Source organism: Erinaceus europaeus, chromosome 3, assembly GCF_950295315.1.
Source record: "Erinaceus europaeus chromosome 3, mEriEur2.1, whole genome shotgun sequence".
NCBI classification, from domain to species: domain Eukaryota; kingdom Metazoa; phylum Chordata; class Mammalia; order Eulipotyphla; family Erinaceidae; genus Erinaceus; species Erinaceus europaeus.
In genome coordinates, this window is record NC_080164.1 from 113,354,809 (window position 1) to 113,498,987 (window position 144,179).

Below are 144,179 nucleotides of genomic sequence, written 5' to 3' on the forward strand. Positions count from 1 at the left end.
GTTGTTGTCATTGTTGGATAGGACAGAGAGAAATGGAGAGAGGAGGGGAAGACAGAGAGGAGGAGTGAAAGATAGACACCTGCAGACCTGCTTCACCGCCTGTGAAGCGACTCCCCTGCAGGTGGGGATCTTCCTATGATTTTTATGCTTCAATTATTTCCACTACTCTTGCTGTCATTTTAAGAAACAAAAACTTTTCTGTTATACTTAAATCCATCAAGTTCTATTCCCCCTAGAATAGGACTAACAATTTTTTAGGCAAGGATTAAGACTTCTATCTAAAACTATATACATGTAGGAGGGGATAGATAGCATAATGGTTATGCAAAGAGACTCTCATGCCTGAAGTTCCAAAGTTCATTACCACCATAAGGCAGAGCTGAGCAGTGCCCTGGTAAAAAACAAAAACAAAAACTATATATGTGTATAAACTTTGTGTATATCATATATATTTAAATAAAACAAATAAAATTTTAAATTATTCCCTAAGATTGTTGTTTGGAGTGGTCTGGGAGGTGGCGTAAGGCTTTGAACTCTTAAGCATGAGGTTCTGAGGTCAATCCCCAGCAGCACATGTACCAGAGCGATGTCTGGTTCTTTCTCTCTCTCCTATCATTTCTCATGAATAAGTAAATAAAATCTTAAAAAAAAAAAAAAAAAGATTGTTGTTTGGAAACCACTAAACTGGAAACCTCTTATTAGTAGGTCAGACATGGTATTTCAAAGTATTTTTTATGGTTGTCAATTATACATTACACTTAGTGAATTCATATTTATAAAAGCATGCATTTGCATTGGTTTGCTTTTTTCCTCTTTCTTTCTTATCAGAGCACTGCTTCGCTCTGGTTTATGGTGGTGCAGGGGATAGAACCTGAGACTTTAGAGTCTCAGGCAAAAGAGTCTCTTTGCATAACCATTATGCTATTTACCCCACCCCAAATTGACTTTCTTTCCATGTCATTTACTTATTAGTAAATTTGGCATATTTGTACTTTCCCAGGAATGGAAATCCAGTTTGTGACTTTGAATTTCTAGGAAATAAAGATTTGCTAACAGGGTCAGGCAGTGGTGCACCTGGTTAAGCACACACATTATTATTATTATTTTAATTTCTTTATTGGGGAATTAATGTTTTACATTTGACAGTAAATACAATAGTTTGTATATGCATAACATTTCCCAGTTTTCCATATAACAGTACAACCCCCACTAGGTCCTCTGTCATGCTTTTTGGACCTGTGGATTCTCCCCCCTACCCATCCCAGAGTCTTTTACTTTGGTGCAATATGCCAACTTCAGTTCAGGTTCTACTTGTATTTTCTCTTCTGATCTTGTTTTTCAACTTCTGCCTGAGAGTGAGATCATCCCATATTCATCCTTCTGTTTCTGACTTACTTCAATTAACATCAATTTTTCAAGCTGAACATCCACTCTCACCCTCCACCCAGGGTTTTTACTTTGGTACCCTACTACAAATTTAGTCAAATCCTGCTTTGAGTTTCCCTTTGTGTTATTCTTCTCAACTTCTGTTTATGAGTGGGATCACCCCATACTTGTCTTTATCTTTCTGACTTAGCTCCAAGATGGGTCAGAGAAGGTGGGTTCATTGTTCTTAATAGCTGCATAGTATCCCATTGTGTATATATACCACAGCTTTCTCAGCCACTCATCTGTTGTTGGGCACCTGGGTTGCTTCCAGGTTTTAGCTATTACAAATTGTGCTGCCAAGAACATATGTGTACACATATCTTTTTAGTTGGGTGTTATGGAGTCCTTGGGGTATATCCCCAGGAGAGAAATTACTGGGTTATATGGAAGGTCCATGTCTAGCCTTGTGAGAGTTCTCCAGATTGCTCTCCACAAAGGCTGGGCCAATTTACATTCCCACCAGCAGTGCAAAAGGGTTCCTCTGTCCCCACAGCCTCTCCAGCATTTGTTGCTGCTGTCCTATTTATTTATTTATTTATTTATTTATTTATTTATTTATTATCGGTGAATTAATGTTTTACACTCAACAGTAAGTGCAATAGTTTGTTCATGCATAACATTCCCCAGTTTCCCATATAACAATACAACCCCCACTAGGTCCTCTGAATCCTTCTTGGACCTGTATTCTCCCCACCCACCCACCCCAGAGTCTTTTACTTTGGTGCAATACGCCAATTCCATTTCAGATTCTGCTTCTGTTTTCTTTTCTGATCTTGTTTTTCAACTTCTGCCTGAGAGTGAGATCATCCCATATTCATCCTTCTGTTTCTGACTTATTTCACTTAACACGAATTTTTCAAGGTCCATCCAAGATAGGCTGCTGTCCTTTTTGATGTATGCTAGTCTCACAGGAATGAGGTGGTATCTCAGTGTTGTCTTAATTTGCATTTCTCTGACAATCAGTGACCTGGAGCAATTTTTCATATGTTTATTAGCCTTTTGGATCTCCTCTGTAGTGAATATTTTGTTCATATGCTCTGCTTATTTTTGAATGGGGTCATTTGCTTTTTTGTTGCTAAATTTGCTGAGCTCTTTGTATATTTTGGTTATTTGTCTCTTGTCTGATGTATGGCATATGAAGATCTTCTCCCATTCTGTGAGAGGTCTCTGATTTTATTTATTTATTTCAGAGACAAATTGAGAGAGGAGGGGACAACAGAGAAGGGAAGAGAAAGACACCTGCAGACCAGCTTCACTGCCTGTGAAGTGACACCCCCCACAAGCACACACACACCCCGCCCCGCACACAGGTGGGGAGCCAGGGGCTCGAACCCCCTACGCCTGTGCACTTTGCACCATGTGTGCTTAAACCACTGCGCTACTGTCCGGCCCCCTTGTATTTATTTTTTTACTTTATTTATTTATTATTTATTTTGACTGCTCCACTCTAGCTAATGGTGGTGCGGGGGACTGAACCTGGGACTTTGGAGCCTCAGGCATGAGCCTCTTTGCATATCCATTATGCTATCTACCCCCACCCTACTTATTTATTTTCTTTTATACCAGAGCATGGCTTCACTCTGGTTTACCTGGTGCTAGGGATTGAATTTGGGACTTTTGATACCTCAGGAATGAAAGTCTTTTTGCATAATGATTATGCTATCTCTCCAGCTCACAAGTGACCTTAAAAATATATTTTATTTATTACATATGAGAGTTTCATGTGTGACAGAGATAGAGAGAGAGCAGCGAGAGCATCACTCCTGTTGATGCAGTGCTGAGGAACAAAACAGGAACTTCAGGTCTACAGGCCTGACACTTCACCAGTTGAACCATTTTCCCAGTTGCACATGTGGCTTTTGACTCCCCCTAAACTTAACTAGTAGCCTCTAGCTGATCAACCAATATTTCAAATGCTGTATGTTTTATATGCCATATCCTTACAAGTAAGATAGAGAGAAAAATGTTACTAGGAAAATCACAAGTAGATGATTATAAAGGTAGTCATCCTCAGGGTCTTCACACTAAGTAGTCTGAGAAGGTCATGAGGGACCTGAAGGCTTTTATATGTTCTTGAGTGACATCTTCATCTCCTATGCTTATAGGTTAAAAATTCTGAAATCCAGATATAGGACAGGGAAAATAGTATAGTGGGTCTGCAAAAGGATTTCATGCCTACCTAGAAGCAACCCAGGTGTCCAACAATAGATGAGTGGTTGAGTAAGTAGCATATATACAGAATGGAATATTACTCAGCTATTAAAAACGGTGAATTCACCTTCTTCACCCATCTTGGTTGGAGCTTGAAGAAATCATGTTAAGCAAGATAAGTCATAAGCAAAAGGATGAATATGGGATCATCTCACCCATAGACAGAAGTTGAAAATATGCACAGAAGGGAAAACACTAATTGGAACTTGGACTGGAGTTGGTGTATTGCATGAAAGTAAAAGATTCTAACAACAACAGTAATAACCACAACAAGGTTACAAAGGCAACAAAAGGGGGGAAATGGCCTTCAGAAGCAGTGGATTCATGGTGCAGGCACTGAGCCCCAGCACTGGAGGCAAAAAATAAATAAATAAATAAATAAATAAATAAATAAATAAATAAATAAATAAGATTCTAGGGTAGAGGTGAGGGTTCAGGTCCTGAAACAGGATGGCAGAGGAAGACCTAGTGGGTGTTGAACTTTTTTTTTTTTTTTAAAAGATTTTATTTATTTATGAGAAGGGTAGGAGGAGAGAGAAAGAACCAGACATCACTCTGGCACATGTGCTGCCAGGGTATTGAACTCAGGACCTCATGCTTGAGAGTCCAAAGCTTTACCACTGCACCATCTCCTGGACCACACGGGGGCTGAACTCTTATGTGGAAAACTGGGAAATGTTATGCATGTATAAACTATTGTATTTTACTGTGGACTGTAAACCATTTATCCCCCAATAAAGAAATTAAAAGAAAAAAAAAGGATTTCATGCCTGAAGCTCTGAAGGACCCAGGTTCTATCCCCAGCACCACTATAAGCCAGAACTAAGCAGTGCTCTGGTTTTTCTGCATCTTTCTCTCTAGTAGCTCTTTCTTTTTTTTTCATTCACACATTCTTTAGAAAGAAAATCTTTGGGTTGTTAAGATAATCAATGGCAGCTGGGATAACACTCCATAATTGATTTTCCTGACCCTTTGCCTTTTGTTCTGGGTCACAATGTTCTGAGTTACAGCATTTCCTGGAGGCAGTCATTGTCTGCACACATCCATATTTTGGATGATTGGTTAGCCCTCTGGTCATTTCTTTTGTTTGAAGTGAATGTTCATGGCAATCTGGGGTCTTAGTGTTTTCTCTTCTGATCTTGTTTTTCAACTTCTGTTTATGAATGAGATCATCCCATATTCATCCTTCTGTTTCATCCTTCTGAGTTATCTTACTTAACATGATTTTTTCAAGCTCCATCCAAGATCGGCTGAAAATGGTGAAGTCACCATTTTTTTACTATTTTTTTATTGGGAAATTAATGATTAATGTTTTACATTCAACAGTAAGTACAATAGTTTGTACATGTATAACATTCCCCAGATTCCCATATGAAGTCATCATTTCTTTTTTTTTTTAAATTTACTTCTTTATTGGGGAATTAATGTTTTACATTCAACAGTAAATACAATAGTTTGTACATGCATAACATTCCCCAGTTTGAAGTCATCATTTCTAATAGCTGAGTTAGTATTCCATTGTGTATATATACAACTTATTAGCCACTCATCTGTTGTTGAACACCTGGGTTGCTTCCAGGTTTTGGCTATTACAAATTGTGCTGCTATGAACATAGGTGTACACAAAACCTTTTAGATGTGTATGTTTGGTTCCTAAGATCATCTAATATTCATTCTTCTCCTTTTTGATTCATTTAATATTATTCCTTCAAGACACAGCAAAAGAAATGTTTTCATCAATTTTAACAGCTGAGTAGTATTCCATTGTATATATATACAAGTTTCTTAGTTGTGCATCTATCTGTCTTTGGGCATCTGCCTTGTTTACAGGTTTGCAGGTGTATGTTGATCTTTTTGGGAGGGGTGTGTTGGCGATCTTTGGTGAATCTTTGTGATTCATAGAAGAGGAGTTGCTGGATTATAGGGTAGGCCCACTTCAAGTTTTCTAAGAAATCTCCAGCTTTTCACAGGGGTTGGACCAATTTACAACTCTATCAACAGTGTAGAATTCTTTTCCTCCCACGTCTTCCTTCCTTCCTTCCTTCCTTCCTTTCTTTCTTTCTTTCTTTCTTTCTTTCTTTCTTTCTTTCTTCCTTTCTTCTCACTTTGTCTATAATGCACATGACAGACTTAAGCTTTGACTTTCAAGACAACCATTTCTAGGGGCATACACTTCAGAGGTGAGGATCTCAAGCAAAAGAGATCTCAGGCAATTTCAGTCCAGTGACTATTTGGATTGTTTGCTTTTCCTCTTCCCAAGCTTTAAAATTGCAAAGTAAGCAATACAAAATCAGTCTATTCTCCACCTGAACAAGGAAAGAGATCAGTAAAGCAGTGTTACATGTGTCTTTCTTTCTTTCTTTCTTTCTTTCTTTCTTTCTTTCTTTCTTTCTTTCTAAGATTTTATTTATTTATGAGAAAGATAGGAGAAAGAACCAGACATCACTCTGGCACATGTGCTGCCAGGGATCAAACTCAGGACCTCATGCTTGAAAGTCCAAAGCTTTACCACTGTGCCACCTCCTGGACCACACACGTGTCTTCTATCTCTTCCACCCATTTTGATATCTCTGTCTCTATCCAATACATAAATAAACAACATTTTACTTATAAAGAAGGAGAAGAGGGCAGAGGGTAGACAGCATAATGGTTTTGCAAACAGGCTTTCATGCCTGAGGCTCCAACATCCCAGGTTCAATCCCCCACTCCACCATAAGCCAGAGCTAAACAATGCTCTGGTAAAATAATAATAAAATAAATTTTTAAAAAAGCCCCTACTTCCCCCCCTGGAACCTTTGGATAGGGCCCACTTTCCCGTATGCATCTCCCAATCCAAACCAAATAATATTGCATCTGCCGATCACAACCTAACCAAAGCAACGATTGCCACCTCAACATGCTTCACCTCAGACTGTATCCAGAGACTTCACGTGTGGAATGACAACCCTTCAACTTCATTACTCGGGTGAGACCTTTCCTTTTTTAGTACACTCTAATTTCATCTCAGGTAGTTCACTTTCTAACAAAGTCCCATAATCTATATATACACCAGTTTCTGTGAGAGAGAGCTTATGTGTACACGTATCCATAAACTACTGCAAAATATATACCTGAAAGCAGAAGTACACTAGAGTTTGCAGTGAGTACCTCCCTAACACTTCCTCTCCACTATTCCAAGCTTGGGATCCATGATTGCTCAACAAATTGTTTGACTTCATATGTTAACTCTCTTTTCAATCACCAGGTTCCAGATGCCACCAGGATGCTGGCTAGGCTTCCCTGGATTGAAGACCCCACCAATGTGTCCTGGAGCTCAGCTTCCCCAGAGACACACCTTACTAGGGAAAGAGAGAGGCAGACTGGGAGTATGGACTGACCAGTCAACGCCCATGTTCAGCGGGGAAGCAATTATAGAAGCCAGACCTTCTACCTTCTGCAACCCTCAAGGACCCTGGGTCCATGCTCCCAGAGGGCTAGAGAATGGGAAAGCTACCATGGGAGGGGGTGGGTTATGGGGATTGGGTGGTGGGAATTGTGTGGAGTTGTACCCCTCCTACCTTATGTTTTTGTTCACTAATCCTTTCTTTAAAAAAAAATTAAAAAAATAATAATAAAAATTTAAAAAAAGAAGTAAATAAATAAATAAATAAAAAGGAGGAGGAAAAGATATACGAAGGCGAGGAGGGGGAGGAGGGAGAAAAAGGTTCACAAAGTCTTAGGTCCCAATTCTCCACCCCAATCAAAGCAGAGCCACAGGTCTGTGCCCAGGTGCTGTGTGATTTCCAGACCCTGCAGTTTTCTGATGGTTACCACTGAGGGTGTCAGCAATCAGAGTAAGAACTGCAGGGCCAGTCCAGCCAGGACACTGTACAGGCAGGCTGGTGCCAGGTGCAAGGTTCAGTGTAAGTGGAAGAAGAATTCAACAGAAATTAATCAACAGAAGTTTAACTCAGATCACAAAACAGGTATTCATATTCTCTGGTTAATTCCCAGACTTGGTCAGTTCCTTGAATCACTCAAAAGAAGGGGAGGGAGGCTGGGTCCCCTTGACAAAGATCATAGTTTTACTAGAGTTAATCTGTCTCAATCTGAAGTGGTGCAGCAGATAGAGCTTTGAGCTCAAACTTGAGGTCCTGAGTCTAATTCCTGGCATCAAGTGTATCAGGATGAGAGTGATGATCGAGTCCTCTTTCCCTCTTTGCACTAGTTTGTCTTCTCTCTCTCTCCTTTACTCCCGTCTCTCTCCACCCTTCAGTGAAGGGGTTTGTACTTGGGACTTTGGAGCCTTAGGCTTGAAAGTCTCTTTGCATAATTATTTGCTATTCTCTCTGTGTGTGTGTCCTTTACTTACCCCCTTTATCCCCCCTTTAGGCTTATGGTGTTGGTGGTGGTGGTGAGGAATGGTACCTGGGATTTTGAAGCCTCAGCCTTGCAAGTCTCTTTGCATAATTATTTTGCTATTCTTTCTCTCTCTCTCTCTCATATCTCATAAACCTTAACAAATAAAATTTCCCCCAGAAGGAGCCATGCCTTTTGGCCTTTTATTAGAGTGACATGCATGAAGAAATGGAAATAACTAGCTACTGCTTCTAATTTGCTACTAACTCCTAGAACCCCCAATATCAGTGAGACTAGGATGTTTTTTTTAAAAAAAAAGATGATTTATTTATTAGAAATATAGGAGGAGGGGGGAGTCGGGTGGTAGCACAGCAGGTTAAGCACATGTGAAGCAAAGTGCAAGGATGGGGTAAGAATCCTGGTTGGAGCCCCCAGCTCTCTGCCTGCAGGGGAGTCGCTTTACAGGCAGTGAAGCAGGTCTGCAGATGTCTTTCTCTCTCCCTTCCAAGCCCCCCCGTCTTCCCCTTCTCTCTGTCCTATCCAACAACGATGACCGATGACATCAATAACAACAATAAGACAAAAAGGGCAACAAAAGGGAAAATAAATATTAAAAAAAAAAGATGGCCACCAGGAGCAGTGAATTTGTAGTGCTGGCAACAAGCCCCAGCAATAACTCTGGAGGCAATTAAAAAAAAAAAAAAGAAATATAGGAGGAGAGAAAGAACCAGACATCCAGACATCAGTCTGGTATGTGTGCTGCCAGGGATCAAATTCAGGATCTCATGCTTGAGAGTCTAGTGCCTTAGCCACTGCACCACCTCCCGGACCACAAGCCTAGGAGTTTACGGATGTCAGGACCAACACATTTTTAGCTCAGCTTTAGCTGTAGCAGGCACAATCACACTCCAATTTCACTCCCTGTTCTGGAATCTGTGATGGGAAGAAGCATACATAGCAATTTATGTAATTCCTGTATTGGATCCTTAATTCGTGGAGTGAGTGATCTAGGTGAGAGAGTAGGAATGGATGTGTGAAATGGGGGTGTGTGGTGTGGTGTGGCCTAGGTTGGGAAAAGATGTGAGCAACGACCTGGAGAAGATGTTAGGGGCCAGTGAGAGAGGATTTTTTGGAATGTGATAAATGCTATACTTCGAGTGATTTAACTTCTAGCTTAGGGTGTGTCATATTTGGATTTCAATTTGGGACCACTAGTGAGGGGCTCAACTGCTGGGTTTTAACAGTAGCATGGCATGACGGAATATCCTGTGTAGGTTGAGAAGGGATGGAATAGTGGTCAGAATGATAAAAGAGAACATGCAGGATATTAAAGCAGGTGGCAGTGAGTGTAGGCAGATAAAGACAAGGCTTGGCCAGGTGATAAGTGTGAAGACAGCAAAGAGAGAAAAATCACTGACTACAGGCAAGAACAGCAAAACAGGCCAGGGAGATAATATAGTGGTTATACAACAGACTTCCATGTCTGAGGGTAGGGATACCCAGGTTTAAATCCCCAGCACCACCAGTGGTCTGTCCTGATAAAATAAGATAAAATAAAAAAAAAATCAATAAAAGCAAAACTTGTGTGATGTCAGTAATATGCTTCAATAACCTGTTCAACACCTATATCTGTCTGGGCAGAAAAAGGCAGATGTCATCCAAAGCTGCCTATACTGGAACTTTATGGGGTAAATAGTCACTCAGCATTCCTTAGTCATCCTCCCTGGAGCAGGGGTAAAAGATTCATTGTAATCTTTAAAAAATTTAATTTGTTAAGGAGAGGGAAAGAACCAGATTATCACTCTGGCTCAAACTATGCATACTTGAGAATCGAAGGGCTCATCCCTGTGCTACCTCCCTCAAAGCAATCTTTGACATTTATTTATTTTTCTTTGTCTTAAACATTTAATTTAAAAAAAAATTTTATTTGATAGAGGCAGCCAGATATCCAGAGGGTAGGGGAAGGTAGAGTGGAAGAGAGGCAGAGAGACAAGTGCAGCCAGAGACCTGGGGTCTTGAACCCTGGCTCTTTCGCTCATGTAACATGTGTGCTCAACCAGGTGTGCCAGGGTTAGGGTTAGGGTTAGGGGTTAGGGGTTAGGGTTAGGGGTTAGGGTTTAGGGGTTAGGGTTTAGGGTTAGGTTTAGGGTTTAGCGTTTAGGGTTCGGGTTGAGGTTGGGGTTGTGGTTGCAGTTGGGGTTGGGATAACATGTGTGCTCAACCAGGTGTGCCACCACCTGGCCCCTGTATTTATTTATTTAGCCAGAGCACTGCTCTTCTCTTGCTGATGATAGTACTCGGGACTGAACCTAAAAGCTCAGAGCCTCAAGCATGAAAGTCATTTTGCATAACTATTATTTTGCATAACTATTATGCAGTCTTTCCACCCAGCAATCTTTGAAGTTTTATGCAAAAGATTTTCAGCCAGAACCCCCTTGGGTATAATGATTATGCAAAAAGTCTTTGATGTCTGAGGCACTTAAGTCCTGGGTTCAATCCCCTTCACCATCCACCTTTTGCACCTTTTAAAGAATTTGGGATTGGCGGACTTTCTGAGGCGGGGCAAGAGCAGCAGCAGATCTGTTTCTCTCCTCTTCTCTCCTCTCCTGGATCAACTAGGAATACCAAAGGAGACCACCTGGGACTTAAACAAGACAGGAATAGAACCTTTACAGGAACCCACCAAATCACCAAATCAAGAGCATTGAAATCATCCCAAGCATCTTCTCAGACCACAGTGGAATTAAACTAACACTTAACAATCAACAAAAGATTAGTAATAGTCCCAAAATGTGGAAGCTCATCAGTATACTTCTCAACAACTTCTGGGTCAAAGAGGAAATCAAGGAAGAAATCTAAACGTTTCAAGACTTCAATGTAAATGAAGACACAAACTATCAAACTATTTGGGACACAGCTATGGCAGTACTGAGAGGGAAGTTCATAGCTATACAAGCACACATTAGGAAACAAGAAAAAGCGCAAATAAATAGCCTGATTGCACATTTTAAAGACCTAGAAGAAGAAGAAGAACAAAGGAACACTAAAGCAACCAGCAGGACGGAAATCACTAAAGTTAGAGCAGAAATAAATAACATTGAGAATAAGAAAACCATACAAAAGATCAACGAAAGTAAACGTTGGTTCTTCAAAAGAGTGAACAAAATCAACAAACCTTTAGCCAGACTCACAAAACAAAAAAGGGAGAAGACCCAAATAAATTGGATAGTAAATGAAAGAGGAGATATCACAACAGACACTGCAGAAATTCAACATATCATGCGAGGCTTCTATGAACAAACTATATGCCACCAAACTAGAGAACATGGAAGAAATGGACGATTTCCTAGATACCTACCAACTTCCAAAACTAAGTAAAGAGGAAGTGGATAACATGAACAGGCCCATCACAGCCAATGAAATTGAAACAGTTATCAAAAATCTCCCCAAAAATAAAAGTACTGGACTAGATGGTTTTACATATCAATTCTACAAAACCTTCAAAGAAGAACTCATACCTCTACTTTTAAAAGTCTTCCAGAAGATCTAAGACACAGGAATACTGCCAGCTTCTATGAAGCTAACATCACTCTGATACCAAAAGTAGATAGGGACACAACCAAAAAAGAAAACTACAGACCAATATCTCTGATGAACATAGATGCGAAAATATTGAACAAAATTCTAGCCAACTGGATACAGCAGTATATTAAAAGACTGTTCATCATGACCAAGTGGGGTTTATCCTAGGCATGCAAGGTTGGTTTAATATATGTAAACCAATCAATGTGATCCACCACATCAACAAAAGCAAGACCAAACACCACATGGTCATATTGATAGATACAGAGAAAGCCTTTGACAAAATACAACATCCCTTTATGATCAAAACACTACAAAAAATGGGAATAGATGGAAAATTCCTGAAGATAGTGGAGTCTATATATAGCAAACCTACAGCCAAAATCATACTCAATGGTGAAAAACTGGAAGCATTTCCCCTCAGATCTGGTACTAGACAGGGCTGCCCACTATCACCATTACTATTCAACATAGTGTTGGAAGTTATTGCCATAGCAATCAGGCAGGACCAAAGAATTAAAGAGATTCAGAATGGAAGAGAAGAAGTCAAACTCTCCTTATTTGCAGATGACATGATAGTATATATATAGAAAAACCTAAGGAATCCAGCAAGAAGCTTTTGGAAATCATCAGGGGATATAGTAAGGTGTCAGGCTATAAAATTAACATTCAAAAGTCAGTGGCATTCCTCTATGCAAACACTAAGCTAGAAGAAATTGAAATCCAGAAATCAATTCCTTTTACTATAGCAACAAAAACAATAAAATATCTAGGAGTAAATCTAACCAAAGAAGTGAAAGACTTGTATACTGAAAATTATGATTCACTACTCAAGGAAATTGAAAAAGACACAAAGAAGTGGAAAGATATTCCATGTTCATGGGTTGGAAGAATTCACATCATCAAAATGAATATACTACCCAGAGCTATACACAAATTTAATGCTATCCCCATCAAGATCCCATGCACATTTTTTTATGAGAATAGAACAAATGCTACAAATATTTATCTGGAACCAGGAAAGACCTAGAATTGCCAAAACAATCCTGAGAAAAAAGAGCAGAACTGGAGGTATCACACTTCCAGATTACAAACTGTATTATAGGGCCATTATCATCAAAACTTGTTGGTACTGGAACATGAATAGATACACTGACCAGTGGAATAGAACTGAGAGCCCAGAAGTGAGCCCCCACACCGATGGACATCTAATCTTTGACAAAGGGGCTCAGACTATTCAATGGGGAAAGCAGAGTCTCTTCAACAAATGGTGTTGGAAACAATGGGTTGAAACATGCAGAAGAATGAAACTGAATCACTGTATTACACCAAATACAAAAATAAATTCCAAGTGGATCAAGGACTTGGATGTTAGACCAGAAACTATCAGGTACTCTGAGGAAAATATTGGCAGAACTCTTTTCCACATAAATTTTTAAAGACATCTTCAATGAAAGGAATCCAATTACAAAGAAGACTAAGGCAAGTATAAACCTATGGGACTACATCAAATTAAAAAGCTTCTTCACAGCAAAAGAAACCACTACCCAAACCAAGAGACCCCTCACAGAATGGGAGAAGATCTTTACATGCCATACATCAGACAAGAGGTTAATAACCAACATATATAAAGAGCTTGCCAAACTCAACAACAAGACAACAAATAACCCATCCAAAAATGGGGTGAGGACTTGGACAGAATATTCACCACAGAAGAGATCCAGAAGGCCGAGAAACACATGAAAAAATGCTCCAAGTCTGGGGCTGGGTGGTGGCACACCTGGTTGAGCGCACATGTTACAATGCACAAGGACCCAGGTTAGAGGCCCCAGTTCCCACCTGCAGGGGGAAAGCTTTACAAGTGGTGAAGCAGTGCTGCAGGTGTGTCTCTGTCTCTCACCCTCTCTATTCTTCCCTTCCCTCTCATTTCTGACTTTCTCTATCCAATAAATGAATAAAGATAATAAAAAAAAATGCTCCAAGTCTCTGACTGTCAGAGAAATGCAAATAAAGACAACAGTGAGATACCCCTTCAATCCTGTGAGAATGTCATACATCAGAAAAGGTAACAGTAGCAAATTCTGGAGAGGTTGTGGGGTCAAAGGAACCCTCCTACACTGCTGGTGGGAATGTCAATTGGTCCAACCTCTGTGGAGAACAGTCTGGAGAACTCTCAGAAGGCTAGAAATGGACCTACCCTATGACCCTGCAATTCCTCTCCTGGGGATATATCCTAAGGAACCCAACACACCCATCCAAAAAGATCTGTGTACACATATTTTCTTGGCAGCACAATTTGTAATAGCCAAAACCTTAAGCAACCTAGGTGTCCAACCACAGATGAATGGCTGAGGAAGTTGTGGTATATATACACAATGGAATGCTACTCAGCTGTAAAAAATGGTGACTTCACTGTTTTCAGCCCATCTTGGATGGACCTTGAAAAAATCATGTTGAGTGTAATAAGTCAGAAACAGAAGGATGAATATGGGATGATCTCACTCTCAGGCAGAAGTTGAAAAACAAGATCAGAAAAGAAAACACAAGTCGAACCTGAAATGGAATTGGAGTATTGCACCAAAGTAAAAGACTCTGGGGTGGGTGGCAGGGAAAATACAGGTCCAAGAAGGATTCAGAGGACCTAGTGGGGCTTGTATTTTTATATGGGAAAATGAGGAATATTATGCATGTATAAACCATTGTATTTACTGTTAAATGTAAAACATTAATTCCCCAATAATAAAAAAAAGAATTTTGGTTCAGCTGGATGGTGGTGCACCTGGCTGAGTGCCCATGTTACAATGCACAAGTACCTGGCTTCAAGCCCTGGTCCCCACCTGCAAGGGGAAGCCTCAGGAACAGTGAAGCAGTGCTGCCAGTGTCTTTCTCTCTTCCTCTCTATCTCTTTATCCCCATGTCTCTATGAAAATAAACAAACACATAAATAGATAAAAATCAGAGTGGTATGTTAGGCTGGGGGAGATAGCATAATGGCTATACAAAAGACTTTCATGCCTGAGGCTCCAAAGTCCCCAGCACCACCATAAGCCAGAGCTGAGCAGTGCTCTAGTAGCTTTCTCTGTATCTTTTTCTCTGCCATTAAAAAATACACACACACACACACACACACACACACACACACACTTTCGGTCCATACTCCCAGAGTGGGAGAAATGTTAGTGGAAGATGACCAGAGGGCTCTGAACCCTAATCCCATCAAGATCCGAAGAGAGAAAATAAAATTAAAAAAAAAAAAGGACACATGGAAGTAGTAGTAGGTGTGACTTAAAAAGAGAAGGCAGAACCATAGGAAAAAAAACGCGCTAATATATCTAAATGTAGGTAGTTATAGAAATAATAACCAAACCATATCTGTGACCTTGGGAGAACCATTGCAGTTTCTAAAGGAGGGAAGGGGGGCACAGAACTCTGGTGGTGGCGGAGGGTAGCTAACATAATGGCTATGCAAAGAGAGACTCACGCCTGAGGTTCCAAAGTCCCAGGTTCAATCCCCACACCACAGCACCACCACAAATCAGAGCTGAGGAGTGCTCTGGTTGAAAAAGAAAAAAAAAAAACAACTAATGATGTGGAAGGTGTGGAACTATACCCCTGTTATCTCATAATTTTGTAAATCAATATTAAATCACTAATAAGAAAAATTAAATAGAAAAACAAAGAAAAAACGACAGACCCAGACTCCGCTGAACGGGACTTCTGGGCGTGTTTTCAGGTTGGGGCTGTGCTTGGGCGGGGCTGAGGGCCTGACTGTGGGGCAGCCTAGCGGGGTCTGTGCGCAGGCGGCGGGGAGGGGCCAGTCCCGGCTGGGGAGAGGCGGATCCAGAGGGAGGCCAGGCCGGGCCTAGTGTTCTGAGACTCCTGCAGGGAGGCGGGGTTGGCCGGGCGCAGATTTAGGGCGCAGAGATCCCGGCTCCTCGCCGCCAGGTCCCGCACTAGTCGCCCCGAGCTGTCGCCGTCCGAGTCACCTGGCCGGGCTGGGTGCGCCCCAGGCCCTGCGAATCTCTCGCTTTTTCTCTCTCTCCGCTCGGGTCTTCTCTGGCGGTGTGCCTGCCGGGGAAGAGTGAGCGGCTGCGGGGAGGAGCAGCAAGTTCCGGGAGGCCCGCGGGGCTGAGCACCCGACCCCCTGCCAAGGGCCCCCCTCTACCTCTCCTTTCACAGCCCTGCCAGGGCCTCCCCTCTATTCCCTCCCTCCCCTACACAGCTAGCCCCCACCTCACCCTCTTTCCCCTGCGCTGCCAGCCCCCACCCCCTCCATCCCTCCTCCCTGCTCTGTTCCGGGGCCTCCTTCCCCCTGTAGCCTGCGCGGCCAGGGCTGAGCCTCCCCTGCGCGCCCAGCCGAGAGCCGGGGCCGGCCGCCCGGGGCCATGGAGGGCGCTGGGTTGGCGGCGCAGCTGCTGGCGGCCTGGCTGGCGCTGGTGCTGGGCCTCATCCTGCTGCCTTCCGCCTGCGGGCTGTCCCTCGGCATCTCCGAGCTCTACATGCGGGTGCTGGTGCGGACACTGGAGGTGAGCGCGGGGGGCAGGGTGTGGAGGACTGGGGGTCTCTGCAAAGGGATCTGGAGGGGTCCTGCGAGGATGCTGGGGGAATGCCTGCTGAGGGTCGTGGGGGCAACCGAGGGTCATGGGGGGCAGCCGAGGGTCGTGGGGGTCCCAGCGGAGCATCGGGGGGCGCGAGGGCCGGCGCGGTGGCGGTTTGTGGCGGCGGGAGGCGGGCGCGGAGTGCAGCGCTGTCTCCCGTTGAAGGCGACTCTCTCCCCCGCCCCTCCTCGTTGTCACTGAAGGGGTGACGATGGCCGCCTCTGCCCGCGAGCCTCCTCAGTCACAGCCTTTAGATGTCACAGCCCCGCTACCAAGCCTGTCTCGTCGCGGTTCTACCGCACATGAACGGCTGCCATTTCCCCGGGTGCTGTACTAGGTCCTTGCTGAATGCTCTGTTTCTCTGCATCCAGCTTCTGCAGAGCATGGCGCTGTGGCATTGGGCCTGCTAGGGGACAGCGAGGACTTAAGGCAGGGCTGCTTTAAATTACAGAGGTCTTCCAGGTTCCTCTCCTATCAGATGGTCCCAAAGTTTTGAGGAAATAGGGAGAGCAGTGTCTGACCTTAAGGAGGTCGCCTCATTCTCAGCCTTGTTATAATATAAAGAGAATTATAGCACTTAGATCCACGGGTGAGTTAAGGTGTGTCCAGCATCTTAGAAGGTTGCATATGTATATTAGGTGCTAAAGACATGCTTGCTACTTTTAAAACAATACTGTTATTCATGTAGTTAGCTAGTCTCTCTTTCCCTTCCCAGTTCACTCCTTTATCTTCTATTTACTTTTCTCTCTTCCTCTTTTTTTTCTTTTTGTTTATCAAACTTCTGCAGTTCCTTCTAATATGGATTATGATTTTTCTGCCTCTAGTTTGGTCTTTTTCTTCTCTTCCTCACCTATTGGGGTGATTAGTAGACTAGTTAGCCTCCTACCTGCCTATCCGCTAATCCCAGACATTTGTCACACTACTTCTCCTTCTCTTCCTTTTTTTGCTTTGTGGTTATTTTTGTTTGTCTACTTTCTGAATGTGTATTTGATTCTACATCCTCAGCCCACTTGTTTTAAAAGGGCTGTTTCTTCTTGGGAGATAGTACATGGTCTTCAATTTTTATGAACTTCATACTCTGAACTTGATCACTTTTTTAGTGGCCTGTTACTGTTTGACTTTCTCAAAATGTTCTCTCCATAAAAGATAATCTGTTTCAACTACTGCCCATTCACTCTTTCTTAGAACTCTTGATAGGATTGAATTGTTCTGCCATACAGAAACACCTTTGGGGGGTGGGGGTGGATAGTATAATGGTTATGCAAAGAGACTCTCATGCCTGAAGCTCTAAAGTCCCTGATTCAATCCCCTGCACCACCATAAGCCAGAGCTGAGCAGTGCTCTGGTTAAAAAAAAAAAAAAAATACAAACAAACCAACTTTGGGCATTTATATCCTAAGGGAGAATCAGGTGAAGGTGAATTTTACAGTTCCCAGGTTCTAATTCTTATATTTTGCTTTAATAATTCAAGATACAAGCTCATTAAGACAGCTCACTTATAAGTGCCTGGTTGTCCTGTGTATGAGCCAGATTTGGCCCCTGCCTCCACAGCGCTGCGAAAAGCCTCAGTGCTGGGGGTCTTTACCTCTGTTACACTTTCTGTTTGATAAAATTGACTCAATGGTGACACTGGTGATGACAAAATAAATTCAGGGTTTAGCAGAAGAGACGTGGGGAGAGTAGATACCCCAGTTAGTTGCTGCCAGCCTGAGAAATAACTCTGCTCTGATCTGAAGGGTGAGTTCCTGTCAAGGATCTGCCCTGCAGTTTGGCAGGGCCTCAGGTTTTCATTTTTGTCTGACTTAAGTGGAAGAGACTTTCAATGATGCATTCCTTGTTAGTTAAACTCCCAAGAATACCTATTTTTTCACTACAGTGAGAGATGCTCCCCTCAGCTTGGGAACCAGTGAGATGGCAACTTAAGGAACCACCCTCTTTGTTAAGATGAAGTCATTAGGCCAGAGAGATGCTTTACATATATGGAATTTGATGTTGAATGATTTTGTGAGCCAACACTTACCTCATGGGTCCCCAGTTGTCTAGAATGCCTGTGTTTGAAGGAAGGAAATGGGCGCATCCTCTGGGCTTATCAGGAAAGAGCTGGAATGCCATAGGGAAATCAGGACAGCATTAGATGTTTCAAAGCCATTTCTGCTAGACAGGGAGTTAGTACACAGGAGTGTTTCTTCCTGATGATAAGGGCGATTTGCTTAAGAATTGCACTGGTTCTTTAGCATGTGACCATCTTTTTCGTTCTGGACAAATGTCTTGCCTTTTTGTAGGTTCCATCTAAGGCCCAGCCCTTCTATTACTCCTTATTCCTTACTCTGTTCTCAGTCAAGTTAATTTTCTTTCTTTTTTGCATCCAGTCCCAAGAATATTCTTTGATTAAATTTACAAATTTCCCAAGGTTTCTTGCTAACAGTTTATATACTATTTGGTTTTATTGGCAGTGAATGGCTTTTTCATGGGCATAGCCTCAGATTTTGGTAGTTGAAATGTATTGGCTAATTGCTGAATAACAGGCTATAGGAACTGCTAGTTGTCTAGTAACTCACCCAGTTTTGCTCTTGTCTCTCTTGTTTGACTCCTCCTTAGCTCTCACTAGTTCAAGTCTGTTGCCTTTTGCAATGCTAATGCTTAGATGCAAACTGAAGTCTCTATATGGCAAGCCATTTGAAGACAAGACTTGACTTTTAATTTTTATTTATTTCTTAATATATACTTGTTTTGAATAGAGGCCGAGGGAAATTGAGGGGGAGAGACAACCTACAACACTGCTTTGCCCCTTATGAAGCTCCCCCCAGCAGGTGGGAACTGGACAACCTGGGTCCTTGTTTACTGTAATGTGTGCACTCAACCAGGTGCGCCACCATCCAGCCAAGACAACTTTTTAGTTTACAGTTAGTCTTATAAATTTTCTAAGTAGTAGTTTTCAAGAAGTGTATAGTGACTTTTTTTGTTTTAAAAAATTTATTTTAATTTAATTTTTAAACTTATCTTTATTTATTGGATAGAGATAGCCAGAAATTGAGAAGGAAGGGGGTGACAGAGGGAGAGACAGAGAGACACCTGCTTCACCACTCGCAAAGCTTTCCCCCTAAAGGTGGGGACCAGGGGTTTGAACCGAGAACCCAAATAGGTGCACTCAACCAGGTGTGCCACCACCCGGCCCTTTAAAAATTTATTTTAAGGAGCCACAGAAAACCAGAGAACTGCTTAACACTGGCTTCCGGCGGTACTGGGGATTGAACCTAGGACTTTTGTGCCTCAGGCATGAAAGTCTTTTTGCATAGTTATTATGCTATTTGCCTAGCCCATGTAATGACTTTTTAAAAAAAAAAAAAAATAACGTTATTCTTTTTTACCAGAGCACTGTTCAGCTCTGGCTTATGGTGGTGTGGGGGATGGAACTTGGGACTTTGGAGCCTCAGGCATGAGAGTCTTTTTGCATAACCATTATGATATCACTCCCACTCTATAATGACATTTTTTAAAATTTGGAAACATTTAAAATTTTTATTCTATGCAGTATAAGGTAATATGCATAGATGCCACATTAATTAAACTGTTTAAGAAAAAAAAGATAATGAGAAAAAGTTTTATAAAAAGCTGCAGCTGAAACAAGCAATTCCTTACATGTATAATCATCAGCTCTGAATATAGTTATGAATTATATCTAGGAAACTTGAACTTACCTAGATAAGTGTTAGAGGACTCTTTAAAATGCCTATTTGGGGGTCAGGCAGTAGTGCAACAGGTTAAGTGCATTTGGCTTGAAGCGTGAGGGCCTGCATAAGGATTCTGGTTCGAGCCCCTGGCTCCCCACTTGCAGGGGGTCGCCTCACAAGTGGTGAAGCAGGTCTTCAGGTGTCTATCTTTCTCTCCCCCTCTTTGTTATCGTTCTCTCCCCCTCTTTGTCTTCCCCTGCTCTCTCCATTTCTCTCTGTCCTATCCAGCAACAACAACAATAATAACCACAACAACGATAAAACAACCAGGGCAATAAAAGGGAAAAAATAGCCTCCAGGAGCAGTGGATTCATGGAGCAGGGAGCCCCAGCAACAAAACAAAAAACAAAAACAAACAAAAAGTTAAAAATGCCTATTTATATTACAGAATACTGACTTCTCCAATTCGTTATGTTTTTGAGTGGGAAACTCCTGTCTCCGGAAATATGAATATTCTTACAATAACAAAGAAACTTTACCTTTACCAAAGGTACAGTGATACACTGATAAATGCCGCAGGTCATTATCTAGACCCTCAGTAGTTCCTAAATACAAAGTAAGTTCCACATAAAACTTTCATCTGCTTTAGTTTTCTGCAGCATGACACTACTACAAAATTCAACTCTCAAGCCCATGGGCTAAAGAAAAAGGAATTAAATATCAATTTTTACCAAGTTTATCCTTTCTCATTTTACAACAGCTTCAGGTGTTGATTGAGACCTAATTGGTTTCTTGTATCTTAACCATTATGAACATAACTCAGTCTTCTGTTTTAATAATCCTCAAAGTCATCTTTTGTTGGAGGCTTAGTTTTGCAACACGGAAGCTCATTTTGCTCAGCTTCAATTATTTGTTCTTTCCAAACTTTCATTATAAATACTAACTTTATCATCCTCAGCAAGTTGAATATATACTTGCTTTTGAGAACTAGAAAGATTGTTTTTTCTTTTTACAGATTGCAACCTTCCCTGTGTTGAAAATCCTTATTATTTTTTTAATTGAATTTATTTATTTATTTCTTCATGAGAAAGATAGGAGGAGAAAAAGAACCAGGCAGCACTCTGGTACATGTGCTGTTGGGAACCTCATGGTTGAGAATCCAATTTGTTATTCACTGTGTCACTTCCCAGACCAAAGTTTCTTGGAATTTTTCAGACAAAGATGTTATAAGCTGGGCGGGGGTAGATAGTACAATGGTTATGCAAAGAGACTTTCATGTCTGAGGCTCCAAGGTCCCAGGTTCAATCCCCTGCACCATATAAGCCAGAGCTAATCAGTGCTCTGGTAAAATAAATAAATAAATGAATAAATAAAATATTATAAACTGTATGAGGTCTTTTTAGTGTTCCAAGCATTGTTACTTTTTTCTTTTTGAGTAATACCTTCTTTTTAAAATAATTTTTGCAAAACTTCTTTCCCAAAGATTTGATTTGACTTGGAGTTTAACTCTTCTTTGTATACCTCCCAGTCTGCCTTGTAAGCATCTTCATTTACTTTGTTCTCTTCATCAGGAAGTTTCCTCCATAGTCAAGCAATTTGTTTAATTAGTACTGCAGTTTTCAGATTTGGATTCTGAGCTTTCAGTATCAGTAGCTTTTCTTTAGAAAAGCAAACATAGGAAGTCATCGGGCATCTTTGGGTAAGTCAAGCCAGATGAAAGCCATCTTGATAGAATCACAGAACTGAAGGGAAGACGCAGTTGGTTTCCACACCCCACACAGAGGTCCACTCCAGACTTACCCAGGGAGCTCAGCACACCTGACACACTCTGGAGCAGGGCTGTTGTGCCTGTGGGCCAGGTGGTGAGCAGGCCCTGGTGCCCCAGACCTCAAGGGCACCTATCCCTCCAGCAACTTACATTGTCCTATAATGACGACTTTTAAAGAGTCAACATTTGGGGCTCGAGGAGGTAGTGCAGTTCGGAAGGCATTGGATTTAAAAGCATAAGATCTTGCGTTTAATCCTCAGTATCCCATGTGTCAGAGGGATACCTTTTTCTTCTTTTTTTTTTTTTTTCAAGTTGCAAATTTTTTTTTTTTTATTAAAATTCCATTTAACAATACAACCCCCACTATGTCATTCATCATCTTTCATGGACCTGTATTCTCCCCACCCACCCACCCACCCCAGAGTCTTTTACTTTGGTGTAATATTCCAATTCCATTTCAGGTTCGACTTGTGTTTTCTTTTCTAATCTTGTTTTTCAACTTCGGCCTGAGAGTGAGATCATCCCATATTCATCCTTCAGTTTCTGACTTATTTCACTCAACATGATTTTTTCAAGGTCCATCCAAGATTGGCTGAAAACGGTGAAGTCACCATTTTTTACAGCTGAGTAGTATTCCATTGTGTATATAGACCACAACTTGCTCAGCCACTCATCTGTTGTTGGACACCTGGGTTGCTTCCAGGTTTTGGCTATTACAAATTGTGCTGCCAAGAACATATGTGTACACAGATTTTTTTGGATGGATGTGTTGGGTTCCTTAGGATATATCCCCAGGAGTGGAATTGCAGGATCATAGGGTACCTTTTTCTTCTTTTCTCCCTTTCTCTCCTTTTCTGTCTTGTGTTAATAAATAAAATCTTTAAAAACAGAGTTGATATATGAATGTCATCCCTTTCTGTTGAGATTATTTCAGGGAATCCATACTCTAAAAAGAAAGGGAAGGTAGATACATGTAGAATGTAGTTCATCTGGATGGTAGGGTCCATGTTAGAATCTCCGGGAGGTATTTTTATCAGTCAGGAGCATGGATTAAAGATGAAAAGTGCTGTCCTCAGTTCTGAAGGTTATGGGGATCAATGTGGTAAAGGGCTACTATTCATTGGTCTAAATACTGATTAGGGAGAGATTAAAATGAGCAAGTATAGGATTGATGAAGAAAAAGGTAGGGGAATGGTTAGTAAGTTATCTAATGAGATAAAGATAGGCAATGTGCAGGTGATAAATGTTATGGGATGATTTTTCCTCCACAGTTTTTTAAAAATTTCTTTATTGGGGAATTAATGTTTTAAATTCAACAGTAAATACAATAGTTTGTACATGCATAACATTCCCCAGTTCCCCAATAGGTCCTCTGTCATCCTTCTTGGACCTGTATTCTCCCCACCCTCTCCACAAGTTTTTGAAGAATAAGCTGGAAGCTTGAATAAATGCCTCCAACTCTTAACCTGTAACTGTAGAGGACAGGTCTGTAACATGACCTCAGCTTCTCCCTCTGTCTGGAGAACTATGCCTCATGGAGTTACTGTGCAGGTTAAAGGAAGAAATGTAAAGGAATACCTTGATACATAGTAGGTACTCAACTCTTAGTGGAGCTTGAATTGGAGAACCCTTTGGTCTTTTCACTTTTTGGCTTTTTTTTTTTTTTTTTTTGCTACATTCACATCTTTGATATGTCAACACAAAATTTCTATTACTGTCTCTTATCGTAACTGTTCTTAGACCTCTCTGTAAGTTTTTCTATTTTCTTAAAAAAGCATGTCATGGGTAGGGGTGACAGAAGAATAATGTTTATGCGAAGAGACTCATGCCTGAGGCTCCAAGGTCTCAGGCTCAATTCCCTACACCACCATAAGCTCTGGTAAAAATAAAATAAAATAAAATAAAATAAAAATAGAATAGTGTGTCAGGATGATTGGGTGTGCACAGGACCCAGGTTCAAGCCTCTGCCCCCCACCTGCAGGGAGAAAGTTTCACAAGCTCTGAAGCAGGGATGCAGGTATCTCTTTTTCTCTCCCTCTCTATTATCCCCTTCCCTCTTGATTTCTCTCTGTCTCTGTGCAATAAAAAATATAAAGAAAACCATGTCAGTAATTCTCAGATAGTTAGGACAACCTCTGTTGTTCTAACATTCAGGTGTTGTCCCTGGTGCTAGAGACACAATTCTTGTGCCAAGACTTTATGACAGAAAGCAATAATAAAGAAAAGCTACCATGGCCCCAGCTCAGAAAGTTGCTGTGGGATTAAATGAAAAGCTGGGGCCTATTATTACTTGCACTGATTGATGGATTGGGGAGTAAAGGAGCAGAGGTAATTTGTCTGGCTGGAAGCACATAGATGCCATAGTGGTAGATCCAGGGTTTTGATTTAAATCTTAAACCTCCATTCTTAATCTATCAAGATGAAGCCCCTGCCTAGATATTGTTTTTGCTATAAGTGGTGACCAGTTGCTATTTGAATAAGCCTAGTGTTGTTTGTAACTTTGTATATTTTTCTACTTTCCTTGGTCATGTTTTTATTTTTTTATTTGGGTGGGGTAGGAGGGGTTCTGGGGATTGAATCTAGGGCTCATATACATGAGGCATAGTGTGTTAACAGTGAGCTACCTCCCTGACCCTCCCCTTTGGAGTTTAGCACTTCCAGAGAAGTTTTTGCTCTGAAACGTGTCTGCTGTCAGAACACAGAACTGTTGGTCACACTTCAGGCTATTGGAAGGGTGCCTTGTATTGGTCTTTTAGGACGGCCATCACAAAGTACCACACACTAGGTGGATTAAACAACAGAACTCTTATTTCTCACAGTTATGGAAGCTAGAAGTCCAAGATCAAGGTGTTGGTGGATTTGGTTTCTCCTGAGGCCACTGTCCCTGACTTAGAGAAAAAGGCCTTCTTGCTGTGTCTTCACAAGATTGTCCTCTGCATGTTCATCTCTGCTGTGTACCAGTACCCTCATTTCCCCCTTCTTATGAGTATAGCATTTTTTTTTTTCCCTCTCTTTTCTTAGAAAGTTATCTCCACAGCACCAAAGCTTCCTTCAATGTGGTGGGGGCCATACTCAAACCTGGATCAAGTACATGGCAAAATGGCAAATTGTTCAAGTGTGCTATTTTACCAACCCAAGTCATTCACTTTTTTTTTTTTTAAATATAATGTATTTTGACTTTTTTTTTAATTTGTCTATTTATTAGAAATATAGGAGGAGAGAGAAAGAACCAGACATCATTCTGGTACATGTGTTGCCAGGAATTGAACTCAGGACCTAATGCTTGAGAGTCCAATGCTTTACCTACTATGCCATCTCCCAGACCACACATTCACTTTTTAAAGTGCATAAATCCAAACATAGTTCACTCAGAGGATTGGGTTAGGAGCTTCAACACATGGATTTTGGAAGAAACACAGTTTAACTCACACTAGTAATAAAATACCAGTATTTTTCCATCATGAGAACATGGAATCATAGTCTATTAATACTTAAATAAAATGTTAAAACCTCACACCCATAAGAAATACATTTCTAGTATTAACAATGGTTGGCTGAAAATTGTATCTAAGTCTTTTTTTTTTTTCCTTCTTTTTTCCCTAAGACTGAGTCTTACTAGTGTACTATACTAGCTTTGGGACTTGCCACTTGAAGCTTGGCCAGTTAGTGTGGGGAATTGAACCTGGAACTTTGGAGCTGCCTGGTAGGACAGTCTTTTTGCATAGCCACTATGCTATCATCCCCTGCGCATTTTGTTCACTAAGTGAGCTGTTTTGCCAGCCCTCCATGATCTCTTATTGATTTCACAGCTTGCCTTCCAGCTTTCTGCCTTGTAATTGCTCCTTTCTGCCACCTTCTTTCTGATGCAGGCACTTAGACCTCTCTCAGGGTGTTTCATCCAGGAAGCTTAGTTTGCGATGAAAGTAATAGCTACACTGGGTCTCAGTGTTTTGGACTTTCCATGCAATAATTTCATTTAACCTGCACAATAGTGCTATGAGGTAGGGGATATTATCCTCATTTTATAGGTGAGGAAATTGAGCCCTACAGGGATTAATTAAGTAACTTTAAACCCAGACAGCACTGATGCCTTCAGCTGTACTCTTGCCAGACCTTTGCAAGGAGGAATTTATTGGAATGTGAATGATTTACATAGGATAAGCATGATTTTTTTCCATCTTATAAAATCATCATAAGCATTACTTTGTAAGAGCACAATTAATAACTCATATGAATATATCTGGGTCTTAGAGTATTGGTACATCACAGATTCCCTGGACATCTCTTTAACTCAAATAGGGCCAAGACTTAACATCTAATTTTACTTCTATATAAGCATCATTGAGCTTAAGTGTGTTCTACGTTGTATTATTGAAAACTTTCAGTTAATACTTTTTGTTTTTGAACAGTGGGCTACAATACGAATTGAAAAAGGAGCCCCAAAGGAGTCAGTTCTTAAAAACTCTGCTTCTGTTGGTAAGTCTTCCTTTTGATTATGATTGTCAACATTTCCAGACTGAAATGATTTACTTCTATATGATTTGAACTTGAAATGCACTGAGTAGTCCATTCTACAGAGCAACATTACTCATAATTCTGCCCTTTATGCAAAAAATGGCAACTGCCTGCATTTTGAATGAGTTTTTACTGTATATGTGACAAGATGCACTCACTGATCTATGTCTCTTCATTGGATGTTTCTAAAGTCAGTCTTGTTGGTTACCGGTGGTTTTAAAGATGCAGGCAGTGGTTTTTAAAAAGAGGCAAATGGGAATCAAAGCTGTTACTGAAGTTTCATTAGCACATTGTTATGACTTGTGGTTTTCAAAGTATGGTCCTCAGAATACTTTTTTCTTACTAAAGTGAATTAGTGATTTGTGAATTAAAAACAAGCAAATATATATGGAAAACTGGGAAATGTTATGCATGTACAAACTATTGTATTTACTGTCGAATGTAAAACATTAATTATCCAATAAAGAAATTAAAACAAACAAACTCACAACTCCCGCATGTAATAAGACTTGGAGTTACCACTACTACTCCTTCCTTTTAGATATTACTACATAGTAACACAGGCTCAGTAAAACCCTGCAGTGAACAAGATTTTGTTAAAGACAGTTGAGAAATCTACCCAACTAGCTAGCTGCCTGCTTCTGTTTGCCTCTGTCTTTATCTCAGCAAGACCTTTCATGGTAAGCATCTTTAAAATTGTTTAAAAGACCAAATCCACAGAGAAGTGAATTCTCTGGGAGCAATGGCTGTGGAATTAGGGAGAAATAAGCCACTCTATTTAATTAAAAATTAGACAGACTTAATGTGCTTGTTTTATTTTTCTGAGAATTATAGAAATTCTGTGTTATAGTTCATTTTGGAAATAACAGTATTAGAATGAAAATATCTACATATTTTTGTATCATACACACACATTGTAATTGTAAGATGGCAGTAGCAATTATAATTGTTTCCTTTTCCTTTATTTATTTTTTTCTTTCTCCAGAGCACTGCTCAGCTCTGACTTTGGTAGTGTTGAGGATGGGACTTGGGATCTCAGGAGTCTCAGACATGAGAGTTATTTGCATAACTTGTGCTATCTCCTGGAGCCAATTATATTTGTATTTAAAAAAATTTCTTCTTCTTTTGGGGGTTGTATTGTTAAATGGGAAACTGGGGAATGTTATGCATGTACAAACTATTGTAATAAATTTTTAAAAATTTCTTCAATAATATTTTATTTATGTATTTTGGATAGAGATAGAAATTGAGATAGATAGAGAATGGGAAAGCTATCGGGGGAGGGGGTGGGATATGGAGATTGGGCGGTGGGAATTGTGTGGAGTTGTACCCCTCCTACCCTATGGTTTTGTTAATTAATCCTTTCTTTAATAAAAAAAAAAAAAAAAAAAAGAAATTGAGATAGATAGATAGATAGATAGATAGAGAGAGAGAGATAGACATCTGCAGCTTTGCTTCACTGCTTATGAAGCTTCTCCTTTGCAAGTGGGGACTGGGGACTTGAACCCAGGCACTTGTGCACAGTAATGTGTGTGCTGGACCAGGTGTCCCACTGTCTGGCGTCCTATACTTATAGTTTATGTTCAGATGATTAAGGTAGCTAGTAGAGCTTCATGATGCATATTCTTAGATACCACAGTGTTGTTAAAATTCGGAGGCTCTAGCTGGCCGGGCTAGCTTCACGGGTGGGTAACAGAGACGACCAGAGATATATGGCTGGGCAGGGAAGCTGTATTTCTTTATTCAGGAACAACGATTCATAAACTAAACCAAACTAATCACCAAACAGAACTCTGCTGCCTCTTTCCCCCGCAACGGCGCCAAGCACTCTCTAACTCTGCAACTCTGGAACTCCCGAACTCGAACTCTGGCACTCTGGAACCCTCTCGGGGTTCTTTTGGGCGGGGCCAAGCGGGCTGCGAAATTAGCAGGACTGATCCAATTTTCTTGGCGGGGGAGCGCTAGAACAACCCAATGTAAAGCATACAACACCACAGTACTTAAGTATCTGTAACATTTTTCTAAGATGGGATATTTTTTAAAATTTACTTATTAAATAATAAAGATAGGAGAGAGAGAGAGAGAGAGAGAAACTGGACATCAGAGGACTGGACATCACATTGGTACATGTGCTGCCAGGGATTAAACTCAGGACCTCATGCTTGAGAATTCAATGCCTTATCCACTGCACCACCTCCTAGACCACAAGATGGGATATTTTTGACTGAACTTGATAATTTATTTAGGAGGTGCCAGTTATGGAACCTGGGTCCTCATACATGAGGAGCAGCCTGTGTTCTGACACTGGGCTAAGTCATGGTCTCTTAATTCTCTTTTCATTGTCAGGTACCTTCTCACTCATACAGCCGATTGACTTTTTAATTTTCCTTAAAATTTTTGTATTACCTTTATTTATTTATTGGTTAGAGACAGCTAGAAATCGAGAGGGAAGGGGGGTGATAGAGAGGGAGAGAGACAGGAAGACACCTGTAACACTGCTTCAACACTTGGAAAGCTTTCCTCCTGCAGCTGGGACCAGGGGCTCAAACCCAGGTCCTTGCCCATTGTAACATACACTCAACCATGTGCTCTACCACCCAGCCCTGACTTTTTTTTTCTTCAATTTTCCTGCATTTAGTTGTTTTTGGTTGTCACTGGGACTTCCCTGCTTTACTATTTTAGATGGAAGAACAGAGACAGATGGATAGAGGGACAGAGGGAAAAACACCACAGCACTGAAGCACCTCCAATGTAGTGGGGGCTGGACACAGACCTGGGTCGTGTGCAGGACACAGCAGTCACTGTGCCAGCTTCTGGGGTTGTTCCTCTTCTTTCTTTAATTTTTTTAAGTCTGACTTCTTTTTTATTTTATTGATTTATTTGTTATTGGATAGAGACAGAGAAATTGAGAAGGGAGGGGAAAATAGAGAGGGAGAGAGACAGCGTGACACTTGCAGCTCTACTTCACCACTCATGAAGCTTTCCCCCAGCAGGTGGAGTTCAGGGTCTTGAACCTGGGTCCTTGCATGCTGTAATGTGAACACTTAACCAGGTGCACACCGCCTGGTGCCTTCCTCTTTTTTTTGTAACGTGTGCCACTATGACTTATGGAGAGAACAAATTTTGTTGGCTGTGTTTGGTGAGACTTCGGTTAAAAGAACACAAGGTGGGAGTCGGGTGGTAGTGCAGCGGGTTAAGCACATGTGGTATGAAGCGCAAAGGCCAGCATAATGATCCCGGTTCGAGCCCCCAGCTCCCCACCTGCAGGGGAGTCGCTTCACAAGTTGTGAAGCAGGTCTGCAGGTGTCTTTCTCTTCCCCTCTCTGTCTTCCCCTCCTCTCTCCATTTCTCTCTGTCCTAGCTAACAATGAAGACATCAATAACAACAATAATAACTACAACAACAATAAGAAACAAGGGCAGCAAAAGGGAAAGTAAATAAAATATTTTTTAAAAAGAACACAAGGTGCTCTAATTTGTAAGTTCTTCTTCTAGCGTTTGCCCTTCTTCCGTAGCCAGTCAACAGCGTCAGGTTGAGCCTGATGTAAAGTTTCGAGACCTCCTTTGAATCTGGAGAGGTGGCAGTCGTTGACTATGTGGGTCATAGTCTGTCTGTAGCCACAGGAGCAGTTTGGGTCGTCTCTGGCTCCCCAGCGATGGAACATAGCGGCGCACTGGCCGTGGCCTGTTCGATAGCGATTGAGGAGGGCCCAATCATAACGTGCTAGGTCAAAGCCGGGCTGATGCTTGCAGGGGTCTGTGATGAGGTGTTTGCTCTTTACCTCAGCTGACTGCCAACTCTGTTTCCAAGAGACTGGAACAGAGAAGTTCAGTGTAGGCATAGGGGACCAGATTGGGTGAGGAGACGTCAAGCGTTGGACAGGGTGGGCGAAGATATCTGTGTATATTGGCAGGTCCGGTCGAGTGTAGACGTGGGAAATGAACTTAGATGATGATGCATCCCGACGAATATCTGGCGGGGCGATGTTGCTAAGAACTGGCAGCCATGGAACCGGGGTGGAACGGATGGTTCCAGAAATTATCCTCATGGAGGAATATAATTTGGAATCGACCAAGTGGACATGGGGGCTACGGAACCATACTGGGGCACAATATTCTGCAGTGGAATAGCATAATGCCAGAGATGATGATCGTAGTGTGGAAGCGTTCGCGCCCCATGAGGAGCTGGCCAGTCTTGCAATGATGTGATTCCTCGCGCCCACCTTTGCTGCAGTTTTTATGAGATGTTCGTGAAATGACAGAGTGCGATCGAGAGTAACACCAAGATAGACTGGCTGGGCTTCATGCCGGATTCTCGTATCATCAAGCTGCACATTAAGGTCACGCGAGGCTGAGGCATGGTGTAGATGGAAAACAGATGATACTGTTTTAGCAGTGCTAGGGATTAGTCGCCATTTTTTACAGTAATCAGATATCAGAGACATGTCTTTCGTGAGTGTTTCCTCGAGGAGGTCGAACTTGGATGCCTGAATTGCACAGCCGATGTCATCGGCGTAGATGAACTTCCTTGAAGAAGTTTCTGGGAGGTCATTGATGTAAATATTAAATAGCGTAGGAGCCAGAACAGAGCCCTGGGGGAGGCCACTTGAGACAAGTCTCCATCTGCTAGACTTGTCACCCAGATGCACCCGGAATCTTTTGTTTTGGAGAAGAAACGATATTGTAAGTTAAAAGGATTGAAAAATCACTAGATGAGGGTGTTTAGTAGCATTCATCCATTCATTCATTCATTTATTTCATTTTATCCCTATGTAAGATGTAAAAATCCTTGATACATTCTTTTGTCATCTATCTATCACTTATATTTTGCCTTTGTCTTTTTCACGACACCTCCAGAAAGTAGAAGTGAACAAGAGGAGAACATAGAAATCTTAGTGGCATCAAATTTGACTGACACCTGTAAGCATTTGTCATATTTTATCCAGAGGATCTACCTTTGCTTTTAGCCTGTCACACTGGGAATTGAAGCTTGCGGCTATCGAGCATCTGCTGTCTGAAAGGTTGATGGAGGAACTGGGATTATAACTCAGTCCCCAGGGAGAGGCAGTCACTGGCAACGCCTGTGAGAAATGCTCACACAGGCATGTAACTAGAGAACTGTGTGGGTCTGATTTAGCTGCTGATGGGGTGCTGCTTTTATCTGTTAGTCCCATAGCCCTGCATGCCCTGTACCTCCACACCCATTCTGACTGACACCTGCTTGGGAGCTCTGACACAGGCCAGGCGGGGTGAGTGCTCTGTTGCTCCATCGGGATGTTTGAAGTCAGCAGGAGGTCACAGTCAAGTCCCTGGCAGGCTGGCCTAGGATGATGAAACACCCTGACACTTCTTGCTGGCTGGTGCAACCTTCTGCCTATGAAGCATCATGTCTGGGTGCTGAGCTGGCTATAGTATCCCCAAGGGTCTGAGGCAGGACATGGACCCCAGGGAAGGCAGCTGGGACAGCTCAAGGGGAAATATAGTTGTATTTATTTTATTTAACACCGAAAAAAATTTCTTCTGCTCTTTTACTTAAACACTTTCTTTTCTTTTTTTTTTTTAATTCGTTATTGGGGGATTAATGTTTTACATCTGACAGTAAATACAGTAGTTTGCACATGCATAAAATTTCTCAGTTTTACACATATAGATTCTTACTTGATTCAATCACTTTTTTAAAATTTATTCCCTTTTGTTGCCCTTGTTGTTTTATTGTTGTAGTTATTATTGTTGTTGTCATCGTTGTTGGATAGGACAGAGTGAAATTGAGAGAGGAGGGGAAGACAGAGGGGGAGAGAAAGATAGACACCTGCAGACCTGCTTCACCGCCTGTGAAGCGACTCCCCTGCAGGTGGGGAGCCGGGGTTCGAACCGGGATCCTTATGCCGGTCCTTGTGCTTTGCGCCACCTGTGCTTAACCCGCTGCGCTAGAGCCTGACTCCCAATCACTTTTTTTTTTAATGAGCTGAGGAGCACTCTAGTAAAAGGCTTTCTTTTTTTGACTTATTTTTTCTTTTTCTTTTTTGCCTCCAGGGTTGTCACTGGGGTTCAGTGTCTGCACTATATATCTGCTGCTCCTGGAGGCTATTTTTCCATTTTGTTGCCATTGTTATGGCTACTGCTGCTGTTGTTGGATAGGACAGAGAGAAGTCAAGAAAGGAGGGGAAGACAGAGAGGCGGGGAAGGCAGGAGAGAAAGCTAGACACCTGCAGACTTGCTCCACCACTTGTGAAGCGACCTCACCCCTGCAGGCAGGGAGCTGGGGACTCTAACGGGGATCCTTTACCATGTGCACTTCAGCTGCTGCGCTACTGCCCTGTCCCCGAAAATTTGTTTTTTGAGAGATTTTCTAAGTCTTCCTCTCTAGTTAAATCCCTCCTGCAATTTCTCCTGTGCTTTTACTGAATCAGCCCACTGAAAACTGAACCTAGGCAAAAATTGTCATTCCTGACTAGAGAAGTCTCTTCTGTGTTACTGCCATTTTCTATTAAAAGCAGTGTGTTGGCTAGAAGGTGGTGTAGTGATTACAGCCTTGTGCTCAAAAGTCTGAAGTTCTAATTCTATTCCCAACACCACATATGCTATGATGGCACTCTGGTTCTTCTCTCTCTCTGATAATAATCTCTCTCATAGTCTTAAGCAAACCAACATATCTGAGTGCCTGCATTCAGCTATGACTATAGATAAGATCTCTTAAAGAAGCTTTGTTATTGACCTGTCAAAATAGCTTACTTGGATAGTATGTCACTTGGGTTTGGACCCATTGAAGAAAACTTTGGTACTTTAGTCTGTCCCTTTCACCCTTGAAAAATTCAGCTTAGAAGGGGGGGAAAAAGCTTTCTTATTGTGCCTTCCTCTTTTGGGCTTAAGGATTTTTCTTTATCATTAATAAATTGCCAACAATCAATCTTTTCACCTTCTTCAAGTAGCTATGTTATAGTGAACATTCACTGTCAGTGGGACTGTAGAGGTAACCGCCCCAACCCCAGTTTTTGTTTGCAGTAAGCTGATGTGCTAGAAGACTATAAATCAAGGCAAGGGAAGAGCAGTGGCTTGTTTGTATCAGTGTGCAGTTTCATTCCACCCTAGCAAGAAAGGTCCTCTTGGGCCCTTGGATGTGGTCTCAGTGCGATTGTAGCAACTTTCCCTTTACTCTGCTGTGAAGACCACAAGAGACCATTTGGCTATTAGAAGCCACCATCCTCCCCCTTGCTGGACCCATTCCTGTCATGTGAATTAGCCAGGCATTCTGATAGTAATGTTGTGAATGTTATTAATGATGTCATTTTCATCACCCGAGGTTAATTCCACTCTAATGGCATTAGGATACTAGGTAAGACATTTGGAATGATTACCAAAGGTCACCAGGAAGGAATAAAGGCCCAGGGAGTGAGTTACCATCAGTACAAATAAAGAGAGGCAGTGGCTCAGTCCCTTCCCAGTGTGCAGTGTCGGCCTGCACGGAGGGGCACTTGCCTCCTGCCTGCCCCAGATCTCTTTGGCGCCCTGCTCTGCAGCACTGCCTGTGACTGGCATGATCACAAATTATGCGAGACTCAGGGACACCTGGCTTGCTGTCCTTGATCCCCAGGCTTTTCTAATATATTTTTCATCACTTTATTGAGAAGTTGGTTTACAGGATCTCTATCACCACATCTCGGGGAAGGTTTAGTTTAGTGACCAGTGGCCAAGGACTTGATGAGTCATGACTAATAAAGTGCCCTCTAAGGCTCCCTGACAGAAGTAGTCCTGGAGAGCTTCTGGCCTGGTGAACATATGCTTGTACTGGGGTGAGGGGGCTATTGCCTGGACACCAGGGCTCTGTGTCCCCTCCCTATACTGGGTCCTCTGCATCACCTCCATCAAGCTCTTGCTGAATTTCATGCTTTTATAGCCTCCTGGTCATCCAGGTGAGCAAAATGTTCCTCTGAGTTCTATGAGCTGCTCTAAGACCTCAGTTAAACCCAGAGAGGTGTTTTTTTTTTTTTTTTTAAATTTTATTTATTATTGACTAGAGACCTAGAGAAATTGAGAGGGACTGAGGAGATAGAGAGGGAGAGAGACACCTGCAGCTCTGCTTTACCACTTGTGAAGCTTTCCCCCTGTAGGTGGGGACCCCAGGGTCTTGAACCTGAACCCTTGTGCATAGTAATGTGTATACTTAACCAGGGGTGCCACCACCTGGCCCCCAGGAGTGTTTTTGATCCTCTGCTCTGTGTAGCTGGCTGTGCAGAAGCCACGGGATGGCTTGGCCCTGTGACTGATCTAGGACAGACTCAGGTTTGCTCTCACACCATCTTCCAGTTGTCAGAATTGAGTGGGACTCTAAGGCACTGCTACTGCCTTAGAATTGGCAGTGGGGACCTCCCCTATTGCCATAGGAGTAAGTAATCAGGAATGTTAATACTGACTACTTAAATCCTTCTGTTTTAAAAATTACATCTCCACAAAATGCATCTTGCACACCTCATCCTCCACCAAACTATCACCCTCCTCTACCATAGAGCACTGCCCCCCCTGAGCCTCACATGACCTGCCTGCCCTTCTCCTCAGTCTGCTGTGAAAGACTACAGTCCATTAATCTCCTTGCATCTTAATATAGCTCTGTAGGAAGCAAAAGTTTTCTTTGTGCTGATTTGCTTAAAATTCTAAGACTACTAATTTTTTTAAAATGTGTTAACACAAAAAAAGAAAACTAGCATGACTCATGCTACATGCCATGCCAGGTATCAAATTCAGGATGTGCTTGGAATATGATGGCAGAGAACCTTGTGGGGGTTGTATTGTTATGTGGAAAACTGGGAAATGTTATGCATGTACAAACTATTGTATTTACTGTTGACTTTAAACCATTAATCCCCCCAATAAAGAAATTAAAAAAAAATTCAGGACCTGTTAAGTCTGTCATCTAGCTACTGTGCAAGTCCGTCATCTAGCTACTGTGCCGCCTCTGGCCTTAGGCATCTACATTCTTTTATTTTTTCTTTTGCCTCCAGGGTTATTGCTGGGGCTCAGTGCCTGCACCATGAATCCACTGCTCCTGGAGGCCATTTTTTTTCCTCTTTTGTTGCCCTTGTTGTGGTTATTATTGTTATTGTTGATGTTGCTCGTTGTTGGATAGGACAGAGAGAAATAGAGAGAGGAGGGGAAGACAGAGAGGGGGAGCAAAAGACAGACACCTGCAGACCTGCTTCACTGCATGTGAAATGACTCCCCTACAGGTGGGGACGTCCCCCGAGGGCTCAAACTGGGATCCTTATGCTGGTCCTTGCACTTTGTGCCATGTGCACTTAACCCGCTGTGCTACTGCCCGACCCCAGGTGTCTACATTCTTTCTACATTCTTAAGTGGGATATAAGGAAAACAGTTCAGCTGCTTTGTAGAACAGTTTGACAATTCATTTTTTCCCGTTTCTTTTTTTTTTTTTTTAATCTCTATTTGATCGAGACAGCTAGGATTTGAGAAGAGGGAGGAGATAGAGAAGGAGAAAGACAGAGAAACACCTGCACCCTGCTTCACCACTTATAAAGCTTTCCCTCTGCAGGTGGGGACCGGGGGCTTGAACCTGGGTCCTTGTGCACTGTAACATGTGCACTCAACCAGGTGCGCCACCGCCTGGCCCCCAGTTTGATGGTTTGTGTAGCATAGTAGAATACCTCTTAGATTTTACCATCATACTTCAACTTGTAAGAGTTTGAACATCTCCAAACTCTCAGCTAGAGTGTCAGTATACATATTACAAATGTATATACAAATAGTGAAAAAGTGAACTGCATTATACTAGATGGCAGCCCAAGGACTGGCATAAGGATCCAATTCTGGGCTCAAACCTGCAGGGGGGTCACCTCACAAGTGGTGAAGCAGGTCTGCTGGTGTCTATCTTTCTCTCCCCCTCTCTCTTTCCCCTCCTCTCTCCATTTCTTTCTGTCCTATCCAACAACAACATCAATGGCAACAATGACAATAACAACAAGGGCAACAAAATGGGGAAAAAATGGCCTCCAGGAGTAGTGGATTCATAGTGCAGGCACCAAACCCCAGCAATAACCCTGGAGGCGAAAAAGGAAGGAAGGAAGGAAGAGAAAGGAAGAAAGGAAGGAAGAAAGAAAAAGACTTTAAGATCCCTAGTATGGGACTAAGTTTACATTTAAGAAGTTTCCCCAAGCTGCTGGGAAGTGGTGCAGTGGATAAAGCGATGGACATTCAAGCATGAGATCCCAAGTTGGATCTCTGACACTCCATATGCCAGAGGGAAGCTCTGGTTCTCTCTCTCTCTCATCAATAAATCTGTAGTATAACAGGTAATGCAGTGGAGGGAACATTAGGCTTCCAGGCATGAGGTCCTAGGTTCAATCCCCAGTATCACATGTGCAAGAGTGATGCTCTGGTTCTCTTTCATTGATTTATAAATCTTTTTTAAAAAATAAATCTTGGGTGGTGGTAGACAGCATATGGTTATGCAAAGAGACTCTCATACCTGAGGCTCCAAAGTCCCAGGTTCCATCCCCCATACCACCATAAGCCAGAGATCAGTGTTCTGGTAAAGAATTAAAAAGAAAAAATGTAAAATATTTTTTTTTAATTTTTTAAAAATTGAAAAAAAATTTATTTACTATTGGATAGAAACAGAAATTGAGAAGTGAGGTGGAGATAGAGAGGTAAATAAAGAGACAGAGAGGCTCCTGCAGCCCTGCTTCACCACTCCTGAAGCTTTCCTCCTACAGGTGGGGATCACGGACTTGAACCTGGATCCTTGAGCACTGTATTATGTGTGCTTAACCAGGTATGCCACCGCCTGGCCCCCTGAAACATTTTTATTAGTGATGTACAAAATTATAATAATAGTATGATTCCACACCATTCCCAGCACCAGAATTCTGTGTCCCTATCCCCCATAAGAGAAACTGCAATAGTTCTCCCAAGGTAAAATAAAAAAAATTAAGCTCCCTCTAAAAAAGATTTTGAATAGTAGAGACATTACTTAATAAATTATGGTTATTAGTATTATTTTTATATTTTATTTTATTTTATTAATTCCAGGGTTCTTGCTAAGGTTCAGTGCCTATACTAAGATTCCACTGCTCCTGGAAGCTATTTTTTCCCATTTTGTTGCCCTTGTTGTTATTGTCATTGTTGCCATTGATGTTGTTGTTGGATAGGACAGAGAGAAATTGAGAGAGATGGGGAGACAGAAAGGAGCAGAGAAAGATAGACACCTGCAGACCTGCCTCACCGCCTGTGAAGCTACCCCCCCCCCCCCCTTGCAGGTGGGGAACCAGGGGCTCGAACCGAGATCCTTACTCCAGTCATTGTGCTTTGCACCATGTGCACTTAACCCGCTGCACTACTGCCTGACCCCCAGTTATTAATATTATTAACCTATTAATGCTGTTAGTGCTTGGGAGGGTAATTAATCTGGGGAAGCAATGACATCCCCCAGCCAGGTACCAATTTTCTACTCATGTACAACTAGTTCCATAAGACTATAAGAGCTCTTCCTGCATGATTAGTGCTTAACCCTCTATACTTCCACCTAACCCCCGCCCCTAAAATATTTCAATCTCAAGTCGTCTGCAGCCTTTAGAGGAAATAACTCTATGAAGAATATTTCACATTGTAATCAAAGATAACAGAAATGGCAAACCATAGGCTGACATTTTAATTGAATAGATGATTTATTTGACAGGGTTTCATGGGTGCTTGTGTTGGAGCTTCTGACTTGGTTAGTTCTGTCTAAATCAACAAAGTTAACATGGACTGTCAGCCAGAGAATAGGCCAACAGTTTATTGAATGAAATGTGGAAATGTTAGTTGCTAAACTTAGAAATGCTTGCTTGCTATTCTAAGTGCCTGGTAGTTTCTTTGCAGTGTTGATTGATGATTGCGATGTTCATACCTCCACTCCTGATAATGCTTCGAAGTAGGGATGGGTACATGGCTAATGCTCTTTTTTGTGTTTGTATTAAGAGTTTTAAAGATACTGGAGAACTACTAGCATATATACTGATGAAGAAAAGTAGTAGGTCTCATCCAATTTTCTCAATAGAATAAAAATTAGTCTCTGCTACTCCTGGCTGGGTGCGGAGGGTGGTCCTGGAGGGGCTGCAGCCATTTCATTGTAACCCTAATACTACTTCTGGCTTTATACTTTTAGTCTTGATGACTAAGAGACAGAAAATTACTTTGAACTTAAAAAACAATTTATTCCTCACAGTAGATATATAAATGATGTAGAAAAAAGAAAACGAAGATATCTTTGTATCAGTAAAGCTTTTCCTGAATAACAGGATTAACACATCTCTTTACTGTTACCCCTCCTGTGACCCAGGCCACCATCGGTAGTTCACAAAGTCTTTGTCACTGCTTTGGGATCCAAAGATGGCTCCCTTAACAGTCCTGCAGACATTTCTCCATGCCTCTGATCTGGAGCTGACTTTCCAATCAGTCCCCATCACACTCCTGAACTGGAGAGTTGGGATTCTCACATAGAGGACCATTCAGTGAAAAGAGGGGAGCCTGCTGAGTAAGTGGGTTTTAGGATAGATTTTTGTTGCATTATTTGAGGTCATATTGATGACTGGCATAATTAAAAGTGCAATATAGATGATTGAATGTTCTGTAAATCAGTCAGGTTTTATTTTAAAAGTCTTGGAAGCAGGAATAGAATTTAAAGTAGTCTTGATGGTTTTGACCAATGAGTCATCAGAGAGCAGGATGACATTCAAGATCTTTTACCTAAGGAGAACACTCTGAAATGGGCTTGGTTTCATGAAGGGGAGAGCAGGTGTAGAGTATTAGATAACTAGATAGTGAAAACAAAGGCAAAGCATGGAACTGCAAAATAATGATCAAGTGCCTGATCTGTCAGCATGTTCAGCTGTGCTACTTTGGGCCCCAAAGTCTGTACTACCATGGTCCTAAATTCTGCCCTGTGCAGTGCTCACAGTGTCTCCTGTGAGCTTTGGTTGCAGGCATAACTGTCCCTAACTTCTAGCTCTTACGTAGTTAAGACAGTGTCATCAGTACCCACTAGCACTTGAGAGTTAGGCAGTGTTAATGTCACAGAATTCCACAAACAAGATGTCTACTGCATTTGAGGGAGAAAATTTAGAAATGTCAGTGAAAGACCATTTGGGGTAGTGTTGTCTGAGAGGCTTTTTTGTTTGTTTTTGGTTGAGTTAGTGCTAAACCAGCAGTTTGGGGGTGGATTGAGATTAATTTAGGTATGGGGAGTTTCTGAACTGGGATATGAGTGGTCCTGGATAAAGTATTAGACTCTCAAGTGGATAAAGTATTAGACTCTCAAGCATGAGGTCCACAGTTTAATTCCTGGTACCACATTTGTCATCATGATACTCTGGTGTGCCTGCAAACATGCTCACTTTCTCTCTCATCAATAAATAAATATTATTTAAAATCTGTGAAAAAAAGATTTAGGGAAATGAGGGAATGGGATTGAACTTCATTTATGGAAGTACAAAGTACAAAACAGAAGAAAGGTTGGCTAAGGGGTTATGGTTAGGTGATGATGGGCCTCAGTGCAATGTACTTTTCAGGTCATGGGAAGCTCATATCTACTGCTCATCAGGGTGATTGAGATGGAATTGTGAAGACCTTTAATGTATTAACATGGGGGGGGGGTAGGTTAGATCCTCCAGTTTAGATTAGTGAGTGTAGACCAACATGATAACTCACATTAAAGTTGGCTAATTATTAGAAGGAAGAAGCCATCCCACTTTCTTCCTGACCCATGAAAGGTGGAATAGATTGACCTAGACCGAAGAAAAAGAAATTTAGTCATATGAGGGAAATAACTTCTTGTTAGGGAAACAAACAAACAAACAAACAACCCCCCCCCCCCAGCAGGGGTAGATAGCATAATGGTTATGCAAAGAGATTCCCTTGCCTGAAGCTCCCTGGTTCAATCCCTTATAGCACCATAAGCCAGAACTAAGTAGTGCTCTGGTAAGAAGAAAGAAAGAAGGAAGGAAAGAAAAGAAAAAAACAAAACCAGAAAGCTGGACCAAACTATTTGGTAATTGATATCAAGTATGTGTGCTACCAGGCATCAGACTTGGGCCCTCATGCTTGTGAGTCCAATGCTTTATCCACCGCACCACCTTCTGGACTGATGAACCAAGATTAAAGAATGGGCAGAAAGTACAGATGCTTTCCAATCTATAATGGGTTCAGCTTACGGTGTTTTGATTTTATGACGGGGTGAAATGACACACACCCAGCAGAGAGAGCACACTTTTGAGTTTTGATAGTTCCCAGGTTGCTACTTCACTGTGTCAAAGCCCCGTGGTCATGCGGAAATACACAGACTCTGTACACTGCTGTCCTCTCCCAATTCAATGAGTTACAGGAGATAGACCCTTACTATAAAATAGGGTTTGTGTTAGATGATTTTGCCCAACTGTAGGCTAACCCATGTGCTTTCAACGTGTATAAGATAGGTTAAGCGGGCTGGGGAGATAACAGCATAATAGTTTTGCAATAAGACTTTGATGGCTGGGGTTCTGAGGCCCCAGGTTCAATCCCCAGTACCACCATAAACCAGAGCTGAATAGTGCTCTGGTTTCTCTTTCTGTATCTTTTCCTCTGTGTCTCTCTCCTTAATTATATAAATACTTTTTTAAAATGTAGGTTAAGCAAAGTTACGATATTTGATAGATGGGGTGCATTAAATGTATTGTCAGCATAAGATATTTTTAATTTACTATTTTTTGTATTTATTTTCCCTTTTATTGCCCTTGTTTTTTATTATTGTTGTTATTGATGTCATCATTGTTGGATAGGACAGAAAGAAATGGAGAGAGGAGGGGAAGACAGAGGGGGAGAGAAAGATAAGACACCTGCAGCTCTGCTTCACTGCCTGTGAAGTGACTCCCCTGTAGGTGGGGAGCTGGGGCCTCGAACCTGATCCTTATGCTGGTCCTTGTGCTTTGCACGACATACACTTAACCCGCTGAGCTACTGCCCGACTCCTTCAACTTATTTTTTAAATGTGGTCCTGGGACTTCACATATACATGATCCCACTACTCAGTGCCTTTCCCTGGCTAATTTTCTCATTTGTCTGTCTTAGGGAGAAAGGGAAGGCGAGGAGACCGATAGAGGAGAGACACCTGAGCACTGCTCCACTATCTTTTTCTTTTTTCTATTTCTTTCTTTATTTAAATTTCTTTATTGGGGAATTAATGTTTTTATATTTTTAAATTTTTTTTATTTATAAAAAATCTACTATCTTATTTATTTGATAGAGACAGTGATAACTTGATAGGGAAGGGACAGATAGAGATAGAGGAAAGAGAGACACCCGCAACACTGCCTGTTTCACTGCCTGTCAAGTTTTCCTCTTTCAGGTGGGGAATAGGGGTGTGAACTTGGATCCTTGCTCATTGTGGCATGTCTATTCTACTGAGCATGCCACTGTTTGTGGCTCCCCTGCTCCACCATCTTCAGAGCTGCTCCTGTGTTATCCATGGTGCTCCTCTGTGGTTTTAAGGGCCTTGCCTGGCATAAGGTGTATTACTGGAAAGGCCACCTCCCGGCGCTCTTATCCTGCCTTATTGGGAAGTAGCCCCACCCTGAGTGTAGACTTTGACTGCACAGTCAATAATGTCCTCCTGTTTGGCAGATTACACAAAGTGTGTTCAGAGGTGAAGTGTAGTTTCTTGTTTGCTCAGGGGCAGTAGGCTTTTTGTGAAGTTGGTCTCAGTGTGTCATGCATTTCCTTTCCTCTTCCTGTTTCTGCATGACGTTGGCAGAGACCTGCTGAAATCAGTAAAGATCCTCATTTTCAGTGACTCATGTATTCATAACAATAAGTTTGCTTGCCAGTCAGTGACCTGCCCACATGACCCCTCCCCATGGGCAGCTTGTGTGGTGCCTGCAGGCATTGTGGAATCCCAGTGTGTGATTGGGTCTCGTCACCCAATCTGGTCCCCTACGCCTACACTGAACTTCTCTGTTCCAGACTCTTGGAAACAGAGTTGGCAGTCAGCTGAGGTAAAGAGCAAACACCTCATCACAGACCCCTGCAAGCGTCAATCCGGCTTTGATCTAGCACGTTATGATTGGGCCCTCCTCAATCGCTATCGAACAGGCCATGGCCGGTGCGCAGCTATGCTCCATCGCTGGGGAGCCAGAGACGACCCAAACTGCCCCTGCGGCTACAGACAGACTATGACCCACATAGTCAACGACTGCCACCTCTCCAGATTCAAAGGAGGTCTTGAAACTTTACATCAGGCTCAACCTGACACTGTTGACTGGCTACGGAAGAAGGGCAAACGCTAGAAGAAGAAGAAGTGTGTGATGATGGCTAGCCTTTGATGCGCATGGCCTCTTAGACAAAGATCACAAGCTTGAGATTGCTGACTGATAGAGAGGTGTGTATCAGAAAACAGGTGTTTATAAATTGACTAAGATGAAAGGACTAATGTCTTTCTTGGCTTAAAAGAAAGCATATGACATTGCTTTGCCACTCTACCCTTCTTGGACAGGATAGGCCACCCACTATGCCCCTGTTGGATAAGCCTGATTTTTAATTTTTGGAGGAAAGAAATGCTATTTCATAACTGTTGTGCTATCTCCTCAACCTGAAAGAAATGCTATTTCATAAGTTTGATGTAATTTGGTCTTTTTCTTGTAATGATTTAAGACATCTCTTATAACATAGAATGAATGGAGATAGTAATTCATGGGCTCATGGAAGAACAATAAGGGAGGGGAATGAAGTCTTATGGACAGGAACAATTCTGAACAGAGGAATCATATGGAAAAAAATGGTGAGCAAAAGCATGAATGAACATAGATGAGTAGGAAGCTTAGGGGCCCAATAACTGATTTAGTTTTGTTTGTTTTTGCTTTTTACCAGAGCACTGCTCAGTTCTGGCACATGGTGGGGAACTGAACCTTTGCCTTTTGGAGCCTTAGGCATGAGAGTCTCTTAGTATAATCATTATGCAATCTACCCCTGCCTCTGACTCAGTTTGACTTCAGGATGAATGAAAATGAGTTGAAAGTAGTAGTTGAAGTGGTATATTTAGTTGGTGATGTTATTGGGGTTACATTACTCTAGCATGATTTTCTTTTTTCTTTTTTATCTTTGTTTATTTGTTGCATAGAGACAGCCAGAAATTGAAAGGGAATGGGGTGATAGGAAGAGAGACAGAGAGAGACACCTGCAGCCCTGCTTCACCACTTGCAAAGCTTTCCCTTTGCAGGTGGGAATCGGGGCCTCGAACTCAGGTGCTTGAGCACTGTAACATGTGTGTTCAACCAGGTGCACCACCATCCAGTTCTGGATGATTTTTTTTCCTTTCCTTTCTTTTCTTTTCTTTTCTTTTCTTTTCTTTTCTTTTCTTTTCTTTTCTTTTTTCTTTTCTTTTCTTTTCTTTTCTTTTCTTTCTTTCCTTCCTTCCTTCCTTCCTTCCTTCCTTTCTCTTTTTCTCCCTCCCTTCCTTCCTTTCTTTTTTTCTCCCTCCCTTCCTTCCTCCCTTCCTTCCTTCCTTCCTTCCTTCCTTCCTTCCTTCCTTCCTTCCTTCCTTCCTTCCTCTGTTTCTTTCTTTCTTTGCCTCCAGGCTTATTGCTGGGGCTCAGTGCCTGTACCATGAATCCACTGCTCCTAGAGGCCATTTTTTCTCCTTTTGTTGGCCTTGTTTTTATCTTTCTTGTGGTTATTATTATTGTTGTCATTGATGATGCTGTTATTGGACAGGACAGAGAGAAATGGAGAGAGCAGGGGAAGACAGCGGGGGTGAGAAAGAAAGACACCTGCAGACCTGCTTCACCGCTTGTGAAGCAACCTTCCTGCAGGTGGGGAGCCGGGAGCTTGACCCAGGATCCTTAGGCTGGTCCTTGCACTTTGCGCCACATTTGCTTAACGCTGCGCTACTGCCGACATCCTTTCTTTCAGCTCTGTTTTATGGTGGTTCAGGGGATTGAAACTGAGCCTTTGGAGCCTCGAGCATGAGTGTCTCTTTGCATAACCATTATGCTATCTACCCCTGTCTGATTTTTTTTTTACAGAAATAAACAAAAGGGAAAAGAAGAACACCACAGTACTGATGCTTCCCCCCCATTGAGTAGGGCCAGTCTTGTATCTGAGCTACACCTATGGCAGACCAGGTGTCTTTCCTAAAGAGCTGTCTTACTGACTCAAACTTTATGAGAACACCACTCCCACCCCACCCCACCCCCACACACGCACACACGCACACACTCTGACCAATTTTTTTTGGCCAGTGTGCTGCTCCGCTTGAACCTAGGACATCTGGTGCCTCATCTGGTGTGAAAGTCTGTTACATAACCCACTGTGCTATCTTCCAGCCAGAATATTTATTTTAAAGTCAAGCCTTAAAAAGAAATTACTTTCTTAGTTGAGAGGAATCTCAGAATCTGGAGAAGAATCTGACACCTTTGTGGAGATGGGATTACACTAGGAGAGATTGGGGAAGTCGAGAAGAAGGGATGGTAGAGGTAGAGGTAGGGGATTTAGACAGCATGAAATTGTGTACCTCAGGCCAGAAGTCAGGTTTCTCCTGACACATTTGGGAGTGCAACTTGCAGAGGGTGAACATTGAAAAACTAGTTTTAGGTTCAGCAGAATAGCTCACTTAATGTACTGCTTTGCCAAGTTTGTGGTGAAGCTTCAATCACAGGCCCCACTGCATTGAATGAAGCTTTGGTGCTGTGATCTTTATCCCTCTTCGCTCCTCTGCACCTCTGCTTGCCTCCCAGGCTCTCCCTTTCAGATAGAGACAAAAGGGGAAGAAGCAGCAGCACAGTACTGAAGTATCTGTCTTGTTCTGTGTTGTCCGTCTCCCCACCCTGTCGACCACTCTTGTAGCTCTCACTCTCAAGGTATACACCCTACCTGCTGAGCTATTTCTCCAAGTCTCTTTAGTGTTGTATCCCCCCCCAAAGAATGGAGGTGTGTCAGCTCCTTTTCAGAAATAAATACAACTCTGGGAGGTGGTGCAGTAGATAAAGTTTTGGATTCTAGACCATGAGGTCCTGAGTTCAGTCCCTGGCAGCACATGTACGAGAGTGATATCTGTTTCTCTCTCTCTCTGCTTTTCTTTCTCATGAATAAATAAATTCTTAAAAAAAAAAAAGGTTATCAGGGAGGTGGCTCAGTGGATAAGGACCTCTTAAGCAGGAGGTCCTGGATTCAGTCCCTGGCAACACATGTGCCAGAGTGATGTCTGGTTCTTTCTCTTTCTCCTCCTATCTTTCTCATTAATAAATTAAAAAAAAAAAAAGGGACTTGGATGGTAGCACAGCGGGTTAGGTGCTTGTGGTTGGTGCAAAGCACAAGGACCGGCGTAAGGATCCTGGTTGGAGCCCCGGGCTCCTTACTTGCCTGGGAGTCGCTTCACAGGCGTTGAAGCAGGTCTGCCAGTGTCTTTCTTTCCCCTTCTCTGTCTTACCCTCCTCTCTCCATTTCTCTCTGTTCTATCCAACAACAACAACATCAATGGCAACAACGATAATAACTACAACAATGAAACAAGAGTAACAAAAGGGAAAATAAAGTTAAAAAAATAAATTAGAAAAAAGCAACATAAATAAACACATCTCCTTCTTCTGTCAGCTATGCTTTTCCATGAGTGTGTACACATGTGAGGTGATTAATGAGAGTTTCAAAAGCTAGTGCAGAAATCAAGAGTTTGGGGGTAGGATTTGAAATGTAGGAGGGACACGGTATATAAAAAATGATCACAGTATAATTTCACTTGGGAGAAAATTCCCTGGGTCATGTTAAAATTTCCAACACATCTATAATAAAATCTTTTGATTTAGTAAGTTTATGATTAGATAGGATTCTAGCTCAAATAAACTAGTTCAAGTTAAGTTTCTTGAGCTGATCTCTGAGCCTCTGACTTTTGGAATATGGCCCATGGTGGTAGGTCAAGGCTGAACTTCTGTATAGAAACCTATGCTACCTACTTGTCATCTATAATGATCTTTTTCATTTCTTTTCATTTCTTTTCTTTTCCTGCCTTTTCTTTTTTCTTTTTTTAACCAGAGCACTGTTGAGCTATTGCTTATGGTGGTGTGGGGGATTAAACCTGCATGTAATAAATGAAAAATGAATTGTGAAAGGGTAGATCTCACCTTGTTTGTTTTGTACATGAGGCTTCCCACTTGCATGATTCTACCACTCCTGGCGGAACTCGGCTTTTCTTAATTGCCAGTCTAGAATGTGTGTTCTGCCCAGGTGCTTAATACTTGATTTAGGAGAAATTTTGCACTTGGAGTTGGAAAAACTAGTGCAATTTAAAAACAGGCTGTTAACTAAAGAGTCCATTCAGCCAACTTAGAGTTAATTATATCTGAGATGGTTTTAACTTCAACCTTCACTTTTTTCTGAAACAGGCTGTGCATAGCTAGTGTTATTTATGTGCCAGTGGCTTTAAAAGGCACAGGGGCACAGGGCAACTTGTGCAATTAATCTCTTGCATTAGAGTGAAAGTTATAATTTATTTTATCTAAGCATGGACTGTGTCTGGCTGACCAACACATTTGGTATAAAGACAAAGTTCAGATGCTTATGACTTTGATTTCTCAAACTGACATGATGGAAAATATTCACTCGAAACAGGTTTTTTTTAGCAATTTAAGAAATTCAGGTTGTTCTGAACAAACAGGATTGATAACTGGGGTGCCTTGATGATTAAAAACTAGTATCAAAAATGTGCCTGTGCTAGTTAAACCTGATAGGGATTTGTATCCTAAAAACTGTTCATGGATTTATGAACATTTCTTGATTCTTTTTGTGACACCTAATTTTATGATAATGCTAATTTTCATTTTGCATGCTTATCAGAGAGCCCTTATGCTATTACCTATTCTTTTATAATAGGGACAATTGTCAGCTCTCTTTTTCTTGCTTATAGTACATATGTATTTGCCTCCTGGTTTAATAAGACTTTGCGTGAACACTCAGTTCTGTGTATGGCTCCCTAATTCCTTTGCCTTAGCACTTCCTAACCCTATTACTCTGTTTTTAATATGTGTTTTTTTATTATCTTTATTTATTTATTGGATAGAGATAGCCAGAGGTCGAGAGGAAGGGGGAGACAGAGAGACACCTGCAGCCCTGCTTCACCACTTGCAAAACTTTCCCCCTGCAGGTGGGGATTGGGTGCTCAAACCTGGGTCCCTGAGCATTGTAACATGTGCACTCAACCAGGTGCACCACCATCCGGCCCCTACATGTGTTGTTTTATACACATTTTCATACTTCCCCTATACATGTGTGTAATTAAAATAATACATGGCATTTATTTGTTTTCTGTATTCAAAAATCTATAAAGATACTACCTTCCACATACAATTCTGAGTTGTCAATTCATTCCCATATATTTTTTTTTTCTTTTTTTTTTTAGAAAAATTTTTATTTATGAAAAGGAAACACTGACAAAAACCATAGGATAAGAGGGGTACAACTCCACACAGTTCCCACCACCAGAACTCTGTATCCCATCCCCTCCCCTGATAGCTTTCCTATTCTTTATCCCTCTGGGAGTATGGACCCAGGTTCATTATATCTAAGTTGGCAACTGTTGTGTTTAATTTGTTTTAACAATCAGTACAGTGGTCTATATTGTTGTTCTATCTAGTCTCTCTTTAATGAATCTTTACAGAGATTTTGCTTTGCAATCAGTGTGGCAAAATGTTCTTATTTATCTATTTGTGCCCAATTTTATGAGAATTTCCCCTGAGTATAAAGAAAGAAACTTTTAAGGTGAAATGTGGCAGGAATGAAAAAGTAGTGTTTTTAAAGAAATATAGTACCAGCAAAATGGTTATGCAAAGAGACTCATGCCTTGAGGCTCCAAAGTCCCAGGTTCAAGCCCCAGCACCACCACCAGCCAGAGCTGAGCAGTGCTCTGGTTTAAAAAAAAAAAGGTACATAGTACCAATTCATTCAGGCAAGAATCTATGTGTGTGAACATCACTGGTTGGGAGATTGAGTGAGTGCAGGATTACTATCTGTCTCAAAGTATCTCCTCTTTATAGACACTACTAGATGATAAGTATCTACTCAGTAGTCAAAAAGAGAAAAGAGTAGTAAATTCATAATGAGGAAACCTTGTGAGCATTAGACCGTACCATCAGAGTTAAACTTTGTCAACCCTGGGTCAGACTGACTTTATGTGCCTGCCTTGGGAAGCACTGAGACTCAGCTTCATGTACTTAGCCTTCCTGCTGAAAGTATGATCCCTGCTTCTCATCATGAGGAAGAAGCAGAGGTATTCCAGTAAAGAGACATTCTACAAAATGTGCATACTCTTAAAAAATGTGTTGGCGGGAGTCGGGCTGTAGCGCAGTGGGTTAAGCGCAGGTGGCGCAAAGCACAAGGACTGGCATAAGGATCCCGGTTCGAACCCCGGCTCCCCACCTGCAGGGGAGTCGCTTCACAGGCGGTGAAGCAGGTCTGCAGGTGTCTATCTTTCTCTCTTCCTCTCTGTCTTCCCCTCCTCTCTCCATTTCTCTCTGTCCTATCCAACAACGACAACAACAATAATAACTACAACAATAAAACAACAAGGGCAACAAAAGGGAATAAATAAATAAAATAAATATTTTTAAAAAATGTGTTGGCTTCTCAAAAGACAAAAGCTGATGTGTTATGGAAAACTAAGAAGGCATATGTAATGTGCAGTACTGGGTTGAATCCTGGACTTGAAAATATAGGTCAACTATTACTTCTATAACCATCTGTCTGTATTTGTATATATTTGAGCCCCCCCTTTTGTCCCATCTTCTCTTCTTTTCCAGATCATACATGCACCTATTACTACACCCAAATGTCCCTCCTTTCCCCCCTCCTCTCTCTCCAGTTCCTGATTGAGTTGGAGTTCAGATCCCTCTGGTTATCTTCCCCCATCACTTTCCCACTGGGAGTATAGATCAAAGTTCTTTTTGGGGTGCAAAAGATGGGAGTTCTGGCTTCTGTAATTGCCTCTCCACTGGACATGAGTGTTGGCAGGTTGATCCATACTCCAGCCTGTTTCTGTCTTTCCCTAGTGGGGTAGGACTGTGTAGAGATGAGGTTCCAGGGCACGCTGGTAAGGTCGTCTGTCCATGGAAGTCAGGATCAAATCATGACAGCACCTGCAACTTGGTGGCTGAAAGACAGCAAGATACAAAGAGAGACAAAATGAAAGGAGACAAAAACTAGTAGAGGAGATTAGAAGAGGGATTTTAGGGTAGAAAGAAGCTGGGCAGTTTGTTCTAGGTGTGTTCTTATGGGCCCATGGCTATGGAAATTTTGCTTGAGTTTGATAGCTAACATGGAGTTGGACAAAAATATTGTCTGAGAAGATAGTGGGCAGAGGAGTAGCTCCCAAACTTAGAAGAAAACCTATTAGTAAAATTAACTGTTTATCCCATCAACATGACCTATATATATTTATATTTAACATAGGAGCCTCTGTAGCCTCTGAGTCCTTGTTGGTTGGAGCTGGAAGTCTATGGTCACAGCTGGGAATATTATTCTAAGATGCACTCATTTTAGAACCAGTCCTCTTTAAGTGGCCAGGATGACTCAGCTTCCCTTTGCAGATTGGGGCAGTCCCTACTATCTGCAATCTCTCTCTCCCCCCTACTATTCTGCAAGCTCCGTCTCTCTCTCCCCCCCCCCCCCCCCCCCGCTCCTTCCAGGGTTATTGCTGGGACTCAGTGCCTACACTAAGAATCCACTGCTCCTGGATGCTATTTTTTCCCTTTTGTTGCCCTTGTTTATCATTGTTCTTATTGCTGTCACTGAGAGAGAGAGAGAGAGAGAGAGAGAGATACAGACAAACACAGAAGACACATACCAGAAAATTATTCTGGTAGCAGGTAGAACTCAGGACTTCATGCTTGAGAGCCCAATATTTATCCACTATGTAGCCTCCCAGGGCACAGGAAAAAAATACTGTTTTACACATGTAGAGATACAACTAAAAAACAAATGTTTGGCAGAGTTAGCAGTTACTTATTAATAAGTAGATTAACAGAACTACTGTTGTGAGTTTTTCAGTATATCTCAAATTATTAAATAAGACTCTTCCTGAGGTATGTATGTGGGAGTGGAATTTGGGAGTGCTTGGACAATGGGGCACGAGGTTGATCCTTATTTTATTTTAACGACAGCGATAAAGACCAGAACACTGCTCAGCTGAAAGTCTTTTACAGAGCTGTTTTCCTCTCTTGGCAGTGAATATCTTCACATTTACCAGACAGCATCAAGCCCATGTGGTTACTCTAATTATATTCCTGTTGTTCCACATCTCCACTAGCACTTGATATTGTCAAATTGATTTTTTGTATTAGCCATTGTGCATATGAAATATTATCTCTACTTTTTACAGCAACAGCCTTATGGAAATGGCAAACTGAGTTAGTGAAGGAGTATACTATATCTCAGTCCACATGGTTCTAGTTTGCATTTCTCTGATTAGAGTAGAATAGAACATCTTTTCAAATGTCTCATCATTAAGGCTTACACTTAGGAATTACATATCATTGCTTTTGACTTTTCCTTATTCTTTGCTTATCATAATATATTCTTGAAATTAATTTCTTGTCAACCACTACATAGAATTTACCCACATGCATTTGAAAAAGGCTTAGTGAATATATCAAGATGGATTATATTTTATTCACAGTAGGGAGAATTAAGTAGGTCAAAGAGCAGAAGAAATATTGCACCTAAGACGGGGGTGGGGGAAAAATAGATAGCATAATGGTTATGCAAAGAGACTCTCATGCCTGAGGCTCCAAAGTCCCTAGTTCAATCCCCACACTACCATAAGCCAGAGCTGAGCAGTGCTCTGGTTTAAAAGAAAGAAAGAAAGAAAGAAGAAAGAAAATTACACATCAAGTGTATAAGGGTGAAGGTCTGGTTTCTGTTTACAGTTTTCTCTCCTGGCTTAGTTCCATAACATGAGGCAACTTTAACATAAACCTTTTACTGTTTGTACTAATTACCCTTTGCCTTTTTGCATGGTTTTTGGCTTGATGGTCTTTATCAGAGAAAACAGGTGTTTATTTCCATACAGTCAAAATATCTGCTTGGGGAGAGTGTTTCTGTTATTGCTTTCACTGATGGTATATAAGAGAAAAAGGTTTGTGTTACCCATTAAATTACTTGATTTTTTTTTTTTTTTTTTTTTTTTTTGCATAGAAAAGCTCCCTTTGGGCACTTAGTTCTTGTGTCCTATGGAATTTCTCACATCCTGATGTTTTCTTTTAAGGTATTATCCAAAGAGATGAGTCACCCATGGAAAAAGGGCTCTCTGGTCTTCGAGGAAGGGATTTTGAGCTGTCTGATGTGTTTTATTTCTCCAAGAAGGGATTGGAAGCCATTGTAGAAGATGAAGTAACCCAGCGGTTCTCCTCAGAGGAGCTAGTATCATGGAATCTCCTCACAAGGACCAATATAAATTTCCAGTACATCAGTCTACGGCTCACCATGGTGTGGGTGCTGGGCGTTATAATACGATACTGTGTCCTACTACCTCTGAGGTATGTCTCTTACTCCATGACTTGTAGGTATGACATGTTCAGCTCTTTACTCATGTCAGTAAGAACCATACAAGTATATTGTACTGATCCCTTCTTCTTCTTTTTTTAAAGATATTTATTTATTTATTTATCTGTTCCCTTTTGTTGCCCTTATTGTTTTATTGTTGTAGTTATTTTTGTTGTTATTGATGTCGTCGTTGGATTGGATAGAGAGAATTGGAGAGAGGAGGGGCAGACAGAGAGGAGGAGAGAAAGATAGACACCTGCAGACCTGCTTCACCACTTTGAAGCAACTCCCCTGCAAGTAGGGAGCCGGGGGCTCGAACCGGGGTCCTTAACGCCAGTCCTTGCTCTTTGCACCACCTGCACTTAACCTCTGCACTTGATCCCTTCTTCTTTTCTTACTTAGAAAACACCAACAAGTGTGACCTCCACAGGAATACAATAATGCCTTTGCATTCACATTCTCTCCCCTACACCCCCACCCCCGCCTGTCTATTCAGAATCTAATATTTACCCACCTGAAGTCCTGTTACTTTTCCAGTCATAGTGAATTGGAAATGCATAGAGAAGGGTAGTAAGACAAAAGAAAAGAGGACTTTTCAAGTTCATATTCACCACAGTGTCACTCAAACTTCAATCCACTTTTTGTTGGTCATGGTTGCACAAGTGAGGGAAAAATTCCCAATTGTGTTTTGCCATGTGGTAGGGGAAGGGTGGATTTGTTCTTTCCCTTTCCATTATGATTACTGGCTTTTCTCCTCCTTCTTCTTCCTCCTCTTCCTCTTCCTTTTGTCTTCCTCCTCCTCCTCTTCTTTTCTCTTCCTCCTCCTCCTTCTTTTAATTTTTTATTATCTTTATTTATTTATTGGCTAGAGACTGCCAGAAATTGGAATTGAGAAGGGGAGATATAGAGACAGACACCTGCATTACTGTTTCACCACTTGTGATGCTTTCCCTCTGCAGGTGGGGACCAGGGGCTTGAACCCAGGTCCTTGCAGATTGTGCCACACACACTCAGCCAAATGTGTCACCACTCGGCCCGCTTCTTTTTAAAAATATTTATTTGATGATGATGATGATGATGATGATTTGCCTCCAGAGTTATTGTTGGGGCTCCGTGTTGGCACTAGAAATCCATGACTCCTGGAGGCCATTTTTTTTTCTCTTTTTAATTAGGAAAGGTCTCACCCGAGTGATGAGGGTAAAGGGTTGGCAGTCCATGCCTGATGTCTCTGTACACAGTCTTAGGTGAAGCATGCTGAGATGGTACTCGTTGCATTGATTAGGTTGGAATCGGCGGATGCAATATCATTCGGCCTGGTTTGAGAGAAGCATGCAGGGAAGCGAGCCCCACCCCAGAGGTTCCAGGATTGGGAGAAACATAGGCTCTATAGAGGAAGCAGGAGATTCCTGTTGCCTTAGGGTTCAAGAAGACAATAGATAGTTATTGCAATAATCACATTGTTTGGCAATTGGGTTAACTTTGAAAAATCCCTTTGTTAGGATTTTCTGTATCATACACACCGTCACCATATTTGATGTCCTTTGACATTATTTGCATAAAGCTATGTCACCAGTTGCTTTTGTTCTTCCTGGACTAAGCTTTTAAGAGTCAACATGTGTATTAAAAAGACTCAGTCTGTGTTTTAAAAGTTTGAGACATTCAATCAATTTTTCCCCTCTCATATTAATTGAATAGTGCTTTATAAACTACAAATTGATGGGAGTGTACATAAACACCATTCCCACCACCAAAAGACTGTGTCTCATTCCTCCCTTCACCCCTCCCCCCATGAAGCTGAACATCCACCCTCACCCTCCACCCAGGGTTTTTACTTTGGTGCCCTACTCCAAATTCAGTCAACTCCTGCTTTGAATTCCCCTTTCTGTTCTTCTTCTTCTCCTTCTCCTTCTCCTTCTCCTTCTCCTTCTCCTTCTCCTTCTCCTTCTCCTTCTCCTTCTCCTTCTCCTTCTCCTTCTCCTTCTCCTTCTCCTTCTCCTTCTTCTTCTTCTTCTTCTTCTTCTTCTTCTTCTTCTTCTAATTGGATAGGACAGAGAGAAATTGAGAGAGGAAGGGGAGAGATGGAGAGATACCTGTGGACCTGCTTTGCTGCTTGCAAAGCTTCCCCCTGCAGGTGGGGAGCGAGGAGCTCGAACCTGGATTCTTGGACTTAGTACTATGTGCACTTAACTGGGTGCCCAGCCCAGACTATTTCATTTATTTGATAGTACAGAGCAATAAATATGGAGAGTGGGAGGGGAGATAGAGACAGACACCTGCAGCACTCTTCACTTCTAGTGGAGGTCCCCCCGCCCCCCGCAGGTTGAGCCCAGGTCTTGAGTGTGCATACTGGGTGTATCACCACCCAGGTGCCCCCCTCCCCTTACTGGCTTTTCTTATTCTAAGTTCCCCACTCTAGGGTTGCCTTTCAGCCTCAGTTTGAGTGTGGCCTTATGAGGAGTTTCCCTTCAGCCTAGTTTGTTGAAACTAGTGTGGAAAAGGCAGCACAGGGCAGAGAGGTAAAGCTGCAACTGGCCATGGTTCACTTCTCCTGATGCCTGCAGGTCCTTGTACATGTATCACCCTTGTACATGTGTCACCCTTGATCTTGCTGTTGATTGTGTTGCTTCATTTCCCTGGTCATGACCTTGGCACCATCTCAATACATCTTTTCAGGCAATTGTTACCAGCCAACTAAAGCTGGCACAGAAATCGAAACCTCCTTACCATTCCCTTGGGTGGCCTATACTTGCCTCATTCAGAAGAGATTGCTTAAGTGTAGACAAATGTACATTTTCTAAAAGAAAAAGAAAAGAAAAACACAACCGTCGCATCTTTTTTTTTTTAAATCTCTTCTCTCCCCCACCCCCATTTCTTTCTGTCAATCTTTCATCAATCATCTCTCTCTCTCTGTTTCACTATCTTTTGGGATTCATTTCAGTGATTATAAAGTGAGCTTCAAGATTTCAATTTACATTTTACTTAATTGCCCAAAGTGGGGTCCTGTTTTTTGTGGCACACAAGACTATCCGTAGGTGTACAGGAAGCAAAATTTAAATTGCCACTTTCTAGGAATTTTCTGTGTAGGCCAGCAAAAGGGCTTACTGAGATAGTGAGTTGCTTTGTCATGTCCATGCCCAATCCTCACCTCATCCAAGAAAGCATTGGTGTTGTCATTTCTTTCCCTTTCTCCCAGAAGTCTCTCTTTTTGTCTGGAAAAGTTATCCTGGATGGGTACAATCATTAGGGTGTGAAAAACACACACACACACACACACACACACACACACACACACACACACACACACACACACACGCTCTCTCTCTCTTTCTCTTCTCTCTCTCTCTCCTCCCTTTCTCTCTCTCTCTGAATGAAGAGAAGGGAGAAGGAAAGGTAACTCCCAGTCTGTAGTGAGAACTTCCATTATCTTGATTTTATTCTTAAAGTGGAATGAACATATTAAAACTAAACTTCTATCACCTGTCTATGTCTACTGTCTGTCTACTGTGTACGAACTCTTGCATCTTCTCTTTCTGAAAGACACAGTCACTGCAAAGTGAGCATTTAAAAGATACATAGTGGTAAAATTGATCGTGATAATTTTTGCACAACTGTATGCTTTAAATTGATGAGTCACATGTTATATGAATTATATCTTAGTAAAACACTTAGAAACAAATCACATCTAAAACATCATGACATCTATAAGAGTTCTCCCATTGGTTCTTCATGTCATCTGGAAAATAGAATTTTCAGGCCTGTTAATCTAATAAACAGAAGTTGTCACTAGGCTTGGCCCCAAATGTTGAACATGTGAAAATATAACCATTTCTGATATATGGAGAAACAAGTGATTCTCAGTAGGGCAAGATAGTATTTTAACATTTTGCATACTCGATTGTTGGGACTAGTCACTCATCTAGTTGTTGCAATGATAAATGGCTTCTAGATGGTCCAGGAGGTGGTACAGTGGATAGAGCCTTAGACTCTTAAAGTGTGAGATCCTGAGTTCAATCCCTGGCAGCACATGTACCAGAGTGATGTCTGGTTCTTTCTCTCTCTATTCCTATCTTTCTCATTAATAAATAAAACCTTAAAAAATTAAGAAAATTGAATGCAAACCTCAGATTGCTATGTTAAAAGGTATAAAATCAATACTTGTACAAGGTTAACACTTCAACAGGTTACATAAAAGTTTAATTTATTTTGAGTTTTAAATCTCAACTTTTTCTTTTTTGAGTAATACTTTTACATTACTAAAATCACTGGTTTCTTTTTCTTTCTTTCTTTTTTTCTTTTTTTGCTTACAGGGTTATTGCTGGGGCTTGGTGTCTGCACTATGAATCCACTGCTTCTGGAGGCCATTTTCCCCATTTTTTTTGTTGCCCTTGTTGCCCTATGTTATTGTTAATGTTGTTGTTACTGTTGCTGCTGCTGCTGCTGTTATTAAATAGGTCAGAAAGAAATGGAGAGAGGAGGGGAAGACGGGGGAGAAAGACACCTGCAGACCTGCTACACCGCCATTGGAGCGACCCCCCCTGCAAGTGGGGAGCTGAGATCTCTAATTGGAATCATTACACCGGTCCTTGTGCTTTGCTCCATGTGCGCTTAATCCGCTGAGCTACTGCCTGGCCCCAGCTGTTTTCCTTTTGAAGTGATTGGAACATATATTAAAAGCACTTTCAGAAACAAAGCGCAAACACACACACACACACAAACACACACACACGCACACACACACACACACACACACGCTGTAAGTATTGTCAGCTAGCTTTTTTTTTTTTTTTAGTAAAATATCAAGTTTTTTTTCTTTTTACTAAATTCTCAGTTCTAGAACCTTATGAAGGTAGCTGTGCATAAAAGGGTTACTACATGGTGATACTGGTGTTCCTATTTAAAACTTCCATTAAGTAATTTTCCTTGTTATTTGTTATAAAATTGTAACTCCTTTGAGAAAATTTTGATTTGTAGGGGCTAGGCAGTGGCACACCTGGCTGAGTGCACATTATAATGCACGAGGATATGGGTTCAAGTCCCTGGTTCTCACCTGCAAAGGAAAAGATTCGCGAACAGTAAAGCAGTGCTGTAGATCTCTTTCTCCTCCTCTGTGTCCCTCTTCCCTCTCAATTTCTCTGTCTCTAGCCAATAAATAACGAAGAAAATATTTCATTTTTTTGGAAGTATTTAATTTTTTTATTTGTACTCTTTTGTCCCACCATTTGTCCACAAGAGAGCACGTTATTTTCCTGTCTTTGTGAAACTCCATTTATAGCCACACCACAGTATAAAACAGCCCCATAGTATATTCAACAAAATAATAAGGTAACAAATTGAATCTGAAATGACTCCATTATAGAATATATCTGTATTTAAAAGCAGTTAAGCCAGAGATATAGATAGCATCATGGGTGTGCAAAAGACTTTTCATGCCTGAGGCGCTAAGATCCTAGGCTTAGTACCCAGTAACAACATAAACCAGAGCGGAGCACTGCTCCAATAATTAAATAAATGAAATTAAAATAGTTCTGAAAAATAGGGCAAGAATTTATTTCCTTAACTTTGTTCCCTTCTCTTTCCGTCTTAGATCTTTGGTATTTAGGCAGATGGAACTTGACAGTCTTTTTCCAGACCTTTCGTATGCATTTACTGATTGGTATTTGGAACATAGTATCATACTCTGTGTATTTTTTTTAAAGATTTACTTATTTATATTTACTTATTTGATAGAGACAGAGAAACTGAGAAGTAAGGGGAAGATAGTAAGGTTAAGTGAAAGACACCTGCAGCCCTGATCCACAGCTTCAAAGCTTTCCCCCCTGCAGGGGCTTGGGGACTTGAACCTCAATCTCTGAGTATTGTAACATGTACGCTTAATCAGGTGAGCCACCACCTGCCACCTTTATATTCTGTATTAAATTGAATCTTACTTTGTTCCCCCCACCTTCAAAATGTACTAAGAACCTTTTTTTTTTTATGTGAGGATATATAAGGTAGCCTAGTTCTTTATAATATAGATATTTCATATCTTATTTTCATTACTTTTTTAAAAAAGATTTTATTTATTAATGAGAAAGATAGGAGGAGAGAGAAAGAACCAGACATCACTCTGGCACATGTGCTTCTGGGGATCGAACTCAGGACCTCATGCTTGAGAGTCCAAAGCTTAATCACTGCACCACCTCCCGGACCACTATTTTCATTACTTTTTAAAATTATTTTTATCTTTATTAGACAGAGACAGCCAGAAATTGAGAGGGTAGGGGGATAGAGAGCAAACGAGAGGGACAGAGTGGTAGCACACATGGTTGAGTGTACATACTTTAATGCACAAAGACCCAGGTTTGAATCCCCAGCCCCCACCTGCATGGGGAAAACTTTGCAGCTGGTGAAGCCATGCTGCAGGTGTCTTTCTGTCTCTTTCCCTCTCTTATTTCCCCCTTCCCTATCGATTTCTGACTATATCCAATAAATAAATAAATTTATAATAAAAATTTAGAGAGGAGAGAGAGAGAGACAGAGAGAGAAAGTTGTAGCACTGCCTTACCACTTGTGAAGTTTTCACCCTGCAGTTAGGGACCAGTGGCTCAAACCTGGGTCCTTGTGCACTGTAACATGTCCACTTAACCAGGTGTGCCACCACCCGGCTCCGCATACCTTATTTATGTCATCATTTATGAACTTTCAGCTTTATTGCTGTTCCCCCTGCTATTCAACCAACACTTACATTGCCTTTTCTTTTTCTTTGTTCAGGATCACCTTAGCTGTCATTGGAATCAGTTTGTTGGTTGCAGGAACTACACTGGTTGGGCAGCTTCCTAATAGCAGGTAAAATGTTTCCTTCTTCCCAGCCAAGCCTCTGACTCTGCTAGCAAAGAGGCCATTTGGTTGAGTCCAATGTCTGCATCAGTTTACTATTACCTCAGGATACTTGGATTCAGATTCTCTTGACTTCATCTTCATAATCTTTATGTGATTTCTCACCATACTTCTATATAAATAAGTCATTTTCTCAAAGAGGGTATGAAAACCAAGAGTGCACTGAGAAAAGACAGGCACATAGGATTGTCAGGTTCATGAGAGCAAGACCAAGGCATTCTGGGGCATGGATTTATCAGACAGGTCTGGTGGAATTGACTGGTAGATAGTTTAGAAGGGTGAGAGCTCCTTTCTTGAGTTTTGTCCTGAATGAGTCTCAGGAGTAGAACTGTGTGCTGCTCACTCATACTGTCACTGTGTGGTTTGTTGATAGGAAACCCAGAACTGCACCATAAAATTTTTTCTCTTCCCTTCAGTCTCAAAAGCTTCCTGAGTGAACTGGTGCACCTGACTTGCTGCCGGATCTGTGTGCGAGCCCTCTCTGGTACCATTCACTACCACAACAAGTGAGTGTCTGCTTGCCACTGCCTGCCTTTCTCTTCGAGATTCCTGTATGTGGAACCAATCTTTCTGCACAAGGAGCTTAATAATATATGTGTGACACCTAGTTTTTGGACCTCTCTAGTGTGCAGACCAGGGCTGTGTACTATCACTCTGTTTTCCAGGCGAAGAAATGGAATCTCTAGGCCAAGGTTGTATAGGGTCGCATAGCTAAAAGTCAAGTTTTGAACTGCTTCTCAGTATTTTGAAAAATGATGACAATGACAGCCCTGGGGCATGATGGGAGGATTAAGGTTGGAACCTGGGGAGACCTGCTGTCTGTGCTCAGTCCTGTCACTTCCAAAATTCCATAACTGAGCCTTCCAACAGAATCCTATAGTCTTTTTCCTTCACCCCGATCATTGAAGGTGATGTTAATTCAGCAAAATAGGGTGAGTTTCTTCCTTGCTTTTGTGCAGATCAATAGCCACCTTTCAAGACGAGATCCTTAATTGATATTTGTAATTGCAGAGAGTACCGGCCCAAGAAAGGCGGCATTTGTGTTGCGAACCACACTTCCCCTATAGATGTTTTGATCTTGGCAACAGATGGATGCTATGCTATGGTAAGAGCAACTCCCGGATAGATTTCATGGATCAGGCACATTTTTTATTGTAGGTTATTTTGCCCCCCAAAAGGAAGTTAGTTGCATATCAGAAAGTAGCTCTTGGGGCCCTGGGAAATAGCACAGCGAAGCATAGAGACTGTGCAGGGATCCCAGTTGGAGCCCCCGGCTCCCCACCTGCAGGGGTGGGGAGTCGTCGCTTCACAAGCAGTCAAGCAGGTCTACAGGTGTCTATCTTTCTCTCCCCCTCTCTGTCTTCCCTTCCTCTTTCGATTTCTCTTTGTCTTATCCAACAAAATGGAAATAATGGCCTCTAGGAGCAGTGGATTTGTATTGATAACCCTGGAGGAAAGTAGCTCCGCAGCTGAGAAGGCAGCTCAGTGCTGAATACAGGATGTGCACGTGTGAAGTCTTACACGCGCAATTCCAGGTGCTGCATGTGCCAGAGAGAATTCTGGTTTCTCTCTCTCACAAAGCAAATGGAAACTTTAAGAACTAGAAAGTCACTGACTTACACTGTCATAGCTTTTTTTTCTTCCTATTTTTTAAAATAAATATTTATTTTTGTTATTTTTTTATTTTTTAACCAAAGCACTGCTCAGCTCTGACTTACAGTGGTGTGGGGATTGAACCTGGGACTTTGGAGCCTGAGGTACAAGTGTCTCTTTGCAGAATAATTATGCTATCTACCCCCACTTTTTTTTTTCAAGATAGAACAGAGAGAAATTGAATGAGGACAGGGAGATAGAGAGAGGGAGAGAAAGATAGACACCTGCAGACCTACCTCACTGCTTTTGAAGTAGACCCCCTTGGAGGTGGTGAGCCAGATTCAAACCCAGGTCGTTGTGCTGGGTAATATGTGCAGTTAACTAGGTGTGCCACTGTCTGGTCCCCTGCCATAGTTATTTAAGCTATGTAATCCATGATTTAAAAAAAAAAAACAAAACAAACCAAAACAGCTATTATGGTTAAAGCTATAAACAATGATTTTTTTCTTTTATTTATTTATTTATTTTATTTTTTTTTTTATTAAAGAAAGGATTAATTAATAAAACCATAGGGTAGGAGGGGTACAACTCCACACAATTCCCACCGCCCAATCTCCGTATCCCACCCCCTCCCCCGATAGTTTTCCCATTCTCTAGCCCTCTGGGAGCATGGACCCAGGGTCATTGAGGGTTGCAGAAGGTAGAAGGTCTGGCTTCTGTAATTGCTTCCTCGCTGAACATGGGCGTTGACTGGTCGGTCCATACTCCCAGTCTGCCTCTCTCTTTCCCTAGTAGGATGGGTCTCTGGGGAAGCTGAACTCCAGGACATATTGGTGGGGTCTTCAATCCAGGGAAGTCTGGCCGGCATCCTGATGACACCTGGAACCTGATGACTGAAAAGAGAGTTAACATACAAAGCCAAACAGATTGTTGAGCAATCATGGACCCAAAGCTTGGAAAAGTGGAGAGGAAGTATTAGGGAGGTACTCACTGCAAACTCTAGTATACTTCTGCTTTCTTACTTTGGTGCCATACTCCAAACTCAGTCAATTTCTGCTTTGCGTTTCTACTTCTTCTTCTTTTTTTTTTTTTTTTTACATGCATAACATTCCCCAGATTCCCATTTAACAATACAACCTCCACTATTTCATTCATCATTTTTCATGGACCTGTATTCTCCCCACCCACCCACCCACCCCAGAGTCTTTTACTTTGGTGTAATACTCCAATTCCATTTCAGGTTGGACTTGTGTTTTCTCTTCTAATCTTGTTTTTCAACTTCGGCCTGAGAGTGAGATCATCCCATATTCATCCTTCTGTTTCTGACTTATTTCACTCAACATGATTTTTTCAAGGTCCATCCAAGATCGGCTGAAAACGGTGAAGTCACCATTTTTTACAGCTGAGTAGTATTCCATTGTGTATATATACCACAACTTGCTCAGCCACTCATCTGTTGTTGGACACCTGGGTTGCTTCCAGGTTTTGGCTATTACAAATTGTGCTGCCAAGAACATATGTGTACATAGATCTTTTTGGATGGATGTGTTGGGTTCCTTAGGATATATCCCCAGGAGGGGAATTGCAGGGTCATAGGGTAGGTCCATTTCTAGCCTTCTGAGAGTTCTCCAGACTGTTCTCCACAGAGGTTGGACCAATTGACATTCCCACCAGCAGTGCAGGAGGGTTCCTTTGACCCCACACCCTCTCCAGCATTTGCTGCTGTTACCTTTTCTGATGTGTGACATTCTCACAGGAGTGAAGTGGTATCTCATTGTTGTCTTGATTTGCATTTCTCTGACAATCAGAGACTTGGAGCATTTTTTCATGTGTTTCTCAGCCTTTTGGATCTCTTCTGTGGTGAATATTCTGTCCAAGTCCTCCCCCCATTTTTGGATGGGGTTATTTGTTGTCTTGTTGTTGAGTCTGTTAAGCTCTTTATATATGTTGGTTACTAAACTCTTATCTGATGTATGGCATAAACAATGATTTTTTAAAAATTTAATTTAATTTAATTTATTTACTTTAATGAGAGATCCAGAAAGATAGAAAGAGACTCAGCTCTGGCTTATGGTGGTACTGGGGATTGATTCTGGGACTTTGGAGCCTCAGGCATGAAAGTCTTTGCATAACTATTATGCTGTCTCCCCTGCCCCATAAACAGTGATCTTACTGAAATGTAGACATACTTGAACTGGATAGAACTTAAGTCAACTTATTTTTAAAAAAATATTTATTTATTTATTCCCTTTTGCTGCCCTTGTTATTTTATTGTAGTTGTTGCTATTGTTGTTATCATCGTTATTGGATAAGACAGCGAGAAATGGAGAGAGGAGGGGAAGACAGAGAAGGGGATAGAAAGACACCTGCAGACCTGCTTCACCACTTGGGAAGTGACTCCCCTGCAGGTGGGGAGCAAGGGGCTCAAACCAGGATCCTTACGCTGGTCTTTGTGCTTTGCACCACGTGTGCTTAACCCGCTGTGTTGCTGCCCGACTCCTAAGTCAACTCTTTCTAAACTCCCTGTAGTGTTTAATAGATCTTAGAGGAATTGAAATCTTCCTCTGTTTTTCTCCTACATCTCTTATCAGTCAACTCTATCTCCTTTCGGAGAGTTATGTGCACCTAAAAATCAAAAACCAGGGCTGGGTAATGGTGCACACATTACAGTGGTTGAGTGCGCACATTACAGTGCTCAAGGACCTAGGTTCAAGCCACCAGTCTTCACCTATAAGGGGAAAGCTTCACAAGTGGTAAAGCAGTGCTCAGATGTTTTTCCACCCCTCCTATTTCTCTCTGCCTCTATCTGATAAATAATTATCCTAGTAATAAATATTAGGGGGCCAAGAGGTGGCACAGCTGGTTAAATACACACCCTATAGTGCATAAGGACACAGATTCAAGCCCCCTGGCTCCCGCCTGCTGGGGGAAGCTTCATAAGTGTTGAAGCTGGGCTACAGGTATCTTTCTGTCTCTTTCCCTCTCTGTGTCTTCCCCTCCCATCTCACTTTCTCTATCCGATAACAAATAAATAAATACATAATTAAATAAAAGTAAAAAATAAGTATTAGAAAACAGACAAACAGTGGTCCTGGAGGTGGCACAGTGATAAAGCTTTGGACTCTCAAGCATGAGGTCCCGAGTTTGATCCCCGGCAGCACATGTGCCAGAGTGATGTCTGGTTCTTTCTCTCTCCTATCTTTCTCATAAATAAATAAATAAAATCTTTAAAAACAAAAGCTTAAAAAAAAAAAGAAAACAGACAAACAAAACTGAGTCTTTTAATAAAGGTCAAACAAGAAAGGCTGATGCTGACACCATGTTGTCCTCCTTGTTCTTGTCTACAGTCTTAGATTGGGGAAAAGCCACAACAAACCACAAAGCACCCAACAAAGTAAAATACTCCAGAAGACTTTTTATGTGGATAAGCCACATTTTGGCACTTCTTTATCTGTCCCCTCGAAAGACTTTCTGCTCTGTGTCTTCTCTATGTTCGAGTCAGGTATTCACCTATCTAGTATGAGGACTAGGGTGCTGTGCAAGGGACGTTAGGGAGTCCTCTTTTTTTTTTTTTTTTTAAGATTTTATTTATTTATTCATGAGGAAGATAGGAGGAGAGAGAAAGAACCAGACATCACTCTGGCACATGTGCTTCCGGAGATCAAACTCAGGACCTCATGCTTGAGAGTCCAAACCTTTACCACTGTACCACCTCCCGGACCACGGGAGTCCTCTTTTCATATCTGCTGCTGGTGGCTTGGGCTTCATTGAGAGCAGGTGGGTTTTGTTTTGCCCATCAGCTTTTGTGACTAAACCTTTGCATGCTTTTCTGGGATGGCATCTCTGGAGAACTGACGTTGGTTACATGTCAGCTGCAGGTTGGAGGTAGTGGTTGCAGGTACTAGTGCTAGTATTTTAATGCTGCTGGGTTATGCAATCATTAATTGGGTTTTAAAGGCCTTTGTTTTTTTTTTTTAAAATTGTTTTTATGTAGTCCCATTGATTTGTTTTTGATTAAGTCTTCTTTGCAATTGGGTTTGTGTCATCAAGGATACCCTTGAGGTTTGGGTGGGAAAGTGTTCCAACAATATTTTCCTCTAAATATTTGATAGTTTCTGGTCTAACATCCAGGTCCTTGATCCATTTGGAGTTGATCTTTGTTTCTGGTGAGAGGCTTTAGAATTTCGTTATTATTTTTTCTAAATATTTACTTACTTATTTATTTATTTATTTATTTTACTATCTTCATTTTGGATAGAGACAGCCAGAAATCAAGGGGGAAGGGGCAGGGTAGAGAGAGAGAGAGACCTACAGCTCTGCTTCACCTCTCTTCCTTCTGCATGTGGAATACTTTTTTTTTTCTTAAAGGCAACAGTGAAAAATCTCATGCCCAGGTATTTTCTTCCTTCCTTCCTTCCTTCCTTCCTTCCTTCCTTCCTTCCTTCCTTCCCTCCCTCCCTCCCTCCCTCCCTCTCTTTCTTTCTTTCTTTCTTTCTCTTTCTTTTTTGACTTATAGTTTCAAGGTAAATTACTAGAAAGGGAGTTACTGAGGGGCCGGCCATGTTACAGTGTGCAAGGAGCTGGGTTTAAGTCCCCTGTCCTCACCTGCAGAAGGAAGAAAGCTTCACAAGTGGGGAAGCAGTGCTGCGAGTGGTTTCTCCCTTCCTTCCTTCCTTCCTTCCTTCCTTCCTTCCTTCCTTCCTTCCTTCCTTCCTATCTTCCTCCCACCCCCATCCCCCTCCCTCTCTCCCTCTTTCCCTCCCTCTTCCCCTTCCCTCTTCCCCTTCCCCTCTCCCTCTTCCCCTTCCCTCTCAATGTTTTTCTATTTATAGCAAATAAAGTGTAAAATGAGAAAGGGGGTTATTGAGTTGATTGGTAAATGTTTATGTCTTTTAGATAGATATTGCTAAATTCCTTTCCCTGGATGTCATAACTTCCCCAGCCCAAACAAGGTATGGCAGTGTGGGCGTGCTTTGCCTGGACTTCAGTGCATTGTCAAGCTTTTGAATCTTTGTCAGTCTGTTAGGTGAGAAATGTCAGTTCATTGTGGTCTGCATTTCTTTTATCTCTACTAACTTGAAGGAACTTTTTTTAAAAAAAATTTATTCATAAAAAGAAAACACTGGTGGTCTGGGAGGTGGCACAGTAGCTAAGTCACTAGACTCTCAAGAATGAGGTCCTGAGTTCCATCCCCAGCAGCACATGTACCAGAGTGATAGCTGGTTCTTTCTCTCCTCCTTTCTTTCTCATAAATAAAATAAATAAATAAATAAATAAATTCTTTTTTAAAAAAAAGGAAACACTGACAAAAACCATAAGATAAGAGGGGTACAGCTCCACACAATTCCCACCACCAGAACTCTGTATCCTATCGCATCCCCTAATAGCTTTCCTATTTTTTATCTTTCTGGGAGTATGGACCCAGGGTCATTATGGTGTGCAGAAGGTGGAAGGTCTGGTTTCTGCAATTGCTTGGACATGGGCATAGGCAGGTCCATCCATACTCCCAGCCTGTCTGTCTCTTTCCCTAGTGAGGTGGGACTCTGGGGAAGGGGTAGCACCAGGACACATTGGTGTGGTTGTCTGTCCAGGGAAGTCCGGTTGGCATCATGGTAGCATGTGGAACCTGGTGGCTGAAAAAAGAGTTAACATATAAAGCCAAACAAATTGTTGACTAATCATGAACATAAAGGCTGGGATAGTTCAGTTGAAGATTTGGGGGTCTCCCTTTTGTAGATAGTTAGTAGGCCTATTTTAGTTATATTCCAAAGGTCCCATGACTATACTAGTGGGTTTTTTTTAAATATTTTATTTATTTATTAATGAGAAAGATAGGAGGAAAGAGAGAAAGAACCAGATATCTTTCTGGTACATGGGCTGCTGGGGATTGAACTCAGGACTTCATGTTTGAGAGTTCAACGCTTTATCCACTGTGCCACCTCCTGGACCATGACTATACTAGGTTTTTTTTTTTTTTTTTTTTTCTTTTCTGAGCCTGACATCTGATATACAGGTGGATCCAAGTTATAGTCTGGGGAGATGATATCATGGCTAGAAAAAGAAAAAAGGACCAGAAAGCTGGATTAGGGAAGAAAGTAGCTTCCAAATATGGGAACGCCGTATAAGTATTGTTGACTGTAAACCTCATCGATTTGATCTGATCTGGGACCCATATTCAGCTTAGGAGCCTATGTGACCTCTGCATTCCTGTAGGTCTGAGCTTACATTCTGTGGTAAGGAGTAGGAACATTCCAAGCTGCCCCAATTTAAGGACCCATCTTCCTCAGGTGGAACATAGAGTATGTTGTCCAGCCTCCCTTCGGAGGATGGAACATTCTCTACTGTTGTTGATTCACATTAAGGGTAAGCTCCTATGGGGCCCCACAGATGGGTCTATTGTGTTTTTCCTGATAAAGATGACCAGTAACAATGGAGAGAGGATCTATTCAAAGACTAGGTCCATCATGTCTGTTTGGGAATCCCGGGACTCCCTGAATAGGGCCCCAGCTGATGGGGTGGCCTGATAGTGACTAAAGGGTCATCATTAAAGTATGCCAGTCTCTTGCCCTTATTCAGCTTTTGCGGTCCTTACTTTGATAAGGTTAGCTTTGGAGTAACTGAGGGAAGTATAATAGGAAGTAGGTGAGGAGGGTATCTAAGTCTAAGTAGAAACTATTTCATTAGGAACTTTATGGTGTCTTTTTAGTTCTTTCTACTTGCTTGCTGCATATACTGACTCACTGCAGATTATTGTGCACTTTTGCTTTCAGGTAAATATTTTGCCCTAATTTATGGACATGTGAACATATGCTCTAATCTCATGGGACCTGATCTATATCTAGGTTTTGGGACTTTGTTAGGAAGTGAACCACCAGAAATGGAATTAGAGAATCCTATGAGAAAGGAAAAGTCTTACACAAATGATGAGGCTAGTGGGTTGACATTTCATGCTGACATCTCTGGACACATTCTGAAGCATGCTGAGGTGGTACCAGTTGTGTTGATTAAGTTGGGATCAGCAGATGCACTATCATTTGGTATGAATTGAGAGAAGCATGGAACAAAGTGAGCTCCACCCTAGAGGTTCCAGGATTGGGGCTATAATAAAATTATTTGGCAATTGGGTTAACTTTGAAAATCCCATTGTTAGGATTTGCTGTGTCATACACAACATCACCATATTTATGTCTTTTGACATTATATATAGGTGTGTCTTATGCAGTAATGCCACCAGTTACTTCTGTTCTCCCTGGTCTAAGCTTTTAGGAGAGTCAACATTTCAAAAACTCAGCCTATGGTCTGTGCATTAAAAAGTTTGAGATATTCAATCAAGTTTCCCCCTCTCATATTAATTAGTGATTTATATGACCACAAGTTAATAGGAATGTACATAAACACCATTCTCACTACCAAAAGACTGTCCCATCCCATTCTCTCCCTTCTCTCCCCCCCTTCCCCATGATACTGAGCATCCATCCTCACCCTCTACCCAGAGGACCTTTACTCTTTTTTTTTTTTTTTAATATTCCCTTTTGTTGCCCTTGTTATTTTATTGTTGTAGTTATTACTGTTGTTGTTATTGATGTTGTCGTTGTTGGATAGGACAGAGAGAAATGGAGAGAGGAGGGGAAGACAGAGAGGGGAAGAGAAAGAAAGACACCTGCAGACCTGCTTCACCACTTGTGAAACGACTCCCCTGCAAGTGGGGAGCCAGGGGCTCGAACCAGGATCTTTACACCAGTCCTTTGTGCCACCTGTGCTTAACCTGCTGCACTACCTCCCAACTTCCAGGACCTTTAGTCTTTTAAGGCCAGATAGTGCAGTAACATAGTTTAGCAGCTAAAAGTACTGCCAAAGAAAATCCTTTGCTTGCTTGGTCACTTATGTCCTTTGGACATACAAGAAGTTCAGCCAATAGAATGCCGCCAATGTTTTCTTTGAATGAGGGATAGGAAACTTCTGGTGATAAAAAAGTGAAATATTGCAAGATGTTTCTTTGGACACCTATGCCTCTACATTTTTTTTTTTTAATACAATTTCTAGGTGGGCCAGGTTCATGGTGGATTGATGGGAATTATTCAGAGAGCTATGGTTAAGGCTTGTCCACATGTCTGGTTTGAACGCTCAGAAATGAAGGATCGACACCTAGTAACTAAGAGGTAAGCAGTTGCATTACCCAGTATTCATTGGGGTAGCAAAAAGCTGTTAACTCTTGAGCTTCCTGCCAGAGAGGATTAAGTACTAAAGTCTGAAACTAAAATGCGGAGCTCTGTTTGTGGCTGCATTTTTTTTTCTCCTGGTGAATCACTGTCTTAGGTAGTTGTAAAACAATTAGTTATATAGTCATAGTGGGGTCTGAAATGAAGTCAGAAGGCTCATTAAGTCTGCATTGCAATGATTTGGGCACAGTCCAATCACTGAATAATCAAAGCTAAAGGTGACTTACCTGGAAGATTAAACATTTGGTAACTGTTTGCTGAACAGCTGCTTAGGTCTTTGCCGAATGTCCTTACAGTCCCATAGTTATAGTAAGTCTAGCTTGACAGAGACAGAGCTACTGCTCTTTATGCAACAGAGAAAGAACCTCCCTGTTTGAACCAAGACCAGCTCCCAGAAACCCTTTTTTTTTTTTTTTTTTTTTGGACAAAGCGGCTTTTGACCTGAGACCTTTAATTAATTAATTAACTAATCAATTAATTAATTTATTTTAACCAGAGCAATTTTCAGTTCTGGTTTATGGTGGTGCAGGGGATTGAATCTGGGATTTTAGAGCCTCAGGCATGAGAGTCTCTGCATAACCATTATGCTATCTAACACCCCCCCCCCCCCCATTTTAAATGTTTTAGAAAGAACTATGACCATATGGTATGTATTCAAAAGGAAATTTCTCTCCAAGTCTTCTTGTACTTACTAGTCACAGGTACATGGGCCCAGCACCTGTTGTCCCATTCTTCCATGAGGACCTGAGAGGACAGGGTGAGCGGGGTATGCACCTCCAGCACAGGACTCGGAGTTCTTGTCATAGCACTATCTAGACTTTTTTTTTTTTTGCCTCCAGGGTTATTTCTGGGCCTCAGTGCCTGCACCATGAATTCACTGCTCCTGGAGGCCTTTTTTTTTTTTTTCTTTTTTTTGTTGCCCTTGTTGTTGTAGCCTTGTTGTGGTTATTATTGTTGTTGTTGATGTCGTCTGTTGTTGGATAGGACAGAGAGAAATGGAGAGAGGAGGGGAAGACAGAGGGGGGGAGAGAAAGATAGACACCTGCAGACCTGCTTCACCGCCTGTGAAATGACTCCCCTGCAGGTGGGGAGCCGGGGGCTCGAACCGCGATCCTTATACTGGTCTTTGTGCTTAACCAGCTGCGCCACCATCCAACCCCCTATCTAAACATCTTTTTAAAGAGTAGCCAGAAGACATTTAGAACCACTCATTTTTTGAAACAAGAGAAACTAAGATAGAGTAAATATCAGATAGGAAGAGAGAGAGTCAGAACCAGAGGGGGAAAGACTTCTCAGCACTAAAGTTTCCTTCGGCACAGTGGAGACTGAAATAACACTTGGGTCATACTCCTGTCAGAGCAGACACATTATCCAGGCAAGCTATTTCACTGGGCCTATTTTTAAATTTTCTAAGAAAAGTGCCAACTTGGACCCCAGGAAGTGGTGCAGTGCCTCAGTGCATGAGGCCGGGCACCGCATGTGACAGAACAATACCCTGACCTCTGTTTCTAAAGTTTTTTTTATGAAAAGGGGAGCAAAAGTTAGTTTGTTTCCCTTCCTTACACACCTTATTTTGGTTGTCCTTTTTTTGTTTTTCAGTTATATTTGTGCTAGCAGAATGTTAAAAAAAAAAAAAAAAAGTACCAGAGTTTCCATCTGCCTTTGTAAAGGTAGAATTTTGATCGTTTATTTTATTTCACAGATTAAAAGAACACATTTCTGATAAGAAAAAATTACCTATATTGATCTTTCCTGAAGGTAAGAAGCAGCACTGCTTGCATCTCAGGCTGTAGCTGATTTTTATTATTTTTTTTTCCTCCCCAAACTTGAGTATTGCTCTCTTGAGGAAATGTTTAATGACAGGATTGCTGCTATCTCTGTGATACATTTCCACAAGGTAGGGTCAAGCTGTAGTTGACACAACAAGCACCAAAAGTCCCTGAGGAGTTGGATTCTTCTAGAATTGTCATTCTTAGTCCTACTCTCTGCTTTCTTATAGGAAGAGGATGGTCTTTGAGCTAGTCAGTCCCTGTTTTTTGTTTTTGTTTTTGCCACTACAGTTATAGATGGGACTCAGTGCCTGCAAGACTCCAACACTTTAGTCAGCTCTAGATAAAGGGCAAGAGACTTATCTATCTATCTAGATAAATCTTGGGGTGGGGAAAGAATGACAGGGCAACACCACTTCCCCACTGGTGAACCTCTCAGCCCTTCACCCAACAGGCCTCCCCATGTAGTGTTCTGGACCTTGAACATAGATTATTATGCATGTGTACTCACCCCCCCCTTCCCTTCTTCCTTCTCTCTATCCCTCCATTTCTTTCCTTCCTTCCTTCCTTTTTTCTTCATTTCCTTCTTTCCTTTTCTTTTTTTCTTTTAGATGTGGAGATCATGTTACCTTTGTTATTAAGCCTGTGTAGACTTGTTTAACTACTACTACTAAATCAGGAATAGATATGAGAAATGATAATACAATGTTTATAAATTTGAATACATTAAATTGTTGTCTACTAGAATAATGTTTTTTTAACCTAAAAAAATTCACACATGCACACCCTCCCCTTCCATGGCAGGAACTTGCATCAATAATACTTCAGTGATGATGTTTAAGAAAGGCAGCTTTGAAATTGGAGGAACCATACATCCTGTTGCAATTAAGGTAACACGACAGTGCCCTCCCTCATCCTCCCAAATAAACAACAACAGCAGAGCCTTAATAAGCTTTATTTCATGGGGGTGGGGCAGTAGTGCAGTGGGTTAAGCACATGTGGCACAAAGCGCAAGGATCCCGGTTCAAGCCCCCGGCTCCTGACCTGCAGGGGAGTCACTTCACAAGTGGTGAAGCTGGTCTGCAGGTGTCTATCTTTCTTTCCCCCTCTCTGTCTTCCCCTCCTCTCTCCTATCCAACAATGACGACATCAACAACAAGAATAACTACAACAACAATAAAAAAACAAGGGCAACAAAAGGGATAATAAATAATAATAGTAAAAATTTTTTAAAAAGAAACTTTATTTCACAATAATTTTAAATTAAAATTATTGCAAGATTAAGGAACAGCAGGATACTCTTTACTGAGAGTCACCATTTGATTACATCTTGCCCTGTCATTCTCTAGGTGGGTGTCTATTATTACTATTTTTTTATTGCCACCAAGGTTGTCTTTTGGACTTGGTACCTGTATGACAAGTCTACCATTCTCAGTGGCCATGTTTTCCTTTTTATTTCATAAAAGAAAAAGAAATTGAGAAAGGAGGAGAGAGAGAAAGTTACAGATCAGCTTAACCAATCAAAGATTCTCCCTATAGATGGGGCCTGGGGGCTTGAACCAGAATCTTTGAGCATGGTAATGTGTCAACCTCCTTTCCAACTAAGTGGGAAGATTGGCATTTAATTGTAGCCTACATTGCTTTGTGGCTCTAGATACTGAAAGTGTACTGTCTTGGTTGGCTTTTTAGATAATTTCTGTCAAATGAAATGCCATCTTTTAGAGTGTGGTAGTGATGTTTGAGGTCACATTGTGAGTACTATCATGGGTAAAATAAGCTATCACTTGAATTAGAACTGTTATGCATTCTCTTTCCTTTCCTTCTAGTACAACCCTCAGTTTGGTGACGCCTTTTGGAATAGTAGTAAATACAACATGGTGAGCTACCTGCTTCGAATAATGACCAGCTGGGCCATCGTCTGTGATGTGTGGTACATGCCTCCCATGACCAGAGAGGTATTTCACAGATAATGGATGATCTTTGGTGCTTTATCTAATCAGTTCAAGGCCAAGGAACCTTTACCTGAAAATGCAACCATCTTTCTCTTATCAGCAAAAACTGGACTTCCTTTCTGCTTTCTCAGCAAATGAGCCATTTTTTTAAAAAAATTCATTTTGTTCTGTTTGGATCAGTTCATTTTGAGATCAGCAGATAGTTCACACTTCAAAGCATACTTCTGCCTTGCGAGAAGACCCATTTAAGTTCCAGCACTGCATGGGAGCACCATGGACAGCACCAGGGGGAAGCTCTCCAAATAGTGGAGTAGGGCTGGGGTAGCTCTCTCTGTCTTTCTCTGACTCTCGTTTCCTTTCTCACTCTCTCTCTAAAATAAAAAGAATAAAAAGTCGGGGGCTTGGCGGTAGCACAGCAGGTTAAGTGCACATGGTGTCTAGCACCGGGACTGACATAGGGATCCTGGTTCGACACCCTTGCTCCCCACCTGCAGGGAGGTTGCTTCACAAGTGGTGAAGCAGGTCTGCAGGTATCTGTCTTTCTCTCCCCCTCTCTGTCTTCCCCATCTCTCTTGATTTCTCTCTGTCCTGTTCAACAGCAATAACAATAATAACAACTTGGCCAAAAAAAAAAAAATGGGGAGTGGGGAGAAATGGCCTCCAGGAGCAGTGGATTTCTGGTGCAGGCACTGAGCCCCAGTGATAACCCTGAAGGCAAAAAAAAAAAAAAATCCAGCCCAACATAGTAGAATTACATATGCATAAAGTCCAGGCACAAACAAATCAGGCCAATTTCCTTTTGGAGACTCTTCTCCATAGTAACATTTGCAGTTGTTCTTGGTTTATTGTGGAATGTTGTATTTGGGGTAAAATCAGTAAGTAATATAGTAAATACATGTGCATGATGAAATTTTATTTTCTTGATGGAACAAATGAAATTTTCAAGCATCAAGAATAGACCATGCTTGGCAGCCAGGTGGTAGTACACTGGATTAAGCACACATAGTAAGAATAGAACATGCTTAAGTAGAGGCCACGTGGTAGTGCACCTAATTCAGAACACATTACAGTGCACAAGGAACCAAATTCAAGCCTCTGGCTCCCACTTGCAGGGGAGAAAACTTGATAAATAATGCAACAGTCCTGCAGGTGCCTGTCTCTCCCCCTTTCTAGCTGTCATTTTCCTCTCAGCTTCTCACCGTCTCTACCAAATAAGTAAATAAAAATGTTTAAAAAAAATACTTGAGCTAAAATGTAAATTTTAAAGCAAATTTAAATGGTTTTTGAGACATTTTGTAGTCTTGTTTAAAATCTCTATAGACAAGATATACTTGTAATTTTTTTTTTCTAGGAAGGGGAAGATGCAGTTCAATTTGCTAATAGAGTTAAATCTGCTATTGCTGTCCAAGGAGGACTGACTGAACTTCCATGGTAAGGAAATACTCAAATACCATCAGTTTTTTAAATTAAAATATTGTAGACTTGTGCTGTCCAGGAGGTAGCACATTGAGTAAAATGATGGCACTCTCAAGCATAAAGTCCCAAGTTTCATCTGTGGCATCACATGTGCCAGAGTGATGTTATGGTTCTCTCTTTCTTGCTGTCATAAACAAACAAAAAAATCTCTAAAAAAAAAAAAAATCATAGACTAGTGGCTTCAATAAACGGACTGCACAAATAGTGGAGGATAAGTCAGCCACTGGACAGACCCCTGATCAGCTTGAGGTAAACAGAATCTGTTTTCAAAGGACTTTATTGGCCAGAGACATAGCTCACTTGTTTAGGGCACTGCTTTGCCCTGTGACAACCTGGATTTGAGTCTAGCCACCACTGCACTGAAAGAAGTTTTGGTGCTGTGGTCTCAGCACATCTCTCTCTCTTTCCTTTTGTGTCTCTATCCTAAACAGAAGAAAAAAGAAAGGACTTCACAATCTTTCAGTTTCCTTTGTCAAGCCATATAGAATTTTATTTTATTGTTTTAGTTAATGTAATAATGAGAGAGTGAACCAGAGCATCATTCTGACCTCTGTAGAATGAGTGATCAAACCTGTTGCAAACCTCATGCCTCTAAGTCCTGAGCTGTGCCTGCTACACCACCTCCCCAGCCACCAAGTTCAGTTGTACAACAGACAATGATTTCTACCTACTTCGCCCCTTCTCTACAGTGAACATAGGTGCATTGCCTTTCCACGTGTGTTTGCTGCTTTACAATAGAGTATGAATGTATGTGTCTAGGTTAGTTTTTTCCTTGATTTTTTTTTTTAAAAAGAAATGGTTTATTTTTATTTACTTATTGGATAGAGATAGTTAAGAGGGAAAGGGAGGTAGTGAGAGGGATGGAAAGATATCTGCAGCACTGCTTCACTGCTTGTGAAACTCCCCCTACCTGTAGGTAGAGACTGGGAGCAGCACTTGGGATGGAGAATTGTGTAAAAGTAACGTCAGAATGTGCCTGGGAAGTAGCCCAGCTGGTAGAACATTGGGCTTGAGTGTTTGATGTTACTGGTTTGATTCCTGGTACTAGAGTGGTGATACCCTCCCTCTCTGTCTCTTTCTTTTTTCTCCTCCTCCTTTCCCCCCTCCCTCCCTCCATATCCAACTTGTGTGAACTCTCGGATATAATAAATTTTTTAAAAACATTTTTAAAATATTTATTTATTTTCCCTTTTGTTGCCCTTGTTTTTCTCTTTTCATTGTTGTTGTTATTGATATCATTGTTGTTAGATAGGACAGAGAGAAATTGAGAGAGGCAGAGAGAAAGATAGACACCTGCAGACCTACTTCACCACCTGTGAAGCAACTCCCCTGCTGGTGGGGAGCTGGGGCTTGAACTGGGACCCTTACTCCGGCCTTGCGATTCACAGCAACTGCACTTAACCCGCTGCACTACTGCCCGGCTCCCTCGACTCCCGAAAACATTTTTTATAGATGCACAACCAGAATGCTCAAGGGCAAACTTTGACTTGATTTAAGTTATTTCCTTGTATTGTTCAAAGAAGCAAAGGCACGCAAAGACCTTCTACCCCACGCAGGTCTGTTTCCTCATCATCCTGGGCAACGTTTAAAGATCCACATGCTCTGAGTTCAGGAATGCTGCTTATAGATGCCTTACATTGTCTATCTTGACCTGGACCTCAGTAAATGAGGGAGGACTCAGTTCTTTGTCTTTCCTTATTTCTTGTCTCGTCTCTTCCTCCAGTCTTATCTCATCTTCCTTCCTTATTTCTTACTATTTAGAGGTTGGCTCATTTGGAAAAGGCTCTTGTGGACAGTTCTGGAAACTCAATGTCAATTTGTAACCTTGTTCCATGATATTTTCTTTCCCCCACCCTGTGGCAGACTGGTGAACCACAATCTGCCTTTAAGTTGAGGATGTGTGGTGAACTGTGCCCTGAATTTGACTCCAGAGCCCAAAACACAGGCATGTCAGGCCAGCTTCTGCCTTTGCAGCATTGAGTCCACCAGCTAACCTATGATCCATTCATCTTAGAAAGCTGCTGATAAACTTTCGTGCTCAAGCTGGGTTAAAATTAAACAAGCATAGTAGAAAGTAAGCAAGTTGTCAGTTAATGCACTCTGAACAGTTAAATCAAAAATATTAAGAATAGGAAACAGGGAGTGCCCTCAAGAGCCCAGTCTCCTCCTGGTGATACCAGTTATTTCCTTGTGTTGTTCAAAGAAGCAAAGGCACGCCGACACCTCCTGCCCCAGACAGGCCTGTGTCCTCACCACCCTGGGCAGAGTTCAAAGATCCACATGGTCTGGCTTCAGGAATGTTGCTTATAGAGACAGTGTGTTGGTTGAATGCAACCTGTGATTGTGTTTTGCTTTATTCTGAGCCTGTTTTGCTTATAATGGGTACTGTTTTGAACCAAATATAACTTGTTAGGCATATGTTTGATTAATGATTAATGAAGTCATTTACCTTGAAGGTATCTACACACATATGTACAGTACCCTGACTTCTTGTGTACATACTTAGAATGGTCTTCTAGTAGGACAGAGGTCCACTGGTGAAGAAAAACAAGTGGTCCGGGAGGTGGTGCAGTGGATAAAGTGTTGAACTCTCAAGCTATGAGGTCCTGAGTTCAGTCCCCAGCAGCACATGTACCAGAGTGATGTCTGGTTCTTTCTCTCCTCCAATCTCTCTCATTAATAAATAAATAATAAAATATTTTTTAAAAAAAGAAAAAACAAACAAAAAAAACAGTATCTTGGTTTTTTTTTGGGGGGGGGGCGGGGTGTGGAAGGTAGGCAAATAATCTTAATTTAAGCACACTGGTCAAAAAGCTGCCCTAACTTAAAGAAGCAACTCCCCTGCAGTTGGGGAGCCGGGGGCTCGAACCAGGATATGTTGGTCCTTGTGCTTCATGCCAAGTGCACTTAACCCACTGTGCTACTGCCCGATTCCCAACATAATCTTTTTAAATGTTTATAAAATATACCACCAACCAGTCACAGGCCCCCCCACCTCCTCCTCCTTCTGTGTTGTTTTCTCTTGGTAACCCCCATTCTGCTGTCACAAACTAGGGGTCTATATCTGTTCTCTGTGAAATTATACACTCTATTTCCCTTTTTAAATTTTTATTATCTTTATTTATTTATTGGATAGAGGTAGCCAGAAATTGAGAGGGAAGGGGGAGATATAGAGGAAGAGAGACAGAGAGACACCTATAGCTCTGCTCCACCACTCTCAAAGCTTTCCCCCTGCAGGTGGGAACTGGGGGCTTGAACCCAGGTCCTTGCACACTGTAACATGTGTGCTAAACTAGGTGTGCCACCACCCAGCCCCCTACACTCTTATTTCTCTTTCTGACCTATTTTATGGTTCAGTTTTAAGACCTTCCCAGCACCCCCCCCCCCACCTCAGCTACTTATATTATTTAAAAATTTGGTCAAGAATGAGAGATTGTTCCTTCCTCAGAATGATGGATATAGTGGATAGTGTTAGTGGCTGGGGCCAGAGACTCAACCCAGGGCCTTTTTGCACCCCAGCCCACCTTCTCACCCCACTGCTGGCCAGCTTCTGGTGGTACAGCATATCATATCACACACATACTGATCAGGGGCTCTTTGAAATCATGGCTGGAGTCACTTTTACAAATATATTTTCATTTTTTAATTATGATAAAGACAGAATTGAGGCAGGGGAAGCGGAAGAGTGACACCTGTAGCACTGTTCCACTGCTTGTGAAACCTCTTCCCCTCTGCCTGTAGGGACTGGGGCCTTGAACCCTGGTCCTTGGATGTAGTAATTTGTGTGATTTACCAATTGTATACCACCTGAGCCCTGCTGGAGTAACTTTTCTTTCTTTGCCTTTTGCTTCCCAGGGATGGAGGGCTAAAGAGAGCAAAGGTGAAAGACACTTTTAAGGAAGAGCAGCAGAAGAATTACAGCAAGATGATTGTGGGCAATGGTTCTCTCAATACAGAATCGGACTGAAATGCTGTCCAGGAGTTACAACTTGGCTTCCAAGAACTAGCTTTTACGGATGGAATCTGGTGTTTTGTTTTTGATTTTCTTTTCTTCCTTTCTTCTCTCTCTCTCTCTCCCCCTCCCCCTCTCCCTCTTTCTCTCTCTGGCTGTCTCTTTCTTTCTTTCTCTCTCTCTCTCTCTCTCGCTGTCTCTCTCTCTTTCTCTCATGGGTGGGGGGGCATTATTTTGTCTTACTGTTTTTGTTTTTTATTGTTGATCTTTTCTACAGAATGATTGCCTCTACCTCTTTACACCAGAGGTGGACCCACAGTGCCCTTTTTGGCTTTTGTTGTGATAACATGAGCCAGATGAATTGTCAGGTGGTTCACCGACTTTAAATGGATTCTGCCTTTTGTAAAAATGATTGTGCCCAGTGCTGACCAAATGGAATGTTTGCACAGGGAAGTGTTTCTAAAGCACTTTTGGAACTCATTGGCCTGGCGATTCTCAAACACACAAAAAATAGCCCCAAATTCCTTTTCTGATTTGTTCTGTCATTCACTTTCCTCCCACTCCCTTCAGTCCCTAAACAGAAGCCTGACACACTGGTTACTGTCAAGGTTATGCTCTGCTGTAGAGTTGGAAGAAAAATAATTGGAGGACGGTGTTTGGGAGAGAACACATCTTGGTAACTGCTAGGTCTGAAAGGGAAAGGAACCAAAGAAAAGTGAGTCAAGTGTAGGTAGGGTGTGTGTGTGTGTGTGTGTGTACAGCTTTTCATTGTTCTTGTTTGTATGAGTCAAGTGTAGTTAGGGTGTGTGTGTGTGTGTGTGTGTGTGTGGTGTGTGTGTGTGTGTGTGTGTGAAGACACATTTTAGCCAGATACAGCTTTTCATGGTTCTTGTTTGTATGCTAAAGAGCCATACCTGGTGCTTCTCCTACCTGCTAGTTGTTTGAGTTTATAGCCATGTTTTCAAACAGGAAGCACTTTTTCCTACAGCAAAGACACATCAAATCACATTGAGTGTCCTCCTCAGGCTTGGGAATGGGTAGAAAGATGCGGTGCAGCCCCTCTCCCCGCACTCCTTTGTTCTTTTCAGAACCTTCCCAATTTCTTAAACAAAAACATCAGTGGCAGAATTACCTTTTGGAAACTGAGCCTTCATTTCTTTTCTTTTTTTTTTTTTTTAAAGGGGGAAATATAAGTATCTCCCAGCTTCATGCAGTATAAGCAGTGCTTGATAGCAATACAGCACCATCACAAACACTGAGAGTATTATCTCTCTTCTGGTAACCATGGTACAGAATGTGAAACTGTCTTAAGGTGGAAATGAATAAATTCTATATTTCTAAATGTGTTTCTGCTTGATTTTCTCCCTCACTGTCCTATCCCTTCTGGTATAAATGTTGTGTTATTATAAGCAAGGAGTGTTTTAAACATAATTTTTATTTATCAATGAGAAGAGGAAGGAAGAGAGAACCAAAGCATTGCTGTGGCTTTTGTGATGCAGGGCCTCAAATTTGCAAGTCTGCTGCCTGCTCATTGTGTCATCTGCTGGGTGCATCAGGGATTAATTTTTATTAAACATAGATTTTGTTGACCTGAAATATCTGGGAGATGAGAACATGGACTGTAGTGGTTAGGATTTTGTGTTTAATTTTTTTGTAGCCTAGTTACCTGGACTCTGACTTTGTGAACTTTGTCTCAAACAAGTCGCAGACTTCAGTTACTATGCAGATGAACTGTGGCTGCTATCTCTGAGTTGATCCAGGTGAACCTGTACAGCACCAACACAGTGTGTGTTCTTATCAAGTTAGATGGACTTGGTCCCAGAAAGGAAATCTGCAATTGGATCATCTTTGTGTGTAGCTCTTCTGTTGGTCTTACCACTTTTGTTCCGTTTGTTTTTGCGTAAAGTCTTGCCCTGCAAAACTCTCCTGAGATTGAGCTTGATTGAAAAGCCAGAAAATCCAGTCTGGGTGGTGGCTGGTTAGGCACATGTATTGCCATGCACAAGAACCCAGGTTCAAGCCCCCATCCCCACCTGCAGGGGGAAAGCTTCACGAGTGGTGAAGCAGGGCTGAAGGTATCTCTGTCTTTCTCTCCCTCTCGATATCTCCCATTCCTTTTTAATTTCTCTCTGTCCTATCAGATAAATAAAGAAGAAAATCTGAGCTTATATGTTGAGGAAGACTTTCTGCCTTAAAGAGTAGTTTATTTGTATTCTATTACATAGCTTAGATTAATGCATTGATTTTATTAGTTTGTATCTAAGAGCATAGTGAGAGCAATAATGCTTTCCTGCTGTTTACTAGAAAAGCTGATGGTATTCAGTAGGAACTCAAGTTGGTCTTTGCTGTGTACATTTAGATTTCAATTTAAGGAATTTCCATTATTGAAAAGATGTTTTCAAAATGCAAATACTGCTCAGAATTGGTAATTGTAATGGTAGGCTGGATTGGTAAAAAAAATTCCATTAGAAAAACTTATTTATTTATTTATTTATTGCCTCCAGGGTTATATCACTGGGGCTTGGTGCCAGCACCACAAATTCACTTCTCCTGGCGGCCATTATTCCTTATTTTAATTAATTAATTAATTAATTTTTTGTTGGATAGGACAGAGAGAAATTGAGAGAGGAGGGGAGATAGAGAGGGAGAGAGGCAGAGCAACATCTGCAGACCTGTTTCATAGCTTGTGAAGCTACCCTCCAGCAGGTGGGGAGTCAGAGGCTCGAACCGGGATCCTTGAGTGGGTTCTTGCTCTTGGTACTATGTGCACTTAACACAGTGTGCCACTGCCTGGTCCCTGAAAAGTTTTTGTTGTTGTTTAACCAGAGGGGTGTAGCTATGGTTTCTGGGAGACAGGGGTTTGAAACTGAACCTCAGCTGCCTCAGACATGAAGACTTTTGTGCAAAGCTAGTACACTAGGTAAGCAGTCTAAAAAAAAAAGATTTTCTTTCTTTCTTTTTTTTTCTTTTAAACCTAGCCATTAGATTCACTGAATTTTGAGGTTTCCTTTTTTTTTAAAAAAAACACTACTCTTGAGGGATGAACAATAGAGAAGTTTCCAGTAGAGGGGATGGGGCACAGAACTCTGATGGAAACTGCTTGGAAATATACCCCTCTTATCTTGTGCCACCTGCGCTTAACCTGCTGCGCTACCCCCTGATTCCCACCCCTGTTATCTTGTAAATCAATATTAAATTTAAAAAATTCTACTCTGTGCTGGTGATACTTACAGACATCAAGTATTAGGAAGTATCAGTCCTGTGATGCACTAAGATTGGGTGAGCTGCCATGTTTGAAATAGAACATAATCTCAGAGCACGGGGAAATAAGGATTCTGGATCAGAGTTTGGTGCAAAGTTAGTCTTGAAAATTTTCCTGAATGAGCAGACTTCCAGGTGTATTCATCATGCTGATTTATCATGATTCCCTGGGTATGTGTACTCATGCCACATTTTGGGCACCCTGTTTATTTATTTTTTTAAATTAAAAAAAATTATTATCTTTATTGGATAGAGAGCCAGAAATCAAGAGGGAGGGGGGTGATAGAGAGGTAGAGAGACAGAGAGACACCTGCAGCCCTGCTTCACCACTTGTAAAGCTTTTCCCCCTGCAGGTGGGGACCAGGGGCTCAAACCCAGGTCCTTGCACATTGTGATACATGCGCTCAACCAGGTGCGCCACCACCTGGCCCCCTGGCCACCCTGTTTATATTTAACATATATGTGCAGGTCTGTTCTCTCACAAGTATAAACAATGTGATGTGGCCATCAGCCTGGCCTTCTGACCAGAGTTGCTCTCATGATCCAGAAATGGGGTGTTGCTGATGTCAAGGACTTTCTGCAGGGTCTGAGCAGCTAGTGACATGGAAGTGGGGCAAGCCTAAGAACTGGCATTGGAACTGAATATTATGTGTCCTAACAAGGGCACATAATATTCAGTTATGTGTAAGGACCCACAGCTTCAAGTTCCCCAGTCACCACACAGGCACACCATGCAAGAGGGAAAACTTCACATCTGGTGAAGCAGTGTTGTGGTGTTTCCACTTCTGTCTCATCTGCTAGCTGAAAGAGAAAAGACAAATTCACCTTGAGTGGTGGAATCATGCTGACGCCAAGCGATAGTGAAGTCTTGATTGGAGGGAGAGAGAGAGGATCGAACCTTAGGTTTCTGGGGTATCAGGTGTGCAAATTCTGTGCTCTGACCATATGAGGTAGGTTTCTAGAATTATATGTTTCAGGTACTTTAAAATACATATGGGGGGGGGGGAGTCGGGTGGTAGCGCAGCGGGTTAAAGCACATGTGGTGCAAAGCACAAGGCTTAAGGATCCCGGTTTGAGCCCACGGCTCCCCACCTGCAGAGGAGTCGCTTCACAGACGGTGAAGCAGGTCTGCAGGTGTCTTTCTCTTCCCCTCTCTGTTTTCCCCTCCTGTCTTCATCTCTCTGTCCTATCCAACAATAACATGAAAAACAATAATAATAACTACAACAATAAAATAAGGGCAACAAAAGGGAATATATATATATATATATAATCTTATATATATGTCATGTGGTGGCATGTTTGAGAACAAGGATCCAGGTTCATGACCCCAGTCCCACTTGCAAAGGGGAAGCTTCACAAGTGGTGAAGCAGGGTTGCAGGTGTCTCTCTATCACCCCTCCCCCTCTTGATTTCTGGCTGTCTCTACACAATAAATAATAAAAAATAAAATATGATATATATACATATATATATATATGTATATATATATATATATATATATCATACAGAGTTTGAATGTAGGACCTCAGCCATAAGAAATGACAAAAACCTTTTGTGTAACCATTATGCTGTCTGCCCAGCCTGTATGTCCCTTTTTAAATTTTTTATTTGTTGTTAACAGTTTGTGATAAGATTGTAAAATTATATTTCCATGTCATACCCATCACCAATGTTCTGTATCCCTATCCTCCAACCTCCCAAAGATAACCATAGTTCTCACAAGTCTTTTTTTCTTTTTTGCCTCGAGAGTCATCGCTGGGACTTGGTGCACTGCTCCTGGAGGCTATTCTTGCCCTTGTTTATCATTGTTGCCATTGCTGTCATCAGTTGTTAGATAGGACATAGAGAAATTGAGAGAGGAGGGGAAGACAGAGAGGGGGAAAGAAAGACAGAAACCTGCAGACCTGCTTTACCATCTGTGATCCTTACACTGGTCCTTGTGCTTTGTGCCGTGTGTGCTTAACCTGCTGCACCACCGTCTAGCCCCCTGTTCTCAAGCCTTACAATTTGCTTTTTTTTTTTATTGTTTGTTATTTTTTTGTCAAGTTCATGTAAATCAGATATCTAGATTCCACATATAAGTGAAACCTTCTGGCAGTTGTCTTTCAACTCTTATTTCACTAAACATAATCACCTCTAGTTATAGCTATTTTTAAAAAACATTTTATGTATTCATGAGAAAGATAGGCAGAGAGAAAGAACTAGACATCACTCTGGCACATGTGCTGCCAGGGATTTAACTCAGGAGCTTATGCTTGAGAGTCCAAAGCTTTATCTACTATACTGCCTCCTAGACCACGTTACATCCATTTTATAGGTCCTTTTTTTTTAAAGAATTTATTGATTGATTGATTGATGAGAAATAAAGGTAGACAGAGAAGGAAACAGACATCACTCTGGTTGGTACATGTGCTGCTGGGGATTGAACTTGGGACCTCATGGTTGAGAATCCAGTGCTTTTATCTACTGTGCCACTTCCTGGACCACTGTAGGCCCATTTAAATTGACCTACAGTCAATTTAAATTTAAAACCTCTACTCGCTACCAAAATTCTAGCTTCAGCCCATTACCATACAGTTGGTTTCCGTTACCTGATTCAATCCCTTCCCCCCCTTCCTAGCCACTGTTGCTGGCTTTTATTAGTTTATTTTTGTTTTTATTGAAAAAGAGAACTGAGAGGGAAGGAGGTATAGGGGAAAAAGAGAAAGACACCTATAGCTTTATTTCACCACTCATGAAGCTTTCCCCCTGTAGGCGGGAACCAGAGGCTTGGACCTAGGTCCTTTTGCACTGTAATGTGTGCTCTCAACCAGGTGTACCATTGGCTGGCCCCAGTGTGTGTGTGTGTGTACAGTTGTACCCCTTTCAGAGACAAAAGAGACAGTTTAGCGAACCTGGGTCACATACATGGCAGTGGGGGCACCCTACCCAGTGAGCTATCTCACTGACCCCAGGTTTACTAAGTTAACTGAGCTTGTAATGTCCTCTGTTTTGATTTTTTTTTTTTTGCCTCCAGGGTTATTGCTGGGGCTCAGTGACTGCACCATTAATCCACTGCTCCTGGAGGGCATTCCCCCCCCTCCCGTTTTTGTAGCCCTTGATGTGGTTATTGTTGTTGTTGTTGTCGTTCATTGCTGGGACAGAAAGACACCTGTAGACCTGCTTCACCGCTTGTGAAGCGACTCCCTGGCAGGTGGGGAGCCGTGGGCTCGAACCGGAATCCTTATGCTAGTCTTTGGGCTTTGTGCCACCTGCGCTTAACCCGCTATGCTACTGCCCGACCCCCGATTGTTTTGATTTCTTTGCATAATGTTTTTGCAGTTCATTCGGTAGTTATGTTTGTAAGGAGTTCATTCCTTTTTTGTTGCCAAGTGGTTTTAAACCCTTAGGGAAAGATTATTTTTCCTTTTCACTTAGCGCTAAGATTTGGCACAATTAGCTTGCTGTCATCTGGTACTGGCGGCCTACTGACTTCTAATTTTCTCTTAAATAGAACAGGGCCAGGAATGGTGCATCCAGTTGAGCACACGTTACTATGCCCAAGGAGCTGAGTTCAAATTTTAAATGTAGGAAGAGGATGGGCACGTAGTTCTAGAAATAAATTCTAGAAAAAGAAAGTTCCAAATAAAATTAAAATTGGGTGGGGGTAGATAGCATAATGGTTATGCAAAGAGACTCTCATACCTGAAGCGCCAAAGTCTCAGGGTCAATTCCCTGCACTACCATAAACTAGAGCTGAGCAGTGCTCTGGTAAACAAAATAAATAGAGGGGAGTCGAGAGGTAGCGCAGCGGGTTAAGCGCAGGTGGTGCAAAGCGCAAGGACCGGCTTAAGGATCCCAGTTCGACCCCCGGCTCCCCACTTACAGGGGAGTCACTTCACAGATGGTGAAGCAGGTCTGCAGGTGTCTGTCTTTCTCCCTCTGTCTCCCCCTCCTCTCTACATTTCTCTCTGTCCTATCCAACAACGAAGACATCAGTAACTACAACAATAAAACAAGGGCAATAAAAGGAAATAAATATTTAAAAATATTTTAAAAAATAAATAGAATATATTTAAAATTAACTTAAAATTGCTTTGCAGCCCAGGTGGTGGTGCTGTGACTAGAGGAGTAGACTTGGGAGCATAAGTTCCCAGGTTCTACCTCTGTCATTGTGAGGCTCTTGAGTTCTCTCTCTCTCATAAATACATACACAAATATTTATTATCACTTTATTTTTATTAGTGATTTAATACTGATTTACAAAATTGTAAGATAGTAAGGGTATAATTCCACACCTTTCCCACCACCAGAGTTCTGTGTCCCATCCCCTCCATTGGAAACTGTAGTAGTTCTCCCAAGGTCACTGATAATGGGCTGATTCAATAACATATATATTCCACCCATTTCCCAACAGTCCTGCTTTCAGTTCCTTTTTAGTCACCCCGATAGCTATTACTACTTCCAAGTGTCTTTCCTTTTATCCTCTTTTCTCCCAGATAAGAGAAACTGCCTGGCTTCCTCTGGTGTTTTCCAGATTCACTTCCCTTTCACTGATAGTAAAAAAAAAAAAAAAAAGATTCCAGGGGGCCAGGTGGTAGCACAGTGGGTTAAGTGCACATAGCGCAAAGAGCCAAGGACCTGCATAAGGATCCGGGTTCGAGGTCCCGGGTTGCCCACCTGCAGAGGCGTTGCTTCACAGGTGGTGAAGCAGGTCTGCAGGTGTCTGTCTTTCTCTCCACTCTGTCTTCCCCTCCTCTCTCCATTTCTCTCTGTCCTATCTTGCAATGACAACAACAACAATAATAACCACAACAACGATAGACAACAATGGCAACAAAAGGAGAAACATGGCCTCCAGGAGCAGTGGATTCGTAGTACAGGCACGGAGCCAGCAATAACCCTGGAGGCACAAACAACAACAACAAAAAAAAAAGATTCCTTGTGACAAATACTTTGGATCCTGGTAGGGTGAGGGTAGAGAGTAGAGAGTCTTCTGGTTTACTTTCTCTATTGTTTACCCTCTCTGGGATTATGGACCAAAATTCTTTTTGGGATTCAGATGGTGGGAGTTCTGACAACTGTAATTGCTTCTCAACTGAACATGGGCATTGACAGGTTGATCTACACTCCCATCCTGTCTCTGTCTTTCACTCACCTCTGGAGTGGTAAGGTTTCAGGACACATAGGTGAGGTCATTTGTCCAGAGAAATCAGGATGCAGTCATAGTATATTGGGAGGAAGTGACCATCAGTTTGTTAACCCAACATTTAGAAGTTTGTCCCTGGCTCCCCACCTGCAGAGAGGTTGCTTTACAAGTAGTGAAGCAGATCTAAAAGTCTCTCTCTTTCTCTCTCTCTCCCCCTATCAATACCTCTCTCTCCCTCCCGTCTTAATTTGTCTCTGTCCTATCAAAAAAAAAAAAAAAAAAAGGGCCACTGGAGCAGTGGCGTCGTTGTGTAGGCGATAAGCCTGGAGGGGGAAAAAAAAAGAATATAGGAGAGAGCATGATTTTCAGGAATTTTAAGCTTTATTCACGAAAAGTGAGAACATTTACCTAAAGCCAAGAGAGAAACATAGAAATAGAGAAAAGCCCCTAAACGGTCTTACCTTGTGGTCCGGGAGGTGGCGCAGTGATAAAACTTTGGAATCTCAAGCATGAAGTCCCTAGTTTGATCCCCGGCAGCAAATGTGCCAGAGTGATGTCTGGTTCTTTCTCTCTCCTCCTAGCTTTCTCATAAATAAAAATAAAATCTTTAAAAAAAAAAAAAAGGTTTTACCTGTTGACCTACCAGAGCTCACCTATGCAGAGACCAGTCCTGCCCACAGGTCAAGCCCCGCCTTCACCTTTCCAAGCCACACCTGTCACACTCCCATTTCCTGGGCTGCAGTTTCCTTCCCCCAGACTGCCTGGGGAACATGTGTTCCGGAGTGGTGTAGCAGTGTCTGGGTCTCTTACAGGTACTTCCTGTATTTATGTCTTCAACGTTAGCATCTGCAACTTGGTGGCTGAAATGCAGTAAGCTGGGAAACGGGACAAAAAAAACCTTTTTTTTTTTTTTATTGCCACCAGGGTTATCGCTAGGTCTTGGTGCCTGCACTATGAATTCAGTGCTCCTGGTGGCCATTTCTTTTCTTTTCTTTTTTTAAAGTCTTTCTGTTTTGGTTAGGACACATACAAATTGAGAGGGGTGGGAGTCCGGCGGTAACGCAGCGGATTAAGTGCAGGTGGCGCAAAGCGCAAGGACCAGCAGAATGATCCCGGTTCTAACCCCCACTCCCCACCTGCCCGGGAATCCCTTATCAGGCAGTGAAGCAGGTCTGCAGGTGTCTTTCTCTCCAGGTCTCTGTCTTTCCCTCCTCTCTTGATTTCTCTCTGTCCTATCCAACAATGACGACAACAATAATAATTACAGCAATAAAACAAGGGCAACAAAAGGGAATAAATATTTTAAAAATACATTATTAAAAAATTGAGAGTGGAGAGGGAGGTAGAGAGGGAGAGAAAAAGAGACACCTGCAAATCTGCTTCACCACTTGTAAAGTATACCCTGCCAGGTGGGGAGCAGGGGCTCAAACCCCAATCTTTGTGTATGGTAATGTGTGTGATTAATCAGGTGCACCACCGCCTGGCTCCTGACAAAATGTTTAATAAACAGGAGCCATAAAATAGAAATAGAGCGGATGAACATAGAGAACTTAAGATGGAAAGCTAGGCAGTCTATTTTAGGAATATTCCTAGGAGCCTATGTTGTAGTAATTTTTGCTTGAGCTTGATAGTTTACTTAGGGTGGACTAGAAGATGGTGTTTTGAAGATGGTGTTAAGAGTTGAGAGTAGAACTAGGCAGCAGGATTAGGGCAGAGAGTTGCTTGAAAACTTGAAGAAAATACCAGAACATGGCTTATGGTGGTATGGGGGACTGAACCTGGGACTTTGAAACCTCAGGCAGGAGAGTCTCTTTGCATAACTATTATGCTATCTACCCCCACCCTACACAGATCTTTAAAAATTCTATTTTAATTTGCATATTATATTATTATTGTTCTTGTTGTCATTATTATGTTTTTTACCAGAGCACTGATCAGCTTTGGTTTATGGTAGTATGGAACATTGCACCTGGGACTTTGGCATGAGAGTCTCTGCATAACCATTAGACTATCTACGCCCCCTCACCCGTCTGGTTTTCATCTGTTGAAGAGATAAAAGCTATTTACACATAATACAAAACCATTGAATTAATTGAAACTTAAATACTCTGTTGGTAGGTTTTTTTTTTTTATTTAAGAAAGGAGACATTAACAAAACCATAGAACAAGAGGGGTACAATTCCGCACAATTCCCATAACCCGATCTCCATATCCCATCCCCTCCCCCTGATAGCCTTTCCATTCTCTATCTCTCTGGGAGTATGGATCCAGAGTTGTTGTGGGTTGCAGAGGGTGGAAGGTCTGGCTTCTGTAATTGCTTCCCCGCTGAACATGGGCATTGACTGGTCGATCCATACTCCCAGTCTGCCTCTCTCTTTCCCTAGTAGGGTGGGTCTCTGGGGAAGCAGAGCTCCAGTACACATTGATGGGGTCATCTGTCCAGGGAAGTCTGGTCAGCATCTTGTTGGCAACCGGAACCTGGTGGCTGAAAAGAGAGTTAACATACAAAGCCAAAAAAATTGTTGAACAATCATGGACCTAAAGACTGGAATACTGCAGATGCAGTGTTGGGGGGTATTCCCTGCATGCTCTTGTGTACTTCTGCTTTCAGGTATATATTTTTCCCCTAATTTATGGGCACGTGTGAACCTATGCTCTGTCTCAGGGGACCTGGACTATATCTAGGTTTGGGGACTTTATTGGAGAGTGGACCAACTGGAATGGAATTAGAGAATACTATGAAAGGAAAGGTCTCACCCGAGTGATGAAGCTGAAGGGTTGTCATTCCACACCTGAAGTCTCTGGACACAGTCTGAAGTGAAGCATGCTGGGGTGGCACTCGTTGCGTTGTTGTGACCCACGGATGCAATATTATTTGATTTAAATTGAGAGCAGCATGCAGAAAAGTGGGCGCCACCCTAAGGTTCCAGGACTGGGGGAAATATAGGCTCTATAGTGGAAATGTGAGGTTCCTGTTGTCTTAGGGTTCAAGAAGACAATGGATAGTTATTGTTATCGTCACATTATTTGGTGATGGTAGGGTTTTTTTTTTAAGTTAATTTTTTTAATTTAAGAAAGGAGACATTAACAAAACTGTAGGATAGGAGGGGTACAACTCCACACAATTCCCACCACCTGGTCTCCATATCCCATCTCCTCCCCTGATAGCTTTCCCATTCTCTATCCCTCTGGGAGTATGGACCCAAGGTCGTGTGGGTTGCAGAAGGTGGAATGTCTGGCTTCTGTAATTGCTTCCCTGCTGAACATGGGCTCTGACTGGTCGATCCATACTCCCAGTCTGCCTCTCTCTTTCCCTAGTAGGGTGGGTCTCTGGGGAAGCGGAGCTCCAGTACACATTGGTGGGGTCTTCAGTCCAGGGAAGTCTGGTTGGCATCCTGCTGGCATCTGGAACCTGGTGGCTGAAAAGAGAGTTAACATACAAAGCTAAAAAAATTGTTCAACCATCATGGATCTAAAGGCTGGAATAGTGCAGATGAAGTGTTGGGGGGGTATTTTCTGCAGACTTTTGTATACTTCTGCTTTCAGGTATATATTTTCCCCTGGTTTATGGACACGTGTGAACCTATGCTCTATCTCAGGGGACCTGATCTATATCTAGGTTTGGGGACTTTATTGGGGAGTGGAACACCTGAAATGGAATTAGAGAACAATATGAAAGGAAAGGTCTCACCCAAGTGATGAAGCTGAAGGGTTGTCATTCCACACCTGAAGTCTCTGGACATAGTCTGAAGTGAAGCATGCTGGGGTGACATGCGTTGCGTTGATTAGGTTGTGATTTTTGGATACAATATTATTTGGTATCAATTGAGAGAAGCATGCAGGAAAGTGGGCTCCACCCTAAGGTTCCAGGACTGGGGGAAATATAGGCTCTATAGAGGAATTGTGAGGTTCCTGCTGTCTTAGGGTTCAAGAAGACAATGGATAGTTATTGTTATCATCACATTATTTGGTAATTGGGTTAACTTTGAAAAGTCCCTTTGTTAAGGTTTGCTGTATAATACCCAGCATCTTGTATATAGTGATGCCACCGGTTGCTTCTGTTCTCCCTGGTCTAGGCTTCTGAGAGAGTCAACATATCAAAGACTCAGCCTATGTATTAAAATGACTCAGTCTGTGTTTTAAAAAGTTCTAGACATATGATCAATTTTCCCCTCTCATATTAATTGAATAGTGGCATATATGACTACACTTTAATAGGAGTGTACATAAACACCATTCCCACCACCAAAAGACTATCCCATCCCACCCACCCCCATCTCCTGGGAAACTGAATGTCCACCCTCCTACTCACCATGGGGTTTTTACTTTGTTTCCCTACAGAGTTTTGTTTTTTAGTAAGATACTGTGATTTGCAAGAAAATAAGAACTGACTCAGGGAAGACAGATTTTTAGCCTTGGTAGAGAATATAAGAACCTGACTGTGGAAGCAGCTACATACTTGGTGGATTCTTGGGTAAGTGGAATGGTCTTGGACTGCCTTTATACAGCCTCGTCAGAGGCACCATTAAGAACTTTGGTGTCCCTTTGTGGGAGTCAAATATCCCTGTGATGGTGACCCTGCTATTACAGGGGACACATGAACAGTTTGGTGCCCTGCTGTCCTCTTGACTACATGTCTGGAAAAGATGCCTAGCATAGCTTGAGAACAGAATATATCTGCTCTGTCTTCGTGACCCTTTAAGCTCCAAGCTATGATGAGGGAGTGGAATGCCTGGAAACACAGTACTATAGAGTTTATTAAACTCTTAAGGTGAAGTTTTATATACATCCCTTTACAAAATAAGTAGATTTAATGTTGTTTTTATACTCTCCAAGTAGGGTGGAAACAGGATGTGATATAGAGAGGGTGGAGCGAAAAGTGACTGGTGGAAGATCAGGGTGTGACAAGGAGAGGATCAGGGGTGTGACAAGGAGAGGGGGTGGAGCAGGTGAGAATTCTACCACTAAACCACCAATGCCCTGGAGGGAGTGTGGTGCTTTATGTAAGTGTAATAGACCAAAGCTTTGAATGGGATTAAATCTATCCCTATATAGGCATATGGTTAAGCAGAAGCCAGGGGGAGCTGGCATACTATCCAACAATGGGTGTTGACTGGTCAGTCCATACAGAAAGAAGGAAAAAGAAAAAGAAATAAATGTTTAAAGAGAAATGGAACACAGAAAAACAATGGAGGAAATGAAAATTGTATCATTGACATGAAATATATTCTTATTGACTACAAAAGTCAACTAGGCCAAATACAAAAGTAAATTCCAAGTGGATCAATGACGTGGATGTTAGACCACAAACTATCAGATACTTAGAGGAAAATATTGGCAAAATTATTTTCCGCATAAATTTTAAAGACATCTTCAATGAAATGAATCCAGTTACACAGAAGACTAAGACAAGCATAAACCTATGGGACTACATTAAATTAAAAAGCTGCTAAAGCTAAAGAAACTACTACTAACCAAACCAAGAGACCTCTCATAGTAAAAGAAAAGATGGGAAAAGATCTTTACATTCCATACATAAAACAAGAGGCTAATAACCAGAATATATAAAGAACTTGCAAATGTCAACAACAAGAAAACAACTCCATCCAAAAATGGGGGGAGGACATGGACAGAATATTCACCACAGAAGAGATCCAAAAGGCTGAGAAACACATGAAAAAATGCTCCAAGTCTCTGATTGTCAGAGAAATACAAATAAAGACAACAATGAGATACCACTTCACTCCTGTGAGAATGTCATACATCAGAAAAGGTAACAGCAGCAAATGCTGGAGAGGGTGTGGGGTCAAAGGAACACTTCTATACTGCTGGTGGGAATGTCAGTTGGTCCAGCCTCTGTGGAGAACAGTCTGGAGAACTCTCAGAAGGCTAGAAATGGACCTACCCTATGATCCTGCGATTCCTCTCCTGGGGATAGATCCTAAGGAACCCAACACACCCATCCAAAAAGATCTGTGTACACATATGTTCTTGGCAGCACAATTTGTAATAGCCAAAACCTGGAAGCAACCCAGATGTCCAACAACAGATGATTGGCTGAGCAAGTTGTGGTATTCCATTGTGTGTGTGTGTGTATATGTGTACATATATATATATGTACACATATACACACACACACACAATGGAATACTACTCAGCTGTAAAAAATGGTGACTTAATGGTGACTTAACCATTTTCAGCTGATCTTGGATGGAGCTTGAAAAAATCACGTTAAGTGAAATAAGTCAGAAACAGAAGGATGAATATGGGATGATCTCACTCTCAGGCAGAAGTTGAAAAACAAGATTAGAAAAGAAAACACAAGTAGAACCTGAACTGGAATTGTATTGCACCAAAGTAAAAGACTCTGGGGTGGGTGGGTGGGGAGAATACAGAATCAAGAAGGATGACAGAGGACCTAGTGAGGGTTGTATTGTTATATGGAAAACTGGGAAATGTTATGCATTGTTGGTATGCATGAGACCCCTTCTGTTTCATTTGGTTTAAATCCCCCTGCTTAACACTATTCTATTTACATAACCACTTCATTCTATTTATATAACCACTGTTAACAAGTTCCACCCTCCCTCCAGGGCATTTGTGGTTCAGTGATAGGATTCTCACCTAATCTGCCCCCTCTTTGTCACACTCTGATTTTCACCAGTCACTTTTCTCTCCACCCTCTCTATGTCACATCCTGTTTCCACCCTACTTGGGAAGTATATATCAAGACAGCATTGTGAGTTTTAGGGTACTGTACTTTGAGTTTAACTTAGCTCGTCTTAGATTGTGCTGCGTCCTGCATGAATAAAGAGATACTGCCTACAGCTCAACCATGAGTCCCTGGTCATCTGTTACCCACCCGTGAAGCCAGCCCGGCGAAAACAACATAACCCATCGAAAACAACATATGGCGCCTACAACATGGGACCGGACCTGTGCAACTCCCAGATAAGTGAAGACTTTGCCTACCTATGCACTATGGTCTTCTCTTCTACTTATGAAGAGGTTTGCCAAAGCCTCTACTGTTTCATCATGAGACAGTTACTCTGTCTCTGGAACATTTTGCTCTGGGCCAAACTTGGTTTCCCTGACCGGGAACTTTGGTTTCTTATGACCGGGATCATAGAGCTTGGGAGATGCACGGAGATTTCTCCTTGGACTTTCTGGATTCCCTCTCCCATGTTTCCTGAGGAAAAGGACTACATTTTGCTCCGGGCCACAGTTTGGTTCTTTATGACTGTGATCGTAGACCTTGGGATATGCATGGGGATTTCCCCTGGAACTTTCTGGACTTCTTCTCGAATGTTTCCCGTGGAGAAGGACTACTCTAATTTGAAGAACATTCTCGAGTACCCTGGCAGTTCCCAAGTATGGAGACATGTGGTTAGTTCTACTCTCCTGATTGGATTCTTTCTTCGATGGGAAGACGCTTTTAAAAATGGGTGCCTGAAGCAATTCAGCAGGAACAGTCAGAAGCACCCTAAATGGAATTTCGAGGACCTTTTTGGACTAGGACGCCCTCCGGGGATTCTTAATCCTACATGGTGAGATCTTGATAATCTGGTTCAAGTTGCATTTCATAAGAGAATGATTTGAATGACTGAATTTTTGTTTGACATTGACTTAAAAAAAAAAAAATCTAGACGCAGCCATGATTTCTAGAGACATCCAGAAACAATCCAAAAATTGTTTTTTCCCTCCTATGATTTCTCTTTTACGTCTTGACATGAATCTGAAATGTTTAATCCTGAAAACTGTATGAGTTATGGGTGGGGCAGATAGTGCAATGATTATGTTAATTATTCTCATGCCTGAGGCTTTTAACCGTGGTTCTTCTGTTTACCTTTCCACATTTTATTGAGTTTAAACTGTTTAAACAACCTTAAAATCATACTAGAAAGGACTTCCAATTATAATGGAGTTATCAATTATAGTAAACTTCTAATCTGCTACAAGTTTTGTTTGGCAAGTAAGTGAATTTCAGCTGTCAAAGTCTTCACATGAAAAAGCATCTACTCAAATGGAATTCCTGGAAATCCATTTGGATCCTGTTCTCTGACATCACCCACAAGATGGAATGACTACAACACACCCGGAAACCAATGAGGTGACCTGGCACAACCTGAAGAAACAGATTCACAGACTCCAAAGCTCACTCTCTACAGAAAAGCAGAATTCTGGTGGCCGACATTCCCCATCAAGACAGACGTATAGCGTTTCATCCTCTGGCATTTTCTTCTGTGGTCAGCTACTTTGGACTGACACCTCCATCGGACTTTCTGGTACATGCTGCTGTGTTTCTCAAAGACTAACTTCAGCCAATTGCCTTGAGACTTTATAGACCATGTCCCCTCACCTGCAGGCTCTGCCCCAGAGTCAGAAAACTCCCCCTCCTTATTAGGTTATGCCCACAGAGGCATGAAGAGCCCCAAGAGGCAAGAGATGCCCACAGAGGTAGGAAACGCCCTTTGAGGCAAGAGATGCCCCCAGAGGCATGAAGCGTTCCCAGAAATGCCCTTTCGCCTGCTAGGCCTTGCCCTTTGAGGCAAGAAAAGCTCCCCTTGACATCACACTGGTTATTGCTGCTCGCCTATTTTGTTTTCCATGTCATATGCCAGTTCTTTTGAAAACGCCTGTATGATATATGTTTCTGTTCACCCCATAATGGCCATTAGTTAAAAAGAAAGGGGGAATTGTTGGTATGCATGAGACCCCTTCTGTTTCATTTGGTTTAAATCCCCCCTGCTTAACACTATTCTATTTACATAACCACTGTTAACAAGTTCCAGCCTCCCTCCAGGGCATTTGTGGTTCAGTGATAGGATTCTCTCCTAATCTGCCCCCTCTTTGTCACACTCTGATTTTCACCAGTCACTTTTCTCTCCACCCTCTCTATGTCACATCCTGTTTCCACCCTACTTGGGAAGTATATATAAAGACAGCATTGTGAGTTTTAGGGTACTGTACTTTGAGTTTAACTTAGCTCGTCTTAGATTGTGCTGCGTCCTGCATGAATAAAGAGATACTGCCTACAGCTCAACCATGAGTCCCTGGTCATCTGTTACCCACCTGTGAATCCAGCCCAGAGAAAACAACATAACCAGTCGAAAAAAACAATGCATATACAAAGTATTGTATTTACCGTTGAATGTAAAACGTTAATTCCTCAATAAAGAAATTAAAAAAAAAAGAAAAGCAGTTAGGCTATATCTTTGATTTTGCTTTCTTTCCATCTTCTTTTCTTCATCTCCTATCTTTATTTGTTTTTTGGATAGTGACAGTCAGAAATTGAGAGGGAAGGGAGAGATAGAGAGGGAAAGACATAGAAAGACACCTGCAGCCCTGATTTACCACTTGTGAAGCTTTCCCCTGTAAGTGGTTGCATGGGGCTCGAACCTGGGTCCTTGTGCATTGTAACATGTGTGCCCAACCTGATGTGCCACTGTATGGCCCCTTCTTCTTTTTAAAAATTGCTACCATGGTTATTGTTAGAGCTTTCTGCCTGCATGACGAATCCACTGCTACTGGCAGCTGTTTTTTCCTCCCCCCCCCCCTTTTTGATTTCTTTTTCTTTATTTGATAGAACAGAGAGAATTTTGAGAAGGATGGAGGATAAAGAGGGAGAAGAGAGAAATAGGGAGAGAGAAAGATAGATACCTGCAGACCTGCTTTACTATTCATGAAGCATCCCCCCTGCAGGTGGGGAGTAGTGGCTGGAACCCTGATCCTTGTGCACGATAACATGTACTGCACTGCTTTTATAAAATTTATTTTAATTATTATTATTTTTATTATTGGATAGATAAACTGAGATGAAAGGAAGGAGAGAGGAGAGTGAAGGAGATACCTACAGACCTGCTTTACTGCTCATGAAGCTTCCCCTTTGCATGTGGGGCCTGGGGGCTTGAACCTGGGTCTTAGCACATCTTAACATGTGCTTAAGCGGGTGTGCCACCACCTGGCCCCAGTGCTTCTTTGCCACATGCACAAACCAAGTTAGAACCTGGCTCCTGGGTGGGGGTAGATAGCATAATGGTTATGCAAAGAGATTCTCATGCCTGAGGCTCCATAGTCCCAGGTTCAGTCCTCCACACTACCATAAGCCAGAGCTGAGCAGTGCTCTGGTAAAAATAAATAGATAAATAAAAAAACATTTACAAAAAAAAAAAAGAAAGAAAAAAATCTGGCTCCTTCAGTACTGAAGGAAGTTTTGGTGCTGTGTATTTTTTGCTTTCTCTCTGCTTTTCTATCTCTGTTTCTATAACAAAACAAAATAAAATAAAACACAAAACAGACACAAAAAAGTAGAATATTTTATTTATTTATTAATGAGAAAGATAGGCTGCCTATTACTCTTGTGTGATCTAACAGCAAACATTCAGGGGAATGGCAAAGCTGAGGAGTTACAGAAGACATTTCTTTAAATGTGAGCAGATAAACACAGAAGTTTCAACACTGTTCTTGTGGAGTTGAACTCCAAACCTCTTCTTTTATTTGGCCCACAGTACATTGAAGAGAAACATAATGGCACTTTACACATGTCTGAGTTATATTAAAAGATTGATGTGTGTTTATTTTAAGGTGACTGATGAAATGCCTTCATTGTGTGTAACGGAATTTTCTCCTTTTGGCAATGTTAGAGGCAAGTCATTTAGCCCCATGTTCTATCAGTGAAATTTCCTACATGCTTATAGGAAACATTTGTCCCCTACAGATGAACTGTATAAAGCCCAGCTGTTCCTCCTAATGGATATATAGTTAGGGCAAATTCGTCATCCTTCCCGACTTGATACTAATTCTTTCTTGAGGTCAGGGGAGATGGTTAAGTATAAGTTATGTAAAGAAACTCTGATGTCAGACGTTCCACTGTTTCTGATTCAATCCACCACAACACCATAAACTAGAGCTTGAGCAGTGTTGGGGGGGCACAGGTAAAAGAGAATTATTAGAATTATTTTGTGAAATAATTCTAATAATAATTGGGGACTGGGTGGTGGTGTACCTGGTTAGGTGCACACATGACCATGCTCAAGGACCTGGGTTCAAGACCCTAGTCCCCACCTGCAGAGGGAAAGCTTCACAAGAAGTGAAGCAAGACTGCAGTTCTCTCTCTCTCTCTCTCTCTCTCTCTCTCTATATATATATATATATATATATATATATACATATATATGTATATATACATATCCTCCTTCCCTCGTAATTTCTCCTATCAAATAAAATAAAATAATTTAAAAGACAGCCTGTAGCTGGAAATTAAAAAAGAGAAAAGAGAAGAAGAAATAGTCTTTACTATTCAGATGGGGGAAAACAGGCACTGAACTGCTCTAGCCTGAAATTTGGTGGGATCTAAGGTGAAAGAAGTCAGTATATTATATATGTTGTATTTTTCCTTCCTCCACCTGTTAATTCTGTGTGGCATTAAGTTCTCTCCATAAAAAAACTCCAGATAAAAACATTTCTCTGAGGAGAACCGAAGTATTTTTAACCTCTTATTTACCGACTGAGCTAGCCGGGCTAACTCTTAATTACATACAGCTTTGTATCTCTTGTCATCTGTTGCTGTCTTTGATAAAACTCCAAGACACTGGGAGTCGGGCAGTAGCACAGCGGGTTAAGTGCATGTGGCATGAAGCACAAGGACTGGCATAAGGATCAAGCCCCCAGCTCCCTACCTGTAGGGGAGTTGCTTCACAAGCAGTGAAGCAGGTCTGCAGGTGTCTATCTTTCTCTCCTCTTCTCTGTCTTCCCCTCCTCTCTCCATTCCTCTCTGTCCTAACAACGACGACATAAATAACAACAACAATAATAACTACAACAACAAGGGCAACAAAAGGGAAAATAAATAAAAAACAAAACAAACAAACAAAAAACCCCAAGACATTGATCACTCAGCATTTGCAATGCAAGCAAGACTGTCTACTCCACATACATAAGTTACAAAGCATATTAATAAGCAGGACTCACATGGAACCACTGATTGACAGTGTGCTATTGTATGGGCCTGTGCTTTCTTCCGTTTGCTATTTCCAAATGAATTGCTATTGTGCCTTACTTTCTTTTTTAAACATTTATTTATTTATTTATTCCCTTTTGTTGCCCTTGTTTTATTGTTGTAGTTATTATTGTTGTTATTGATGTCGTCATTGTTAGATAGGATGGAGAGAAATGGAGAGAGGAGGGGAAGAAAGACAGGGGGAGAGAAAGACAGACACCTGAAGACCTGCTTCACTGCTTGTAAAGTGACTCCCCTGCAGGTGGGGAGCGTGGTTGGGGGGGCGGCTTGAACCGGGATCCTTACACTGGTCCTTGCCCTTTGCGCTATGTGTGCTTAACCAGTTGCGTTACCGCCGCCCCCCTAGCGCGCTGCTAAGGCCTGATTCCCGCCTTACTTTTCAAAGTGGTTTCTGACTGTAATTATTTCTACAAATGTTCTCAAACTTTTGTGGGAAAGTATGCTATGTGACTTCAGTTGGATATATAGCTTTTAACCTGCGGGAGGCTTTCAAGACTAAAATCTTATCTAGAAATGCGTAAGAGTCCTGTGAGTAAGTAGGGAGGGCATTTTTTTTTTTTTTTTTTTTTTTTAAGAGCAAAGGGCCAATGTACTCATAACTGGTAAGTACGTTGTAGAGTTGAGGGCAGAACCAGCCTTCAGATTCTAAGGCCTATGATCTTTGCATTAAACAACATCGTCTTTCAGTTGCTGCTTGAGTAGGTTTCAGAGGAGAAATCATCTGACAGTGCAGGTTATATAGAAGCTGATTAAGAGTAGCTCATAGTGTTAGGGTACCAAGCAACTCAGGGCAGCCCTCCACATGGTATTTACGCACCAGAGGTCCAGGTGAGGAGCTGTAGGTCTGGCATCAAACTTGGGTGTGAAAAACAGGCCCTTTACAATCTCACAGACATTGGGTAGTAAATTAATCTGCACTAATCTCTGTCACTTGTTTGTGAAAGGAGCATCTCACACCAGTTCTCAGGGCTGTTGAGAGTAAAGTAGGCAGGAATACTGTAGTGACTGGCAGTGCTTGGCACAGAGCAATACTGGATAGAAGGCAGCTAAAAATAAAAAGGGGTGTTGGTCTCTGTGTCACTCACAGGGTGAGCCTTTAATTCCATCTGTTACCCCTGTCCCAAAGCTTTAGTACCTCAACTTTGTAGTGAGGGGGTGACAGAGATACAATAGAGAGGCAGGAAAGAGGGATGGGGAAGTGTGAATGTGAGATGGTAAAGGAACTCGTATGTTATGCTAATTTTCCTTAATTGCAGGTGATTCCATAAAGGCTTCCAGAATATTCTTGACGAAGTACAAATCTGATCATGTCAGTTGATTTAAGACCTTCTATTGACTTACCTTAGACCAGAGATTACTGTTATTGTGTCATGTAACCATATACTATTACAATTCAGAAAATTGCAGCCCAGGAGGTGGTATAGTAGATAAACCATTAGACTCTCAAGCATGAGATCTAGAGTTCAATCCCTAGCATTGCATGTGCCAGAATGATGCTCTGGTTCTCTCTTGTCAATAAATAAATAAATAAACAAACAATTTTTTAAAAAAATATTTATTTATTATTGGATAGAGACAGAGAGAAATTGAGAGGGGAGGGGGAGGTAGAGAGGGAGAGACAAAGAGAGACACCTGCAACTCTTGCTTCACCCCTCTTGAAGCTTTCCTCCTTGCAGGTGGAGACCAGAGCTTGAACCTGGGTCCTTGTGCACTGAAGTATATGTGCTTCACCTGGTGCACCACCATCTGGCCCCTAATATCTTTTTTTTCAAAAAAAGATTTTATTTGTTTATGAGAAAGATAGGAGGAGAGAGAAAGAACCAAACATCACTCTGGCACATGTGCTGCCGGGGATTGAACTCACGACCTCATGCTAGAGAGTCCAAAGCTTTATCACTGTGCCACCTCCCGGACCACCCTAATATCTTTTTATAAAGCAAAAAAGAGAAACATTTTTCAATACATAAATGGTGTCATAAAATAAACCAATTCTACTGGAATCTAGTTAGAATTTGTAATAGGGTTGACCTTTGAACAACACAGCTTTGCAACATCTATTTACATGTAGATTTAAAATAAACAAGTAAATAAACACATTGGTTTCGGGGTATCTCTCTTCCTCTCCGGCGGGGTGGTCTCCAGGAGAAAGGTAACGGGCTGGTTCTTTCTCGCTCACGACAGGGGTGACACGAAGTAAAAGACACCAGGGGACTCTTAGCATGCCTAGAATCTGAGTCTTAGAATCCCAGAATTCTAGAGTCCATTTATTAGCAAAGTGGACATGAGTTAAATAGAGAAGCAATGGAGGTAATTATTGTTGAAATATGTCAGAAATTACAGTTTATTAACAGTCAGCATGCCCCTAAGGTAGGTGGCTGGTATGATAGGAATTGATGAGATACAAGACAGTTATTCTCCATGACACAAGCAACTTAATTATCCAAAGGTATTTGAGAGAAGCATAGGGGTTAAACCCGTAGGGTGAGACAGAGAGAAGATGAATATCAAAAGGCCATATAGTTTGGAATTTCTCTTGTCTGGGGTCTGAGGTGTGTGATGAAGTGTGTGATAAGGTGTGTTCTGTGATCAGAAGGTGACTTTGAATAAGTGAATCTGTGGCCATGTGGCCTGCAGTTAATGGAGGGAAGTACTGGGGTTTCTGTGAGCCTGAGAGTCAAGAAGGAAAGAACCAAGTCTGAGTTTCCCCCTTATGCTCACCTCGGTTGAGAGAGACTTACCAAGAGGTTCTCAGACCTCCATCCAAGGATGGGGGTGGTTCTCCCTAAGCTCTATCAGGCTTACACATGGTCCCAACACATTGGGACATTTTTAGGGAGTCTTATCTCTTATGAGTTCCTCAATGCCCTTTTATTTCTCTAGCTTTATTGTAAGATCACAATATGTGATACCTTTTAACATATGAAATATGTATTAGTTGACTGAGTTATTGGAATTCTTTTAAACAGTAAGTTATCACTAGTTAAGTATTTGGATAGTCTCAAGTTGGATTTCTGATGGAGTGGGGTGTCAGCGTGCCTCACCCCCACATAGTTTAAATGCTAACTTTAGGTCTCCGAGCAGGTCTAATAACAACTGCACTTTTTAAAAAAAAAATTATTTATTCCCTTTTTTTAAAATAATTTATTTCTTTATTGGGGAATTAATGCTTTACATTCAACAGTAAATACAATAGTTTGTACATGCATAACATTCCCCAGATTCCCATTTAACAATACAACCCCCACTATTTCATTCATCATTTTTCATGGACCTGTATTCTCCCCACCCACCCACCCACCCCAGAGTCTTATTTATTCCCTTTTTGTAGTCCTTATTTTGTAGTAATATTATTGTCATCATAGTTATTGGATAGGACAGAGAGAAATCAATAGAGATGGGGAAGACAGAGAGGGGGAGAGAAAGAGAGACACCTGAAGACCTGCTTCACCACCTGTGAAGCGACTCCCCTGCAGGTAGGGAGTTGGGGGCTTGAACCGGGATTCTTATACCGGTCCCTGCGTTTTGCAACAACTGCACTTTTAATACAATGAGTGAAGAAGGATACCTGTAACAACTGTTAAATGTTGTTAAAATAAGCTATACAGTGCTGTGAAAATACTTATGACATCAATTATTTAACTGAGATACAAATAATACTAATATTCGATTTGCTACCTGCATTACTAATCAAAAGGAATACCCAATTTCAGCAAGTCTGTGACAGACATGCACTAGGACTGGTCAGAATAAATCTACTAAATGTCATAAGTATGGCAGTTGGTGACTGTGCCTTTCCCTGACCAGACACATAAGGTGGTGAGCATAGCCACTGCAGTGAGACTCTCCACCCCTGCAGTGAGGGGCTGGGTGGAGTCAGTCTGGGAGGCCTTTAGGTTCTCACAATAGGCTGTGCTCTCTAGATCATCCTGTGTGAATAAATCTGGTTCTTCTGCTCTTTTATTTGCCTTGGTTCAGGAATTAGAGAGAAAAACAGGTCACTGTTTACTCATTTTAAAATATTTATTCTGTTAATGAAAGAGAGAATGAACAGGAGCAACATTTTGGTGCATGGGGTGCCAGGGATTGACCGAACTTGGTTTATTGAACTTGCCAGCCCTGTGCTCTACCACAGAACCACCTCCAGGGGATATTTATTGGACCCTCTTAGAGTTAATAATTTCTCTATAAGAGGAGAAATACGTGACAGAAGCAGCCTCTCAAGGAGTTTGTAACACACGGAGAGGAGAGAAATTGGTCTATAGCTGGCGGCCAGTGTTGGGTCTTTCTTTGGTTTCAAAACTGCTATTATCTTCACATGACGCCAAATTTTGGGCATAGATTCGGATTCCAAGATGTGGGACAGGAATGTAGTGAGCCACTTCTTTGCCGTGGGGCCCAAGTTAAGAATGAGTTCTGGGGTGATGTTATCATAGCCAGCAGCCATTCCCGGTTTAACCCTTTTCAAAGCATCTTCCAGTTCAGACAGTGTAAAGGGAGAGAGTTTTGGAGATGGACAAGATAAACGGAAGTGGGATGACCACTCATGGGAAATTTATCTTTTCCAGACTGGGTCGATCTTAGCACGTCCAACTTGAGTTAGGTGACTGGCCACTGAGTTTGGAGATACGGGAGGATGGGAGACAGGAGAAGGTTGGCTACTGGCACCCAGACTATGAAGAAGCTTCCAGGCCTTCCTACTTGAGTGGGTGAAGTTCAGACTTTCTGTGAGTTGTTGCCAGCGGGCTTGGCGTGCTGCATCCAGGGAGGCAATGAGATGGTCAGCCACATCTGGGTCACCCGACTCATCATACTGCTTTAGTAGTTGTTCGCATTCAGCATCAAGACAAGGCATATAGTTAGCACGTCTCCCACGAGGAATGGCTTGGGAAGCTGCTTTGAAGATGGCTTGGTGGAAGCGCCTATAGGAATCTTCAGAGGGGATAGAGTTAATTGGAATTGCAGGAATAGATTTGTTGGTAAGATCACTGAACAGACGCCAGTTTGCTTTCCGAAAGTTCCATCTTAGTTTCTCCAAGCACAGAATCAGTGGGAGCTGGAGACCAATGTGGATGATAGCTGGGCGGTGATGACTGTGTGGGAAGATCTTGAGAACTTGTCTCGTAGCGGGAAAGGCTTGGCCGTTGACTGTGCTAATCCAGCACAGGTCAGGTGACGAGTCTTTATTCCATCTAGCATTGTGAAAAGAGCCTGGCTGTTTGGGATCGTATAATAGGGAGAGGTCATTTGCTGAAGCCCAGTCGGCTAAGATAGAGCTGTCAGCACGAGTGGAGAAATATCCCCAGTCTTGGTGATGACTATTAAAGTCTCCAACGTAAACGGCTGGGTGATTCGGGCTAGGCAGCACCTCATTATCCCATGAGGCACTGGGAGGCTTATATACGATGACTAGCTGAATATAATGAATTTCTCCTCTTACAGAGAAATTCCTATCACCCGCCCAAGCTGGTTTCCGCCCAGGAAGATCTACCTGCGAACAAGCCCTGGCCCTCTCAACTTACATTGAAAATGGATTCCAGAAGAATTTAAAGACGGGTGCTCTCTTTGTTGATCTCACAGCAGCCTATGACACGGTCTGGCACCGTGGTCTCCTAGTCAAGATCTCAAGATGCCTGCCTCCATGGGTGGCCAACACTATATTGTTTCTTCTCCAAAACAGAAGATTCCGGGTGCATCTGGGTGACAAATCTAGCAGATGGAGACTTGTCTCAAGTGGCCTCCCCCAGGGCTCTGTTCTGGCTCCTACGCTATTTAATATTTACATCAATGACCTTCCAGAAACTTCTTCAAGGAAGCTCATCTACGCCGATGACATCTGCTGTGCAACTCAGGCATCCAAGTTTGACATCCTCGAGGAAACACTCACGAAAGATATGTCTCTGATATCTGATTACTGTAAAAAAATGGCGACTAATCCCTAGCACTGCAAAAAACGGTATCTGTTTTCCATCTACACCATGCCTCGGCCTCACGTGAGCTTAATGTGCAGCTTGATGATACGAGAATCCGGCATGAAGCCCAGCCAGTCTATCTTGGTGTTACTCTCAATCGCACCCTGTCATTTCACGAACATCTCATAAAAACTGCAGCAAAGGTGGGCGCGAGGAATAACATCATTGCAAGAATGGCCAGCTCCTCATGGGGCGCGAGCACTTCCACACTATGATCATCATCTCTGGCATTATGCTATTCCACTGCAGAATACTGTGCCCCAGTATGGTTCCGTAGCCCCCATGTACACTTGATTGATTCCAAATTATATTCCTCCATGAGGATAATTTCTGGAACCATCCATTCCACCCTGGTTCCATGGCTGCCAGTTCTTAGCAACATCGCCCCGCCAGATATTTGTCGGGATGCGGCATCATCTAAGTTCATTTCCCACATCTACGCTCGACCGGACCTGCCAATATACGCGGATATCTTCGCCCACCCTGTCCAACGCTTGACGTCTCGTCATCCAATCTGGTCTCCTACGCCTACACTGAACTTCTCTGTTCCAGACTCTTGGAAACAGAGTTGGCAGTCAGCTGAGGTAAAGAACAAACACCTCATCACAGACCCCTGCAAGCGTCAACCCGGCTTTGACCTAGCACGTTATGATTGGGCCCTCCTCAATCGCTATCGAACAGGCCATGGCCGGTGCACCGCTATGTTCCATCGCTGGGGAGCCAGAGACGATCCGAACTGCCCCTGCGGCTACAGACAGACTATGACTCACATAGTCAATGACTGCCACCTCTCCAGATTCAAAGGAGGTCTCGAAGCTTTACATCAGGCTCAACCTGACGCTGTTGACTGGCTACGGAAGAAGGGCAAACGCTAGGAGAGAAGAAGAGTTAATAATGGCAAGGAGATGGGTTGAGAGACTAGTCTAACGCTTGAGAAATGTCTTTCAAATGAAAAAAATCACAGTGCTTCAACCTGTATCTTCCATTTGCTTTGGGTTGCTAGGCTATTTGTATTTTACTTTACTTTATTTAGATAAAGATAGTGGAAGAGGCCATGGTGCTGAAGCTTCCTTTAACTCTCTCTCTCTCTCATCTCTAAAAATTGTCCTGCTTAGAACACTAAAGGAAACAGCTCCAACTTAGAAATCTCTTTCATTTTACCTGCAGCAGCCTAACTCCCGTAGATCAGTTGAGAGAGTATAGTAAAGGCATTTAATCAGTTGGCATGCATAGAAAGATGGTGGAGTTTGTCCATTGCTGACAAAGTATTATTTCTGAACTGCTTCTTTCCTTTCAGGGATTTTTTCCCTCTCTGTCCTGCCTCCTTCCTAAAGTCTACCAGCCTGGTGGCTAACTGCTTTTGTGGGTCTTTTCTTTCTTTTTCATATGAAATAGTAGATATTTCATTTCATTTTAAATATTGTTTTAATAATAGTTTGCAAGAGTCTAAGATAGGGTGGACATTTATGATAGGCCTGGAGACAAGCTCACTTGGATAGTGAGTGCTCCACTTTACCATTTTTGTGGTTTAGGTTCAAGTCCAGCCCCCTACCCCCCATTAAAGGAAGCTTCAGTGGTCCAAGGAGGTGGCGTAGTGGGTAAAACATTGGATTCTCAAGCATGAGGTCCTGAGTTCAATCCCCAGCAGCACATGTATCAGAGTGATGTCTGGTTCTTTCTCTCTCTCTCTCTTCCTGAAAAATAATTTTTTATATTTATTTTTCCCTTTTGTTGCCCTTGTTGTTTTATTGTTGTAGTTATTATTGTTGTTGTTGTTGTTGTTGTTAGACCTATCTAATGTTTAGGATAGAGAGAAATGGAGAGAGGAGGGGAAGACAGAGGGGGGAGAGAAAGATAGACACCTGCAGACCTGTTTCACTGCCTATGAAGCGACTCCCCTGCAGGTGGGGAGCCTGGGCTCTCTGACAAAGACTGTTTTCCCCGACCTGGATTGAATTGGACTCTGGAACTGTTCTGTGTGCCTGCTATAGTCTATCAGGATATAAATCATATCCTGATAAATAATAAGTCTGTTCTATAGCAACTCTTTGTGTTTAGGAAATTGACAGTATGGTGATGCTCTCCCTTATTTATTTAATCAATAAGGATTTACTGATTCTAGTCATTATTATTACAGGAATAAATAAATAGAGGCACAAAATAGAATAAGAGAAGCTTTAGTGTAAGAGAAAAATATTTAGCTAATAATAAATAGAGGGGCCAGGCTGTGGCACACTTGGTTAAGCGCACACAGTATAGTTTGCAAGGCCCTGGGTTCAAGCCCCTGGTCCCCACCTGCAGGGGGAAAGCTTCACAAGTGGTGGAGTAGAGCCTCAGGTGTCTCTCTCCCTGTCTATTTCCCTCCTTCCCCTCTCAGTTTCTCTCTATGTAAAATAAATAAATAAATAAATAAAACCAAGTGACTTGAATTAAAAACAATAATTAAATAGAAATATAGTCTGCAAGCTATAGCAAATTCTAACAAGGAAAATTAGGCTGTTATTAGAATATAATGTGATGGTTTTATATTACCCATTAGGGAAAAGAACTTTGCTCTATAAAAAGAGTTCACAAAACTTTCATTCTGGTGGTCCGGGAGGTAGCGCAGTGATAAAGCTTTGGACTGTCAAGCATGAGGTCCTGAGTTCGATCCCTGGAAGCACATGTGCCAGAGTTCTGTCTGGTTCTTTCTCTCTCCTCCTATCTTTCTCATTAATAAATAAATAGAAGCTTAAAAAAAAAAAACCCGTTTCATTCTAGCTGTAGGAACTTTGTGCTTTATTCAGGGAGCTCTCTCCTCCATTTTCCTATACTCATGTTAAAGCATAGTTAAAACCATCTAGAACTGGTAACCTGTCAGTGGAGCAGCCATATGCATGCACATATTACCATGTGCAAGGAACCAGGTTTGAGACCCCAGTCTCTGCAGATGGGCGTTGCTCAAGGGTGATGAAGCAGGTCTGAAGGTGTCTATATTTCTCTTTCCCTCTCTATCCTTCATCCCTTCTCAGTTTCTTTATCCTATCAAAAAAACAGGAAGAACAAAAAAAGAAAGAAAAAAAGGGAGGGAGAGAGAAAGAAAGCATGGAAGAAAGGAAGGAAGGAAGGAAGGAAGGAAGGAAGGAAGGAAGGAAGGAAGGAAGGAAGGAAGGAAAAGAAGCAAGCGTCTATAAGTTGCAGCTGACTTTGTGTGTGGCAAGTTATAATGAAAACTGAAGGCACTTTGGGAAGCTTCTTGGGTCAGTTAATGGTCAGGAGATGGAGGAATAAACTTGTGAATGTAAGTCATCCACAGTGAAAAACAATTGAAAAATAATATGAAGTCGATCATTGTTAGATTGTGAGGCATTTCCATTTTTGTTTAAGGATTCTCCGTACTGTTTTTCATAAGGGTTGTACCACTTTGCAGTCCCACCAACAGTCTAACAATGCTCGTTTTTCTCCACATCCTTGTCAACACTTGTCATCTCTTTTTTTTTTTTTCTCTTGATTTGTTGATGTGTGTCATCCTCACAGTTGTGAGGTGGTATCTCATTGTGGTTTTAATTTGCATTTTTCTTATGATAAATGAAGTGAAGCTTTTTTTTTTTTTTTTTGGTCTGTGGGCCATATGTGTCTCCTTGTTGGAAAATAATCTATATCAATACCACTCCTAGGCAATCTCCAAAGGAAAGGAAAGTGACATACGCACCCCTTTGTTCATAGGTGCCTTATTCATAACAGCTGAGGATTGAATGCCTGTCGACAGATGACTGGATGAAAATGTTATGGGACATATGTTCAGTGAAATACTGCTCAGCAATTTAAAAAAGATATTCTGCCCTCTGGGATAAAATGAACGGAACTTGAAAAGACTATGCTTAGCAAAGTAAGTAAGAAGGTAAAAGACAGCTAGATGGTATATAGCATAGGGAAACATAAGAACTTGAGGGGGAAAAAAGGTAGTCACTGTTTCTAAAATAGTTTGTCACAACATTGTGGGGTTATCTTGGTGGGGGGAGTAATATAGAACTTCAGTAATAGGTGTTGTGTAGAACTATTCCCCTGTAATCATATTGTAAACCAATATTAAGTCATGAATAAAAACATTAGGTAAATTAAAAATAAAGTCTTTAGTCATGAAGAAATAACTTAAAAATAATATGAAGCTAAAGTTGGCTTTGAGGAAGGACTAATTTTACAGATGGGTGCAGAATTGGAGTTTGCTGGTCTCTGTTGTTACGGTCTCTGTTGTTACATAGTATGATGATATGCCTACATTTTCTGAACACATTGCAGGCTGGTTGATTTGCTTTCCTTCAAAAATGACCAGATTTTACATCTGTTCAGCATCTTGATGACTGCATGAAGTCCACTAAAAGTGAGATGCAAACTGAGGCACACTTGCAAGCATATAGATTCATCTAAAATGGAATGATTTTGCAAGCTAAAAGGATCTATGCCGGCATACATAAAACATGAAAATCTGCGAATTATCCCAGTGTCTCCTTGAGAAGACTTTGAAAGAATGCTCTTAGTGCCATCTTGTGGTCAGATTCTTGTATGCACCTTTAGTGTCCCTAATAGTGTTCAAAAAGTTTGAGAGTAGTAGTAGAAAAAAAGTTTATAAGATGGGGGAGATTACATACTAGTTATGCACTAGAAATTCTCATGCTTGAGGCACCAAAGCCCTAACTTTCCCCACATCACCTTATGCCAGAGCTGAGCAGTGTTCTAGTTAAAAAAAAAGTTTCTGAAAGTCTTTGGGCTGTTTTGATTTCAAATCTCAACCCTTCACCCCCAGACAGTTTCATAAAGGGAGGTTAAATCACCTGCTATGGCAAAACTCTCAGATCTCTTTCAGTTTTATATGATAGCAACTTAGTTCAAACTAGCTTAGTGGAGAAAAGGGTTTATTTATTATGGAGAAACCAAGGTCTATAAGGATAAGTTCTGGCTAGAACTGGTTGCCACTGGGCCTTGTCTTTTTCTCATTTCAGTCTGATTTTATTGCTTGGAATGCTGAAGTGAAGTACTGAATTATTCAATTCAATTCAGTTCAAGTATTGAATATTGTTGCCAGAGTCCAGAGTTCAAATGGTTTCTGCATTATGCCTCAGCTAGAAATGGAAGAATCTTAAGAAAGGTCTCTGATTTGATTTGGGTCATAAATTAATCCTTACACTAACCCTATGATAAGGAATCGGGGCACCATAAATAACTGGCTTGATTTTGGTTATTATTCCAGGGTTGGAGGTAGAGGAGGAGTCCTCACTAAGGAGACAGACGGACCCCTAGTGACAGAATGTGTGGGAGTGCTTGCTGGGCAAATGAGTCACCACACCCTATCACATTCTATGACATGGACTTTTCTGTACACATGTTATTCTGAAAGGACAAAAGTACTCTGAGCACGGCTGGGGAGTGGCACACCCTGTAGAGCACACACATTACAGTACACAAGGACCCAGGTTCAAGCCTCCAGTCTCCACCCGAAGGGAGGAGGCTCCACAAGTGGTGAAATAGTGCCGTAAATGTCTCCCCCCCCCCCACGCCCCCATCTCTCTCTCTCCCTCTCCCTTCTCACTTTACTTTTTTGCCTCCAGGGTTATTGCTGGGGCTTGGTGCCTGCACTATTCCTCGTGGCCATCTTTTTTCCATTGTTGTTTTGTTATGTTGTTGTTGTTGCTGGAGAGGGCAGAGAGAAATTGAGAGGGGGAGGGAAATATAGAGAAGGAAGAGAAAGACACCTGTGGACCTGTTTCACCACTTGTGAAGAAACTTCACTGTAGGTGGGGAGCCAGGGGCACAAACTGGGATCCTTGTGCTGGTCCTTGTACTTCCTACTATGTGCACTTAGCCTGGTGCACTACCGCCCAGCCCCCTATTATTGTTTTAAAAATCAGTGATTTAGTAATCATTTCACGTCACTGATCACTATAGTTGGGGGACCAAATCAAGTGAGAACAAGACAATGGAAATATTTGGCTTTTATTTATTCTGTTGAATGCTGTTGTGGGAATTGTTGGATTACCCAAATGACATTCAAGTATTGTTGATGGGGTGGCATGTTGGCATAGTGTTGGGAACCTCTGTTTCTGTTTCACATGTTGTATTCCATGTGAAGGAAGCTGTGTTTCCACAACACCTTTGGCATCTGACGTCCCTTCTTTGACCTTTTCTGGACTAGGAGTCACTTTTATGGTCAGTGTGGATGGAGTGAGCTATGATTGTGTGGCCCCATCTCCCCCTACCCCTGGAGACTGAGCCTGCCTGCAGGAAGCTTGTGCTCTGATACTCTTTGCTAAATGTGCTTCAGGCAGGTGCACAGAGGTGCTTGTTGTTTGGGAGAGATTTTAATTCTAAGGTTGAATGTAATATCAATAGAACTCATTTGTCTCTAGATAGAAGACATATGCCTCAATATGGATAATGTGGCATTTTTGTCCCCTTCCTGCTTTTCTTTCTTTTTAAATAAAATTTTTCAACCTTTTATTTATTTCTTTAATTTCTTTACTGGGGAATTAATGTTTTAAATTCAACAGTAAATACAATAGTTTGTACATAAATAACATTTCCCAGTTCTCCATATAATAATACTACCCCTACTAGGTCCTCTGTCATCCTTCTTGGTCCTGTATTCTCCCCCCCGCCCCCAGAGTCTTTTACTTTGGTGCAACATGCCAATTCCACTTCAGGTTCTACTTGTGTTTTTTTTTTTGTCTTTTTTTTTTCCCATATAACAATACCACCCCCACTAGGTCCTCTATCATCCTTCATGGACCTGTATTCTCCCCACCCACCCACCCCAGGGTCTTTTACTTTGGGGCGATATGCCAATTCCATTTCAGGTTCTACTTGTGTTTTCTTTTCTGATCTTATTTTTCAACTTCTGCCTGAGAGTGAGGTCATCCCATATTCATCCTTCTGTTTCTGACTTATTTCACTTAACATGAATTTTTCAAGGTCCATCCAAGATCAGCTGAAAACGGTGAAGTCACCATTTTAAATAGCTGAGTAGTATTCCATTGTGTATATATACCACACCTTGCTCAGCCACACATCTGTTGTTGGACACCTGGGTTGCTTCTAGGTTTTGGATATTACAAATTGTGCTGCTAAGAACATATGTGTACACAGGTCTTTTTGATGGGTGTGTTGGGTTCTTTAGGATTTATCCCCAGGAGAGGAATTGCAAGGTCATAGGGTAGTTCCATTTCTAGCCTCCTGAGAGTTCTCCAGACTGTTCTCCACAGAGGTTGAACCAATTGACATTCCCACCAGCAGTGCAGGAGGGTTCCTTTGACCCCACACCCTCTCCAGCATTTGCTGCTGTTACCTTTTCTGATGTATGACATTCTCACATTCTTACAGGAGTGAAGTGGTATCTCATTGTTGTCTTTTTTTAAATTTGCTTTATTTGCTTTTCTCTGACAGTCAAGAGTTATGCCAATATTTTCCTCTAAGTATCTGATAGTTCCTGATAGTTCCTTTTCTAACATCCAAGTCCTTGATCCACTTGGAATTTACTTTTGTATTTGGTGAAATATAGTGGTTCAGTTTCATTCTTCTGCATGTTTCAACCCATTTTTTCCAACACCATTTGTTGAAGAGACTCTGCTTTCTCCATTTAATAGTCTGGGCACCTTTGTCAAAGATTAGATGTCCATAGGTGTGGGGACTTAATTCTGGGCTCTCAATTCTATTCCATTGTTCAGTGTGTCTATTCATGTTTGAGTACCAAGCAGTTTTGGATGTGAGGGTGATCTGGCTGTGACATCTGTCACCCCATTGATCACCAGGGTTGATTCAGCTGATCTGGCTAGCTAGGCGGGTGTCCTCTTCCTCCCTCACCGCTCCATGTGTGTCCCTCCAGAAGCTGTGCATTAGGTCAAAGAGGACGACCTTCCCAGAATAGAGAAGGACCTATCTTCAGTCAAGGGTATACAAGTAGCTGTGCTCTCCTGCTAGATTCTCCAAACAAGCTCTCAAGGTCCAAGCAGTTTTGATGACAATGTCCCTATAATACAATTTGAGATCTGGGAGTGTGATGCCTTCTGTTCTGTTCTTTTTTCTCAAGATTGTTTTGGCAATTCTAGGTCTTTTCTGGTTCCAGATAAACATTTGTAGCATTCGTTCTATTCTCCAAAAAAATGTGGTTGGGACCTTGATGGGGATAGCATTAAATTTGTGTATGGCTCTGGGTAGTATATTCATTTTGATGATGTGAATTCTTCCAACCCATGAACATGGAATATCTTTCCACTTCTTTGTGTCTTTTTCAATTTCCTTGAGTAGTGACTCATAATTTTCAGTGTACAAATCTTTTATTTCTTTGGTTAGGTTTATTACTAGATATTTTATTGTTTTTATTGCTATAGTAAAAGGAATTGATTTCTGGATTTCAACTTCTTCTACCTCAGAGTTTGCACAGAGGAATGCCACTGACTTTTGAATGTTAATTTTGTAGCCTGACCCCTTCCTGTATTGCCTGATGATTTCCAAAAGCTTCTTGCTGGATTCCTTAGATTTTTCTATATATATACTATCATGTCATCTGCAAATAGGGAGAGTTTGACTTCTTCTCTTCCAATCTGTATCCCTTTAATTCCTTTCTCCTGCCTGATTGCTATGGCAAGAACTTCTAAACTATGTTGAACAGTATTGGTGATCGTGGGCAGCTCTGTCTAGTACCTGATCTGAGGGGAAATGATTCCAGTTTTTCACCATTGAGTATGATGTTGGCTATAGGTTTGCTATATATAGACTCCACTATCTTCAGGAATTTTCCATCTATTCCCATTTTTTGTAGTGTTTTGATCATAAAGGGATGTTGTATTTTGTCAAAGGCTTTCTCTGCATCTATTGATATGACCATGTGGTTTTTGGTCTTGCTTTTATTGATGTTGTGGATCACGTTGATTGATTTACATATATTAAACTACCCTTGCATCCCTGAGGTAAACTCCCTTTGGTCATGATGAACAATCTTTTTAATATACTGCTGTATGCAATTGCCTAGAGTTTTGTTCAATATTTTAACATCTATGTTCATGAGAGATATTGGTCCATAGTTTTCTATTTTGGTTGTTTCCCTGTCTGCTTTTGATATCAAGAGTGATGTTGGCTTCATAGAAGCTGGAAGGGAGTATTCCAGTGTCTTCAATCTTCTGGAAGACTTTATTGATTTTATTTATTTATTTTAAAAAGGAGACATTGACAAAACCATAGCATAAGAGGGGTACAACTCCACACAGTTCCCACCATCAGACCTCCGTATCTCATCCCCTCCTATTCTTTATCCCTCTGGGAGTATGGATCCAAGTTCATTGTGGGATGCAGAAGGTGGAAGGCCTGGCTTCTGTAATTGCTTCCCCACTGAATATGGGTGTTGACTGCTCGATTCAGGACACATTGGTGAGGTTGTCTGTCCAGGGAAATTTGGTTGGTATCATGCTGGCATCTGGAAACTGGTGGCTGAAAAGAGAGTTAACATACAAAGCCAAACAAATTGTAGAACAGTCATGGATCTAAAGGTTGGAATAGTACAGATGAACTGTTGGGGGTTACTCACTGCAGACTATTGTGTACTTTTGCTTTCAGGTATATATTTTGACCTAGTTTATGGATACATGAGAACATATGTTCTGTCTCACGGGACCGGTCTATATCTAGGTTTTGGGACTTTGTTAGGAAGTGAACTGCCTGGAATGGAACTAGAGAATACTATGAAAGGAAAGGTCTCACTTGAATTATGAAGCTGAAGGGTTGTCATTCTACACCTGAAGTCTCTGGACACAGTCTGAATTGAAGCATGCTTAGGTGGTACTCATTGCATTGATTAGGTTGGGATTTGCGGATACAATATTATTTGGTATGAATTAAGAGAAGCATGCAGGAAAGGGCGCCCCACCATAAGGCCTGGAAGACTTTTAAAAGTAGAGGTATTAGTTCTTCTTTGAAGGTTTTATAGAATTCATTTGTATAACTATCTGGTCCAGAACTTTATTTTGGGAAGATTTTTGATAACTTTCAATTTCATTAGTTGTGATGGGCCTGTTCATATTATCTAATTCCTCTTTATTTAATTTTCAAGGTTCATAGATATCTAGGAAATAATCCATTTCTTCCAGGTTCTCTAGTTTGGTGGCATATAGTTGTTCATAGAAGCCTAGCATGATATGTTGAATTTCTGCGGTGTCTGTTGTGATATCTCCTCTTTCATTTAGTATCTGATTTATTTGGGTCTTCTTTCTTTTTTGTTTTGTGAGTCTGGCAAAAGGTTTGTTGATTTTGTTCACTCTTTCGAAGAACCAACATTTACTTCATTGATCTTTTGTATGGTTTTCTTATTTTCACTGTTATTGATTTCTGCCCTAACTTTAGTGATTTCTGTTCTTCTGGTTGCTTTAGGGTTCCTTTGTTCTTCTTCTAGGTCTTTAAGATGTGTAATCAGGCTGTTTATTTGTGCTTTTTCTTGTTTCCTAATGTGTGCTTGTATAGCTATGAACTTCCCTCTCAGTACTGCCTTAGCTGTGTCCCAAATATTTTGATAGCTTGTGTCTTCATTTTCATTGAACTCATTTTGATTTCTTCCTTTATTTCCTCCTTGACCCAGTAGTTGTTAAGTAGTGTACTGTTGAAATTCTGCACTTTGGGCCTATTACTAATCTTTTGTTGATTGTTAAGTGTTAGTTTCATTCCACTGTGGTCTGAGAAGATGCTTGGGATGATTTCAATGCTCTTGAATTTTCTGATGCTGTCTTTGTGGCCTAACATATGGTCTCTCCTTGAGAATGACCCATGTGGACTCGAGTAAAATGTGTATTCCAGTTTCTTGGGGTGAATGATTCTGAAAATGTCCAATAGTTCTAGCTTATCTATCTCTTCATTTAGCTCCCTCTTGTCTTTATTGATTTTCTGCCTAGATGATCTGTCAAGTTGAGAGAGTAGGGTGTTGAAGTCCCCTACTATGACTGTGTTGCTGTTAATATATTGCTATAGCTCTTTCAGTAGATGTTTGATATATTTAGATGGCTTCTTATTGGGAGCATAGATGTTAATAATTGTTAAGTCCTTTTGATTGACTTATCCTCTGAGCATAAATTAATGTCCATCCCTATATTTTTAAATTTTATTGATGTTAAAGTCTATCATGTCAGATATGAGAATAGCTGTTCCTGCCCTTTTTTGTGGGCCATTGACTTGTATGATAGTTTTCCATCCTTTCACTTTGAGTCTGTGTTTATCTTGGTGAGCTAGGTAGAGCTCCTGTAGAGGGTATATTGTTGGGTTGTGTTCTCTGATCCATCTTCATACTCTGTGCCTTTTTAATACGTGAATTCATGCCATTGACATTTATTGATATCAAAGATTGAAGATATTTCTTTTTATTTAAGAAAGGAGACATTAACAAAACCATAGAATAAGAGGGGTACAGTTTTGCACAATTCCCACAACCCGATCTTCATATCCCATCCCCTCCCCCTGATAGCCTTCCCATTCTCTATCTCTCTGGGAGTATAGATCCAGGGTTGTTGTGGGTTGCAGAGGGTGGAAGGTCTGGCTTCTGTAGTTGCTTCCCCGCTGAACATGGGCATTGACTGGTCGGTCCATACTCCCAGTCTGCCTCTCTCTTTCCCTAGTAGGGTGGGTCTCTGGGGAAGCAGAGCTCCAGTACACATTGTCAGCATCCAGAACCTGGTGGCTGAAAAGAGAGTTAACATACAAAGCCAAACAAATTGTTCAACCATCAAGGACCTAAAGACTGGAATAGTGCAGATAAAGTGTTGGGGGGTATTCTCTGCATGCTCTTGTGTACTTCTGCTTTCAGGTATATATTTTTCCCCTAGTTTATGGGCACGTGTGAACCTATGGTCTATCTCAGGGGACCTGGACTATATCTAGGTGGCTTCAGGTGTGGAATGACAACCCTTCAGCTTCATCACTCGGGTGAGACCTTTCCTTTCAAAGTATTCTCTAATTCCATTCCAGGTGGTCCACTCCCCAATAAAGTCCCCAAACCTAGATATAGATTGAAGATATTTTAACGCCATTCTTGTAGATTTTTAGAGTGTTCTGATATATGTCATATGTATGGTGGTCTGACTGTTTATAGGAAAACTTTCAGAACTTCTTTCAGGGCAGGCTTGGTGAAAGTTGATTCTTTCAGCTGTTGCTTGTCTGAGAAGGTTTTATTCCTCCCTCTAGTCTGAATGACAGTCTAACAGGATACAGTATTCTTGGCTGAAAGCCTTTCTCATTGAGCACTCGATAGATATCTTGCCATCTCTTCTGAGTTTGTATGGAGAAGTCTGCTTCTAATCTTATGGGTTTTCCTCTATAGGTGACTCTTTGTTTTTCTCTTGCAGCCTTCAGAATCCTTTCTTTATCCTTATTCCTTTCCATTCTAAATATGATATGTCTTGGTGTCTTTAAGTCTGGGTTAATTCTGTTTGCCACCCTCTGGGATTCTTGAACCTTTATGTCTTTTATGTTATTTAGACTAGAGAAGTTCTCAGCTATTATTTCCTGAAGAATACTTTCCTCCCCTCCCTCTCTTTCTTCCTCTCATAAGCCAATAATGCATATATTATTTCTTTTCAAGTCATCCCATAGGTCTCTGTTGTTGTTGTCAGTATCTCTTAATCTCTTTTTGATATCTCTTACTTCTTTTTTAGTTGTCTCCAATTCGTCCTCGATCTTGCTAATTCCGTCTTCAGCCTCATTAATTCTATTCTCTCTCCCCTCTATTGTTTTCTGGAGTTCATCTGTTTTATTTCCCTGTTCTCTTGCTTGTTCAGCTAGTTGTTTTCTTAGCTCAGCTATTTCAGCTTTCAGCTCTCTAATAACCTTGAGATAATTAGTGTTTTCTTCCAGAGTCTCATTTGTTGTTTCTGCATTTATGGTGACAATTCTTTCAAACTCTTTACTCACTCCTGTAATTATTTCCTTAAATAGTGTTTGGATGTTGACCTCATTATTTGGTGCTTCACCCTTTTGGGGGCCTTAGCTGGACTCTTGTCATGGTTCATTTCTCCAATATTTCTTCTTGTTGTTTTAACCATTCTATAGAATATGTTATGATGTTCCTCTCTCAGTTCTTTTCAAATTACTGATCACTCTTGCCTGGATTGACTTGTGTCTAATAATTAAAAGATTTAATTTCCACAGTTGTGGAAATTGGCAGTTATTTCAATATTATTTTATTCCCTGAGTTAAAGCACAGTGGTTTAAAAGCCTCTTTTGTTCTTTTTTTTCCCCCTGTAGGCTATGGGCTTTTAAACTATAAGTAGGCTTCTTAGCTTAATCCCTCATTCCTGACCAAGAGATAAAGCAGGGTGGGAAGAGATAATACAGTGGTTTTGCAAACAGACTCTCATACTCCAAAGGTCCAAAGCTCTGGGTTCAATTCAGCTTCTTTGTCAAGGTGAGCAGCACTGCTGGTTCCTGTGAGTTTCTAAACAAGTCCTGTTTATAGTCTGTAGGTTCTGAGGCAACTATTCACTATGTTCTCATCAGGAGAACAACGTAGAAAGGCTCCCACCACACAGCCCCACTTCTAGGCCATCAAGGTGTAGGTCTTTTCCTAAGTTTCCTGGTCAGTTTTCTGTCCCCAGGTGTCAGCACAGGGCCTCCTCACTGCTGCTCCAGCCTCTGAGGGCAGTAGCAATGGAGAATCACAGTTGTGTTTGGTGAGTTTTAAGTGAGTCCTCTCCTCCCTTCAGCAGTCTTTTTTTGGTAAAACAGAGTGGAGGTGGTGCCTCAACCGGTAAATGGCTGGACTGTTATGCATAACCATTATGCTATCTATCCTAGCCCTACTTTAGGTTTTTCTATGTATACTATCATATTATCTGCAAATAGTGAGAGTTTCACTCCTTTTCTTCATATCTGTATTCCTTTAATTCCTTGCCAGATTGCTAGAAGTATTTTCTGAGGGGTGAGGAAGCTGGAGTATTTTTTATTTAGTTATGATTATTTTTTATTTATTTAAAAAAGGAGACATTAACAAAATTGTAGGATAAGAGGGGTACAGCTCCACACAATTCCCACCATCAGATCTCCATATCCCATACCCTCCCCTGATAGCTTTCCCATTCTTTATCCTTCTGGGAGTATGGACCCAAGGTCATTGTGGGATACAGAAGGTGGAAGGTCTGGCTTCTGTAATTGCTTCCCCACTGAACATGGGCATTGACTGATCATGGGGACTGATCCATACTCCCAGCCTGCCTCTCTCTTTCCCTAGTAGGGTGGGTCTCTGGGGAAGCGGAGCTCCAGGACACATTGGTGGGGTCATCTGTCCAGGGAAGTCTGGTTGTCATCATGCTGGCATCTGGAACCTGGTGGCTGAAAAGAGAGTTAACATACAAAGCCAAAAAAATTGTTGAACAATAATGGACCTAAAGGCTGGAATAGTACAGATGAAGTGTTGTGGGGGGCACTCACTATAAACTATTCTATACTTTTGCTTGCAGGTATATATTTTGCCCTAGTTTATGGATACGTGTGAACATATGCTCTATCTCACGGGACCTGGTCTGTATCTAGGTTTTGGACTTTGTTAGGAAGTGAACCACCTGGAATGGAACTAGAGAATGCTATGAAAGGAAAGGTCTCACCCGAGTAATGAAGCTGAAGGGTTGTCATTCCATACCTGAAGTCTCTGGACACAGTCTGAAGTGAAGCATGTTGAGGTGGCACTTGTTGCGTTGATTAGGTTGTGATTGGCGGATGCAATATTATTTGGTATGAATTGAGAGAAGCATGCAGCAAAGTGCACCCCACCCTAAAGTTCCAGGACTGGGGGAAATATAGGCTCTATAGTGGAAATGTGAGGTTCAAGAAGACAATATATAGTTATTGTTATCATCACATTATTTAGTAATTTGGCTAACTTTGAAAAGCCCCTTTGTTAGAATTTGCTGTACAATACCCAACATCTTGTATATAGCTGTGCCACCGGTTGCTTCTGTTCTTCCTGGTCTAGGCTTTTGAGAGAGTCAACATATCAAAGACTCAGTCTATGCATTAAAAAGATTCAGTATGTGCTTTAAAATTTTTGAGACATACAATCAATTTTCCCCTCTCATATTAATTAAATAGTGATTTATATGACTACAAATTAATAGGAGTGTACTTAAACACCATTCTCTCCACCAAAAGACTGTGTTCTATCCTACCCACCCCCCCCCCCGTCCCCCTGCTACCCCAGGAAGGTGAATATCCTCCCTCACCTTTACCCCAGTGTTTTTACTTTGGTGCCCTACTCCAAATTTAGTCAAATCCTGATTTTAGTCAACACAATTCATAATAGCTATAAACATAGGTGTACAAATATATTTTTGGTTGGATGTTATGGAGTCCTTGGGGTATATCCCCAAGAGAGGAATTACTGGGTTATATGGAAGGTCCATGTCTAGCCTTGTGAGAGTTCTCCAGACTGCTCTCCACAGAGACTGGACCAATTTATATTCCCACCAGCAGTGCAGGAGGTTTCCTCACAGCCTCTCCAGCATTTGTTGCTGCTGTCCTTTTTGATGTATGCCATTCTCACAGGAGTGAGGTGGTATCTCAATGTTGTCTTTATTTGCATTTCTCTGACAATCAGCGACCTGAAGCAGTTTTTCATGTTTGTTAGCCTTTTGGATCTCCTCTGGAGTGAATGTTCTGTTCATATCCTCTGCCCATTTTTGGATGGGGTCATTTTCTTTTCTGTTGCTAAGTTTGCTGAGTTATTTGTATATTTTGGTGATTTGTAGTATTTATTGACCAGCTGCCGTTCCTCACTGCCCGAGGGCTCCTCTGAGGGTGTATAGTTCCCTGACACTTTTAGCTTGCCCATTTAATACTGAACAAGTCCTTCATCTAGGGAAATGCAGCTGCCTGATGTGGGAAAACTTCAGTGTGAGGAACTATCTGCTGGAACTGCATGTGAGTTCCAGTGTGGGGCTGAGCAGCCAGGGTGGGGTGTGTCAGTAGTGCTGTCTATTGATAAAAGGATATCTTTGAATTCCCTTGACTGTGTCAGGATCCTCTGCTCTGTGGTTACACAGCCTCCCAGCTCTCCATTATAAAGCTTACCGCGTCATAGAGGCTGTATGCTCTTTCTCTGGGTCTGTGCCCTCCAGGCAGGCAGGAGGCAGTGCTCATGCTGTTCATGGTGCTATCTTCAAGCCCAGATGATCAGTAAATGTATTTATTAGACAAAGGAAAGGTTCCCAAAACATTATAAGATTATTATTATAGCTACCTTTGGTGTCTTCTATAAGAAATGAGTTTGCAATGCAGAGAAAAATATAGCTGAACTCATTTTAAGACAAAGTCAGGAAGTACTTAGTTTTAATTGATCTGAATAGTAATTTTGACTTTGACAACTTTATGATCTAAGAGAAAAGGCTGAAATTATATATATTTGGGTGGGGGTAGGTAGCATAATGGTTACGCAAAGAGAAAAGAGAATCTCATACCTGAATCTCCAAGGTCCCAGGTTTAATTTCTTGTGCCACCATAAACCAGAGCTGAGCAGTGCTCTATGGTAAAGAAAAAATATATATATATTGAGTAAGATGCAAATAAGATATAGTAAGAAATTAGTTGTATTTGAAGTCTCTCCTACTGGTTCTGTTTGTGAAGTTACTTATTAAAATTTCCCAGAGGGAGAGAATTCAGCAATTTTAGATGGTCTGTGACTATAAGGGGGTAATGTGGGAGAGATGCCAGTAGGTGGCGATATTTAGCACAACTGGGTCTTTTTAAAAATTTGAATTGTGTAAACTGAGTTCACATTAATCTCAACATTAGATTAGTTAGATTAGTTTCTTAAAGATTGATAGGATTTTTAGCATCAGACAAACCCCATGCATAAACAAAGAAGTCAGAAGGAGATGCAGTCTTTCAAAAATACACAGTTGGCAACCAATAACCTGGGGGAAAAATACACAAAAATGATGGTTAATTCCAAGTAGATCATAAGCCCTGTTGAGACCTGGATTTTCTAGTTCTGAAAGACTATTCTTAACATGTAAATAGGCCAGGAAAAATTCAGATATAATGGATAGTTTTTGTTACAGGGTCAAAAGTTGTTTGAATTTATAGTTTTGAGATGAATTAGCAATGCTAGATTTAGCTTTGAGAACTGTCACACATGACTGCAAATTGCTACATTTAAAGACAAATCACAAAGCAATTTCTTTTTTTTAAGTATTTATTTTATATTTTATTTTATTTTATTTTAAATAATTTATTTCTTTATTGGGGAATTAATGTTTTACATTCAACAGTAAATACAATAGTTTGTACATGCATAACATTCCCCAGATCCCCCTTTAACAATACAACCCCCACTATGTCATTTATCATCTTTCATGGACCTGTATTCTCCCCACCCACCCACCCACCCCAGAGTCTTTTACTTTGGTGCAATATGCCAATTCCATTTCAGGTTCTACTTGTGTTTTCTTTTCTAATCTTGTTTTTCAACTTCGGCCTGAGAGTGAGATCATCCCATATTCATCCTTCTGTTTCTGACTTATTTCACTCAACATGAATTTTTCAAGGTCCATCCAAGATCGGCTGAAAACGGTGAAGTCACCATTTTTTACAGCTGAGTAGTATTCCATTGTGTATATATACCACAACTTGCTCAGCCACTCATCTGTTGTTGGACACCTGGGTTGCTTCCTGGTTTTGGCTATTACAAATTGTGCTGCCAAGAACATATGAGTACACAGATCTTTTTGGATGGATGTGTTGGGTTCCTTAGGATATATCCCCAGGAGGGGAATTGCAGGGTCATAGGGTAGGTCCATTTCTAGCCTTCTAGAGTTCTCCAGACTGTTCTCCACAGAGGTTGGACCAATTGACATTCCTACCAGCAGTGCAGGAGGGTTCCTTTGACCCCACACCCTCTCCAGCATTTGCTGCTGTTACCTTTTCTGATGTATGACATTCTCACAGGAGTGAAGTGGTATCTCATTGTTGTTTTTATTTGCATTTCTCTGACAATCAGAGACTTGGAGCATTTTTTTCATGTGTTTCTCGGCCTTGTGGATCTCTTCTGTGGTGAATATTCTGTCCAAGTCCTCCCCCCGTTTTTGGATGGGGTTATTTGTTGTCTTGTTGTTGAGTCTGGCAAGCTCTTTATATATTTTGGTTATTAGCCTCTTGTCTGATGTATGGCATGTAAGGATCTTCTCCCATTCTGTGAGGGGTCTCTTGGTTTGGGTAGTGGTTTCTTTTGCTGTGAAGAAGCTTTTTAATTTGATGTAGTCCTATAGGTTTATACTTGCCTTAGTCTTCCTTGTAATTGGATTCGTTTCATTGAAAATGTCTTTAAAGTTTATGCAGAATAAAGTTCTGCCAATATTTTCCTCTAAGTATCTGATAGTTTCTGGTCTAACATCCAAGTCCTTGATCCACTTGGAATTTACTTTTGTATTTGGTGAAATAGGGTGATTCAGTTTCATTCTTCTGCATGTTTCAACCCATTGTTTCCAACACCATTTGTTGAAGAGACTCTGCTTTCCCCATGTAATAGTCTGGGCCCCTTTGTCAAAGATGAGATGTCCATAGGTGTGGGGCCTCATTTCTGGGCTCTCAATTCTATTCCACTGGTCAGTGTGTCTGTTCATGTTCCAGTACCAAGCAGTTTTGATGACAATGGCCCTATAATAGTTTGAGATCTGGGAGTGTGATGTCTCCGGTTCTGTTCCACAAAGCAATTTCTAATACTTTTATAGGGATAACTTGACAAACTGCTGAACTGTTTTAATATTTTAGTTAAACTGTTATTATTTTACAAATAAACAAATGTTTACTATGAAGAAAACCAACTATGGTAACCTGTGCGCTTTACTGGTTACACCATTGTCCCCATCAAAAAAAAAAAAATCCAGTCATATGATTAAAGCTAGTTTTAGTCTTTTCATAAGAAATACATTTGCTACACAGGGAACAATACAATTAAAAGTAGGAGATGCTTAATTTGAATTGATCTGAGAGAGAAACTTGTCTTTTACAACTTTATGATCTAAGATGAAAAGCTTAAAATAGGATCTTTTTCTTTTCTTTCTTCTTAAAAAAATTTATTTATTTATTTATTAATGAAGAATTATATCAGGAGAAAGAACCAGACATCATTCTGGTACATGTGCTGCCAGGGATTGACCTCAGGACCTCACTCTTGAGAGTTCGATGCTTTATCTACTAAGCCATCTCCTGAACCACAGGATCTTTTTCTTTTAAAATTTATTTATTTTTTATTATTGCTACCAGGGTTATCACTGGGGACTGGTGTTGACACTACAGATCCATTCTCCTGGCAACCATTTTTTTTCCTTTTATTTATTTTTTCTTTTTGTTTCTACTTTATTGGATAGGACAGAGAGAAACTAAGAGGGGAGAGGGATATAGAGAGTGAGAGAGAAAGATAGAAACCCAAAGACCTCCTTCGCTGCTTGTAAAGCATCCCCCTGCAGTTGGGGAGTGGGGGCTCACACCAGGCTCCTTGAGTGGGTTCTTGTGCTTAACCTGGTGCACCACGACCTGGCCCTCCCAAGGTCCTGTCTATAGCAGGCTCTGACTCCCATCAGACAGGGGGAGATCCTCAGAATATGCTCCTGTGCCACCACCTTTCAACATGGAAGAAAGAAAACATATGGTCATTTTTATTTAGATTATTATTTTTTAAAATCAAGACCACTCACCATACCTGAATTTTAAAATCATATACTTGGGCTGGGGAGACAGCATAATGGTTCTACAAGAGACTCTTTTGCCTGAGGCTCTAAGGTCCCAGTTTCATCCCCACTACCAACCAGAGTTGAGCAGTGCTCTGGTATATCAGTCTTTCTCTCTTTGTCTAAAACAAAATAAGTAAACTATTAAATAAAATCATACTATTTTCTAGGATACCTACTAAAGGTTCAAAGACACAGTGAAAGGGTCCAGATCACAATCTGGTAGAAGTCTCTACCTACAGCTGGGCTGGGGAAAATTATGCCTGTGAAAGCATTTGGTCTGGTCCTGCCAAGGTAATCATAGGTAGCCTCGAAATTTCATAAACCTGGGACCTTTTCCCAGAGCAACGACAAAATGATGGTTTTTAAGATGATAATTATGTATAATTGTGCATGGCCTTTGAATGATGATCCCATTGACCCTTGGCAGAAAACATTTTCCCCACCCCTGCCATACAGAACACCTCTGGTCCCAATACTCCAATAGGATTCTACCAGATCTGCCCCTCTTTGCCACCCATGCAGAAGTGTCAAGAGGCCCAGTTACCCTCTGCTAGGGTCATAGCTTTTTAAAAGAAGTGAACAGCTTTTTAAGTGTTTTGGACAACAAATAGCATAGAGTGAAGACATCATTTCAAAGATTCCAACCACGGGCCAAAGCTTAATCAACGGAGGCAATTTATTTAATTGCTATAACCCTTGTTTTTCTTTTTTATATATTATTTTTATTTATTTATTATTGGATAGAGACAGAGAGAAATTGAGAGAGGAGGAGGAGATAGAGAGGGAGAGAGTCAGAGAGACACCTGCAGCCCTGCTTTACCACTTGTGAAGCTTTTCCCCTGCAGGGACTAGGGGCTTGAACCTGGGTCTTTGCACACTGTAATATGAGCGCTTACCCAAGTGCACCACTACCTGGCCCCAACCCTTGTTTTTCTCACTTAAATGCAGAAATTATAATTCCTAGCTCTAAAGATCGTTTCTATGCATTAAGTAGACTAGCCTCTGGAAAATCACCCGTGGTAATTCCTGGTATGTTAGGAGGCATCCTAGAAAATGCTAGAATAATCTGTTCTTTTATTTATTTAATCACTGCATTGGGGGCTAATGGTTTACAGTACAGTTGTTGACGCATGGCTACAATCTTTCATCTCATGGTGATAGGTGTCTGCAAAGCACTTTCACCTCCAACTTAGGTTCTTTGCCACCATCATGCACTAGGACCCCAGTGTCCCCTCCTTCCCCAGAGACCTTTGCTTTGGTGCAATACATCTTTACCCCCTGCCTTTTTTTGGATAGACAGACAGAAGTTGAGAGGGAAGGAAGACATTATATATATATATATATATATATATATATATATAGAGAGAGAGAGAGAGAGAGAGAGAGAGAGAGAGAGACAGACAGACAGAGACTGAGAGAGATATGGATAAAGAGAGACACCTGCAATACTGCTTCACCACTTAGGAAGTTTCCTCATTGCAGGTGGGGACCAGGGGCTTGAACATGGGTCCTTGTGCACTGTAATGCGTGCACTTAAACCAAGTGTGCCACCACCTGGCCCCTCATCTCTTCTCCCTTTAATAGGGGGCCCTCATGCCACCTCTAAGGATGTTTGTTATCTTACTTATTTTTAAAAAATGATTTTATTTATTCATGAGAAAAATAGGAGGAGATACAGAAAGAACCAAACATTACCCTGGTATATGTGGTGCTGGGAATTGAACTCAGGACCTCATGCTTGAGAGTCCAGTGCTTTATCCACTGCACCACCTCCCAGACCACTGTTACCTTATTTTTTAATATTTATTTATTTGATAGGACACAAAGAAATTGACAGGGAAGCAGGATATAGAGAAGCTCATGAAGCTTCACCTTGTAGGTGGAGACTGGAGTCTTGAAGCTGGGTCCTGGCACATGGTAACGTGAACTCTACTCTTAGAAGTTTGTTTAGTCTGAGCATTATGTCATAGCCACTGAGCCATCGTCTCCTGACTGGCTGTTAAAAGTGCTTCAGCCAAGTCAGTGGGGTTTTGTGGCCAAGTCAATGAATGGATAATCTCAAGGACTTTTTCTGAAGGCAGCAGTGGGCTCATCTAGACTAGAAAGAGGCCATTTATGTTTTTCACATGTTTTCTTCTCACTGAAATGCTGCAGAGCTGGTGTCCTCAAGGCAGCTGTTTCAAAGATGGATTCTGCTAGGGCCTCCCAGAACCTTCTCTTTGATGCTGCGTGATCTTCAGTCTGCTGGCTTACGTGACACGAGGAACACTTCCTCTTCAGATGCCACGGGCAATATGGGGACACGACTGCTTTTGTTACTGATGAAAATATTATGGCCCTGGTTCCCTGTAATCAATTTACTGCTTTATGGACCCAAAGTCCTCCAGAGAATTTAATAAATTCACATAATGTTTCTAAGTGCTGCCTTGTGCATTCGGAGCACTGATTTAGCTGACAAATGTGAACAATTCGTGTCACTAGACAACTCCCTGGTGATTAGACATGTGTAGAAGCTGGAGAATGAGTTGCTCCTCAGAAGGTCAGTATTAACATAGCGCAGACTCTGCCTTCATGGTCAGCCTCGTGTGTCCCAGCTCTGATTGGCATGCTGCTGGGCCAAGCGTTTTTTTTTTTTTTCCCATCTCTCTCTCTCTCTTTTTTATATTATTTTTATTTGTTGGATAGACACAGCCAGAAACTGAGAGGGAAGAAGAGAGATACCTGCAGTCCTCCTTCACTACTTCTGAAGCTTTCCTCCTGAAGGTGGGGGCCGGGGGCTCCAACCTGGGTCCTTGCCGGCACTGTAACATGTGCGCTCAACCAGGTGTGCCACCACCCAGCCCCCCTACTTTTTTTGGTTGTTGTTTGTTTTTGTGGTGGTGGGGTGGTCGGACCTACTTGCACAGGGGCTGTGTCTTGAGTTCTCTTCCTTGAAGCTTCTGGTCCGGATGGGTCAAAGGATAGCAGTAGTTGGTTAAGCACAAGTGGCATGAAGCGCTATTACCAGCATAAGGATCCCTGTTCGAGCCCCCGGCTGCTTCCCACCTGTAGGGGAGAGTCACTTCACATGTGGTGAAGCAGGTCTGCAGGTGTCTATCTTTCTCTACCCCTCTCTGTCTTCCCTTTCTCTCTCCATTTCTCTCTGTGCTATCCAACAACAATGATATCAGTAACAACAACAATAACAACCACCACAACAATAAAACAATAAGGGCAACAAAAGGGGAAAAAATGGTTTCCAGGAGCAGTGGATTCATGGTGCAGGCACTGAGCCCCAGCAATAACCCTGGAGGCAAAAAAAAAAAAAAAAAGGATAGCAATAGTTGAGGTGATGGTGGAGCCCATGGTGAGGGCTTAATGAAATGGCGACCCAGTTATGGCGCTCTGACCCTGAAGAAGCCAAAGGCTTCTAACGGGGCTTTTTATGGACGGGTTATACAGGTCACTTGCTTAAACCATTTGCAAAGAATTGAATCTTTCTGTGCCTTTCTCTTGTATATTTCAGCTTCCATCCAAATAAATAAATATAGCCCAAATAATAAATATTAAATAATTTCTTTTATTTATTTATTAAAATTTTTTTCTTGTATTTATTTATTTTAAAAAGGAGACATTAACAGAACCGTAGGATAGGAGGGGTACAACTCCACACAATTCCCACCACCAGATCTCTGTATCCCATTCCCTCCCCTGATAGCTTTCCTATTCTTTAACCCTTTGGGAGTATGGACCCAAGGTCATTGTGGGTTGCAGAAGGTGGAAGGTCTGGCTTCTGTAATTGCTTCCCTGCTCAACATGGGCATTGACTGGTCAATCCATACTCCCAGCCTGCCTCTCTCTTTCCCTAGTAGGGTGGGGCTCTGGGGAAGCAGAGCTCCAGGACACATTGGTGGGGTCATCTGTCCAGGGAAGTCTGGTCGTCATCCTGCTAGCATCTGGAACCTGGTGGCTGAAAAGAGAGCTAACATACAAAGCCAAAAAATTGTTCAACAATCATGGACCTAAAGGCTGGAATAGTACAGATGAAGTGTTGTGGGGGGCACTCACTATAAACTATTCTATACTTTTGCTTGCAGGTATATATTTTGCCCTAGTTTATGGATACGTGTGAACATATGCTCTATCTCATGGGACCTGGTCTGTATCTAGGTTTTGGACTTTGTTAGGAAGTGAACCACCTGGAATGGAACTAGAGAATGCTATGAAAGGAAAGGTCTCACCCGAGTAATGAAGCTGAAGGGTTGTCATTCCACACCTGAAGTCTCTGGACACAGTCTGAAGTGAAGCATGCTGAGGTGGCACTCGTTGCATTGATTAGGTTGTGATTGGCAGATGCAATATTATTTGATATGAATTGAGAGAAAACCTTAGGGCAGGAAAGTGCCCCCTACCCTAAGGTTCCAGGACTGGGGGAAATATAGGCTCTATAGTGGAAATGTGAAGTTCCTGCTGTCTTAGGGTTCAAGAAGACAATGGACAGTTATTGTTATCATCACATTATTTAGTAGTTGGGTTAACTTTGAAAGGTCCCTTTGTTAGCATTTGCTGTACAATACCCAACATCTTGTATATAGCTATGCCACCGGTTGCTACTGTTCTCTCCAGTCTAGGCTTTTGAGAGAGTCAATATATCAAAGACTCAGCCTATGAATTAAAAAGACAGTCTGTGTTTTAAAAAGTTTGGGACATACAATCAATTTTCCCCTCTCATATTAATTAAATAGTGATTTATATGACTACACTTTAATAGGAGTGTATATAGACACCGTTCCCACCACCAAAAGACTGAGGTTCCCCCCTCCCCCCTCCGATGCCCCAGGAAGCTGAATGTCCACTCTCCCCCTCACCACAGGGCTTTTACTTTGGTGCCCTACTTACTACAAATTTAATCAGATCCTGCTTTGAGTTTTCCTTTCTGTTCTTCTTTCTCAACTTCTGTTAATGAGTGGGATCATCCCATACTCATCTTTATCTTTCTGACTTAGCTCACTTAACATAATTCCTTCTAGCTTCATCCAAGATGGGTCAGAGAAGGTGGGTTCATTGTTCTTAATAGCTGCATAGTATTTCATTGTGTATATATACCACAGCTTTCTCAGCCACTCATCTGTTGTTGGGCACCTGGGTTGCTTCCAGGTTTTAGCTATTATGAATTGTGCTGCTATGAACATAGGTGTACACATATCTTTTTGGTTGGGTGTTATGGAGTCCTTGGGGTAGATCCCCAGGAGAGGAATTACTGGGTCATATGGAAGGTCTATGTCTAGCTTTGTGAGAGTTCTCCAGACTGCTCTCCACAGAGGCTGGACCAATTTACATTCCCACCACCAGTGCAGAAGGGTTCCTCTGTCCCCACAGCCTCTCCAGTTAAAATGTTTTTATTATTTGTTTTCCCTTTTGTTGCTTTTCTTGTTGTTATTATTATTATTGTTATTGATGTTGTTGTTGATGGATAGGACAGAGAAAAATGGAGAGAGGAAGGGAAGACAGAGAGGGAGAGAGAAAGATAGACACCTGCAGACCTGCTTTACCACCTGTGAAGTGAGTCCCCTACAGGATACCTGAATACAGGATACCAGAATACCTGGGTATTGGAACTAGGATCCTTATACTGGTCCTTGCGCTTTGCGCCACGTGCACTTAACCCGCCGTGCTACTGCCCGACCCCCAATGTTAAGTAATTTCTATGATTCAAAGTAATCTACTGTTACTAATGTACATGGAAAATAGATGAATTATTTTGTCTTAAAATACCATTTCGGTTCCATTTTGTTTCCTTTTTGATGTGATTTCCTACTAACAATGACATTATCCTTCAAGATGGGCTCCAGAACTGTGGTTTCAAATAGGCCTCAGCATTGATTGCAAAACTTCCCTTTAAGTTAAGTTGCATAGGTGTTAACAGTGACGCACAGATCACTATTATTCAGAATCACTGTAGGCTTTCCTGTTGGTTTTAGCTTGAATTTTGATTTACTTCTTTCTTTTCTTTCTTTTTCTTTTCCCCCAGAGTCTTGCTCAGCTCTGGCTTATTGTAGTGTGTGTGGGGGGGTGGGGTGGGATGGGGGGGAGGGAGGGACTGAAATTGGGACCATAGGGCCTCAGGCATGAAAGCCTTAGTAACCATTATGCTGTCTCCCCTGCCTTTGAGCTAAGATTCCACTTGAATTCTCATACTAGGTGACATTATCAATAGATATCTAAGCCCTGAGGTAGTAATGAGTGGTGTGGAAATAAGCCAGTGCTGTCCTCCATCCCCCACTGGGGACATTACACCTTGCCCCTCTCCCACTCCAGCAGGCAGTTACAACAATGATTCCACTCTCTTCTCTTGGGCCTTCTGATGACCTTTAAGTTCAGGGTGGCTTCCAGGATTCTGGGTCTGTGTGGTATAGACATCTGCCTTGTTTATTGATTAAAAGGGCAGGCTTCTTTGTGCATCTGTATGCTTTGAGCAATTTCATTTGACCTGAAAACTTTCCACCACTAATGAAACAGCTGAAAAGTTAGGAACTACTTACTGTGCCAACAAGTTAGTGCTAACAACTGTGGGAGGACTAGAAAGAATATCCCAAACCAGTGAGTTTGGGGCTCACAACTAGAGTACTAGATGGATTTGGTACTTACTTGAGAAATGAATGTTGCTAATTTAATATCTGGGGTTATGGCTGTTTCTATTGTGACAGGAGCTTTGATAAGTCATAACTTTTTCCTTTGAAGAGCATTTTATTTACACTGGGGGGGGGATTTAGTAGTTTACAGTAAATTCAGTTGTTGATACATGGGTGAAATTTCTCAAATTTCTGCAAAACACTTTCACCCCCCAGCCTAGCTCCTCTTCTACCATCATGCACCAGGACCTGAAAGCATGCTCACCCTGCTCCCCAGAGTCCTTTGCAATACACCGGAGCCAGTCCAAGTTTTATTTAGTGTTTTCTCTTCTGTTCTTATTTCTCAACTTCTGTCCATGAGTGAGATCATCCCATGTTCATCCTTCTCTTTCTGGCTTATCTTATTTAATATGATTCCTTCAATCTCCATCCAAAGTGAGGTGAAGAAAATGAATTTATCATTCTTAGTAGTTGAATAGTATTCCATTGTAAATATATACCACAATGTTTTTTTTTTATTTATCAGTTAGGATTTTTATTGATGATGTTTAGTTATCATGTTTTTTTTTTAAATTTTATTATTTATTTTTATATTACAGAGTTACATGTCGACAGGAGTTTGAATCCACACCATTCCCACCTCCAGAGTTCTTTTTCTTCACTCTCCCCACTGCAATCCGCTGCAATTCCCCTAAAGTTGTAGACATGGGCCAACCATCGTCTCTACAACTATCTGCCTACATTTATACAAAGCTTCCCCCTTTCTTTTCTGATTCAATCTTCTCTTCCCCTCCAATTCACTCATGACAACATAACTACCTCTATATGTCCCTCTCCTTTTCCTTCTCTTCCTCTCTGGGTGCTGATGGAGCTGGAGTTCAGAGCCTTCTTATCTTTATCCTATCGTTTCTCCCCCTCTGGGAGTATGGATCAAGGTTGTTTTTGGGGAGCAGAAGGTAGGAGTTCTGGCTTCTGTAGCTGATTCTCCACTGAACTTGAGAGTTGACAGGTCAATCCACACCCCAGACTGTTTCTATTTCTCCCTGGTGGACCAGAGCTCTGGAGATGCAAGGGTCCAGGACACATTGGTGAGGTCATCTGCCCAGACAAGTCGGGGTGGAATCATGATAACATGGAATCATGGTAACATCCGTAACTTGGTGTCTGGAAGGTGACATGACCTAAATTGAGACAAAATGATTAATGAACAAGAACCAAAAAGTAGAATCAGAGCAGATGAGATTAGGGATTTTAGGGTAGAAGAAAACTAGGAAATCCATTTTAGGCATGATCCTGGGGGCACACAGCTATGGTAGTTTTACTTGAGTTTGGTAGCTAACCTGAGGTTGGATAAGAATATTGTTTGACAGAATGATGTAAGAGTAGAGAAAAAGGGCTAGAAAGTTGAATTAGAGCAGGGAGTAGCTCCTGTGCTTGAAAAAAAATTCTGTGGCTAAAATTAACTGTCTCCATCCACCTGCTCCAGGGCCAATATATATTTAATATTAGAGCATGTATAACCTGTAAGTCCCTATTGGTTTGAGCTTATACCTCCTGGTCACTACTGGGAACACTGCAGGCTGCACTTATTTCAGGACCAGTCTTTTTTTGAGTGGTAGGGCAGGATACCCCCAGCCTCCCTTCGGAGACTGAGGCTATTCCTACCATCATTGCTTTATAGTAAGGACAAGGTCCTGGGACATTCCACAACTTGCTTAGCTATTCATCTGTTGTTGGGCACCTAGGTTGCTTCAAAGTTTGGACTATTACAAATTGTGCTGCTATGAATGTAGGTATGCGCAGATCTCTTTGGATAAGAGTATTTGGCTCCTTAGGATATATCCCCAAGAGTGGAATTGCAGGGTCATAGTGTAGGTCCACTTCTAGTCTTATGAAAGTTCTCCAGACTGCCCTCCACAGAGTATGGACCAATTTTCATTCCTATCAGCAGTGCAGGAAGGTTCCTTTGTCACTACAACCTCTCTCCAACTTTTTTGTTACTATCTTTTCTGATGTATGACATTCTCGTAGGAGTGAAGTGGTATCTCGTTGTTGTCTTGATTTGTGTTTCTCTGACAATCAATGACTTGGGACATTTTTTAAAAATATTTTATTTATTAATGAGAAAGAGAGGAGGAGGAGAGAGAGAGAAAGAGCCAGAAATTACTCTGGTTCCAGATATATACTCTGGTACATGTGCTGCTGAGGCTTGAACTCAGGACCTCATGCTTGAGAATCCAATGCTTTATCCATTGTGCCCAGACCATAACTTGGGGCATTTTTAAAACACTTTTTGTTGGCCTTTTGCATCTTTGAAGAATATTTTTAGCTTATCTGTGAACATCCTTTTACCAGTCCTCATTGCTACTGTTATGAAGAGATTAAGGCACAGAAGACAGTAGATTTGCTTTAACTCCCAAAACTTGTTAGTGTCTGGGGTTTTATCTTGTCTATCTGTCTATCTATCAGCATCATTTATCTCAACCTTTAGAATTATACATATAACAAAATGTTCTGTCTCAACTGCATGATAAAGGGTGTGCTATTCAGTGGTACTGGATGCATCTGTCAGGTACTTAGAGTGTGACCATCATCATGACCTGCTGTTGCCATGAACTCTTTCACCTTATAAAACAAAAACATTTTTTTTTTCCTCATTGGGAGGTTAGTGGTTTAGAGTACAGTTTTTGGCGCATGGATACAGTTCCTCATCTCACCAAGATAGGTGTTTTTACTCATAAACACCTATCTTGCCTCCCTTTAACCAGAACACTGCTTTGCTCTGGCTTATGATAGTGCGGAGGATTGAACCTGGGTTTTTGGAGCCTTAGACAGGAAAGTCTTTTTGAATATCCATTATGCTATTTACCCCCACCCAACAATGACTCTAGTCCCTCAATCCCTTAGCCCTTGATAATCACCATTATACTTTTTTTGATCTCAGGATGTGGCTATTCTTAAGTATTTAATAAAGTATTTGTCTTTTTTATGTATTTAGTTTATTTCACTAAACATTGTGTCTTCAAGTTCCATTCATTTCATAGTGTATGTCAGAATTTCTTTCAGAGGGGCCAGGTGATGGCATACTTGGTTGAGTGCACATGTTACAATGCCCAAGGACCTGGGTTTGAGCCCCTGGTCGCCACCTGCAGGGGGAAAGCTTTGAGAGTGGTGGAGCAGGTTTGCAGGTGTCTCTTTCTTCCTTTCCATCTTTCCCTACCCTCTCAATTTCTGGCTGCCTCTATCCATTAGATAAAGATAATAAAAATTTTAAAAAGTATTTCCTTCAGTAACACACACACACACATACACACACACACACAGGCATGCACATTTGACATATTTTGCTTGTCTGTTTATCCAGTAGTGGAAACTTGGGCCTACTTTCACTATTTTATGATATCTTTTGACTGAGAAAATCTAAAATAGAGCTTCAGGCTCTTTTCTGTAATTCTGTAACCCTCTAGGGAACACAAGTTAGAAAATCATAGCACAAAAGACTTTAATTTTGTTTAAATATTTTTATTTACTTATTATTGGATAGAGACAGAGAGAGACAGAGAGCAGCCATGTTTCACCACTTGTGAAGTATTCCCCCAGCAGGTGGGAACCTGGGGCTTGAACCTGGGTCCTTGCATACTGTAATGTGTAGCAGCACACCTTATCCCAAGATATTTTAATTTTAAAGACTTTTCGTGAACTCTGACCTGAACTCTGACCTGCACGACAGCATAGTGCAATGATACCATTAACACAATGTTTAGTTGTGATGCTCCTTACTCATCAGGACTTCATCGTCCATGATAAGAAGTGGAGTTGGGGGTTTGGTGAGGCTCTTTGAGGAGGAGAAACTTGTTCAAGAACATATTTTCCAGGGCTCTGCTTTTTATGTTAGGCAAACATGATAATTCCTATACTATAGAAATAGGCATGGGCTCCACTTTTTGTATGGGAAATGGCACAAGTCACCCAGCCTAACTGTTTTCTAGTTCTACCACCTGTCCTGAAATGACAGAATCGAAATGCCTGGAGAAAGAAGGCAGACAAGACTGCTTAGCCATTCTTACTCAAAAGATAAGTAATATAATTTGGCCAATGAGACTAGCCAGCTTGTGAGGTTGTGATTTTATTTTTACCACTGTTTTGTTGCTGTCATTCTTGATAAATATGCCTTTATATTTGTCAGTTTGAATTTGCTGTCAGTGGAAAATACATAAAAGGCATGCTTCCAAATGTATCTTTTTTTTTATCTTCTAAAATGAACATCATAAAAAAGATAGAAATGTGACCTCAAAAGGCAGGATACAGACTCAAAATATTGTACAGCAGCTTCATCTTTTTATTAGATTTTCTGTGTTTTTTTCCCTTGGTTGCTGGACAAAATCCATACAAATGAAATACTGATTCACTCAGTAAATAATAATGAAAAGGTAAATTCATTTTACAGAGAAGCCAGTACATGTAAGACATCATCTTGAATGACTGTGATTTTCTTGAACTGATCACCAGGCTATTATAGTCCCTCAAAAATCATATGTAGCTTTTAGGCTCTCCAATTCTGTCAGTGACCTCTCCTTAACCCTTTGGCTCTTAAGAAAAATTGATTTTTTTTTTTAGACATGTGCACAGTATGCTTGCTGCTAAAGTCACACAGGTACAGTCTAGTGGATGCTACACTGTTATCCTGGCTTCTTGCTGTGATCATTCACACTCCCCTTGTAATTTTCAATAGTTATGCTGTAACTACAGCATTTTTAGAATGAAATAAAAATCTCTCTAGGGCTTTTTTTTTTTGGTCTCCAGGGGGCTCAGGGTCTACACTATGAATCCACTGCTTCTGGTGCCCATTTTTTTTTTTTCATTTTATTGGATAGGACCGAGAGAAATTGAGGAGGAGAAGATAGAGAGGAGGAGAGAATGATAGACACCTCCAGACCTGTTTCACTGCTTGTGAAGTAACCCCCCCTACAGGTGGGGGAACTGGGGGGTTTGAACCTGGATCCTTGTGAAGGTCTTTGCCCTTTGTACTATGTATGGTTAACTCGGTACTCTACTGCCAGGCCCCAGGTCACAATTAAAAAAAAAATTTATAAAAAGGAAACATTGACAAAACCATAGGATAAGATGGGTACAACTTCTCACAATTCCCACCACCAGACTTCCGTATCCCGTCCCCCCCCCGCCCCGAGCACAATTAAAAAAAAAATTATCTTGAAGCTGATTATGTCTCTATACATCTCACATTAGATTTCATTTCATCTTTATTTTTCAAGTCCAAGTATTTGTATATGTCAGCTTTCTTTTCTTGCAATTACCACTCAGATTGATGACAAGAACAGACCTTAGAGTGGTGTACCTGTGCCAAGAGTGGTCAACAGAGTGACCAGCTCTCCAGGTGTGACCAAAGTTGAGGAAGCTTCTGGGACATGAGAGTTTCAGTGCCCAAGCGGTGAAAAGTCTCTGGCGAAATCAGGGTGAAATGGTCACTCAGGAGAAGAAACTTTGATTTGGATTTTGTTTCATGTGACAGCAAGAGGAACTTCAACCCCAGTTATCTCTGAGCACTTCCTATGTGAAAAGATTAGTGAGAACACCTCTCCTGCTCTCCAGAAGTTGTCTAGAGCAGCTGGTGAGTCCACTCTGCAGAGAGCTGCAAGCCAGTGCTTAAAGGCACTGTCTCCAGGCTATATGAACAGTGCAGGGGAGAAGGCTCTCTCAGGTTGGAGACTAAAAGTGAAAGATCTGCACTGCTCAGAGGTGCTAGGCAGATGACTCAGGGTCCATTGTGTACCAAAGAAGATCAAAATATGTGTGTAAATCTCTTGAGTCAGGAAGAATCTGTCCCCAATGCAATACAGGTTTTGGATTTTCATGACAACGTTAAAGATAGAAATTACCTGGAGCCCTATTCCATCAGTTGGAAACTCCTTGAGATCCCAGTATCCTGGGAGCTGGGAGCTGGTTCACCTAGTAGCACATTCCGTTACTGGGTTCTATCCTCCAGCAGCACAGGCGGTGAGAATCTGAGGCATTTCTCCTCTCTGTTTTCTTCACCCTATGTCTTAAAAAAGAAACAAAGTGAGAGGGAGGAGAATCTGCCAGGGGAGGTACATCAGGTGGTTAACCTGGCAGCAACCCCTCCCCACCCCAAAGCCCAGAGTAAATAGCCTGTAGGAAGCACACATGTCACCACTGAGATGTTCAGTCAGCTCTGGACACTGGTGTGATGGGCTGGAACTTTTTGCAAGTCCTGTGCACTACTGTGGCACTGTCTCTGTCTCTCTTTTATTCTGTTAGTAACTACAGTCTGTACTGCGATTGCCTGACCTAAGATCCCATGAAAGCATCACACAGCATGATCCCCGAGGGGGTACTCTTTAGACACTGAACGTGCTCTACTGTAGGCCAATAGCTGAGTGACTTGGAAAAGGAAAATGCTGGAAGGGAGTAATTGACAAAGTCATAATACTAAAAGTTCCTCCACCAGACCTGTAAACTGATGGTGTCGGGAGCCTCTGAGATGCAGGGCAGACATGGTTGAGGATGGCATCTGGGAAGAGGGCAATTTTGATGTGGAGCAGACTCAAGCGTTTACATCTGTAGAATGCACTCTCAGTCAGAGATTAGCATGCAGAGAGTTTAACAGAGCATATTCTCAAGGTTAGCACTTGCTGGGTAGGGATGGGGCAAGAGGATAAATTACTCTGATGTCGTCGCTCTCTGGGGAGCCCTGCAGCTGGAATTGTTACCAATTAGGGATCAGAGGCTGGCTTTTTATGTTTCAGCATCAGCCAGCTGAGGGCGATTCCCAAAGGGCTGAGAGCAGAGGTGTGTTGGAGGTCAGCATGTCTAGCAGTTGGTGGGATAAATCCTTCTGTTACTCCGACAGTTGCGGTTTGGGGGGTAAAGCACAATCTCTTACAAGGGGGTTATTTATTATTATTATTTTAAAAGAATTCAATGGAATGGAACAAAGTACTTTTGGTTTGGGGAGAGAGAAATAAGTCTTTAAGCCAAGCCAGGGTGGGGTATAGTGTGGGGTAGACAGCCTGCAAAATCGTTTAGTCTGGCCCTATCTAGACAACTATAGGTGGGACTCAAAAATTCAGTGAATGGAGGATTTTTTTTTCTCCCACAGCAACATTAAGTACTCATTTTTTCTCTTTTTTTGTAGATAGGACACAGATATTGAGAGTGGTGGGGAAGTCAGAGAAGAGAGATACCTGCAGCCCTGCTTCACCACATGAAACCTGTCCCCTGCAGGTGGGGGTTGGGGGCTTGAACTTGAGCCCCCTCTCTCTCTTATTTATTTATTTATTTATTTATTTATTTATTTATTTTTATCAGAGCACTGTTCAGCTCTGGCTTAAAGTGGTGTGGGGGACTGAACCTGGGACTTCCTTAGCCTCAGGCATGAGAGTCTCTTTGCATATTCATTTTGCTATCTACCCCCACCTTTAAGTGCTCATTTTTAGGTTGGTCATTTTGTGTGTCCCACCAGTGATGTTATAAATATCCAAATGGCCCCTGATAGAGAAAAAGTTCCCCAACCTTGAACTAAACATTAAAGCAAATCAGATTCAAATAATTGGGTACCAATCTGCTCCTGTGATCTTCCTGTGTGATACAATTCACAGAACTCCCACCACCAGCATGCCGTATTTCATCCCTTCACTGGAAGCTTCCCCATTCTTTATCCCTTTGGGAATATGGACCAAAGATCTTTATGGGGTGCAGCAGGTCAGGAGGTCTGGCTTCTGTAATTGCTTCTCCGCTGGACATGGGCATTGACAGTTCGATCCATACCCCCAGCCTATCTTTACCTTTCCCTAGTGGGATAGGGCTCCAGGAAGGTGACGTTTCAGGAAGACACTGTACTTTTACAACAAAGCAAGCTAGAGAAAAATGCTAGTAGGAAATCATAAGGAAGATACAATAAAGTGATAGTACTATTTTTTTACTTACTGGCACTGTAACTTTATTTATAACATTTGAGTTATAAGTAAAGTTTACTTTTACTTTACTTATAACACTTCCTGTGTACAGGAAGTGGCTATGCTATTATTACAGTAGTATAGTGTGTGTTACACCTAATTTTATGTAGCTATGGTACTATTTACAACAGCCAAAATATGGAAGCAACCTAAATGCCCAAGGACAGATGACTGAGTAAAGAAGTTATTATTATAGTGATCTAGAGGTGGCCAGTGGATAAACTGTTGAACTCTCAGGCAGTAATAGGAAATTTCCAGATTTTAGCCCCTGGATATGCTTATAATATGATAGTGATGCATTTGTAAGTGGGCCTCAATACAGGATATAAAGACTGAAAATACAATAAAGGGTTAAGACTGCGTAGAAGGGGGAGTCGGGCAGTAGTGCAGCAGGTTAAGTGCACATGGCACAAAGTGCAAGGACTGGCTTAAGGATCTTAAGGATCGCGGTTCAAGCCCCTGGCTCCCCACCTGCATGGAAGTCACTTCAAAGGCGGTGAAGCAGGTCTGTAGGTGTCTATCTTTCTCTCCCCCTCTCTGTCTTCCCCACCTCTCTCCATTTCTCTCTGTCCTATCCAACAACATCAATAATAACTACAACAATAAAACAACAAGGGCAACAAAAGAGAATAAATAAATATTAAAAAAAGAGAGAAAAACATGACTTAAAAAAAAGAATGTGTAGAAGGTCTGAGATAGTACAGGTGGTTAGTGCAGGCTGGCCTTCACTAGGTAAGCAAGTGAAAACAAAGTAGAGACGATGAAGGTCAGACTGAACTTTTATTGAGAAGGCCCCAACTCAGAGCAGAGGGCCAAGAAACTAATGTAGAAAAAAAGCAAATGTGCCAACCTGTATCTATAGTAACCAAGGTTCAAGGTTACTGCCATATTTTGTCTTTAATTGCTTATCTTGTCTGCTTCTGTAACCCTGGCTACCTTCTGCCCTCCTGAAAGGCACTCCTCTGCCCCCAGTGGTATATCTTTTTAAAAAAATTTTTATTTATTCCCTTTTGTTGCTCTTGTTGTTTTATTGTTGTTGTCGTTGATGTATAAGACAGAGAGAAATAGAGAGAGGAGGAGAAGTAGAGAGGGAGAGAGAAAGACAAACACCTGCAGACCTGCTTCACACCTGTGAAGTGACTCCCCTGCAGGTGGGGAGTTGGGGGCTCGAACCAGGATCCTTACACTGGTCCTTTTGCTTTGTGCCATGTGCGCTTAACCCACTTCACTACTGCCCAGCTCTCCCCAGTGGTGAGGCTAAACTTTCTCAGACACAGCTCTGCAGGAAAGGTAATAGTAACTAAGGTAACCAGACCCTGAGCAATGGGTACAAGTCCCACTCTTTAACCTTGCAGCCTTTGCTTCTGTTTTTTTTTTTTTATTAAACCAGAACAATGATCAGCTTTGGTTTATGGTAGTGCAGGGGATTGAACCTGGGACTTTGGAGCCTCAGACACAGAGTCTCTTTGCATAACTATTATGCTGTCTACCCCTACCTGAGCCTCTGCTTCTGTAATGACGCTTTTTGCTCTCAAGCCTGCACTTGCTATATAAGCTTGTACTATCTATATAAGCCTGCACTTACTATATAAGCTTGTTCGGGGCCAGTTATCAGATGATCTGAGCTCCTGACCTGTATGTAAATAAAAAGCTCCTTTCTTCATTCACCCACCTTGGCTCCAGTCATCTTGATTATTATTTAAAAAAATATTTATTTATTTATTCCCTTTTGTTGCCCTTGTTTTATTCTTGTAGTTATTGTTGTTGTTGTTATTGATGTAATTGTTGTTGGGTAGGACAGAGAGAAATGGAGAGAGGAGGGGAAGACAGAGAGGGGGAGAGAAAGATAGACACCTATAGACCTGCTTCACTGCCTGTGAAGTGACTCCCCTACAGGTAGGGAGCTGGGGGCTTGAACCAGGATCCCCATGCCGGTCCTGGCACTTTGCACTACCTACACTTAACCCACTGCACTACCATCTGATTCCCAAGTCATCTTGATTATTAATAGAGTCTCTTAACAGCTGGAAGTCCTGAGTTTGATCCCTGAGAGCACATGTACCAGAGTGCCAGAGTGATGTCTGGTTCTTTCTCTCTTCCTATATTTCTCATTAATTAAAAAAAAAAGAAGTTATTAGAATATATTCACTGAGACACTACTCTGTCTCTTATGGGACAAAATGAATGTTGCTAAAGATGATTATGCCAGGTGCGATAAGTAATTGAAGGGAAACTATTGGATGGCTTCAACTCATATCAGGGAATATAGGTAACTAAGGTCAATGAACTTGCAAAAAAAAAAAAAAAGTTACCAAATTGTCTCTCAGGCTCTTTGAGAAGTATGGGGCACAGGACTTTGGTGGAGGTGTGGTGACTTACACACATGGTGTGGCTGTGAAACCATACCCCTGAAGTCTTATAATTTTGTTATAAATTGTTAAACACTGTTAAGTTACTACTCCAAAGGAAATTTGAAAAAATGTATGGAGCTATAGTTTCACACTCAAGCAATGTGTTCTTGAGATATGGTCCCTTATGACTTAAGAGCTGGTCATGTGAGGCTTCCTGGGCAACTTCCTGGCAGTGGGCAGATCTGGCTGTCTTGCTACAGGAAGTAAGTGTGGTGGCCGGGAGGAGGATTAACAGGTAGAGCTTGTGGGATTTGCATGTGAGAGGCTTCAGGTTGGATCCCTGGCACTTCAGATGCTGGAAGGGAGCAGTGCCTGAATTTCTTTTTCTTTCATTAAATAAATCAGTAAAATGATTATCGAGAGAAAGAAAGAAAGAAAGAAAGAAAGAAAGAAAGAAAGAAAGAAAGAGAGAAAGAAAGGATGGAAGGAAGAAAGACAGGGCGGGGGGTGGTGGTGGCTAGATAGCATAATGGTTATGCTAAGATACTCTTGTGCCTGAGGCTCCAAAGTTCCAGGTTCAGTCCCCCACACAACCATATGCTAGAGCTGAGTAGTGCTCTGGTAAAAAAAAAAAAAGAAGAGAAAAAGAAAAGATCAGAAAGAAAGAAAGGAAGGGAAAGAAAGAGGGAAAGAAAGAAGCAAGTGAGCATGCTGTAGAGCTATGTTTGATCTGTTGGCAGTGCTGTCTGCAGCCTGCCTCCTTCAAGGTGCTCAATATAAGGATGCTATGTGTAGTGATGAATTGAATGGACACATTGGAATAATAAATCAGTGTGTGTGTGTGTGTGTGTGTGTGTGTGTGTGCACGCGCGCACACGCGTGTGTAGCTGGGGCCTTGCATATGTGATTTCACTGATCCAGACCACCTTTTCTTTTAAAGATTGAGAGACTGAGAGCGAACACCACAGTGCCAAAAGCTTCCTCTGGTGCTATAGCCCTCGCATCTCAAACTTGGGTCACAGGCATGGTGAGGTAGGATCCCTACTGGTGAGCTCTTTCTCCAGTCCTGGAAGGATGGCTCTATTTAGAGCTAAACAGGGTAAAATCCTGGTATACTTCCATTATCTGTGCCTTTTTCTCTATAGAAAGGGAATGATGCCTATGGTAATGTGAAGTTTGGAAGTGACTGCTCTAGTATATAGTCTTTCACACTATCAGCTCTTAACAAGTGGTGAAATAGGCCAGAAATGACCATCTGCTTGATGCTACAGAGGAAACTGAGGCTCATCCTTTTGTGTGAATAGAAAAATTTTATTTTGTAATATTGTGCAACATGAGGACAGAGGTTTTCTTCCCCTGAAAATTTCTGCCTCTTCCTCCCTAGTGGCTGTTTTTAACATCCTCTTAGTGTGAGGTGGGTCCAGAAGTTTGGGTACTTGAATTTATCAGCTTTCTTGATGCTTCTTTCTGTTTTCCTGCCAAAGAATAATGGGCAATATCCCCTTGACTCAAATCCTCTCTGAAGCATTCAACTCATTGGTGTTGTCATGAGAAGGAGTGATTATTACTGTTGTTGGGATTATGATGATTATGTTCCATGTGCTGGCAGGTGGTAGCTAGTTTATAATATCAAAGAATGACTACTATTTATTTATTTATTTTTCCGTATTGGGAGGTTAATGCTCTACAATTGACAGTAAAATGCAGTAGTCTGTACATGTGTAACATTTTTCAGTTTTCCACATAGCAATTCAACCCCTACTAGGTCCTCCTCTGTGATCATGTTTCAGGACCTGATCCCTCCCCCCAACCCCAGAGGCTTTTACTTTGGTGCAATACACCAACTCCAGTCCAAGTTCTGCTTAGTGTTTTCCCTTTTGTTCTTATTTTTCCACTTCTGTGTGTGAGTAAGATCACCGCATATTCATCCTTCTCTTTCTGACTTACCTCACTTAACATGAGAATGACTACTGTTTAATACTTCATTCCATTAGCCTTGGAAGTCTTCCCTATATTATTTCTAGTATTCTGTCTTATACCCAAGTACGAAATCTTAGATTAGGATACTCCTTAGGTGCAAAGGTTTTAACAGGAATAATTTTTAATAAAATACAAGTGGAATCATTTTTTGGCTCCCACCTGCCTACCCACCCCACCCCCGATGTGTTTTCAAGGCACGTCTTGCTTTTATTACTCTTGCATTAATAGGACTATTCAAGGAGCTTACAATGACCCAGGAAATGGAGGCTGACTAAGAATGGAGGCAGAGAGAGGACAAGGAGACATAAAAGGAATTTTATGTGCTTTTTTTTTTTTAAAGGAGTCATTAAAGTTGTATAAAAGAAAAAAAATCTTAAGATACCACACAAAATAGTGCTTAGGTAAGACTGAGAATGTTTTCTGTAGACAAAGCAGAGAGAGCCTACTCACTTGGACTGAATTAGTTCTTGGAGAGTTATGGGTAGGGACTCTATCAGTCAGGGCCAGGCTGGATATAAGAGATACTAATTCAGTGATTTGAGCAGTATTAGATCACCTAGAACACAGATTCATAAAGCTCTTGGAAGGGTTGGAGAAGAAGGTCCTAGTAGTTGTGACACCTTCACGGGGAATTCCAGCTGACCTGGTAAAGGAGTAGAGACTTCAGCCCTGCTAGAAAGTTAGGGAGTTGGGAAGCCATTGGATCCACTGTGGGATCTAGGATCATGTTTCTTAGCTGTGGATCTGAGACAGTCAATGCCTCCACTGCTAAATTCAGGAATATCACATAGGGGCCAGAAAGTTGACTCTAACATGAACCCCAGAGGCACCATCTTCCTGCTAAGTCTGTGCCAGCAGAACAAGTATCCCCATTTAGCTCAGGCACACCTGGGATTTGCCCAAGTGTTTCTTCAAAACATTAGGGAAGTGAAATCTGACCTCCTTAACTTCTCGTAGTGTAGAACTGCACAGTAGTTTAGTCTCTTTTCTGGTAACGTGTGTGTGTGTGTGTGTGTGTGTGTGTGTGTGTGTGTGTGTAGTATGCCCAGTGTTTGTAAGCATAAGCAATATCTTTACCTTATCTTGACCCTATGACTATTTTCAGAGAACCCAACATGGGGCCTGAGTTATTTGGAGCTCTGTGCTTTGCTTGCACCAGATGCATGGAGAGAAAGACAATTGAACTTATATGCAGAGGTATGTTGGAAAAGGTAGTCCATGTCTTTTAGCTCTAGTAACCACCCCCACACACATACCCATTAAAATCTCATCAAGAAATAAATAACCCAGATGCCCTCACAGAGACAAGGGTATTTAGTAACAATGAGCTTAATGGAACTGCTTATTTTGTGACACATGTAGAAAACTGCCACTTCCCCTGTGACCATGGTCAAAGAAAAAATTATTTTACTGGAGACTCTTTGGTAGTTCTCAGATGCTTGCAGAATAATCAACTCTCTTTTTAACCAGAACACTATATAACAATGATGTTAGAAAGAAGCCACATCTTTCAATTGTCATCTCTCCACCCACTTCCATTCTTTTTTTTAATTTAATTTTTAGTAGGGATTTACTATTGATTTACAAAGTTATAAGATAACAGGGGTATAATTCCACACCTTTCCCACCACCAGAGTCCTTCCATTGGAAAC

At 41.6% G+C, this 144,179-nt stretch overlaps 1 protein-coding gene across 1 annotated transcript; it reads left to right on the forward strand.

Annotated features, from left to right (window-relative positions):
• Positions 1–15,810: 15,810 nt before the first annotated feature.
• GPAT3 (glycerol-3-phosphate acyltransferase 3) lies at positions 15,811–78,833 on the forward strand. The gene is made up of 12 exons (XM_007525038.3): positions 15,811–16,085; positions 26,006–26,072; positions 51,373–51,643; positions 58,401–58,475; positions 58,943–59,032; positions 59,538–59,631; positions 68,163–68,278; positions 70,041–70,096; positions 70,912–70,997; positions 71,934–72,062; positions 73,411–73,490; positions 77,391–78,833. The coding sequence occupies exons 1-12, from the start codon at positions 15,945–15,947 to the stop codon at positions 77,500–77,502; spliced, it is 1,317 nt and encodes a 438-aa protein (XP_007525100.1). The 5' UTR covers positions 15,811–15,944; the 3' UTR covers positions 77,503–78,833.
• Positions 78,834–144,179: the final 65,346 nt, after the last annotated feature.

What these genes read in the sequence shown, in the direction of transcription:
- GPAT3 (XM_007525038.3), top strand. Translation starts at nt 15,945, where the DNA reads ATGGAGGGCGCTGGGTTGGCGGCGCAGCTGCTGGCGGCCTGGCTGGCG. An exon ending in TGTGTCCTACTACCTCTGAG is followed by an intron (nt 51,644 to 58,400) that starts GTATGTCTCTTA and finishes TTCTTTGTTCAG; the next exon opens with GATCACCTTAGCTGTCATTG. An exon ending in TATATTGATCTTTCCTGAAG is followed by an intron (nt 70,097 to 70,911) that starts GTAAGAAGCAGC and finishes CTTCCATGGCAG; the next exon opens with GAACTTGCATCAATAATACT.